Source organism: Alligator mississippiensis, chromosome 10 (genome assembly GCF_030867095.1).
Source record: "Alligator mississippiensis isolate rAllMis1 chromosome 10, rAllMis1, whole genome shotgun sequence".
NCBI classification, from domain to species: Eukaryota; Metazoa; Chordata; order Crocodylia; family Alligatoridae; genus Alligator; species Alligator mississippiensis.
Genome location: NC_081833.1, coordinates 39,282,781 through 39,395,196, shown reverse-complemented (window position 1 = coordinate 39,395,196; position 112,416 = coordinate 39,282,781). Strand labels below are relative to the sequence as shown.

The following is a 112,416-nucleotide window of genomic DNA, read 5'->3' as shown; positions in this document are numbered from 1 at the left end:
GGCTGCCAGGGGCTGAAAAGCCCCTGCCACACGGGTTTTCCCTCTCCCCATGTGCTGTGTAGACCCGGGCTAGAGTGGTCCGGGGGTCTGTTCCCCTGCCCCCCATCCATACAGGCTGACTGACACAGGCAGGGAGCAGACTAAGAAGCAAAAGGGCAAGACAGTCCCTGCTCCACTGGAGCAGGCAGCATAGCCCAGGGCTGCAAAGCATCCTGGGATGCTGGAGGACTGTGAATTAACTTGAACCAGGAAGGGGTCTGAGACAGAAGTTCCATAAACCGGTTTGACCTAAATCAGTTAAGTCTGATATTACATCTAACCAGGTTTATCCTAAACCACTTTTGGTAATTTTGAAAGCGGTCTATGTGTACTGAACTTATGTTTTGTTACAGGTTTAAACCAGTTTATGATCCCTTAAAACTGGTTTATGTGCAACTTCTGTCCCTAGCCTACAAGATTGATACTCTATGTTATGAGCACAAGTGAATGACATGGTCATCCCAAACTCATGATGCTGCTAGCTGCACACCACACCACATTCCCTCACATAGAGAAACCACCATATTTGTATCTACACATGCACACATTGTGTTGGGATGCATTTGCACATACTGATTTTCATTTCCCTGTCATATTGCATTATCTCTTTGGACAATGATTCTTGCCATCCACTGGATACCTGGCAGTGCCCAGCCACTCTGCATCTATTTCCATGGAAACCAGCCTGAGTGCTCAGAAGTGAGCTGCGTAGTTCTAGGCCTCATCACCACAAGGTGAGAGCATCTTCACTGGTACAAACAGCAGACAGGTCTGGCCTTTTGAACATGTCAAAATCAGTTAAAAAAAAAAAGAGCTAGAGGAAGGAAAGAGAAGAAGGGGGATGGGAAGGAAATCCTGAGCTGGGAAAAGGAAGCAGGCTCAGTTTCTCATGAGTGCAAAGACCTGCCTCAGGAAAGGAAATCCTGCCAATTAGTAAGCGGAGATGAATTCAGGAGCAATGGCCTGCACTTCCCTGTTCTACCAGACAACGTCTCAGCGGAGAGGCCTCCCTCCTTCCCCACACAGCAGTATGATCTCACAGGAGACAGTCAGTGCATTGTACTGGGAAGGGACGAGGGAAATGTTGGGATTAGGGCAGCAGGGCTGTCTTTGGAATCAACTGTGTTGACTGTGGATAATTAGTAATCATGAGGCCCTGGAGGTAAATGCCGAGGAGCAACAGTGCCTGCACAAATTATGCCATGCAGTAGTGGGTTTCAGACAGTGGTATTTTTGACCATCAGTGGCCCAAACTCCCATGGACTGATTTCTGTGAAGTTACAGCTGGAGCTGAGAAGAAGACTTGATTCAAGATGAAATTTTTCTAGGTAATGCATTTACTGCTATCTCTCTTTTTAAATTTCAAACATTTCATTTTGCAAATAATCTTGATTTGTACACGGGCAAAACTCATGGTGTCTTCAGTGGCCCTTTTACTTGTGTATGGAGCAAGAAGTGAGGGCCTCAGAATTTAAACCCTAAGTTTACCTGCAGGCCTCAGTGATTTAGGAGAACTCTGTGTAGCAGCTCCTCAGTCACTATACTCCAGTGGATTCACTGATGCCAGAAAACTTAGCCTACAGGTGAGGAGATATCAAAGGGATGGCTTCCCAATAGTGAGGTACCTGATCAGAGACTAGAGACACGCATGAACAAATACAAATATGTTGACACCAGTGTACCCCAGTAGACAGCCTAAGCCTACGGTCTTCAGGATGTTTAGTCTGGCCACACGCAGTCGCCAGTTTTGGATGTTCTGAAGAGGGATGAGTCTTTCCTTTCTCAGCTGTACAAACAGGCAATGTGACACCTTGGGCTGTGAGGTGATGCTTTCCTCTCATCACGGAGAGGATCACAGCCCTGCAGCAGTTTTTGATGCGACTAGCAGAGCTGTTAATGTTATTCCCAATTTTTAGCAATACCCTAACTTGTGGTAATTCAAAGCACTTTATAAAGAAGTCTCGTTAGATTAATTCTTGTGTTAGACATGGGGAAACTGAGGCACAAGGGCTCAAGAGTGGCCTGAGATTGATTGGTGAGTCAGTGGTACAAGCAGGATACACACCTGGTTCTTCTGCTACTCTATCTCAGGACTGGTCCTCAAACCTGTTGCTCCCTATCTCCAAGCCCTTTCATAATTCCTTCCCATCTCTTAGTTATTTCCCTGAGGTGCCAAATGCAACAGGCTTAATGAAAAGCTGTTTATTTGGGCTGGGACAGCATGGATGGAGGATAAAGATGAAGGGAGTGAGCTTAAATGGAGTTGATCCGGATAACAAGGCAGGCATGTGGCACAAAAATGACAGAAAGGAATAGGCTCATTCACCCTTCTCACCCAGCCCTTCACAGCAGAGGCAGAGACAAAAGAAAGATTGCTATCAATAAATGACTTGGGATGGGGCAGTCCCAACTAGTAGAAGAGGGACCATCTCACAGAGAGGGATTGAGCCTAGCACTTCACTTTTATTGGGCAGCCAATCTAACTGGGATCAGAAACCAACATTTGAGTCTCACCCCCCTGAGGCCCTCCTTACTACTGCATAATACACCTAAGGATAGGTCATCACCAGTGGGTTTCAAACCTGGGGCCTCCGCAACTTTAAGGCATGAACTGCTACTGTCTGCAGGATAAACCCTGGACTCTGTAGCAGATTCTTCAACCTATATATATGTGCATACCAGGTAGCACTAGAGAGAGATGAAGTACCACCCAGTGGGGGTGTGGTTTATACTTGCCATCATCATGGTCATGAAATGCCTCCCTAGCATTTCAGTGCTGCTCCCTAAGATGGAGCATTCTGTGAGGAGGGCCTGGGCTTTATGGGTAATGTACCACAAAAACAAGTCAGGTTGGTAGGTTTATTTTTATCAAGCCCCCATCCGAGCTAACCTGTTGAAGCCCCTTGACAAGGAAAGGAAGATGGGATAGTGGGAGAGACACTGATAGGGAGAGGCAGAAAATCCTCCCAATACTGTCCATGTCCCCCAGTCAAGGAGAGTCTTGACTAAGGGTACCAGAAATGGCAAAGAATGGGTAACATTTCAGTGAGAACAGATGCATAGAGACTTCTCTTGTTTTGACTCCCTTTCCCGACTGCTAGGTACCTTCAGATGAATAAACAGTATTTTGTTTGAAGAGGCTCTTTTGAGTTGCTTTTAATCAGCTGCTGATCAAAATCTTCCAGAAAAAAGATCTTGCAGGTGCCAAACACTTCGGGCCCTGTCCATTTATCACAGCTGGCAATCAGGGCAAGCGCTCCAAGAGGCAGCCTGAGAGTGGTGGGACTACATGGTTCCAGCCAGAGAGATGGAATGCTAGCAGTCTATTCCCAGAGGGATGCTCTTGGAGAAAACCAGGAAAGGGATCCAGAGCACACTGGAACTGTGACAGCAGTAAAAGCAGGTGCCTGCAAAATTTTAACCAATGTAAAACTAGTGACACTGTGTGAAAAAAATCCCACCATGAACAAGGAGATACATGAGGCACTGGCCATTGTGTGTTGTGGGCCCTTCTGTGCCTGCTCTGTAGAGTCTGTTATAGACCTGGTCACTCTAGTCCACACTCGAGAGAAGTGGTCTGTAAATTCTCCAGTGGCAGTCTGGAATGACCCAGCTCAGGTCCAAAGTGGGCCGGTGCTAGGACCCAGCTGCCATCACCAGCACCATCATTTCTCCCCAGCACCCTGCCACAGCATGGCATGGGCAAAGCTCCCTGTTGCCTGGCTATGGCCCAGATAAAGCACCCCACTGCCGAACATTGCTGAAGTCCCCCAAGCCAATGGCTTTGTGGGCCAGATCCAGTCTGCAGGCCATAGCTTGACAAACCCTGCTCTATAGAGATTTTCATGTTCTCATCGGGGGAGGGGGAGAGGGGGGCTCTGTAGTTCGCTTCCTTATATAAGTGGTAGGCATCACACAAACCGGGATACTAATGCATGAAACAACACCCAGCTGGGCTGGCTGTAGGGTAGTACTTTGCTCATCAGAGCAGTCTCCTACTTGCCATCCATAGATGTGTACAATTTTGTGGTCAAGTGTTTTAACCCAATTGTAGCAGGACAGGCTCCAGGAGTGGCTGCGATGCCATCTAGTGGCTGCATAAATCCTGCCCTACTCACCTACTCCAGCTTCTCAGGGTGTCACTCTGCTGCCTTACCTGCTATGATGGAAAAATAAAAAGGAGAGGCTGTTCTCAGAGGCTGATGGGCTCTGGGTGCTCTTTCTAGACTTCTGTTCCTACTCCTCCTCAGACTCATCCCAGCCGGCTTGATCCAGGGCTCCAACCCCACCACGCAGTCTCTTGGCCTGGGGCTCTGACCCCTGCTGACCTCAGTTACTCTCTGGGGCTCTGACCCCTGTAAACATCAGTCCTCCCTCTGGGGCTCCCTCTGGACACTGGCTCTCTTTGTAGGGCTCAGACTCTAGCCCAAATTGCTTTAAGGGCTAAAAATGTGGCCTCTGTCCTCCCCGATAGCCATGCCTATGCCTCGCAAGTGGTACTCTCTCAACATCCTTGCCATTTGTAGGGACCTCAACCCTCTTGGCTTTTGCCCAGTTATCCTGGCTGCAGGTCTCCAGACCTGGCCTTTTTGTTCTGGCCCAGCCTTTCTCAGCCTTAGCCCTCCATGTGTTTCATGCGTCTCATCCTCCGGGCCCTTGTACCTGCCTCACATTTTGTCCCAGCCCCCTTTGGCATCCCTGACCTAGGTGAGGTTGCTCTCCACCTGTCCCAACACCCCCATCCTTCAGGCACCACTATCAGCCACACACAGTCATCTATGCCAACTGGTGATTGCACATATCCATCCTGGGTTTCCCAGAGTCCCAGCAAGCTTTCACTCTGCAGCTGCTGGATCTTGCCACTTCCCTGGGTGCTTATGTTATCTGGGTTCCTCTCTCTTGCAGCCCAGGCCAGCAGGAATTCTAGCCACATTGGAAGTCAAGACAAAACTGAGCTCTCTGACTGAGGGGCCAGGCTTTTAGGAGGCTGGGTCACAAATCCCCACCCTTGGCCAGAGGTTTCTAATTAGCCAAGTACTCAGCCTGCACTCAAGACACTGTGGCTTAAATGACTGAGCAGGCAGCCCCTGCCCTCTCCCCTGCTGCACTTTAACCCCTTGTAGTTTTCCCTGACTGCATGGTACACTGCAGCTGGCCCTTGCCCAGCTACCTACCCACTTGCAACTCTTTGCTAGCTTCTTTCCCCTCAAGCATTAGGTGTTAGGGGTCCCTGCTACATCAACTCAGTTCAGCTCTGACTCCACCTTAGCTCTCATAAAAGACCCTTTAGACACACATATCAGACTAGAGTGTCTGATATGTGTGTCTAAACACATACCTTCTAGTTTGAAGGTATGCCCTGCTGTTCTGTAAGGCTGGAAAGAGAATCACTTGGCTCTGTCTCAAGGAGCTACAAATCTCCTGGCTTATGGAGGTTCTCCTTTTGTTCAAGAATCTGGCACCTGTACTTTTTGGAGAAGAGAAAGCCAGCTGTAACCCCATCCTGGCCATAAAACTCTAAAAGACCATTGTGTGAAGCACAGAGACTGTCATAAAAGTCCTAGACTTGTGAAGATATTAAGTTCATTGCTGATACGTTCATAGCAGCTGCTTGCTAGTGATTATTTTTCTGTTCTGCATATATATGAACTTTTCTATATTCCTTTAATCTTTAATTAACTACTTACACTGGACAAACCTCCCCTTTGGATCTGGGTTTCTTTTTCCTGTAGCCATGGCAACACTTTTTCCCCCCCAGGCAGGCTTTACTAGAACTAGTGACAGAATTCAAGTTTCTCTTGTTTGCTCAGGTCTGGAAATTTTCCTGTAATTCTGAAGCTAACAAGATGTGAAAAAATCCACTAACAAATGGACTTGATGTTAATTGTTTCTGGGTGAAAAATATTTCTCACACATAGTTTGCTTCCGATCCCAACTTTTATACATAAACTTTGTTTTCCTTGACTGCAAATACATTCCAATAGGGATTTCACAGACTTAGAGCACTTAATCTTTCCTTTCATTCACAGCTACATAGATTTATGATTTAGAGGGGCTACCTCTAATTTACACACATAATCACAGAATCGCAGAAAATTAAGGTTGGAAGGGACATCAATATCAGGAGGCCATCTAGTCCAACCCCCTGCTCAAAGCAGGACTGTCCCCAACTAGATCATCCCAACCAAGGCTCTGTCTAGCCAGGTCTTAAAAACCTCCAAGGATGGAGATTCCACGACTTTTCTGGTAACCTGTTCCAGTGCTTTTCTACCCTTCTCATGAGAAAGTTCTTCCTAATATCTAACTTAAACTTCTCTTGCTGTAACTCAAGACCAATGCTCCTTGTTCTGTCATCTGCCACCACAGAGAACAGTCCAACTCCATCTTCGTTGGAACTACCCTTCAGGTAATTGAAGACTGCTATCAAATCCCCTCTCAGTTTTGTCTTCTCTAGCAGGGGTGGCACAAGTCTCTTCCTGATGGGGGGAGCTGGACGGGGGCTGAGCTGAGCTTGGCCCAGAGCACCATGCTTCTGCAGGCAGGAGGAGGACGGGCTCAGCTGCACGGGGCGGGTGAGCAGAGGCAGCAGCATTGGGAGGGGTGGCTACGGCAGAGCTAAGGTAAATTTTGGGGTGGCTATAGCCCCCCCAAACTCCACCCCCAGCATTGCCCCTGTTCTTTAAGCCAGCACTTCACAATCTGTAGGTCGCAATTCAAAAGTGGGTTGCAAGAATATATGAAAGGGTCTCGTAGTTTCATAGTTGGTAGGGTCGGAAGGGACCTTAGCAGATCATGAACTCCAACCCCCTGCCATTGGCAGGAAAGAATGCTAGGGTCAAATGACCCTGGCAAGGTGATTAGCTAGCCTCCTTTTGAAGATCCCCAGGGTAGGAGCAAGTACCACTTCCCTTGGAAGTTGGTTCCAGATCCTAGCTGCCCTGACTGTGAAGTAGTGCTTCCTGATGTCCAGCCTGAACCTACCCTCCATCAATTTATGGCCGTTATTCCTAGTTTGTCTCAAACAAACTAAAAATGAATCAACAAATTTAAAAAATGGATTCTCCTTTAAAGGAGAAAAACAAGGGAAACGGTGGCTTTTCCTTTGCAAGCTGTCAGAGTTCCAGCCTGTAAGCAAGTGCTTGAGGCTGCTTGGGGCCCCCCACACCCCACACATACCCCACCTTGGCCCACACAGCTACCCCCTGCCCCAGACACTGGGGTGCTTGGAGCTGGGGCCTGGGGGTGGGGGTAAGCTAGTTAGGATTGAGGGGCACTGGGTTGGAACTGGCCGTCGATGTTTGCAAATGGGTCCTGGTACAAAAAAGGTTGAGAATTGCTGCTCTAGACTAAATGGGCATTTATACACATACTTTTTGGTCCAGCAGTGCATCGGAGATCTGCCACTTCAAAGCAGACTCAGTTAATTGAGTCTGCTCCACACATGAGCTGATGTGCACTGTGCTGCATTGCATGCAGTTGTATAAGTGGCAAAATGCACGTCAGCACACAGAAAATGGTGGCAGTTCATTTTTTAACTAAAGCACTTTCTACGTGTTTTCATTCAAAAGTGCACCGCTGCCATTTTCTCAGTGCTGATGTGCATTTTGCCACTTATACAACTGCAAGTATCGCAGTCCCAGGTGCTTGCATGTGTAAAAATGCCCATTAAGCCCAGTTCTCTCAGCCTCTCCTCATAAGTCACTTGCCTCAGCCTGCTAACAATTTTCATTGCCCTCCACTGGACTCTCTCCAGTTTGTCTACATCAGGGGTGTCCAACCTTTTTGAATGTGGGGCCAGATCATGAACTTTTTATCACCCAGTGGGCTGGCAGGAGCAGGCGCTCACACGGCCTGTCCAGTCCGGCCACGGCCTGGGGGTGCAGGGGTCAAGGGGTGCCACCTGACCTCACCATGTCCTCCCTGCCACCTGGGCAGCCTCGAGGATGCTCCCACACCTGCGCACCTGGGCTTAGCAGCCAGGGAGACATGTGGGGGCTCTACAGGGTGGTGTGGGATGTGCAAGGACAACCCCCTGCTCCCTCTCCCCCAGGGCAGCCTGAGCCCAAGCCCAAGTGGCAGGGGTCCCTCCCTCCCCGGGGCCCACCACTCATCACCCCCAGCGCGATGTCTGTGGGCTTGGGGGGATGTGGGGAGGCAGGAGCGGCGCCGGCTTCCCGCCCCGACAGCCACAGCAGCAGTGGCAGCAGCATCTCCTGCAGACCCAGCCGCAGCATCCCTCCAAGCCAGCATCCACACCCCCTGCGCCCGCCCACCTGTTGCACCACGACCTGCTCCAGCCCATGCGGCTGGCGGGAACCGGTGCAGGGCGGGGCCAGCATGCAAATGAGGAAGGGAGGGGCAGGGCTAGGAACAGAAACCCTGCAGTGTGGGAGAGGGGAGGAGCTGGCATGCAAATGAGCAAGGGAGGGGTGGGGCGAGGAAGGGACACCGTGAAATGAAGGGGGAGGGGAGGAGCCACACCGCATCAGCAATGTCAAGCAGATGCAGTGCGTGTGGGAACCTTGTCCCTTCCCTAGCCCTTCAGGAGCCATTAGGAAGCTGCTGTCCCAGAACCGGGACAGAGCTGTGATCTGTAGCCTGCACGCTCTGGGCAGGGGCACACAAACAGGGGATCATGGCTCTGCCTCTGCTCCAGACCAGGCTGTCACTGCTGCAAGGAGCTGGAGCAGAGCCATGATCCCCTACCTGTGAGCCCCTGCCCAGAACGCGCAGGCTACAAATCACGGTTCTGCCCTGGCTCTAGATCAAGCTGCCACCATTGCAAGATCCCAACAGCTCTGGAGCAGCCCCCTGCCCTGCTCTGCCATGCATGCAGCCAGCAGGGCTGCGGCTGGTCTCCATGGCAACCCCAGCCTTGAGCTTTCCCATGCAGCTGGGGTTGCAGTGTCCATAAAGGGGCTGCTGAGAAATGGAGTCTGGCTGCTGGCCAGATCGGCTGTTTTTCCCACCCCTGGCTTAGTGGCACTTTGCTTCGAATGCAAAGGATTACCTCACTGGGTTGGCTCTGAGGCCCAAAGTCTTACATTTATATCAATATTGTGCATGCACCATCAGGTTAGTATGAGCTTTTCTAGGAGCTGCTTCAGGAAGCAATGAGTTCTGTGCAGAACAGCATATGAAAGACTAGCAACCACTCTGTCCAAACAAGTCTGTTCTGGATCTCTGTATTCAGGGGACTGCTCTGTACCTCAATGGCCTCCATTCCCACTTCCCTTCTGGTGGCTGGGCTGACATGTCACGTGGCTCACAGTTCTACTGATGCAATTTCTCACCAGTCATTGCGAGACTTGTCTGTGGCCTCTCTCCCCAGATGGCATGCTCTGCTTAGTAGAGACATATGCTAATTTAGCTTTTTAAGAAGGGGAATAAATGTTTACGAGGAGAAAGTAGCCCCCACAGTAGGGAAGGACACAGGCCACTATTTGGGTTATTTACATCTTCCTGTCAACAAAAGAAGCTGTTGTGACTGTTTGAGATGGATATTGCTGATGGGCTCAAGCTGTCCCCTGGGAGTCCTTGGGGGCAGGAAAGGTGTGACCTGCATCAGCTTTGCACCATCCCTGCTCTGGAGCTACTCTCTGGAGGCTGGTTAACCTGCCTTGGAGACCATCATAGAGCAGCCACAGCAGAGACGAGGATTGAGCTATGGGGTTGCCTGCTGTCCAGCCCATCACCCCTTTGGAAGCTCAGCAGCTCCTTCATGATCCCAGTACCACCTCTTGAAGTGTTCTGTTCCCAGCACTGGGATCCCCACCCTCTCTTCTCTTTGCCCATTGAATCTTTCCCTAAATCTCACAGTCAACATTCTCCAAAACCTCACAGGAACATTTTGACTGAAGTCTCTGAGGCCATCTGGGAACATGCAGCAAAGTGGGCCAAATCTACTGGTGGCTTGAAAGAGTACATCTTCCATTGAGTCCACTTCTGTAGCACCTACTTACCCCATGACAGGGCTTGGTCCTATACAGGCAATGTCCACATTGTGCACAGAGTCAACTCTAAATGAGCTAGCAGGATACTGGAAGCAGACTAGTTACAGCAGCATGGAGCTGGGAGGGTAATTAGCCAGTATAGAACTGCATGCTACCATGATAATCAGTCCATAGATACCTTTTTGTTACCTTTAACTTCAGAAGAGACTCAAGTCACAGCTTAGCACAGGGCTTTTTCTTTGAGGTGCTAACGTGTGAGGAAGGAGGACAGGAGAGGCCATACCTTGCTGGATCCTGAATTTCTCTACATAGTTATGTGGGAAGGGGTGGGGAGGCTGCCCAGGGATGGAAGGCATCTCCTGACAGAGCCACCTGATCAGAACGGAAAGCAGTTCATGCAGGGAGGGGTTAGGACAGGCTCTTCACTCTGCATCCTGTTCCCTGTATCTGACAGAGGGAGGTGGCTGGTACTGACCTGCCTCAGAGGAACCTCTGAGGAACCAGAGTCTGTGCACCCGCAAATCAACACCGGGCCTGTGTTTAGTGAGCTAAATGGCAAACCAAGCCTGTCACTGAAGGACTCGCATGCTTCACCAGCACTCAGACCACAGGCAACTCTGCAGCTTCTCTCTGCCCAGCAGGCTTCCCTTCCAACTCCAGTTCACATTCCAGCTTCTCCTGCTCCTTCCCTGCATTGCAAACCTGTCCCTCTCCTGCTCTCTGCTCCCATCAACCTAAGCCTGTTTCCTAGACATCTGTTCATGTCCTATTTTTAGGAGTCAAGACAGCAGGCAAAATAACCGGCCTTCAGCGGCCCTGTTGCCTGGGTGAGACTGGCTGCTAGCAGCCTGATAACCCCCAGCTGGCCCTATTAAGTTTTGGGGTGTGACTGCTCCAGTATAAATAGCAGCCCTTGGGTTGCTCAGCAGTGTACTTAATACAACAGTTTTCTGCTGGTGAGTCATAGTTTCATAGTAGCTAGGGTCAGGAGGGACCTGATCAGATCATCTAGCCTGACCCCCTGCCACAGGCAGGAATGAATGCTGGGTTCACAAGACCCCAGACAGGTGATCATCTAACCTCTTTTTGAATTTGCCCAAGGTAGGGGCAAGGACCACTTCCCTACAAAGTTGGTTCCAGATTCTGGCCACCCTAACTGTAAAATATTGCCTCCTGATCTCTAACCTAAACCTATTCTCCATCAGCTTATTTCTATTGTTCCTCGTCAACTCAGGTGGTGCTGGGGAGAAAAGGGCTCTGCCTATTTGCTGTTGATCTCCCCTGATGAGTTTGTAGGCAGCACCAGGTCCCCCCTCAGCCTCCTCTTGCAGAGGTTGAATAGGTTCAGGTCCCTCAGTCTCTCCTCATAGGGCCTGTCCTGCTGCTCTCTCACCAAATGGGTGGCCCTCCTCTGAACTCTCTCCAGGCTGGCCACTTTCTTTTTAAAGTGCGGCACCCACTACTGGACGCAGTACTCGAATTGCAGCCTGACCAAAGTTGCATAGAGGGGGAGTATCACCTCTCTGGACTGGCTTGAGATGCATCTTTGGATGCATGACAAGGTATGGCTGGCCTTGCTGGCAACGGTCTGGCATTGGCGGCTCATGTTCATCTTGGAGTCAATAATGACTCCAAGATCCCTTTCTGCCTCTGTGCTTTCAAGAGGGGAACTCCCCAGCCTGTATGTATGCTTGGATTCCTTCTCCCAAGGTGCATCACCCTGCATTTGTCTACATTGAACCCCATCCTATTCTCATCTGCCCACTTTTGTAGTCTGTCTAAATCTAGTTGCAGCCTCTCTCTCCTTCAAGTGTGTCCACCTCGCCCCACATCTTAGTGTTATCAGCAAACTTGGACAACGTGCTTTGAACCCCCATGTCCAAGTCATTGATGAAGATGTTAAACAGTGTGGGCCCGAAGACCGAGCCCTGGGGGACCCCACTGCTCACATCTTGCCAGGTTGAGTACGACCCGTCCACCACTACTCTTTGGGTGTGCCCCATCAGCCAATTTTTTAACCATCCAACTGTGTAGGCATCAATACCACAGTCGCTTAATTTATTGATGAGGATGGGGTGAGAGACAGTGTCAAAGGCCTTCTTAGTCTAGGAAGACTACGTCCACGGCAACACCATCATCCAAGGATTTAGTTACTTGGTCATAAAAGGCAATCAAGTTGGTCAGGTAGGACCTGCCTTTGATGAACCCATGCTGGTTGCCCCTGAGCATCATCTCTCCTGCAGGCCCCCCACAGATGTGCTCCTTGATGATTATCTCCAAGATCTTCCTGAGCACCGAGGTAAGGCTTATGGACCTATAGTTATTTGGGTCCTCCTTCCTCCCTTTCTTAAAAATTGGGACCACATTAGCTAATTTCCAATCCTTCAGCACCTGGCCAGATGACCACGAATGCTTATACAGCCAGGCCAAGGACTCCGCGATGACCCCTGCCAGCTCCCTCAACACCCTTGGGTGGAGGGCATCTGGACCTGCAGATTTAAAAATGTCCAGCCCTTCCAGAAGATCCCTAACTACATCTGCATTGACCGAAAGCCTGACAGAGCTATCCCCAAGATTGTCCCTACCTCTGGTAGGTGGGATGTCCCGGTCCCTGTTCAAGAAAACAGTCCTGGGCTGCTTCTTCCTGATTCTCTGTACCAATCACTAGGGCTGTACAAAACAGCATGATTCTGTTTCAACTTCTGTTTTGACATTTCAACAGGACAGTCTGGTTTTGAGTTTTGTTTCATTTTGAAACCGCTGTTCTGTTTCATTTTGTTGAAACTGTTTTGCTGTTTGGACACTGTTTCGACGTTTCGCCTATAAGCTATAATGGGGAAGCACAACACTGCCTATAATTTTGTCATTTCTTGCCTGATTTGATTGAAACTTGCAGGGATGGTAGCCCCTTCTGAGGCCATGAAGCCTGCAGAGGTTTCTGGGAAACTGCACCTCAAAGTCTTGAAAGCAAAACTCATCTCACGTGTGTGTTTTAAGGCACAGTAGGGTGAACACTGCAGGCATGGTAGCCCCTGCTTAGGCCATGGAGCCTGCCAGGTTTCAAGGAGATAGATGCAGAGGTTTCTGGGATACTGCACCTCAGGATGCTGACAAGCAAAACTCCTTACATGGGTGACACTGTGTATGTGTTAAGGCACAGCTGCATGAAAACTGCAGACATGCTAACCCCTGCTGAGGCCACAAACCCTGCCAAGTTTCAAGAAGATAGGTGCAGGGTGTTCTGGGAAGCTGCACCCTGGGCTGCAGCCTTCTAGGTACAAGGTGCAGAAACTCATGGACTCAGTATTGACAGCAGAATTCTGACACACTGTGACCTGCTGGACATCTGACTCCACAGGTACCTCTCCACTTTTACCTGCGCTGCTACATCCCCCTTCCCCCTGCCCTGCCCCAGTCAGTCCCTCACCCCCTGACACCTCCATTTCCATTTTCACTGACTGTCTTTCTTCCCTCCATTGCATGCCAGCCTCTGGCTTCTTCTTTACTATTCCTTCCATTCAGGAACAGCACACACACACACCAACTGCAGGTGCTTCCTCAGCCTGACAAAGGGTTTTTCACCCAAAAGCTGGCATCCCAAGCAACTAAGCTGAGCTCACCTGGAGCCCCACAACTCCACTGCAAGCAGCAAGCCTCAGGCCTGTCAAAGACGTGCTGGGTCTGGGCTTTCCCCGGCCAAGACTGTGTGTATGTGTGTAGTAGCTGGAGGTTATGGCGCCTCCTACATGGCTTTCACCAGGGGGATCCTTGGTCCTGGCATTTTCTGGGGCTGCCGCACCACCAGCAGTCCCACCAGGCCTCCCTGTCCCTGGCAGAGTGCAGTCTTGGGATGCCCAGGACCTGGGGCCTCCTCCTTCCCTGTAGTCCCAGCTCCTACCTCCAAGTTCATCCTGGCATGGAAGCTCAGCAGGGACATGTTCTTCCCCTGCTGGCTGGTGATTGAGTTCCCCCTCCAGCTCTGAGAGCGGGGCATTAAATGGAAATAGGTGTGGATGGAGTGAGGAGGATGGCATTCACTCCATCTGCACCTGGAGCTTGAGGAACCCCAACAGCAGGAGGTTCATCTTGAAGAACACCAGCTACTCCACCAAACCAGGATCCAAGCAGGTGTGGTGGGGTGTCACAACATCCACAGCAATGCTGAACACCCTGTCACTCAGAACACTGGTCGTTGGACAGGACAGGTGTTCACAAGCAACCATGGGCAGATCTGGCCACACCGGCTGCGGCTTGCCCAGTAGGCCAAGGGGTCGCACAGCAGCGGCTTCACATCCTCGGCAAGATGGCAGCCACCAAGGCCTGAGTGCTACCAGCTTGATGGTGGGGTCTGGTGCCTCTGGACCCCACCATGGAAGCCATGCCCTTAGCCCACATTGGCAGTACCTGTGTTGTAGGAGGAGACTGGCTGGTGGATGGCTTACTAGCATGGGACAGTGGATCCCCCTCTTCCACATCCCCCTGCCCCTGACGTTAAGCCTCCCTGACTCTCTTCACCAGAACCGCCGTCCACTGTTTTAGGCTTTGTGTGCTGCATATGCTGCCCTTCACCCTCAGGTCACACGTGGTGGCCAGCACATGGACCGAACTGGGCTACAAGGGATCAAGCTGTTTCCTGATGCCCTCCTTCAGCTGCCTCACCAGTGCTTGGACATCTGGTGACAGTGGATTGCCCCAGCCAGGAACATTGATCCCCTGGAAGCTCTCCATTTGTCTCTGACATTCCCTCACTAGGGGGATCACCTGGCTAAGGAGGGCATCAACAGCGTTGAGGCTCTCGGTGGCCTTGAGGAAGGACTTGAAGACCACCAAGATCTGGTAGATGGTATCCCACTCAGCTCTGTTAAGGGAACCGCTGATCCCAATCTCCCCGAGCAAGGCCATCTAATGGATGGCCTTCTCTTGCTCCACCAGACTCTCGAGCACCACATATGTGGAATTCCACTGAGTCTCCGCATCCTGCATGATTTTGTGCTGCGGGATGTTCAGTTCTGCTTGTTTGTCCCACAGCGTCTTGCCCCTCTTGATGCTCTGGTGGAAGTAGTCTGCCACCTTCCTGCATTTGAAAATGAGCTTGCTGATGGTGCTGGTGCCATCACCAGCAGCCCTGTCCCCCTCCAAGATGTCCCTGACAATGAGTTGGAACTTGTGTGCCACATAGCAGATGCCAACAAAGTTGGCATCAAGGACCACCTTGACCAGATTGGCTCCATTGTCGGTGACCATGAACCCGCGGGTAAGCTTGCCCTGCCCAACGAGCCACCCCTGCACCAAGTGATTCATGGCCCCCATGATCTCTCTTGTCGTGTGGGACTCATCCATCACCTCAGCTTGAAGGAGAGCCCACCGACTGCCTGACTGTTTGCACCAGTGCCTTGTGAGGGAGAGGTAAGCATGATCTCCACCCCAGCTGCTCTAGATGTCCAAGGTGAAGTGTAAGGCCACCAGCAGCCCTGCCTTGCGCAGCTCCTCCTTCAAGTACTCCCTGCATGCCTCATACAGGGAAGGCACCACCATCCTGCCGAAGGTGCATGTGGGCACTTGGCATGATGAGGACAGGAACGCAATGAACCACCTGAACCCTGGTCACTCAACTAAGAAAAGAGCTGGCCATCCACAGCAAGCATCTCCCCAGTGCTCTGGATAATCTTGCTTGCCCTTGCAACGCGCCCCACTTTCTGTCCACCTTTCCCCCAGTGTTCCAGGATGGCCTGCCTCTGCTTTGGGGGGATGGGGTCTTTGGAGTGAGAGGGGGACTTTCCTTTGAGAATGCTCCCACTGGTGCCAGGCTGAGGAGGAGCAAGGGCAAGGGGGTGGTGCCTGCGGAGATGCATCAGCATCCCCGTGGTGCTCATGTGGTTTGTTCCCTTGCCCTGGCTGTTTTTAGCTCAGCAGTGCAGGAAGATAGCATACGTGGGATCATCTGCCAGCTGAAAATGATCCCAGACCACACTACCCGCTTACTTCCAGGGTGCAGGTGCCTGTGTGGACGCTGCAATTTCCCCCTCAGTGGGCAGAAGCATGGCAACAGGAGGAGCGGATTCAGCTGAGCCACTTGCCTCCACAACCTCTACATCAGCCTCCAGAAGTGCCTTCTGGGGAAGGAGATCTAGCTCTAGGGGAAACTTGAGGGGTGTGGAGCACAAACTCACCTAATTCCCCCACCTTCCCCAGAATTTCCCTTGCTAGGGCACTGGGATCCAGATCCAGCTCCAGCTCTTCCTCTGGCACTGGAAGGCTCAGCATGGGAAGTGAAATGGGGGTGGAGGAGACTGTTGTGTTGGTGCTGCTGCTGGTGGTTGTTGTCATGGTGGTGGTGGGGGGGGTTATGGCTGGTGCTCTCGAGGGAATGCAGTCTCAGGCACAGGCAGTGGCACTGGCACTACTCCCCTCTCCTTGCTGCTTGTGGAAACCTCAACCCTGCTAGTTGTAGGAAAGAGGCTGAGTCTCAGTTTGGGGGAGGGGTAGGGGGATCTTACACCTCTCCTTCTACCCCCTCTTCCGCCCCTCCCTGAAGGCTTGCCAGCTGCCTTTCCACCATGCTTCATGGTGTGTTTCATAGTGTCTTGCTATTATAAAAATATATAAATGTATTTGCGTTCCTATATAAATTCTGTAAGGTGTGTAGTCTATGCTGCAAGGTATAAATGTATAGAAATAAAATATAAATGTATCTCCCTTCCTATATAAATTAAATTCTATTGTATAATAGCCAATATAGTTATAAAATTGAAAAGAATAAATCAATGAATATAATAATAAAATAAAAGGGTCTAGAAGAAAGAAAAAGGTATTCTGGAATCCCTCTTGCTAGGCTAGGCTAGCAACTAGGACATCATTCAAATCAAGGCTAGTAATAGCCTTTGTTGTCTAATGCTCCTGAGCTGCTGGAAGATAGCTCAGTAACAGTCAGACCCCAAGGCAGAAAGCAGGGCAGTTCAAACAATGCTGCCATTTATGCTGCTTTCCCATCCCTCCCCCAGAGTAGTGGGATTGGAAGGGACTTCAGGGAAGGATCACAGTCCCTGGCCAGCTACACAGTCAATATGAGAACAGTCCTTCCCCCCGCTTCCCCCTCCCTCTCCTTACTTTCTGTTTCCCTGCAGGCAAGCCCAGCTTCAGCTTCGAAACTCAAAAAGTTTTGAAACTTTTGAAAAGTTTCGACTGCCCTCATTTCGTTTTGAGGCTGTTTTGAAGCCCTTTGTTTCATTTCGATTTTGCTGTTTTGAGCTCAAAACGAATCGAAACAGTGTCGAAAGAAATGGCCGGCAAAATTTCACACAGCCCTACCGATCACATCTCCAGGCCGTTTCACTGGGCAGCGTCCACTGGCTCCTTGGACTCATTCAAAGGCCAGTGGGCACTATCCAGAGTGCTCTGCTCAGTGTCCCGCCTTGGTGAACTGGGGGTCATAAATCTATGACCCTCACTTTCATCCCTGTTTTGTTATCTTTTGTCCCAAGTAATCAGTGATATGTGGTGGTCCCATCACTATGGGTGGCTTATATTTTAATTTGGTGAGCCTAGGCCCACGATTCCCCATAGGCATATCAAAATGCTTGATTCTCTATATCTAGCTGCCTGCCTGGATCCCTGGTTCCCAGGTCTCTTCCTAATTTCTAGTGACTGGTTTCTTGTCTAGCTCCTGTTGTCTAGTCTTTGGCTTCTAATTCCTAGTTTTCTTGATATTAGTTTTGTTCATAGTTCTCATTCTAGTCTATGAAGCCTAATCCTGGTTCCTGATTCCTGACCTTGCCTATTCTTGACTCCTACACTTTTGCTCCCTCCCTCTGAACTCTGACTGCCCACATCTTGGTCATGGCCCTGACACCTGCTTACCTTATTTTTCATGGTTTCTTCCACTCTTAGACCCCTCTCCTGGTCTGACCTCATCTTCTTCCAGCAGGATCCTACCCCTCTAGAAGGGCTAAGTACACCTGAATCCAAACCTTCAGAATAAACCAAGTGCCCTCAACGCTGGGGTCATGGCACTGCAGGACCTGTGTCTTTGCCTCTTCTCATGTCTATTTACTTAGTATCCTGTTTTCCAGCTTTTCCACTACCCTATCTTCCTCCACACAGAATCCAACTGCGGTGGCAGAATCAGTCCCTCCAGGACAGGGTTTGGGCTGACTGAGAGTTCATCCATACAAGGATACCTCTGGGTGAAGTAGGAAGTTGAGGAATGGACAGCACAGCTCCAGGGGACTGTGTACAGGTATCAGGTGGGTTCCCCATCCTACCTGGCCCAGCCCCCCAGGGAGAGAGAGAGGTAGGGGGAGGGTACTCACCAGTCCCTCTCCAGTGGGGCAGGGTCCCCCAAATCTCAGGGAGGGCCCCCCCAGCCCGAAAGCAGTTTCATTGACGGTGGGCCCACTGCTCATGCGCACAGTTTAAAAGGGCCCGCCAACAACAAAAAAGCCACAGTTAGGCTCCGGGAGTGGCGAGAGATGCGCGGGTGAAAGCCCACTCTCCGCAAGCCCCTCAGAGACCCCCAGCAGCCGCGGAGCCCCCAGCCGACCCCCAGCACAGCCAGAGGTAAACGGGGCCTGTGGTGGAAGGGGGTTAATCCCTAGAGAGTGGGAGGAGGCGGCTGAGTGGTAGCCGGGCCAGGTCTCACCTGCCCAGGCCACTACTTCACCCAGCCCCCCAGGGAGCCACGCAACTGGAGCTGCATGAACAGGCTACACAAACAGGCGCACATGTCTGCTGGCACATAATTTAGCGTGGAGTTAGCGTGGAGTTCGCGCAGGAGGGCAAGCAGGAGGGCCTGAGGCCCTGCCTCCGAGCCCCCTAGGGTAGGTAGACTCAGGCCCAGCCCACCTACTAGCAGCATGCCACAGATGGGCACTCACTGCACCCCTCGGGTCCCCTCGGGGTCTGCGGCCCCCCCCGGCACCTCAGAGACGGCCACCTAGACGGAACCCATGGTTCCGGGCTCCACGCACATGGAGCCCCTGGCTCTCGGCTGCGGGAGCTGCGGGGGCTCTCCCTTTTTCAGGCTCTGGGGCCTGGGAGCATGGCTACCTCCCTTTGTGGGGTGTGCTCCCTTTTGGGGTCTCTGGCGCGCCAGCTGGAGAAGCTCCAGGCCACAGTCCAGCGACTGCGTGACATCAGGGACTGTGAGCAGGAGATCGACTCCTACTGCCAGGCCCTTCTTCCCCGGGAGCCGGAGGGTAGACAATGGTCTCTCTCCAGGAAAAGGGAGGACTCTGGGACCTCTCATTCTGTCCAGTCAGGGGGATGGACCAAGGTGGCCAAGGGCCCTAAGGCTAGCCGCACCAAGGCCCCTGTCCCACCAGAGCTTAGCAACAGGTACGAACCTCTTGCAGCCCCAGCAGAGCCTGCTAAGTTGCCAGCTTCAGCAGGCAACACAGGCACAACTGCAGCTACCGCCCCTGCTCTCTCCAAGACAAAACGCAAAGTGTTTGTTGTGGGAGACTCCTTCCTGAGGGGACTGAGGGGGTAATCTGCTGCCCCGACCCCTTAGCCCGGGAAGTCTGCTGCTTCCCAGGGACCCGCATCCGAGACATTGCGGAGAAGATCCCTAAGCTCCTCCAGCCCACTGACCACTATCCCATGCTCCTTATTCATGTGGGCACCAATGATACAGCTCTGAGCACTCCCAGCCAGGTCATGAGGCACTATAGGGGTTTGGGAGTGGGGCTAAAGGGTCTGGGGGCACAGGTGGTGATCTCTTCGATCCTCCCAGTCTCGGGCTACAGGCTGTGGCGGGAGAGGAGGATCCAGGTAGGAAACCAAAGACTGCGACGCTGGTGTCATCGGGAAGGCTTTGGCTTCCATGACCACAGCCTGCTCTTTGGCAAGAGAGGAAGCAAGCTGCTGGGAAGAGATGGCCTCCACCTCTCTGCGCTGGGGAGGAGGCTCTTCTCAGCCAGACTGGTTGACCTGCTCCACTGGGCTTTAAACTAAGCCTGCCGGGGGATGGGGGGACTACCGCCGCTGCTGGCCTGCTGAGCAACCCTTGCAAAGCCAGCAGGCCAAGGCACTTAAGGAAGCCCACCCCCGCCTCAGCCCTGATACAGTTTGTGGTCAAGGCAAGAGCCCCCAAGGGGACACTTGCCTGCCTGTACACAAATGCCAGGAGCTTGGGGAATAAGCAGGAGGAACTCATCCTCCTGCTTAACACAAATAATTATGACATCATAGGGATAACAGACACCTGGTGGGACTCCACCCGTGACTGGACCACAGGTATAGATGGCTATACCTTGTACAGGAGAGATCGAGTAGGTAAAAGGGGAGGAGGTGTAGCTCTCTATCTAAGAAAAGCTACACATCCCTGAAAGCTGATGTTGGCGACCGGGGTGGACAACTGGAGACCCTCTGGGTTAAAATCCGTGGGGAACACGGCACAGGAGACATAATGGTGGGAGTCTACTACAGACCTCCCACCCAAAGTCAAGAAAGAGCTTGACCAGGAGTTCGCCCGGGACTGGCTGAGGCCGCATGCTCCAGGACCATGGTTGTCATGGGTGACTTCAATTACCCAGACATCTCGTGGGAGGATCACAGCAAAATCCGAGAGGTTGCTAAGCTTCCTATCGTGTGGGGATGACCTCCATGTGACTCAAGAAGTCTACGGATCAACGAGAGGTAAAGTGCTGCTCAACCTGGTACTGGCTACTGGGGATGACCTAATCAGTGACCTAGTAATTGATGGGAAGCTGGGTGACATTGACCACAAGCTGATCACCTTCACCGTCCACCGTAAAGCTGGCAAGTCAGTCAGCAACACGGAAGTCCTTGACTTCAGGAAAGCTGACTTTGACAGCTCAGGAGACTTGAAAGTGAGGCCCTAAGGGACCATGACCCCAGGGAGAAGGGAGTTCAGGAAGAGTGGTTGCTCCTCAAGGAAGCGATCCTCAATGCACAAGCTAATTCTATTCCCTCTCGGAGGAAAGGCAGCAAGAGGGCACAGCAGCCCCCCTGGCTCTCCAGGGATCTAGCAGACCTCCTGAGGCTAAAAAGAAAGGCCTACAAAGGTTGGAGGATGGGATTCACCTCCAAGGAGGAATATTCTGCACTGGTCCAGTCCTGCAGGGAGCAAACCAGGAAAGCCAAGGCTGCAACTGAACTCCAACTAGCTTCAAGCATCAAGGACAATAAAAAGTCCTTTTTTAGATATGTGGGGAGCCGGAGGAAAGGCAAGGGCAACATTGGACCCCTGCTGAACCAGACGGGACAACTGACGCCCAGGAAAAAGCCAACCTATTAAATGGGTACTTTGCATCGGTCTTTCATCAGTCCCATGGGACGCCCATGCCCGCTACAGGACAGGGAAGTCCAGGTGAGGGAGATCCCCTGCTCTCCATCAATGCTGACCTCGTGAAGGAACATCTTGAGAGGCTGGATACCTTCAAATCAGCCAGCCCTGACACTCTACACCCCAGGGTACTCAAGGAGCTGGCGAGCATCGTAGCCCAGCCTCTGGCACGGATCTTTGAAAACTCCTGGCACTCTGGTGTAGTGCCCGAAGACTGGAAGAAGGCCAATGTGGTGCCTATCTTCAAGAAAGGGAGAAAAGCGGATCCAGCTAACTATAGGCCCATCAGCCTGACTTCTATCCCGGGGAAGGTCTTAGAAAAGTTTATTAAAGAGGCCATCCTTAATGGACTGGCCAATGCCAACATCCTAAGGGATAGCCAGCATGGGTTTGTTGTGGGTAGGTCTTGCTTGACCAATCTCATTACCTTCTACGACCAGGTGACCTATCACCTGGATAAGGGAGAAGAGATTGATGTCATATATCTTGACTTCAAAAAAGCCTTAGATCTGGTATCCCGTGATCACCTCTTGGTGAAACTGGCCAATTGTGGCCTTGGGTCCACCACAATCTGCTGGCTGGGGAATTGGCTCCATGGTCGGACCCAGAGGGTGGTAATTGACGGAAGTCAATCATCATGGTGCCCTGTGACCAGTGGGGTCCCCCAAGGCTCTGTCCTTGGACCCATACTGTTTAACATCTTCATTAATGATGTGGACATTGGAGTCAGAAACGGACTGGCCAAGTTCGCCAATGACACCAAACTTTGGGGCAAAGCATCCACACCAGAAGACAGGGGGGTAATCCAGGCTGACCTGGACAGGCTCAGCAAATAGGCAGACGAGAACCTGAAAAATGCAAGGTTCTCCACCTTGGGAGGAAAAACCTGCAGCATCCTTATAGGCTCGGCAGTGCTATGTTGGTTAGCACTATGCAAGAAAGAGACTTGGGGGTCATCATTGACCACAAGATGAACATGAGCCTGCAATGTGATGCTGCGGCTAGTAAAGCGACCAAAACGCTGGCTTGCATCCATAGATGCTTCTCAAGCAAATCCCGGGACATCATTCTCCCCTTATACTTGGCCTTAGTGAGGCCACACCTGGAGTACTGCGTCCAGTTTTGGGCTCCACAATTCAAAAGGATGTGGAGAAGCTTGAGAGAGTCCAGAGAAGAGCCACGTGCATGATGAGAGGTCAGGAAAACAGACCTTACAATAACAGGTTGAGAGCCCTGGGGCTCTTTAGCCTGGAAAAGCGCAGGCTCGGGGGTGATCTGATGGCCACATATAAGTTTATCAGGAGTGACCACCAGTACCTGGGGGAACGTTTGTTCACCAGAGCGCCCCAAGGGATGACGAGGTCGAATGGTTATAAACTACTGCAAGTCCGTTTCAGGCTGGACATAAGGAAAAATTTCTTTACTATCCAAGCCCCCAAGGTCTGGAATAGCCTGCCATTGGAGGTGGTTCAAGCACCTACATTGAACACCTTCAAGAGCAAATTGGATGCTTATCTTGCTGGGATCCTATGACCCCAGCTGACATCCTGCCCTTCGGGCAGGGGCTGGACTTGATGATCTTCTGAGGTCCCTTCCAGCCCTAATGTCTATGAAATCTTTGAAATCACAGCACTTTGCATTTCTCCTTGTTAAATTGCATTCTATTGCTTTCTACCCATTTGTCCAACCTGTCCAGGTCTGCCTGTAGTTGTTCCCTGCCCTCCGGTGTGTCCACTTCTCCCCACAGTTTTGTATCCTCCGCAAACTTGGACAGAGTACACTTCACTCCCTTGTCCAAGTCACTGATGAAGACATTGAAGAGTATCGGTCCAAGGACCGAGCCCTGCAGGACTCCACTGCCCACACCCTTCCAGGTCGATACCGACCCATCCACCACCACTCTCTGGGTACGACCCTCTAGGCAATTTGCCACCCACCGGACTGTGTAATCATCCAAATCTCAGCCTCTTAATTTATTCACCAGTATGGGGTGGGATACTGTATCAAAGGCCTTCCTGAAGTCTAAGTAAATGATATCTACCCCTACTCCTGCGTCCAGGTGTTTTGAAACCTGGTCATAAAAAGGGACTAGATTAGTCAGGCATGATCTACCTGCTACGAACCCGTGCTGGTTTCCCCTCAGCATAATTTTTCCTGCTGGGCTCTCATACATATGAGCCTTAATAATCTTTTCAAAGACTTTACCAAGGATGGCGGTGAGACTGACTGGCCTGTAGTTGCTTGGATCCTCCTTCCTCCCCTTCTTGAAAATAGGGACCACATTGGCCCTTTTCCAGTCCTCTGTGACCTGGCCTGTGTGCCACGAGCGCTCAAATATTCTTGCCAGTGGCTGTGCAACAACATCAGCCAGTGCCTTCAGTACCCTTGGCTGGAGCTTATCCAGGCCTGCTGACTTAAACACATCCAGTCCTTCCAAGTGACTCTGCACCATCTCAGGGTCAACGCTTGGTAGTCTGGCGCCCTGCTGTTGTCTCTCTACAATCCCATTGTGAGACTTGTCTTGCCCCTCGTTTAGGAACACTGAGGCAAAGAACTCATTGAGGAATTCAGCCTTGTCCCCCCTGTCTGTCACCAAGTGCTTTTGCCCATTCAGTAGTGGTCCTATACTGCCCTGGGCCTTCCTTTTACTCCCTATATATCTGAAAAACATTTTTTTGTTATCCTTAACCTGGGATGCCATCCTCAGCTCCATGGTAGCTTTGGCCTTTCTAACTGCCTCCCTACAACTATGAGCTGAGGAGGCATACTCCTCTTTAGTAATTTCTACCCGTTTCCATTGCTTATATGCCCCCCTTTTTGCCCTTAGACTGCTCTGGATTTCTCTGGTTAGCCAAGGAAGCCTCTTGGCCCTTTTCCCCTTTTTCCTCCACATCAGGATCATCTCCCTCTGTGCCCGAAGGATTGCTTCCTTAAGGCACAGCCACCCTTTCTGGGCTCCCATCTCGCCAGATCTCTTACCCTGCAGTGCGTCGTTGACTAAACGCCTGAGCTTGCTGAAGTCAGCCTTCCTAAAGTCTAGCACTTCCACCCTACTAGTTACCTTTCCCACTCTATGCCTTATGGTGAATTCTATTATTTGGTGGTCACTGTCCCTCAGGTGACCACTGATCTGTAGGTCCCCTACCATGTCATCCCCCGTTGCCAATACCAGGTCCAGTAAGGCATTCCCCCAGTAGGACCATGTACCTCCTGCGTCAGGTGGAGGTCCTGTACACAGGATAGGAACCTGCGTGAACAGTGGGAATTTGCTGTCTGTGACTCCCAGCAGATGTCAGGGTAGTTTAGATCCCCCATGACTACCGCTTCCCTAGTCTTTATGGTCTCTGAGAGCTGCCTCAGGATTTCCAAATCTAGTTCTTCGCCTTGGTGTGGGGGTCTGTAGCAGACACCTACCACCAAATCCCTTTCCCCTTGACCTCCATGTATCCTAACCCACAATCCTTCTACTTTCTCCTCCTCCAATTCCATTTTGATAAGGGTCGATGTATAATGCTCCTTGACCTAGAGCGCAACCCCTCCCCTTCTCCTCCCTACTCTATCCTTTCTGTACAGTTTATAGCCCTCAATGTGTACCACCCAGTCATGGGTAGACTCCCACCAGGTTTCTGTTAACCCCACTAAGTCGTAAGTGTTTTCTGTAAGCAGAAGTACTAGTTCATCCTGCTTGTTCCCCATGCTCCTAGCATTAGTGTATAGGCACTTGAGCCCTGTGACTGGCGCCTTTGTTGCCCCCCGGCTCTGATGCCCAAAGGGCCCCTTATTGCTTACCTGCTTATTGTTACCTGTGGTGTACTGCTGGCCACCCCATGGATTGCAGGTTCCCGATGTTCTCCTTCTTCTGCCTCCCCATCCCCAATCTGAGCTAGTTTAAAGCCCGACATAGGAGATCAGCCAACCTGTTGGAAAAAAGACTTTTACCTTTCGCTGAGAGGTGAAGTCCATCACGTCCCAAGAAGTCCCTTGCCAGGAAGTGTGGGTCGTGGTTCAGGAAGCCAAATCCTGCGTGAGAGCACCAATTCCTGAGCTACAGGTTGACCTCTCTGATGCAGGTGCTGTGATGCCTACTGCGACCTCTGACCAGAAGGATGGACGAGAAGACCACCTGCGCCCCCGTCTCCCTAAGCCTGGCCCCCAGAGCCCTATTGTCACCCATGACATGGTCAGGACTACTCCTGGCCATGTCATTGGTTCCCACATGGATGAGGACCATGGGATAGTAGTCCGAGGGCCAGATCAGGTCAGGAATCCTCATTGTGACATCCTGGATCATGGCCCCTGGCAGGCAACACGCCTCACGTGCCATGGGATCTAGGCGGCAGATGTTTCCCTCTGCTCCTCTCAGTAGGGAGTCACCAACTACGATGAAACGTCTCCTCTTCCTCTGGTAGCTTGTCTGGCCCTCAGCTTGCTCAGGGGTGGATTGGGGCTCCTCCCATGCTGTCTCCTCCACTGCACTCTCCTCCAGTGCAGCCAGGGCTTCATATCTATTCCCCAAGTGCACCAGTGGATCCATTTCTGCGGCTAGCAGCCTGGCCCTGGAGGTGACTGTCGTCCATCCTTCCGTATCAGCTTCGGGGCTTCTGCAGTCCGCTCCTCTGCCTGGTGTCTGGCTCTACAGAGACAGGAAGTACCCATCAGTCTCCTCCTTAATTGCCCTGATCCCCCTCAACCTGCTCACCACTGCCTGGAGTGCTGCCACCTGCCCCTCCAGTGCCTCAACTCTGGCACATGTGGGACAGACAGGGGGACTCCTGGCCTCCCCCCTGCCCCTGGGCCTCTGAGGACCTGCCAGGCTACCCCTGCCTGCAGGGGGCCCAGGTGCCACTGCCCCGCCCCAAGGCTCCGGCTGGGTGGAGGCCTCAGAGGCACCCCGGGTGGTGGGCAGCATTGGGGCAGGGTCCCTGGCTGCACTCCGAGTCACCACCCCCATCAAAATCCCCACACATGCTCTCCCCTGGAGAGTCACTGGCCCCCCCTGCTCTCCGCCCTGTGCTAATGCCTGCGCAAATGCCGGCACGTTTCCACAGAGCGCGCCTGTTTGCACGCTCTGTTGGCGTGTGGCTCGGGAGTGTGGCTCCCAGCCGGCTCAGCTAAGAGGCTCCAGGGGGCTTCCCCTCTGGATCCTCTTCAGCTGCTCTGGTCCCTACCCCTCTTACCTTTCTCGCCACTCTGCGGCTGCTGCTGCTGCTGCCTCTGCTGCCTCCACTGCTCGGTAAATCAGTTGGGTACACGTGTGCTACTGTGTATCCCACTGGTTGCTAGTGACTCTCTAGGGTGTTCCCAGGGACTAAGAGGCACAGGGATACTTCAGGCTTTGTTTTATGTAAATAGATCCACTGCACCACAGGGTGAGAGTTCAGAAGCAGGCCCCTGGGGTTCAGCCTACTGGACTTCCTGATTTTGGTGTGTGTGCATATGTTCCTGCCCCATGCTGCCTGCAGCAATACAGCACCGTGTGCAAGAGATCAGTGCTGTTTTGCATCCCCCAGCAGCCTGTACGCAGGAAAAAGCAGGGCTACTGCTGTCTGTGAAAACTGAGACAGCTGGCAGAACCAACAGGGTCAAGTGATGCTCAATGTGTGTGAGGGGCAGTCAAGGCAGCACAATTAGAATGAGTAGACAGCAGCAGGGACCTTTGTGCAGTACTGTAGTCAAAGCAGACAAGCAACAGCAAACCATCTGGGTGACCTGGCAGGAAGCTGCGCTGCTCCCCAGGGCATAAGCGCAGGGCCTAAAATAACAGGCTGGAAGGAGAGATGCAGCAGCATTGTTCAGAATTGGCACTAACTGTTGCAAGCACATGAGGACTCCAGTGCCTTTCTGTTCCCTGGTACGTGACAAGCAGCATGACTTCAGAGCATGCACGGTGCCACTTCCCAGAATCCAAAACATCTCAGCTATAGAATTATTACTGCAGTAGTTGCCACATCTGTGCCATTACATCTGCACAATGTTCCTATGTAACCAATCCCTAGCCATCCAGGCACTGCAGGGCTATTACTGTAGTGCTCTCCAGGAGGTTTCACAGCAGCAAGAGAGAGACAACACAGTTCAAACCACAGACCCTGATCACTTGAACTAAGGAAGGATCGCCCCTAACTAGTAGCAGTGTCGGGATGATGACACACAGCTGAGCAGTTCTGTTTGGGTTTTTTCCATATGACAAAAATGGTGCGCTGGAGTCATATTTCACATTGGACAGAGCTGAGCCAGGATTGGGATGGGTTGTCAAGAGTATTGAAGTTTCCAGGGCAACGGAAGATAGGGCATTCTGTAATGGTGTGGTTTGTGGTCTGTGAGGGGGTGCCACATTCACAAGAGGCACTTGGTATCAGGCCCATTTGATGCATGTTAGGGCAGAAGCAGCCATAGCCAGGGGTTGACGAGAGCCACTTCCACGTAGTGATCCCTGGTAACAACTCTGATGTCCAAGAGCTTTCGAATCAACCAAGGTCTGACAAAGGACTTCACTACAACGCGCATTTACTTTCAGAACTGGAGACTTAAATTAAACATCACAAAAACTGTCAATAGCACCTTCCACCTCTCCAACAAACTTGCCAAAACAACATTGAATGTCAAGTGTGGAACAAACTCCATTCCTTTTGAAAGCCACCCAAAGTACCTTGGAGTCACCCTTGACTGCACCCTCGCCTACAAGACACACCTTACCCAACTGACTGCCCCAGTGTGGTGCAAAAATGCCCACACTCACAAAGTTGACAGGGCACTCAACAATAGAATGCAACTCATATCTGGCTGCATCCACTCTACCCCTACAGTTTCATAGTTGTTAGGGTTAGAATGGACCTCAATGGATCATCGAGTCTGACTCCCTGCCCTGGGCAGGAAATAGCATTGGGGTCATATGACCCCAGCCAAGTGCTTGTCCAGTCTCCTCTTAAAGTCCCACAAGGTAGGGGAGAGCACCACCTCCCTTGGAAGCCCATTCCAGATTCTGGCAACCCTTACCGTAAAGAAGTTCTTCCTGATATCCAACCTAAATCTGCTGTCTGTTAGTTTGTGGCCATTATTCCTAATTATTCCAAATGGCAGAAGTGGCCATAGCCAGGGGCCAACGAGAGCCACTTCCACGTAGTGATCCTTGGTAACATCTCTGATGGCCAAGAGCTCTCGAATCAACCAAGGTCTGACAAAGGACCTCACTACAATGTGCACTTCCTTTCAGAACTAGAGACTCAAATTAAACATCACAAAGACTGTTAGTAGCACCTTCCACCTCACTAACAAACTTGTCAAAACAACGTTGCTGTTCCTGGTTATACATCACAGCTCCCACTCATCAACAGTCTTGCTCCCCCAGACATCCACTGTGAGCAGCAATGCCTCCGCCTCCTTTGCCATGCTGAACTAGACCATAATCACTACCTACATCAGCACATCTGCTCAGACCCTCCAGTCAGGCAGTGCCTCCAATCTAGAAAATCCCACATTGCCCACTTGCCCTACCTGTGCTCTACTTCCAAAGGTTCTTCCCCAGACAACTGGCTTGCACAACTATAGGAAGAATGATTACAAGGCTGTAGGTTGTAGCTGTGTTGGTCTAAGGACATAGGCAGACAAGGTTCTTTGGGTGAATCTGATATCTTTTATTAGACCAACTTAAATAGTTGGAAAAAAAATTTAAGCAAGCTTTCAGGTTCAAAAACCCTTTGTCAGGCTAAGGAAGTTTCAGCAGTTGGTGTGTGCTCTTCCTGGATAGAATGAAGAAGAATGATGGGCCTCTGAGAACTGCAGATGCAAAACATTCATCCCAAGCCCCTCTACAAGACCTCCCGGCTTCGATTTGGACAGACTTTCCTGGGTCTGCCTCACTAGACTCCAAGCAGTTCTGAATTCACTAGTAGACCTCATCCAGTTCATTACACTGCTGATTGGACAGGTGCAGAAATATGCTGTGGAGTATTGGTGTAGGTCAAGATCTATGGTTAAAAGAACATGTCATTCCGTTCTCCCTTCCTTCCTGGCAGTATCTCTCTTTTCTCCTGATTTCCCCACTCTGGGTCTTTGGTTTTGACCTTTCTCTGAAGCTTCAGTTATTGACTCATGCTGGAAATGGGAAACAGGGCTAGAGGGCCCATAAGTGGTTGGCAATCTCTGCCTTTAGCAATAATCCATCCTCAGTACCTCTTGCACTGTCAAGTACTCTGGATGTTTTCCCATATCAAAGGATTCCCAGGAAGTACCACACAGTCTCCCAGTGGTTTCCAGAATAGTTTGGAATGCTTATTAAACTGATACCAAGGTGAGAGCCAGGCCTGGATGGAAGCACAGCATTACAGGCTTATGCCTAGAGCCCCAGGGAGCTGCAGCTGACTCCCAGCTGGTAAGTACTAGGGGTGGGGGAAGGGGTGCTGGGGGAGGGACCCCTGCCAGCCCCCCTGAGCCCCCACCCCCCAGCCCCCCGGCCCCTGCCCGCTCTCCCACACCCCCCATAGCTGTCCCCACCCACCCCAGCTCCCAGTACTTTAAAAAAAAGCCCCAGTGCTCACCGGGTGCTGTCAGACGGGGCAGGGGGGCAATCTTTGCTGCCCCACTGCCCCACGCTGCATGGGGGGCTCTGCACGAGCCCCCTGACTGCCCCCTGCAGCCCCCCCATGGGTGCCCTGCCTGGGCCAACTCCGGCCCTTTAAGGAAAAAAAAAACAAGAAAAGCCCTGAAATTCACGGTTCCTGCTGTGGCCTCAGGTCTTCAAGGGCTCGTGCACAGCCCCCTGTGTGGCACAGGGCAGTGAGGGGCAGTGAGGATCACCCCTCATCGGCAGAAGCAGTGAGTCCAGGGTGGGGGGTTCAGGGGTTTTTTTCTCAAAGGGCCAGAGCTGGCCTGGGCAGGGCACCTGCGGGGGGGCCACGAGAGCGAGGGGAGGGTTGGGGGGCTCGTGTAGAGCCCCCCATGCAGCGTGGGGCAGTGGGGGACAGCAACAATCATCCCCTGCCTGGCAGCACCTGCTGAGTTGGGCGGGGTGGGGGGTTTAACAAGTGCCAGGAGCTGGGGCAGCCATTGCCAGGCTGGGAGAGGGGCCAGGGATGGGCCTGGCCTGTCTGATTTGGAGATTCAGCAGCAGCCGAATCTCTGAATCAGATTCAGCTGAATTGAATTGGGACAGTAATTCAAATCACTGAATCGAATCACTGTCCCCTGAATCGGCCACATCTGAATCCAAAGTGAATACTAGCTGCTTCGAACAGGTCTAGTCCAAACCTAAATGAAAACCTTCAGAACTGCTCTTATTTTCTCAAAAGGTGTCGCCCTTTGCTTTAGTGCCTCCTGGCATTGCACTGTAAGACTATCACTGCTGGAAGATTGATGGCGCTATTGTCGTTTCATGGCAATACTCCATGAAGTGCAAGAGGCCACAATCCAGGTCAGGTCTCATTGTTCCAGGTGTGAAACCCAGGTGGTGAAAACATTAATGCTAGTGCAGTCCTTGCCCCCAAGAACCTCAAGTCTGATTGGAAGATTCATAATCTTCCCTGTCCTACAAGCAAGACCCAGAAAAGAAACCAGAGAGAGTTTAGTCTTCACGCTCGGTAGGCTTCCACTAGCTGGAGCTAAGAGATATTTCTGGGCCTCTGAGGCAGTCTCATTCATTAATGAAAGATGCATCAGAGTGGGAAGAAATCCTTCTACGCAGCCTGCTTGGAGTGTAATAGAGCTGGTTTGGTGCTACTGAGCTCTGCCTGCCTCTGCTGTGCTGCATGTAAGATCCCTGGCTAGGCTCTGAGCCTGGGCACAATTTGAGTATCACATATGATTGTTGGTGCCCGGTGCCTTTAAAAGGTTCTGGGTTGACAGCCCCAGAGACCAATATCCCCTCTCCAGTGAAGAAGTATGGCATGGGAAGAAGCAGCAGGGAGCTCCAAATGACCCTGCCAGGATGCCCTGGAAGAATGGCTCTGTACATCATACCAGTAATAAGGCAGGTTGCAATTGTCAGTTAAATTGTTCATGTGCACCATCTGGACACATCTCCACTGCTTAGATTCTCTGTTGCCTACAGCTGTGCCACATCTTGTGTCCTGTCTGGTGCTTGTATTGGCTATCATGGCCCCATGCACTGGAGCAGGGTGACTTTGTCTGGTGAGCCCAGCCTGCCAGACACAAACTGACCTCTCTGGGTGAGAGAGGATGCTGCCTCTTTGGTCTTTTAGCCCTTGATTTCTCCTGAGACTGACATGCCACAAGCTAGTGAGTACCTGCTGTGGGGGTGGGACTTGTATGAGCCCTCCCCAGGTTAACTTGCATCTGCCCCCATCAGCTCTCTATGTAATTAGTTTTCCTTGCTAGACAAGGCCATGCTGAAACAGCACTGTACTGCCTGGGCTGGGCACCACAGTGAGAAAGCAAGGGGTCTTGAAAGTCTGAGCGCTGGACAGTTTGAATTGGGCTCCTTTAAAATGAGTCCATCTGGCCTGGCTCATTGGAGGGTACAGGGACCCTTGCTCTGCTGAGAGTTGCCATTAGCTGAGGGAGCAATGTGGGCTGCAACTGCAGAGAACTGGGGAGTTTTGCTAAAGGCTGTTGACTCCCCCCCTGCAGAAACAGTTTACTGTTTCCTGGATATTAGGTGTCTCTTTAGGTCCTGACCCGCATCCCAGCCTCTGCCCAGGCTCCTTTCCTTGCTTCTGGTTTCATCCTGAGTTCTCAGAGTCTGTGCACCCTCTAGTGGCAGCTGCCTTCCTTTGCGGCTACAGCACATTTATATAAAGGCAGAGCAGAAAGCAGGCTGGAAACATTGGTGGCCAGAACGTTGGAGCTGACGAGAGGAGCAAGAGAGCAGCTCAGGATTGCCCAGCCAGTGGACCATGGCAGTGAAGCAGCAAGCCCCTTATCTGCACCTGGCGGAACTCACAGCATCCCAGTTCCTGGACGTCTGGAAACATTTTGATGCTGATGGTCAGTAAGAAAACCCCAAAATTCTCTTAAATCTCAGCTACTTTTAGGATTATTTAAAAGAAGCCAACACACACTAAATTCTTGATAAAACCCCATCCCTGTGTTGTGTTGCTAGAGCCAGATTTCTGTATGGTTGGGCTTTGGAATGGTGTATTTTCTATCAAGCCAACTGTAAAAAAAAAAAAAAAAAAAAAAAAAAAAAAAAAAATGACAACTTTTCCTAGCATGCAAGTTTGATGGGCTGTTTTGTTTTGGGAAAACTAGTAATTGTTAGGAAACTTCTGTCATTGCCCATGACCCAGATAGCAGATCCTGGCACAAGCCACTGAGCGCAGAAATTTTTTGACCCATCTGTTGTGCTTTGATGTGACATTGCCACAAGCATCCTGAACAATGGAGGTATGTCAGCTTTGGTAATGTGCTGGAATTTTGCATGGGAGAAGGACGTGTGACCTTGTGGGAGGCTTTGGTAATTCATCACTAACTTGTGTCAGTCCTGAACTAGTCCTGGGGACAGCTAATATTACATGCTGTCACCCAAACAGCTCCTAACTTCTAGTGTTCCCCTGTTCTTAACTCCAACTCCATGTATTAGAGTGGTTTGTGTTGGTTACGTGACTCTAGTAACCCTTCTTCTGTCATGTTTTATACTCAGAGAAGACAGGATATGAGGGAGAATAATAATGAGATTTGGAGTTAAATTGAACCTTGAGGTAAGCTAGCACAACTCAGCTGATGGCAGAGGAGTTGCACCTGCTTGCACTCCAGTTGAATTGAGCCCCTGGCATAAAAAGACTCTGAAAAGCATCTCACTTTTGAATGTAGCTTTATCCTCAGTGAGGTCACAAGGAGCTTGGAGTGTAAAGTGTTACCTTGGTACCAAGCTACCCTGGCATGATGCCTGCTCAAATGGGGGTGCATTAAAATGAGGTGAATGGTCTGGAGGCAGGATGGCCATTCCACCCCCTTGGTAAATGCTTATCTCCGATGCATGTGCTCTGCCCTTTCAGATGGCAGTTGGCTTCAAAGCTGGGGACCATGAGAGTTTTAATGGATTTGGTTTGTCTGAGCCTAGATAGAGGTAAAGATACAACCAGAAAACAAGCCTGGCTTGAAACTTATCCCAATGTGGGCAAAGCTAAAATGGAGCAGAGAGAAACACCTTATGCACATCTGATTTCCTTTCACCCTCCCTGCCTTGCTTCAGAAAGGGGTAGGGTGAGGGGCACAGGAGTACAAAAGGGTCTTAATACAGCACCCAATCTCTCTTCACAGACATATACTACCAAGGGGCACTAGCCCAGGTGAATCAGCCATGAATCTTAGCAACTTTCAAATGCTAAGTATCAGGAAATAGTTTACCTCTCTGGCCAGAGAAGAAGCATCACTTCTGAGTGTCACTGCTCTGTGCAGGGTAAACAAGCCTCTGGGACCCCAGAAACTTTATTCAGAAGGGAGAGAAAGCTCAGAAGTCCAGAGCTCCTGATATTATTATTATTATTATTATTATTATTACTGTTGTTGTTACATTTTTTTTTTTTAAACAAACTTCTTGTGAATTTCAAGCATGCTGCCTAGCCTGAGGGGCTTCCCAGGGACACTGATCTGTTGGGAGAGAAACCCTCCAGTTCCTGTAGGAGTGTAGGTAACAAGCAGAGAGTTTGATGGGCAGCATCACTGTGATGGTTGTGCAGGCTCTCAAGATACCATGACCTGGCTACTTGGCTGTTTAGCCTGGTAGCCCAATGCCCCTCTCTTCTGCACCTGATAAAGTTTTCTCTCTAGAAGTAATTGCCAGTTAGAACAGACTTGCAGGGAATTCTGTATTTACCCAGTGTTGATCTCTCAAGGGAGTGGTGTGGAGTGGAGGGGGTTAAAACAACAGCCCTGAAACATCTGGAACATCTAACAAAATCAGCTTTTCCCCCTCTGAATAAATATGTTGTTGACATGTAAACTGTGTAATTTACGGGTGAATCAGTGTATGTGGAGGGCTTCCCAGGACACCTGGGGGCACTTATTTGGCATGACATCCAACCTATTATTATTGTCATGCCAGCTTATCATTAGCCATGTCCTTGCCATAGCATCACCTTGGTGACAGTAATTAGAGCAGAAGGAGAGAGGCAGATATTTGCCTGAAGCGAAGACCCATCTGTAACCACCCGTAAATTTTGGGAGTGGGCTCCAGATCCAAATGCTCCTACTTTTGGCAGTGTTTCCCTCTTTAACAGAAACTTGGTTCTGTAGCAAATCCAGGGTGAGAAAGTAGTGTGTGTGTGTGTGTGTGTGTGTGTGTGTGTGTGTGTGTGTAAGCAGGGCATTAAAGGGAATTTTCTTTGAGTGAGTTTTACCTGTATACAGCCACCAGACATTTGGGTACTCACAACAGGAGTCATTAAACTTGGACAGAGAAATAAAACAGGATTCAAAGTCCTATAGTAAGAAGCAAGTGAACAACAAGCCCCAGTAAAAAGGCAGGAATCAGTGAATCCAGTAAAGTAGGAATTGAGTAAGATCCCAAGTTAAAACAAAAGTTCTCTAGCAGTTTCCTATCCTGTTTTCTCTTTGCATGAGTGGCTCATGCTCTGGTCTTTCAGAAGCATTTTCCTGCCTCATTTTTGTTTTCAGACTTGTCCTTGGTATCTTTCTCTCTCCCCCACCCCCGCTGAACCTTCCTCCCACTGAGACCTGTGAAGAAAACCTCCCCAGATGATTGCATCTCCCTTCAGGGCATGTCAGGGCCCAATTAAGTGATGCCACCTGCTTAAAAAACTCTCTGTGTTCACACCTTGGCATCACCCAACATGCTTCTGTAAACAAACTGAGAAGCCGAGAAGGGAAGAATTTTCAGGAAACGTTTAGGGAAAGCAATGGCTTGGGTTAGTCTGCTTTTAAATCTCCCAGCATCAGTTTTCTATCTTGACTTGAGACTGTTACACAAGTAAAGCCCTCATAATTATTTTAAAATCAGACAGCAAGGGAAAATATGCTAGGTCCTGACAGCAAAGCATTATTGCTGCCTGAATGAAAATAAGCACTGCTCTCTCTGCACTTGCCGATTCAGTGCAGATGAGGGAGAGTGAGTTGGGAGCTGTCCGCATTAACAACTCTGTTCTGGTTCCTCCACAAAATTTGCAACTCAGAATTCAGCTGCCAAATGTTGATTATGGGCATGGATGGAAGAGGCAAAAAGGACCCAGCTGGTTTCTTACAGGGCAGCCAGCAGCTAGAAAAATCAAGGCATATTCTGCTACCCTTCATGTCTATGTGACACTGAAGTAACTTAACTGAAATCAGTAGACTTGTTCTGGATTTACACCAGTATGAATAAGCAAAGGATTTAGCTCCACATTTGTACACACAGTGCATTTCATCTGGGTTCACTGAGAAATTAAACATGGAAAGTCACTATGTCATTTCTGCACAGTCATATCCCTGATGAATGCATTTGGCTTCTTACCTCCAGATCTCATCCATTTTCTTCCTCCATGTTGGGAGTATCATGGAAACAAGGAGTGGGACTGAACAGGTTCCCATTTAAGTTAGTGGGAGCCTCCCTGTAAAGCATCATTTGAGGTTTTGAGGCTAGACGTGTCCATTCAAATTATTTAGCTCATCTCCTATGAAACATTGGCCAGAGACTACATCCAGTGATTTGAATGTGCTCCTTCATGGCAGAGCTTGGGGGACCAAGAGAGTTATATTGAGAGGTTAGGGGGAACATGTTGTATCATCTGCTGCAAGAGAGTCCCCAAGGAAGCATCAGTCACAGTTGCTCTATTCTGGAAGGTGTCATTTCTTTCCTTGAGAGAGATTACACACATAGACATGCATAAGGTATCTGCTTGGCCCTGCCAGGAGATCAGGCAGGCTATGGGAAAGAGACAGGCAAACAAACTCTTGTGAACAAGAATTGTAGAGTGTGCTAAGGAGCCGGCCCAATGCACAGGAGTCTGGCTGCTCAGTGCACCTTGTTTACTCTTGTGCTGGATGAAAATGATTTCTCGGCCCCAGCTGAATGGAAGATGCTTTGGAGAGAGGCACCCAAGGGATTGATTCAAATGCCTGGGGAAACTGAATTAAAACATCAGGTGCAATTAGCAATGTTCAGCTGGCTTTTCTTCTTTTTGTTTTTCATTATCATCATTGTTTTATTCTCTTCCCTCCTTCTTTCTTCCTCCTCTTAACCATGGGAAATGAACTTGCACAATGTTCTTTCCACTCCGCACTTCTCTTTTGCCCTCCTCCTCAGACCCCCTCTCTCTCAGGCTCTGCCTGATCTCTCAGGTGATCAGCTACAGGCCTCCAACTCTTCTGTACCTAGGGCCCAGTAACAGATATAAAATATCCTCTCCAACTTCAATTAGCTACTGCAAACTGAGCCAAGGCCCACTGCAGTGAAGGGTGTCTTTCCATTGATTTCAGTGGTTTTCTGATCAGACCCATCTTGCCACAGAAGAGAGCTGGCCTCCCGGCTGGATTTTATAGGGTTACAAGAGTACTGTACAAGATGGGTAACTGTCGATCAATAGATGGTTAATAGAACATTTGCCAGTAGGGGGTGCTCATTAGGGCACATCATTATTCAGAGATATTTTTGAACCCACAGAAATGGTTCAGCACTGCTCCATGGACAGTTCTATGTACATGGAGCCCTCCCCATGCCATATGTGTGAATCCATGCTAAGGATTCTCTCCTGTCTGAAATGCTGGCCTGCTTAGTGTTACACTGGTCCAGAAAAACCAGGACACATCTGTGCAGATGGTGGATTCCTTGATGCTTGAGCCTCTTACCCAGCAAAGCAGCTTGTAGATGTTTCTCCTTTTTCCTGGAATGAAGAGGGGAAGCCCCCTGCAGTAACAGAAATCCTTGGCCAGAAGGCCAGACTTGCCTGTAGCTTTCAGGATGCACTTGCTGTAGAGTGGATACAGAGAGGACCTTTTCTTCCCACTCCCTATGGAAGAACATCTGGTACAGTGGACCTCAGTTTGCTAAGGGAATATGGCTTCTTGCTTACTGTGGCTATTTTTTCCGCTGGACTTCCTCCATGGGTTTGTCTCTGTACCCTCCATTTTCAATTCTGAATTAGGAGGGCTACTAAGGGTCCATGTATACTGCAGACACAGCATCATGTGGATAAACTAGCTAGCTCAAGTACTGGTAACCATCTAGCTGCAGCATCACTGAACTCAATGTGGGCTGCAAAAGTCACCCTAGGGAGTGGAGTTGCTCACACTGAGATCTGGGGTGGGGTTGTTAGACTGCCTCCAGTACCTGAGTGTATACCTACCTTAGGTATTCCCACACTAGACTGCAGGTCACAGTAGTGTCTAAAGCATAGACAACCCCTCCCTCCCCCAGTCCCTGTGGCCTTGATATTTTATTGACATCCAAAACCAGAAAGAACCATTATGATTATCTAGTCTCATCTCTGTATCATAGGCCAGAGAATCTCACCCAGCACTTCCTGTACCTAGGAAGCTCTGGTATCCTGATTTATATTGCATGTTTGTGGCTTGGCTTTACTGTCCTCTCTGATAGATGGAATCCATCCTTCTTTCCATCCTAGGTGGAATAGAAAATTATAAAAACCCAGAAAATCAAAACTTTATTGATTGCTGCTGAGCAGCAAAAATTCTTGGAGCATCTAGTAATAAAATCTGGGTTTGACATCTAGAATTTATCTACTCAACTGTTCTAGGTGGTGAGTTTTAAAGGGGAACAAATGTATGTGCCTTGGAATACTGTTTGATGCAGCCATGTGGACAGGTTTAAATTAAAAATCTGTCTGTCCTAATGATCCCAAATTGAAGGGAGACTGTAAGAAAATAGGGTGATAAATAAGAGAGTGTTTGAATGGATTAGGGTGTTAGCTTCTAGCAAGGAAATATAGCTTTGGGTGGCTCACACTGACCCTGACATGACTGACTTTGGTGCATAGTTAAATCACATAAAATAGAAAATGACTAGAGTCTAATTAGTGGCAATTCATAGCCCAGAAGGTTTCCTTCTCAAACTTTAACAGGACCAAGAAGGCCGTGACTTTTTTTCACAGTATTTAATGATTTTAGCATGTGTATGCTTAGACTAATCTCTAGCCCTCCTCACTAATTGTGTTTGATGCCCAGAGCAGTACAGGAACAGTGATGGCTTATATAATGCAACTTGTTCTGATCTGCAGCTGAACTTATTTAGACTGAGGGCCCTGCCACTCTTCCAAATTAAAGCTGGATAGAAACTATCTTTAAAGTTGTTACACATTTTCAAGCACTAACTTTGTAACTGGTTGGCTCTTTTTATAGCTGGATAGTTATTTTTATGGTGCGATAATTACTTTGCACATGTATCTGGTTTACATGTATTATGCAGTTAGCTCATTAATTGCATAATACATGTAACTTGTGGCCAGGGCTTCAGTGTGTGTGAGACTAGGCAACAAACGCAGCATTGGACAGTACCAAGACCAGTGGTTCCAAACTGTCTTGTGTCCCATAACCCTGTTTAAACTTGTGTCCCCCTATGGTGATCTGTTCTTCACTTTGGTTTTTCTTCTTCCTTTTCTTCCATTTATATTTCCCTTTTCCCCTTCTTCTGCCTTCCCATTCCTTCCTCTTGTGTATCCTCTAGAAGTTTGCCATGTATTCCCAGAAGTACATTTACTCTAGGTTGGAAAAACTCTGCTCTGTGGGTAAAAATGTTTCCTGGGCAAGGGACATAAACAAGGCCTAGTGACTACTTAAGCATGGTTTATGTAATGGGTATGTGGTATCCTGTTTGTCTGCACACAGGTGATGTGCACAGATGAAGAATGGTGTCTGGATGTTGGTGAGAGAACCTGGCATAGGATCAGGTCTGAGCTAATCATTCCTGTACTTATTAATCAGATAAGTCCTATGCTGGATTTCACTAGTTTTCCATTTAATGTTAATTTATTTTCACTATTCCCCCAGTTCTAGTCCCTAAGAGAGTGATATTGAATTTTACCTTCACATTGAAACCAATATCCATAGGTAATATTTCTGCTTCTTTACCCAGCTCTCTGTGGGACCTTCTTTCTGTGTGGACATGCAAGCTGTCTTATTTACTAGGTCCAAGTGGATGCTTTGTGATTCTGCAAATCAGAACTCCAGTGTGCAGGATAATTTAAAATAAAACTGATTTAGTGAGTAATGAATGACATTGATCAGAGCCCTAGAACTGGGACTAGCCCAGCCAGCTGCAGTGAAACCTTTAGGCAGTGCAGCCCAGAGGATACAGCATTAGCCCGGGAACAGGGAGACATAGCTCTGTGCATTGCAGATCTTTTACAAGCACAGTTCTTGGGTTGCATACCCCTTTTTAAGCAGATGCTTTGTACCCTGACAATCAGGATATGGGTCTCACAAGATGAGTACCCAGTGATTGGTGATGAGCACCACAAGATAGGTGATGAGTATCAAAAAATAACAGCCTTCCTTTTCTCTGGAAAAAAAAATCATACATATTCCTTTGTAATGTTGTTTGATGGAGAGAGTTATAGAACACATAGATACCAAAGGGATATATACAAGGATCATACAGGTTGCATTATGTGTATACAAACTAGAGATATTCCAAGGGGTGACGTGACTGGAAAGAACACAGATAGAAGCAACTTTGCAAGGCAATACCGCTTGTCCTCTGGATTTGGCGGCACCATCATGTGATGCACTGGTGCCCTTGTGTATGTTTTTCATGGCTCCAGTCCTCTGTCTTGCTTCTATCTTGTCCCAACTTGTCTTTGTCATTGCTTCCCTTGCAGCAAAGGGTGCTGCTCTTGCAAAAACAATGGTGGTTCTAGCACAGTGTTTCTTATTCTCAACCTTTTTGGACTCGAGGCGCCCCTCTATAACTTTTGTGAATTAAGTGGCAGCTAATTTCAAAAACAAATGTATATATTACAGAGCTAATCTCCTTCCACAGGGAACATACAGTGAGGGTGGAGGATCGTTCAGGCAGCGACAAAGCTGAGTTTGCATTTATCTGCTTAGCTTATCTGCTTATCTCTTATCACACCTTGCAGCACCCCTTCAAAGGATCTGGTGGCAGTCTTGGGGGCCCCAGCAGCATGGTTGAGAATCACTGCCTTAGCCACTCTGCCTCCTACCTTCCTAGAGCTGTTTGCTTACAGAAATTGTGGAATCTCCTTTTTTGGAGGCTCAAGAAGAGACTGGACAAGTATTTAATAGGCAAGGTATAGAAATAGTGCATCCCTGGGACTGTTGAACTAGATGAACCCTAAAGTCCCTTCCAAACTTAAGATGCTGATTCTTTTTCCCTTCTGCAAAGGAAAGAACAGGAAGTGCCTAGCTGGGTGGTCTTATGAGGACCCCTGGGGCGCATCCAGACATGCATCATGTATGCTTGCAGTAGCTCAAATAAAAGCAGCGCAAATTTGAGCCAGGGCTTTTTGCCTTAGCGCACATGCCTAGACATACACTTTGATGTGGGTCAAATTGTGCCACTTGGGGCAAAATAACCCTGCCTGGCTCCTCCCAGATCTGCAGCCAGGGGGACCCTGTCCTGGACCCATCAATACAAAAAGCTGCCCTGTCAAGTAGCTCAGGGCTATTCACTCTCAGGAGCTTCTGGGGCCCAGGCAATTGGTACCTCTGGACACTACCCCTTGTGCCAGCCAGACTGCTGAAGCAGCCCGGAAAGTTCCCAGCACCCTTTACCCACTGCAGCAGTCTGGCAATGGGGGCTGCTGCCTGGCTGTGACCTGCTGCACACCTGCCAGACCCAGGTGGGGATTGCACAGCCAGTAGAGGCATCTGCCCCTCTGGGCCAGCTGCCAGTGCCAGTGGACTGTGGCTGAAAAGTTGGCTTTTGTACGGCACTACTGCCACATGTGCCTCCTCCCCGGCCATCTAGGCAGCTATTGCCCAGAAGATGTTCTGAGTGTGGTGGCCTGCTTTGAACTGTCAAAGTATATCCTCCTGGCACCTATTGGCCAGGAGGTCAGCCACTTCCACCTGGGTCCAAGGTGCCAGCTCTGAGCAGGCAGGGTCCTGCCACTGGCCTCCCTAGCAGGAATTCTGGTGTTCCTTATTTGAACACTGAAAAATCCCTGATAAAAATATCCCAAAGTCACTCTGCAAAATACCCCAAATTCATGTTCCTCCACAATTAAAACAAAAGACCACTAAATGTAGAGAGAGGGAGACAGAGATCAGTTGGAAAATGTTTTATTGATATACCTACAGTGTTAAAGCAATTTGGAAGCCTACCAGTGTCTCTATCATCATAATAAAGTGAATTCTAAATACCTATATGTTTTGCTGCCCCCCCAACAGGGGCTGCCCCTCAATGGCTGCCCCACCCAGCCCCCACTTGCACCCCCAGCCCCCGATGGCTGCTCCGGCCCTTTTAAAAAAAAAAGGGGGGGTGGGAAAAGTGTCTACTCACTGCAGGTGCAGGGGCTGTGGGGGCTCCGGGGCTTCCTGGCAGAGCCCTTCCTGGGCAGCACAGGGCAGTGTGGAGCAGCAGAGCCCAGACTGGGGTCACTGAGGCTGTCACCACCCTGCACTGTGCAGGGAGGGGCCCAGTAACCGGGATGGCAGCTGGAACAGCTGGGGGGGCTTGGGGGGGATGGGGCCAGGTGGGAAAGCTATGGGGGAGGGCTCGGGGGGCAGGGATCAGGAGGGCTTGGGGGCAGGTGGGGGATGGAGCTGGGCAGGGCTCAGGGGGCAGGTGAGGAATGGGGCCAGGCAGGGATCCAGAAATCTGGGGGAGCAGGTGGAGCTGGTGGGGGTCCCCCCATGGTCCCCTCACCCCTCCAGCCCCCACCCCCAGCCCCCTACTTACCTGCAGTGGAGCCCAGGTCCAGCTTCCTGCAGCTTCAGCACCAGGGCAAGGGCCAACCATAAACATGCTCTGGCTGCTACCAGAGGATCTCTGTGGAGGACCCAGCCTCCAGCTTTTTTTCTGTGTGGGTTTTTTTTGACCCCTGGATATCCAGGAGTCTAATTTTGCCCCTGTGCTGCAAAGGGGAACATTCTCTCATTCCTGCACCTGACTCTTGCAGCATCTCAAAGGACTTTGAGATGCTGCAAGAAGCATGTGTGGGCTCATCTGGATGCGCCCTACTGTCAGAATGGCTCGGCTCACTAGCTACTGGAAAAACCTGGCCCTACTGGAGAAAAGGAGCCAGGGAACAGAGAAAGGTGAATGGGGGGGAAGACTCCTCTCCCTATCAATGGATCTGGAACATTTACCAGGACACTGGCTCTCCAGGGAAGGTATTAAAAAGGTAGGACTGTCCCCAGCCAAATTAGTGCTGTCAGCAAATGGGAAACCCAGCTAGTCATCATAGGAGGTACAAACATGCACAGGTGACTTGCCTACAGGTGAAAGGCAAGCAGGCAGCAGCAGGGAGGCAGTGAGATAATGCTCATACTAATTGGGTATAAGGTAAGACCATATCTGGCTCTACTGGATGAATCGGCCCAGCGATTGATCTACCTATAGGCATTGTCTATGCTAGAGCATTTTTATAACTCCCCATCATTGCCACTACTAACCCATTGATGATATAGTTGCAACAGTAAGGCATTGGTGTAGATGGCATCTAGCATTTCCCACCATGTAATCTAGACAATCCAGCAGTTAGCAAACCAGCACTTTGCCTTATATTAAGGCTTTCACTATCTGTGGAGTTGGGGGTGTGTTCACAAAGATTGGCAACCCGAAGTTTAAAAGTACCTACTGGAGGCTCAGCTGAACAGTGACCAAAAGCAAGAAGAAAATGAATCTTTTGGCTTTCAAAAATGTCTATTTAACAAGGACTGTTCAGCCCATTTCTTTGCTGATCTTATCAAAGAGCCCCAGACAGAGCTGGAAAAAAGCTGCTTTTGCTTCTGGATGACAAAAGGGGAAACCATCATAAAAAAACAAAAAACATTATTTTTTTTTAAAAATCTATTTCAGTTCATTTTGAAATGGTGCTATGAACCAGGCCTCTCTGGGACTCCCTGGGGAAATCAGACACCAGAGGGGGAAAGCCAGTCATTGAAATCTCCTTCTTTTAAATCTCATCATTTCCAAGCAGCCACTGCTCCAATGTTTGAAACTTTTACAAAGCACTCTTTGAGGGGAAGGAGGACAAAGGGAATCTGTCTGAGAAACTGCTATTACACAGCATTGCCTGTGGCAGAGGTTACAGAAAGAGGGGTCAGATCTATTTTGGGGGCTCCTCACCTTGCAGTGCCTCAGTGAGGCTGGGGAATAGTCTCAGCCCTTTCTGAATAAGGAACTGGGAAGAGAAACAATTTGTCCGAGGTCATAAAGGAAGCGTATGGCAGATTTAGGAACTGAGCCCAAGTTTACAAGGTTGCCTGTGTGGAGCAGCATGGCATGATTGAGAGAAACTTACTGTGCTGGGTACCAGTTATCATGTAGACCTGTCCTTACATTAGCATCTTAAACTTCAAGACTGTCCTTCTTCAAGGCAAAGGAATGAAAGAGGCAGTTCTATGCTACATGACCGTATTGTAATGATCTTATGAGGATGCGACAGTCTCTGGTGAAGAGAATCAGAGCTGTTCTACCATGTTCCACGAAACCTATGAAGCTAATGTTGGAAGGAGATGTTCTTTTAAATCAGCTGGCAAGGGCCTATCGGCTCTTAATACTGTCATAAAGTCCCAAGTGAATACACATTGGTTTGGAGAGAGAAGGGAGGTTTGTCAGTTTGTTTGTCGTTTTTTGTCCCTGTCAGTTTTTTAGATTTAGAGAGATTTTTGTCTGAGGATTTCCTAACCAGTTAATATATGTTTTCCTTTCAACTTCCACACCATTTTCTTTGACCAACACAATCACTTATGGCATACATTGTAACCCACTAATTTAACTCGGACCACAGCCCCGAGACCTCTGCATGGTGAGGACATCAACAAATAAATCACTGATCAATGTATGCCTGGGAGCAGCAGGACTGATTATCCTGGTCATTTTTCAACTAGCAAGTGTCAGTGCACATCCTTTACTTGTTCATATAGTCACTTTTCTTTTGAATTCACTGACTTGAGGGATATCTCAACTAATAAAGAATATAATGGCAATGTTAAAGCACCAAGTTTTATAGAAACCAGCTGAGAGTGTGGGTAAATTAATTGCCCACTTTGTCCAAGCTCCAAATGGGAATTGGAATCACTGAGGCTGGTACTAGCAACATGTCTCTGCTTTACCTGAGTTAAGAGCAGAGACCAGGATGCAGTAGGGCAGCACCAACAACAGAGCCCCTCACTGCAGTAGTGCAGAAGCTGGTTGCTGAGATTCCCAGCATCCGTTTTATACATGTGGGTGGCTGAAAAGTTCAATGCTAGAAATGGCTAGCTTGTTCGTTCGTGAATCATCCATGTAGCCTAGGGACTTTTATCGGGGGCTACAAGGTTGTTACCAATTTTCAGGAGACATGGTTTCTAAACCTTCTCCTTTGTGATTGGAGGCTATGGTAGGGAAAAGGCTAAGAAGTTCTAACATAGTAGGTGGAAAAATAGCTTCTTCTGGGGTCAACTCAAGGTCCCTGCTGGTGGATTTGTTGGCTTAAGTGAAGTTTAGTGCATGGAATCAATGGCACTGAAGGTGCCTGGTCTGGTGTCAGTAACTGGGTTAGCAGTAGCCTCTGTTTTTCAAGTGCTTGGCCTCCCCTGAGCAGAGAGTTAAAAATATCTGAATTTAAAGGATCTTGTTTCCTCTGCATGCTTTATTAATAAAGAGGAGGAAGGATGGTTTTGTGGCTGGTACACTATACAAGTACTAACTGTATCTTCCTGGCCATGCCAAAGATTTATTTTGAGGTCTTGGAAAATCATTTGATTTCTCCATTCCTCAGTTCCCATCTGTGAAGTGGGAATGATGATAATACAATACTTCCCTGCCTCACGAAGGAGAGGTTGTGAGGAGGAGCGAGCCATTCCACTACACTGGCATGGCCAGTTTAAGTATCTAGATTTTCCATGAAGACTGATTCCCACCTTCTTTGCTCTTCTAGCTCCCTTAGTCATGCATATTTACCAACCTGTGGACATCAAAGAATGGTCCTGCTAATGAATGGCAGAGTTCTTGATGTCTTTGCCACTGGACATAGCTGGGTAGTACAGATGCTCTATTTGCAACTGAACCTGTTAACTGAGGTAAACTACTGTCATGTGGGTCTGACCTTTGAGGACTGAAAATTAAACAAAGGGGTATTTGAAGAAAAGCCATAGCTATTATTCTGTTTGTTTTTTCTATCTAAATGCTCTGGGGAGTCTCAACAGAGAATTGTCAAAAATGAATTTGACCCATTTGTTTCATGCTTAGAAATGAGGCTCCCTGTTGCTGATGACAAAATGGCTCACTTAGGCACTTCATAACACTTCCTGCCCTTGGGAGTTTATCACTAGGCCCTAGATTGTGGATATGCAACTCAACATGTCCTGCTGTAGTTTTAAAGATGAGCAGAAGGGTAGACTAGAGTTGTACCTTCCACTGGTGCAGGAGACTCTGAAATCTGCAAAGGACTTTGCAATTGCTATTGGGCAGAAAGTGCTTAGACAACCCAGGGATGGGTGGCAGTATAAATCCTGTGATAAGAATATAGACAGTTGTAACATTACTGCCCTGCACCTCTGAAAGAGACTGATCCTTTGCCCTGTGGACTTTTCTCAATGCTCCTCAGCATAGCTCTGTTTTCTGTGTTCCTTGCCTAACCCCTCTCATTCATTATGGACACTGGGAACAATATCCTGATGTAGGCAGACAACATCTTATAGGATCTGGTAGTAGGGAAAATGCAAATGAATGTGGTTAAAGCAATAACTACTAATAGTCAGAACACAGACTATGGTCTCTCCATGTTCTGAAGGCAGATACAGTGTGATTGTGTAACTCCTTAGCTAATAGTTTACCAAAGAATTATGGATGAGTGGGTGTTTAAGATGCCAGAGAAGATGGAGATATAAATGGACTTTTGCAGTTCTTAAGAGCATGAGAGCAAGGGCCCGTGTAAGCAGGGGCTTACAACAGGGAATGTAATCTTGCAGAAGGAACCATAGTCTGGTCTCCCAGGACGCTTTCACTTCATTCCATTTGTTACTTTTAGACAAAGCCTTGACAGGGTGGCTTCATCATGGCTCCCCCAAGGCTGTTTTCAGTTCTTCCGTAAGCCTCTCGTTAGGAGGCTTCACCTGATAATTGCCTAGAGGAACCACTGGAAGTGAGGAGCTGGATCAGGAATCTTATGTAGTACAGATGGACTGTCTGGAAGAAAGATGCAGATCTGTGAGGCCGCGTGCGGTCTGCCAGGCACTCTATCTAGCCTGTGAGCGCCCACCAACTAATTGTATTCCAGCCAGCCCTTCTGTCCATGAGGGTGGGAGTAAGATACCCACATACACACATCCCCACCAACATATCCTATTGTGCCTCACTCCCACCCTTGTGGGCAGAAGGCCTCGGCCCAGCCAGCATGCAGCTTCCAGGCGGGGCTGCTGCTGTCACTGCTGCAGCTGTCGGGGGACCTGCTCAGGTTCCCTGGTGTCCTACTCGCTCCAGGAACCAGGTAGGGAAGTGGTGGGGGTAGGGGCAGGGGCAGGGGCAGGGGCAGGGGGGAGCTGCAGCTGGGCAGGAGTGCGGAGCATGGGGCTGGTGGCAGCGTGAAGCCTGCACCCCAGGGGGCAGCAGGAGTGTGAAGCTTTGGTGGGCAGGGTGTCGGTGTGAGGGATCATGGCAGAGTGTGGGGACCCCCCACATGCTCTCTGCATGGCACATACAGCTCCCAGCAGATGGTGAGGGCTCGTGCCCTATGCAGGTGCTCTTGTCCAGCGCAGGTGCTGTTGCCTGGCAGCGTGCAGCTCCAGCCACTGCTGTATGTGGGGGTGAGGAGCTCAGCCTGGCCAGGCTGCCTCTATTGTGTGGTGCTTCCCGTGCTCATGTGCAGCTCTTGCACTTGCGCAGCATGGGAGGGAAGCTCCACGCACTGGAGCCCCTGCCTTCCCCGTCCCCTGCCACATAGGTCACAGGACTCCACCAAACATGGAGGGGAGCCCTGGCTGCTTCTTCCCCATGGAGTCCTGGGACCTGCATGGCAGGGGGCAGGGAAGGCAGTGGGGTCCAGCATGTGGAGCCTCTCTCCCATGCCATGCAAGTGCCAGGAACTGCATGTGCACATGAGGAGCATTGCAGATTAGAGGTGCCCCAGCCAGGCTGCACTCCTCACCCCCACATGTAGCACTGGCTGGAGCCACATGCCACCGAGTGGCAGCACTTGCACTGGGCATGAGAGCCCGTCACCTGCTGGTGCTCCTGGTGCCGCTGACCGGGGCTGTGTATGCCCTGGGACTCCCCACACTCTGCTACAATCCCTCACACCCACACCCTGCCCCCACAATATCCCCACATATACAGCCCCCCAACATACCCTATTGCCCCCCCCCACACACACACATGCTCACTCCCACCCCCAACTGCCTCCCACACGCAATATACAAGACTATGACTTTATTTTTGGGGTATTATAACAATCATCTCTATATACACTACGTAAACACAAATCGCAACAAAAATATTTTTTGTAATAAAATTAAAATGTTATAATAGGTGTTTAACTTTTAGTCCATGATTGCGGGGGGGGGGGGGGGGCGGTTCTCGTTCCAAGATGGCAACCCACCCCTCCCAAAATAAGTATTTCCGGGGTCAAGAGAAGGGACTTGGGGTGGCAAATGATAGGGGCTAGGGGTGGGACTTCTGGTCCCAAGATGGTGACCAGGGGGCGGGGCAACTGGCAAGGGGTGGGGCTACCCACACAGCCCTTGAAAGCTCACCAAAACTCATTAAGCGGCCCTCCACCAGAAGTTATTGCCCACCCCTGTTCTAATCCCTCTCTCATGGCATGAACTGCCCCAGGGCTTCCTGGCATACATGTTGTCCCATAAACCTCCAGTGCAGCTGTGATGAGATACTGACTCCTTCAGGGAATGTTACTGTGACCTGCAGCAGAGCTTGTTGGGATACTGAACAATTAAGCTTATCATATGGGCCCTGAGAGTTGACATGTACTTCAAGGCTGACTCAGATGTGTGGAAAAAGAGGCCTTGCACCTCCAGGATCAAAAAGGTCTCTTCCAATTTGAGGAAAGTGAAGTGTCCTGAGCAACTGTAGTTGGGTAAAATGAAGGGGGAAGGGAAATATCCCTTCATTGTGTCTAGAGGCTGATGGGCAGATGCCGACCCTGTCTCACTGTTTGCTTCACTCAGCTAACCTGCAGCATCTCCATCTGACCCACTGGCCAGGCAAGGGACATGCTGTCAACAGCATGGCTATTTGTACAACTGATTTGGATAAGGCATGGGTACGCATTGCATGCAGAGCACAGCGATCCTTGCCTCCTGGCTCCACAGCTGATGCCTATCTGAGTTTCTCGCTGAGCCTTTCAGCCCAAGGAGTCACTTTATTCCATCTTTTGATGAATTCTCATCCTGTGTAATCTCTCTGGCACAAAAACCCAAGCACAGGAGCTTTTTGACTGGCAATTATGAAGCCACAGCTGAGAGATGAATTAGAGTTAGGGAGACAGAAAGGAAGGAGACCTCACAAAAATTAACTGGGGATGGATTAATTAAGGGGAAGTGAAGGCAATGTTACCATAGAAACCACATCTTTAAATGTACATCAGCCAAAAAGGCCATTACATTTTTCACATGCCAAGTGGCAGCTCCTTTAGAGGATGAAGTGGTGTGTCGCACTGAGTGTGCTGGCCCTTCCAATCGTGCTGCCCATTAGAGAGAAGGAGATCTATGATGAAAGCAGCATGAGGCCTTTGAGAAACAATGGCTGGCTTGCCACTTTATCACAAGAACTATTGACAGAACTACTTCAGGAAAGAGAAATCGTTCTTTATAGGAAGCTGCTTGTCCTGTCCATGGAGGACACTGAGCTGGAGTGATCAAAGGAGGACCAACAAGGGACTGTTCTTGATAAGGAAATGTTAGCGCTGGCAAAAGGTGCCAGGGCATGCACCTGCCAGTAAAGGGAAGGCAGGGCCCTACACAAATGAAAATGATGTCCCTCAGAAAAGGAGAGCAGCCAAAATGAAGCCAACCAGTGAGATAAATGAACAAATACTACAGGGCTAAGTTAATGGTGCAGTCAAAGAGGCATCACTGGAAGTCACTGAGTACAGAGCCCTGAGCATGACCTATGGCTCTGAGGGGGGCTTTCAGGATGTAGTGGATGCTGCCCAAGGGACATCAGTTTGGAAGTGAGGGCAGGCAAAGGGCACCAACTTGTTTGATCCCTGTGGTGTGAGGCTCTACCCGTGAAACAACAAAGACTCACTCAACAGAAGTAAAAGGCCCAACAAGCATTGGGAAAAATATGTAACTTGGGACAAGGACCAAGCAAGTGGGGATAGAGTAGGGATGTTAAGATAAAAAAAAGCAATACACAAAAAGACAGAAGGCAGAGTGCCACACACAGCACCACACTTGGAGAAGTTATCAAGGAGGTTAGTAGGGTCCGCTCATTCTGCCTAGATGTGTACAAAGGGGAAGGTTATTTTCATGTCAGCTCTGGAGGCTGAAATCTTCTGTCTCTATTGGCTATCACAGCATAGGCCATCACAGTGTAAGCCTTCAGCCATAGGTATCAGTCGCAACCTCTAGCACTGAGAGAGGGACACAGGTTCAATCGCCAAATAAGGGCTCTGCTACACACTCCCATATGGTTTTGTACATCCACGTTTGGAGCATGGCTCTGAATATGGATGAGCAGGGTATGCTTGGTAGTTTCCAGCTGCTGCAGGCTATTACTGCAGTGCAGACATGCTCTTAGTCTCTCTGTTTGTTGTTTCCTGTCTGTACATCATCCTATTTCACAGGGGGGGTCATGAAGAAGAAGTTACCAGAAGAAAACCAGTTAAGACTGTGAGATGCTCACATACAAGCTGTTAGGAAGCCATCTAACTTCCTAAGAGAAAGTACATGAATCTGTAATAACCATTCCAGAATTGAAGTTTCTAATTAATTCCTCTCAGTGGTTCTGTCTGAGCCCTGAAGCAATGCCAGCTTTTTTTCCTTCAGTAGTTGAAGGTCAGTATATACAGATTCCTATTTCATAGAACTGTGGATGTTCTCACTATCTGTATAAATATCCCATTTTTCCTGCTCTTGGGGATATGAGTTCTAGAGGCTAATTATCCATTGTATACAAATAGTTTCTGCTACTTTGTGAAAAGTAAATTTGTTTTAGTTAAAATTTGTGGTGCTACCATGTGTGACTATTCTACCTACAGTCCAGATGGGATATTCCTTCTTAAAATAAGAAAATTCTGCAGTTTTCCCTAGGAGTTCTGTATCCCTTTGGGAATCTTAACAAATGAACCCTTGGTATTGCAGCATGTCTTAAAGGACCTGGGGTACCAAGCTCAGTGAGCCCAAAACATTTTTCCTTCAAAGCCAGAGCTTTTAGAGGATCATAAGAGCTCTTAATGGATACACACAGTAGGCCTGTGCAAAGTGGCTAGTATTCACTTCGGATTCGGATTTGGCCAATTCAGGGGACAGTGATTCAAATCACGAATTTGAATCACTGTCCCTATTTGATTCAGCCAAATCTGAATCGGAGATTCAGCTCCCACCGAATCTCCGACTCTGCCAGGCCAAACCCATCCCCCGCCTCTCTCCCAGCCCAGCGATGGCTGCCCCAGCTCCTGGCACTTGTTAAAAAAAAAAAGCCCTGACTCATCGTTGCTCCTCAAGGGAGCGATCCTCAATGCACAAATTAAGTCTATTCCATCTCGGAGGAAAGGCAGCAAGAGGGCACAGCAGCCCCCCTGGCTCTCCAGGGACCTAGCAGACCTCCTGAGGCTAAAAAGAAAGGCCTACAAAGAATGGAGGATGGGAGTCACCTCCAAGGAGGATTATTCTGTCCTGGTCCGGTCCTGGAGGGAGCAGACCAGGAAAGCCAAGGCTGCAACTGAACTCCAACTAGCTTTGAGCATCAAGGACAATAAAAAGTCCTTTTTCAGATGTGGGGAGCCGGAGGAAAAGCTGGGGCAACGTTGGACCCCTGCTGAACCAGATGGGGCAACTGACAACTGACGCCCAGGAAAAAGCCAACTTATTAAATGGGTACTTTGCATCGGTCTTTCATCAGTCCCATGGGACGCCCATGCCCACTACGGGACAGGGAAGTCCGGGTGAGGGTGATCCCCTGCCCTCCATTGATGCTGACTTTGTGAAGGAACATCTTGAGAAGCTGGATACCTTCAAGTCAGCCGGCCCTGACAATCTTCACCCCAGGGTACTCAAGGAGCTGGCGAGCATCATAGCCCAGCCTCTAGCATGGATCTTTGAAAACTCTTGGCGCTCTGGTGTAGTGCCCAAAGACTGGAAGAAGGCCAATGTGGTGCCTATCTTCAAGAAAGGGAGGAAAGTGGATCCGGCTAACTATAGGCCCATTAGCCTGACTTCTATCCCGGGGAAGATCTTAGAAAAGTTTATTAAGGAGGCCATCCTTAATGGACTGGCCGACGCCAACATCTTAAGGGATAGCCAGCATGGGTTTGTTGCGGGTAGGTCTTGCTTGACCAATCTCATTTCGTTCTACGACCAGGTGACCTATCACCTGGACAAGGGAGAATAGATTGATGTCATATATCTTGACTTCAAAAAAGCCTTTGACCTAGTTTCCCATAATCACCTCTTAGAGAAACTGGCCAATTGTCGCCTTGGGTCCTCCACGATCCACTGGCTGGAAAACTGGCTCCGGGGTCGGACCCAGAGGGTAGTAATTGATGGAAGTCACTCATCGTGGTTTCCTGTGACCAGTGGGGTCCCCCAGGGCTCTGTCCTTGGACCCATACTGTTCAACATCTTCATTAATGATGTGGACACTGGAGTCAGAAGCAGACTGGCCAAGTTCGCTGATGACACCAAACTTTGGGGCAAAGCATCCACACCAGAAGACAGGCGGGTGATCCAGGCTGACCTGGACAGGCTCAGCAAGTGGACGGACGAGAATCTGATGGTGTTCAACGCCGATAAATGTAAGGTTCTCCACCTTGGGAAGAAAAACCCGCAGCATCCTTATAGGCTCGGCAGTGCTATGTTGGTTAGCACTATGCAAGAAAGAGACTTGGGGGTCACCATTGACCACAAGATGAACATGAGCCTGCAGTGCGATGCTGCGGCTAGTAAGGCGACCAAAACGCTGGCTTGCATCCATAGATGCTTCTCAAGCAAATCCCGGGATGTCATTCTCCCCTTGTACTCAGCCTCAGTGAGGCCGCAGCTGGAGTACTGCGTCCAGTTTTGGGCTCCACAATTCAAAAAGGATGTGGAGAAGCTTGAGAGAGTCGAGAGAAGAGCCACGCGCATGATCAGAGGTCAGGGAAGCAGACCCTACGATGACAGGCTGAAAGCCCTGGGGCTCTTTAGCCTGGAAAAGCGCAGGCTCGGGGGTGATCTGATGGCCACCTACAAGTTTATCAGGGGTGACCACCAGTATCTGGGGGAACGTTTGTTCACCAGAGCGCCCCAAGGGATGACGACTAGGTCAAATGGTCATAAGGAAGAATTTCTTTACTGTCCGAGCCCCCAAGGTCTGGAACAGCCTGCCATCGGAGGTGGTTCAAGTGCCTACATTGAATGCCTTCAAGAGCAAACTGGATGCTCATCTTGCTGGGATCCTATGAACCCGGCTGACTTCCTGCCCTTTGGGCAGGGGGCTGGACTCGATCTTCCGAGGTCCCTTCCAGCCCTAATGTCTATGAAATAGTGTGCTGCCAGGCGGAGGACAATCCCTGCTGCCTCCCACTGCCCCATGCTGCATGGGGGGGCTCAGCACAAGCCCCCTGATGCCCCACCTCGCTCTCCCAGCCCCGCCACGGCTGCCCCACCTGGGCCAGCTCTGGCCCTTGAAGAAAAAAAAAATGAAAACAACCCCAGACTCACTGCTCCTGCTGGTGGGGGGTGATCCCCGCTGCCCCCCACTGCCCCCTGCCACATGGGGGGGCTCTGTACGAGCCCCCAAAGCCCAGGCTTTTCTTGGTTTGTTTGTTTTTAATTAAAGAGCCAGAGCTGGCCTGGGCAGGGCACCTGTGGGGGGGCCTGGGAAAGTGGGGGGGTCGGGGGGCTCATGCAGAGCCCCCCCATGCAGTGGGGGGCAGCGGGGATTGCCCCACTTCCTCTCCCCCCCTGCCCAGCAGCACCCGGTGAGGACCAGGGCTTTTTTTAAAGTACTGGGAGCTGGGGTGGATAGGGGCAGCCATGTGGGGGCTGGGGGACTGGGTGGGGGTCAGAGGGGCTGAGGGAGTGGGGGATTGCGAGGCCTCACAGGGGTCCCCTCCCCCAGGCCCCCCTCTTCTGCCCCTAGTACTTACCAGCTGGGAACCAGGGACTGCCTGAATCATCAAAGGTCTCTGAATCTTTGGAAAAGAATCTTGGAAAAGATTCAGAGATCTTTGAATCGTTCAGACGTTTAAATTGGTCCCCTGATTTGATTCAGATTCAGCGATTTGGCCACCGAATCGGGCCGAATCTCCTCCAGATCGAATCACCACCCGAATCTTCACACAGCCCTAACACATAGCCAACTGTGTAATGCTGCACACAGGAGAATGAGGAATGAGTGAAAGTTTCCTCCTGACCACAGTAGCAGTCAATGCGTGCTGTGTGCCCTGAAGCATGAGAGTGATTAGTCTTTGCTTGCATAAATGCATATGCCAATGTTTATAAACATCATCCAGTTCAATTCCAGCCACAGAGTCTAATGCAGCGGCCTTCTGTAGCCATGACCTCCACTGTGGGAAGAAATATTTCCAGTCAGTGACATTCCCCACTGTCATTCTACTGTGGCCTTTGTAAATGAATCCCTTAATCAGGATCCATCTCATTCCTTGCTCCTAGTCTTGGCAATATGTAAATTCCCACAGTGCTGATTCCCATCAAACAATACCAGGAGTTCAGCAAATCTCTTCCATCTGAGGGAGACATGGCAGTCAGGAGATATCAACTGCCTTGGACAGGGGTCCGTATTTATTTCAGGCCTGGAACAATGGGGTTCAATTTGAGGATGGCTGTTAGGCACTACCGCAAGATAATTAATAACAGACATGAGAGGCTGGAAATATGCCAGAAGACTTGATGAAGCAGGTCCCTTCCACCTCTGATTACTGTAGGTCTAGGAGAAGATGCTGAATGGGACCCTCACACATGGGATGACTCATTTGTAGCCATCCAAATCTGCATACACTAGCAGGCCTCTTGAGGCCTTGCTGCATGGTGATTTTGAGGGATCTGTCAGAGAGCTCTCAGAATCTGATGAGTGTGGCCTCACTTAGAGCCACTTGGGGTCACTCTGGAGCCACTGATACTGCCTAAAGGCAGGACACATCATCTTGGACTATGCTATCTGGTTGCAGAGCTTTCCTGACAGTGTTACAGCTCTCCTCATACCCTCACCTTGTCTTCACAGTCAGTGGCCGCACTCAAAGCTCTTACTTTTATTACTAAGGACTGAGTTAAAGAGCAATACACATCCTCGATGATCAGGATGGGTTCAGAAGAGGGGCAAATTGAGGTGCTCTGGGTTAGAATGCAAGGGGGTCATGGGGAAAGGGACTTGATAGTGGGCGTCTACTACAGACCACCTCACCAGGGGGACGAGCTGGACCTGGAATTTTCAGGTCAGCTCACGGAGGCTGTAAGGACAAGGGATGTGGTTGTCATGGGTGACCTAAACTACCCAGACACTGCTGGGAGGAGCAGTCAGCCAGGTCTAAACTCTCACGTAGGTTTTTAGCCTGCATACAGGACCTCCACCTCACCCAGGAGGTACATAATCCCGCCAGAAGAAATGCCTTGCTGGACTTGGTCCTTGCCACAGGTGAGGTGAGGTGAGGGCTCTGTTGGTGCTCGACTACCTAGGCATTAGTGACTATCGTCTGCTGGAATTTACTATCCGGCGCAGGGTGGTAAAAGCAAGCAGTAAGGCAAAAGTTCTTGACTTCAGGAGGGCCGACTTCAATGAGCTAAGGAGATCAGTAAGAGAGACACTGGGGACTCGGAGCCTCAATGAGATGGGAGTCTAGGATGGGTGGTTGTTCCTTAAGGAGATGATCCTCCGAGCTCAGAGGGAGTCAGTCCCAACATGAACCAACGGGGGCAAAAGTGCTAATTAGCCCCCTTGGCTCAGTAAAGGCATCCAGGAGAGCCTGAGAGCAAAAAAGGTGGCGTACAATCAGTGGAAGCAAGGGGCTATCACAAGGAGGATTACACCTCCGTTGCTTGTGATTTCAGGGAGGCTGTTAGGAAGGCCAAGGCAGAGGTGGAACTAGGGCTGGCGACCAGAATTAAGGGTAACAAAAAATCCTTTTTCAAATACATAGGGAGTAAGAAGAAGGCACCAAGTAATGTGGGGCCCCTACAGGATAAGCTTGGCAATCTGTTGATTGCAGCAAAGGAAAAAGCTGACCTCTTCAATGAGTTCTTAGCCTCCATATTTCTGAGCAGGAATCGGGACAACTCCCCCACTAGGATTACAGACAGGCTCAGGGGACACAACGCCATGCCTAGGGTCAGGGATGATCTAGTTAAGGAACTTCTGGAGGGACTGGACATGTTTAAATCAGCAGGTCCAGATGCTCTTCATCCAAGGTTACTGAGGGAATTGGCAGAGGTCATAGCAGGGCCCCTGGCACGGCTGTATAAGCACTCATGGTGCTCTGGCCAGGTCCCAGAGAACTGGAAAAAGGCCAATGTGGTCCCCATTTACAAGAAGGGGAGAAAGGAGGACCAGGGTAACTATAGGCCAGTTAGTGTCACCTTGGTCCTTGGGAAGACCTTGGAGAAAATTATCAAGGAGCACATCTGCGGGGAACCAGCATGAGAGAGAATGCTCAGGGGCAGCCAGCATAGGTTCACTGCGGGCAGATCCTGCCTGACTAACCTTGTTTCCTTTTATGACCAGGTCACAAAGTCCTTGAATGCGGGCGTTGAAGTGGATGTCATCTACCTGAACTTCAAGAAGGCCTTTGACACGGTTTCTCACCCCATGCTCATTTAAAAAAAAACGACTGCGGCATTGATGCCTACACAGTCAGATGGGTGGCAAATTGGCTTGGTCACACCCAGAGAGTGGTGGTGGACTGGTAGTTTTCGACCTGGAGGGATGTGGGCTGTGGAGTTCCCCAGGGCTTGGTCCTCGGGCCTGTGCTATTCAACATCTTTATCAGCTATTTGCAGGTGGACGTGGAAAGCATGCTGTCCAAATTCGCTGATGACGCAAAGATGTGGGAAGAAATGGGGGTACTGAAGGGGAGGGACAGAATCCAACTAGATCTAGACAGGTTACAGAGGTGGACAGATGAGAATAGGGAGAAGGAACCTGCAACACACCTATAGGCTGGGGAACACCCTTCTCAACAACACAGTGGCTGAAAGGGATCATGGAATCATTGTTGATTTCAGGATGGACATGAGCCGCCAATGCGAGGAAGCAGTCAGTAAAGCTAACCGCACCTTGTTGTGCATCTACAGATGCATCACAAGCAGGTCCAGGGAAGTGATCCTTCCCCTGTATGCAGTGCTGGTCAGGCCACAGTGGAGTACTACATCCAGTTCTGGGCACCGCACTTCAAGAGAGATGTGGCTAGCATTGAGAGGGTCCAGAGGAGGGCCACTTGCATGGTCAGGGGGCAGCAGGCCAGGCCCTATGAAGATAGACTAAAGGGCTTGAATCTATTCAGCCTCCAGAAGAGAAGACTGAGAGGGGATCTGGTGGTTGTCTATAAACTCACCAGGGGGGACCAGCAGATAATAGGTGAGGCTCTGTTCCCCCAGGCACCATCTGGGATAACAAGGAATAATGGCCACAGATTGATTGAGAGTAGGTTCAGGCTTGATATCAGGAGGCATTACTTTATGGTTAGGGCTGCCAGGCTCTGGAATGGGCTCCCAAGGGAGGTGGTGCTCTCCCCTACCTTGGGGGGTCTTCAAGAGGAGGTTGGATAGATATCTGGCTGGGATATTATGTTCCCAGCACTCGTTCCTGCCCAGGGCAGGGGGTCAGACTTGATGATCTGTTCAGGTCCCTTTCGACCCTAGAAACTATGAAACTATGAGTGTATGCTAGATGCTGTACAAGAAACAGAACAGGGCAGCCCCTGCTCTCAAGAGATTGCAGTCTGATAAGTGACAAGGAGGGGATCGCACTTCTCCTCAGGACCCATCTAAATTAGAGAACTTACACTCCAGTGCAACCCTCTGTTGCAGACACTTTGCACAAAAGTGAAGCAGGCTTACTGAGTAAACTACCCTGATTAGTTACCTAAGTGCACCTAACTCTAAGGTGAACTAGGGCAGAGGACAACCACTTCTTAATAGGATGAGCAACAGGGACTAATGGATGTGACCCCCACTCTGGGCAGAAGAAGAATTGAGCTCCTATTTGTGACTGAGGGTTCAGAGAGTCCTGGTCCTCTAAACCCACTAGACCAGTGGTTCTCAGCCTTTTTAGATTCAAGGCTTGCCTCACTAGACTCAAGACACCCCTTGGAAAATGCTGGCTTTTAGCTTTCACTAATTTTTTGACTACAGAAAAATAATAAGAGCAATTCTTCTCAGAATATTTTCCTATGTGGATGGATCCCTATTTGAAATCTATGTGTTTATCTTGAGTCATGTGTGGGTGTTTCTAACCCAAAGCACCCTTAAAAGGGTCTCACCACACTGATTGAGAATGACTGCACTAAGGAGAACTAGAAGGCTGTACCTGAGGGACAGTAATAAAGGCCAGACAGCACCCCTCCCACACCATCCCTGAGAAACAGATTACAACCAATGCTATGACTGTGTGTGTGGGGGGGGGGGTGTCTCACACACACTATAAGGTGATGGTGATCTCTGATTGCTGGAGAACAGTTGGGCAAACTGCTTCCCCTTTCTGGGTCTCTGTTTCTGTCCCCACCCATTGTCTGTCTTATCTATCTAGATTATCAGTCATTCAGGGTGGGACTGAGTCTCATTGTGTATTCACAGCCTGTGGCACATTGGATTCCGAATTTTGGTGGGGCCTGAAGGTTTAATTATCTCTCATGGCCAACTCACACTGTACTTAGTCACAGTATCTCTGTGACAATTATAGCCGTTGGTTACATGGAAAAATGACCTTGGGAAACCATGAATTGTATATACAATTTTTGGGATGGAGACAAGGAAGAAAGCAGTCTGATGTGAGAGCATCAGAGAGTATGCAGATCTAAGGTAATTTCTCTGCAGTGATACCAGAAATTAATTTGGTCCTTGATATGCCTGGAGCTAGTTCCTCATAAAACTAGGGATTCATACAAACCTTTTTTACCTTTCAAATCTCTAGAGTGTGGACAACACAATGGAGGGTTGAAAACTCAAATAAAAACTCAGCCTGGTTTGAGATCACAAGGGGGTGAATTTAGAGGAGCATACCTGGCTTCCATCGAGAAATTTAACGTCAGCACAGGGTTGCTGGAACCTTGGCTCAGGTGTACGAATCTCTTAGTAAATGTGCCCAAGGTTTCAAATATGAAACCACAGTGACTCCAAACTGAAACCCTGGTAGAAGATCCAACCCAACTCTTGCCTTTTGTTTTTGCAACTCTAAAATAAAGATAAATTGCTTGTGTATAATGTGTGTATGACATAAATTACATAACCATGGAGATTATTACTTGAGAGAGACCTCCATTGTGATAGGTGTGAACATTGGTGATTAAGCAGCAGCCTCTGTTTAAAAAAAAAAAAAAGAATTTCTGCGAGGACATTTTCCTTGCAATCTTCTTGACCTAAAAAAGTCCAAAACTGTTGACCTTTGGGGCATGCAGCAAACCTTGCCTTTTTCACTGACATTTTGGAGTTGCTTTCACATGGCCTTCAATTGGGAGTCAAGGCTGGGGAAAATTCTGGTTTGTATCTCCTTCTGCCTGACTGTAAAGAAGCTTGTATTAGGAGGGTCTCCTGTTTCATTTTATTTTTATGAGCTGGCTTGCTAAGAACCAGGGAAAGCCAGAATCTTCACCAAATGTAAATTCTAAAAGGCAGCATTTTAGAAGTGATCAAATTAATTACTGTAGTTAGCAAATCACTTTGTGATTTTTCAAGGCAAATGGACCATGTAAATGTCAGTTGTTTCTTACCCACAAGCAAACCACATAGGAAAAGCTTTTAGACCAGTTGTTCCATATTCAGTGGCTTATTTTATTATACTATGCAGGCTTTGCTTTGTTCTCAAAATAAAAGCAATGGCCTGATCAGAATTTGTAAGACTTATTTACCCCCTTTCCTTTTTGTTTTTAAATCAAAATTAATTCTGCAAACCAGCTACCTAAAAGCATCTGAATCCAATCAATTTTTCGTTTTCTCTCTTCTGTGATTTAAAAACCAAGCTGCAGTTATCTCTCTTCTATGGGTAAGAGAGAAATATCTTGGCATGCTAAAACCTTGTGCATTGTATTGGAGCCCAAAGTGCAAAATGGAGACGCTGGCAGACAATTAATTTTAGAGCCAGGGATAAACTCAATCTAAATCGGACCTTGACTGACCCAAGAGACTAGGTCTTTTTTCCTTCCAGACATGGTTTTTGTATTGGGGTCTTGAAGATAGAAGGAAGGAATTATTTTAGACATGTTGGTGAAGGATCCAGACCTGCTGGATTCCTGAATAATCTGATGCTGATGATCACCCAGCAGCCTAGCACACACTTGTCTAAGGAGCCCAGTCTCTGGTGATGCTTCCAAGTGGGAAAGGTGTTCCAGTGATCTGGCTAGCAGCTGTTGAACAGAGTTCAATTCCCTGCTCTGCCACAGATTTACTGTGTAACTTTGAGCAAGTCACTTATTGCTCTCCCTTGGTTCCCCATTTGTCAGGAGGATGCTAGCACTGCTCAGCCCCACATAGGTGTTTCAGAGTATTAGGCAATAAAGTTACAATAGGCTCAGATGCTATGGCAGACTGTACAAGTACCACAGATACCCAGATACCACCTAGCAAGTGCACTGCTGCACATTAGAGCAGCCAAGACAACTGACTTTGTCGGCCTGTTTGGGGTTTTCATCTCACCCTCCAAAACAGACTTGATCTGCCTGGCTGCCCAGACAGGCTAGTTCCTGCTCCTCTGCATGTGTCCAGGATACTGGAAGGCACCTACAGAAGCTTCCAATGAGCTCTTGTCAGCTTGCTGACAATAGCAAATGGCTTCTATTTGTTTCCTTGGCCCCAGCAAGGTCACTGTAAATTAGTTACTGAGCTTTGTTCTGACAGACTGTCATCAGAAAAGATCATTTGCTTGTTACCAGCTGCTGCACTCCCTGTGTGCCTTGTCTACACACCCTGCTTCTGAGAAGTCAGGCAGCCTCCATGCCACCAAAAACATGCTGCTCACTAGGGCTGTGCAAAGTTTCAGTAGCCAGTTCTATTCGGAGGAGATGTGTTGGCAAGTTTTACATTTTTTGTAGATTTGAAAGATTTGACAGCCGAATCTCTGAATCTGAATCAAATCAGAAGACCCATTAAAAGGTCCAAATTGATTCAGAAGCCTCTGAATCGATTCAGAGAGACTTGGAGATTCAGCCATAGATTATACAGGCAGCAATCCTTGACGATGCTGGACACAGCTTCCTCCAGCTGGTAAGTCTGTTGTGGTGGGCAGAGATGGGAAGGAAGGGTCAGGTGGGGGGAGGCAGATCAATGCTGTTATCAGATTTGCCTGTCACTTTGGGGTGTTCTCACTTATTAGGGGTACATTTCTGGGGTCTCTGAAATTCTATCAGTGTGCTGCTTGCGTTACTTGTGTTTCTACATTCGTAGATGTTAGGGTCGGAAGGGACCTCAATAGAACATCGAGTCCGACCCCCTGCGTAGGCAGGAAAGAGTGCTGGGTTTAGATGACCCCAGCTAGATGCTTATCTAACCTCCTCTTGAAGACCCCCAGGGTAGGGGAGACCACCACCTCCCTTGGGAACCCATTCCAGACCTTGGCCACTCTAACTGTGAAGAAGTTCTTCCTAATGTCCAATCTAAATCTGCTGTCTGCTAGCTTGTGGCCATTATTTCTTGTAACCCCCGGGGGCGCCTTGGTGAATAAAACCTCACCAATTCCCTTCTGTGCCCCCGTGATGAACTTATAGGCAGCCACAAGGTCGCCTCTCAACCTTCTCTTGCGGAGGCTGAAGAGGTCCAGGTTCTCTAGTCTCTCCTTGTAGGGCTTGGTCTGCAGGCCCTTAACCATACTAGTGGCCCTTCTCTGGACCCTCTCCAGGTTATCCACATCTCTCTTGAAGTGTGGTGCCCAGAACTGCACGCAGTACTCCAACTGCGGTCTGACCAGCGCCCAATAGAGGGGAAGTATCACCTCCTTGGATCTATTTGTCATGCATCTGCTGATGCACGATAAAGTGCCATTAACTTTTCTGATGGCTTTGTCACACTGCCAACTCATGTTCATCTTGGAGTCCACTAGGACTTCAAGATCCCTTTCCGCTTCCATGCCACCAAGCAGGTCATTTCCTAGGCAGTAGGTATGCTGGATTTTTTTCCTCCCTAGGTGCAGCACTTTGCATTTCTCCTTGTTGAATTGCATTCTGTTGTTTTGTGCACATATGTCCAACCTGTCCAGGTCTGCTTGTAGTTGTTCCCTTCCCTCCGGCGTGTCCACTTCTCCCCACAGTTTTGTGTCATCCACAAACTTGGACAGAGTGCACTTCACTCCCTCGTCCAAGTCACTGATGAAGACATTGAAAAGTATTGGTCCAAGGACCGAGCCCGGCGGGACCTCACTGCCCACACCCATCCAGGTCGATACCGACCCATCCACTACGACTCTCTGGGTGCGGCCCTCTAGCCAATTTGCCACCCACCGGACTGTGTAGTCATCCAAGTCACAGCCTCTTAACTTGTTCACCAGTATGGGGTGGGATACCGTATCGAAGGCCTTCCTGAAGTTTAAGTATACAACATCCACCCCTACTCCTGCGTCCAGGCGTTTTGTAACCTGGTCATAAAAAGAGACTAGATTAGTCAGGCACGATCTGCCTGCTACGAACCTGTGCTGGTTTCCCCTCGGCATAATTTGTCCTGCCGGGCTCTAGCAAATGTGAACCTTGATAATTTTTTCAAAGACTTTGCCAAGGATGGAGGTGAGACTGACTGGCCTATAGTTGCCCGGGTCTTCCTTCCTCCCCTTCTTGAAAATGGGAACCACATTGGCCCTTTTCCAGTCCTCCGGGACTTGGCCTGTGCGCCACGAGCGTTCAAATATTACCACCAGTGGCTGTGCAATGATGTCGGCCAGTGCCTTCAGTACCCTGAAGAGCACCGGGCTGTATCTCTATATATAGAGCTGTATCTCTCCCTTCTGCAAGTCCTCACCCCCAATGCAGCTATCTTGCAGGACTGTTTCAGTGGGGCTGGGTTCCTCCAGCCACCAAATCAGTCAAACACATATATGCACATATACACGCAGATTAACAGGACACGCCTGAGCCAGGCTGGGTTATTTAGCATTGACAGGCTAACACCCTCATATGCCTTGAATTCAGTTAATCAGGGAAACACTAAAATGCAGTCAGACACAAGCACGCAGGTTTACAGAGCACATTTGAGTCAGGCTGGACTATTCAGCATTGACAGGCTGACACCCTCATGTGCCTTGTACTCAGTTCATTCCTTATGTCGGCAGAACAATAATAAATGCAGTTACACACACACACACACACACACACACACACACACACACTATCAGAGTACATCTGAGCAGGCTGGGTCCAATCAGCACTTTCAGCTGATACCCTCATGCGCCTCAACTCAGCGTGTCCCCAATCTATTGTCACAATGGTCCTAGTAGTAACTCCCTTGATGAGCAGACTCCACTGTAGTTTTGGGCATTACAGCGATCTTTGGCTTAGGTAAAAGAAGCGTTGCTACAGATCAAATGGGGAGGTCAAGGGGAAGGAAGAGTAAGTGAGGTTCAGAGAGAGAGTATAGCAAACAGCTTGACCATAAAAGTTATTTATTGCCAGGTATATGAACTTATGATGATGCCAGTATTACTAGCCATACAAGAGAGAAAAATAAAACAGTTACAATATTACATAGTTTCAGTTAGGTTTTTGGGGAAGTCTAGTTCAACTTTGATTAGAAAAGTCAGGTTTAGGGAGTTGTGCCTGGAGTAAGAGAATAAAAGTCAGGTTCCTGGAGTCGGAAAAAGAGAGAGAGTTGGGGTCTCACCACTCAGGGAAGTTTGAACCAGTCAGTCGAAGTTCCCAGGTGTTGTTGGAGCTGGCAGACAGGCAGAGCCCTCAGCACAATCAATGATGAGATTCCAGGCAGAAAAGAAGTGGAACTGGTGCAGTTTTTGGATCCAAGCCCCAGGAACTTGGGTAGGGGGTTTTGTAGAGAACTAACAATGGCTCAAGGGAGAACACTAGGTTTGTTTATGGGTAAACAATGGCTCATATGCTGGATAATAGGAACTAATCCCTTCTGGCTATGGGTGGCATTACTCTGAGGGAGCTCACAATACAGACAGGAAGGTTCAGTATTTTGGGTACCACTAAAGGAGTCATTACTAAAATTGTTCTGATAAATGTTGAGCTGGGTGCCTATAGATGTGGGTTGATTAGCATTTGGAGCAGGGATCCCCCATCATGCAGTGCTCCCCTGCCACTCTGGTCCCAGAATTCAGTGTGGTCCTTTCCTTGGAAACTGTTCTCCATCCTGGATGCTAATGAAGGTGCATTTCTGTCCCATCTCCCAGTTAAATGAGTTGTCATCTGGTTCCATCTTGGATGCAAATCAGACCAGGGGAACTTCACTCTTATCACCCTTGCCTGGAAGGCTTTAGATGGGTCTCCCACTGCATCTTCATAGTCTTTTGTAAGTCCTTCCTCTAATCAGTTCTTATTCAGGCAGAGGTGGAGAGGGGAAGAGTCCTCTGTGAGTCAAACAGGCTGCATACTGTGCCAGGGTTCCCCAAGAACTCAGAGCTGAGAGGTAACAATGTCCCCACAGCAATGGAGGGATTGGGGCTGGGGTTGGGACAAGCTGCCCAGCCAGGGCAGGGGGGCATGGGACTTGGGGAGGGGAGCTCCTGTCACTGCGTGCCCCTTCACACTGCCAGTCCAGGAGATGCTCTTCCAGTGGCTCATTCAGCAGCTCTCACAGCTGGTCTGCAAGGGCATGGGTGCAGGCATGTGTCCCCGGATCTGTGTGGAGTGGGCTGAGCCAGGCTGCGCTCCAGGTGGCTAGCCCCAGCTGCTTGCCACCAGCCTCTGCAGGTCAGGTGGAGCCAGGGCTGCACTAGCCCCAGGCACAGCCTGGAGCATAGCCCTGGCTCCGCCCACCCTACAGAGTGCAGCCTAGCATTGGCGGCTTGCCACCTTGAGTGCATCCCTGGTTCCGCTCGCCCAGCAGAACACAGTGGAGTGCAGGCTATGGGGGGGTCTGCACCCACCCTAAAATTCCCCATAGCCCCTGCCACCAGCCCCACCCCAATCCCGGTGTGGCACCCGCCCCAATGCCCTGCTGCTGCTCGCCCAGCTGGGGCAGGGAAAAGCCATGGCTTGTCCAGGCAACATGGGGAGGTTGGAGTGGCTTCCACTGCTGTGCACCGCTTGTCTGAGGCAGTACAGCAGGACTGTCCCGCGCCCCCGCTCTCACCACCCATCCGGAGTGCAGCCCAGCCAACCCCATGCAGATCAAGGGGCACACGCCCGCTCCTATGCCTCAGATTGGTGGTGAGAACTGCCAGAGGAACCACCAAAACAGCAGCTCCTGGACTGGCAATGCACATCAGCGCACAGTGGCAGGACCCCCCTTCCCCAAGTCGGCACCCCCCTGCCCCGACTGGGCAGCTTGTCCCAGCCCCAAACCCTCCCTTGCTGTGAGGACGTTGATCTGTCTCCTCCACACCCCTTCCTTCCCCACTCCTCCCACCACAACATACTTACCAGCTGGAGGCAGCTCTGTCTAGTGTCATCAAGGACTGCTGCCTCTATAGTCTATGGCTGAATCTCCAAATCGGTGCCGAATCATCAATTCCAAATTGGCTAAATTGAATTGGGACAGTGATTCGAATCACCAAATCGAATCACTGTCCCTCCGAATCGGCCAAATTTGAATCCGAAGCAAATACTTGCTGCTTCGCACAGGCCTACTGATCACTTCTATCCCATAAACTTGAAATGGAGATAGTCCCTGTGCCACATGGTGGGGTCACAGGCCCTGACTCTTGAAAGTCAGTGATCTAGGGCTGGCAGCCCTCAGAATCATTTTGCTTCCCTATTTGGGAGCTATTGCATGGGGTCTTGCTCTAGCTGAAGAAGAGCAGGTGTGTCCTTCAGAGAGAAAGGGAAAAAGGCAGGGCTTAAGCAGAGCTGCCAAGGCATATGGGCTTAAATTTCATAGGGCTTTCATCATTGCTTCCCTCCTTGTGGGTTTTCAGCTGACATGCTAGGGTTTTATGAAATGCAGAACTGAAATACCAGCCCTGGTCTGGAGAGAAGTGAGGGGGGAACCACATGGCAGGGATTTGATAGCAGTCACTGCATCTGTGATAGGCATGAATACATGAGATGAGGCAGGGTTAAAGTCAAACAAGGCTCCCCTTAGGGGCAACAGGGAGGCAGCAGGGGCATTCAGTAGATCTCTCAGCTGCCCGATGTCATAGCTTGTGTGATGGATTGGGCCTACTTTATTCTTCCCTCCTTAGTCCTGATGCACACATTGTAACTGGCTGGCCTGGGGATGTGGGGAACCCCTGGAGTATTGGGGTCTTGGAGTTAGTACCTCCTTGAGATGCATGGGGCAGTTCTTTTTCTCAGAACAGTTCACTTGAGCTCTCTCCAAATTCAGGCAGATGTTGCTGGACTGGGTTACTTAGGGCAATTCAAGCTGCTGTCCTCAGCTGTGAAGGCTAGAAACTTGATTTTTTCATGCAAGTACAAAGGCTGCTTCAGTCCCATAGCTCCAGGGACAGGGTCTCTGCAGAGAATACAGTGATGGCACCTGAACCCACTTCTCATCAAATCCTTAATCACATCTAACCACATTTTTTTCCTTGCAGGAAATGGCTACATTGAAGGCAAGGAGCTGGAAAACTTCTTCCAGGAGCTGGAAAGTGCTAGGAAGGGAGCTGGAGTGGTAAGAAGACATTTCTCTGCCTGTGGTTCTTCCTTCTTTTTTTCCATTGTTTCATTCCCTTCTTCCCCTCCTTTCCTTGCCTCCTTGTCAGCTTCCTTCCTGACACAAATGTCCAGCACACCTCATCACTGCACCGTTCCCTCCAAGGGCTGCAGTGATGGGGCACCACAAGGAGGACTGCCTCACGTTGGAGAGGCTATTTCCATAGTGCCAGGCATACTCACAAGGGCATAGGGAGATGGTACTGATTCAAGTTTTGGCCTCCATTCAAATCCTAGTTCCATATGGCTTCAAATGTTATGAAAACCCAGTGTGCCTGCTTATCAACACCTCCAAAATGGAGCCCAGAATTGCCACGAAAACTGCTCCTACCTGGGATTTCAGCACCACTGGAAGGAAATAGAGCAGAAGGCAGCAGCCCTGACTCTCCATATCAGAATGGGGCTAGTGACATTTGTCTTGCCAAAGCATGCTTAGAGCAGATATTTTCCTTGTCTTGAAATCGGAGTATCGCCCCAACACACCCCACAGTTTCCTCTGTAAAAGCTCCAGGCTGTCTGAAGTTGCATTTACTGGCATCTGTTTCTTTGCCTTACCCACTGTCACCAATTCTTGTGATTCTATTATAAGTCCTACTATATTTGATGTTTTACTTAAATCCCTAGTTCTTGGAGGCAAGTGATCACATGAGATTCTGCTTCATTTATCCTACACCAGGGAAAAAGTTCACAGAGCAGAGGGAAGAGCTCAGACGGGAGTGTTCTGTCCTCTGAGTCTATGCCTACTTTGCTACCCCAGCACAGGGCTTGAGGACCCTATACTTCAGGGAGCAGTGTGAGTCAATGTACAGGTCACAGCACCTTCTCACAATCCACAAGCCAGACATGAGCTTTGCCCACAGCTCATCAGACTGCCTGTACAGCTCTCCCATTGTTGGGGTGTTATTGGGCTGGAACTGCTGGCACAGACCCTGGCAGTCTGCCACTGGATTCAATAGCTGTCAAGGCACATATTGCAGATGGCATTGAGAACATGAATTATTGAATCACAGGAAACATGATCTGGTCTAGTTCCAAAGAGCCTCAGTGAGCAGGGCCTCACTTTCTCTCCAAGGAAAACAGAATAACCAAGTTCCTGCCTAGAGCAGTGATTCTTAACAGGGTTCTGCAACACTGGGATGCCATGAGAACCCTTTAAGGGTGTCACAGTGTGCTGCACACTATTAGCAAACACCTACATATGATTCACAAAATAAACCCAGAGATTTCAAATAGGAATCCATAGAGTCAAAAACATTCTGACAAGTTGTAGCCTTTGTTGAGTTCTTTGCCAGAGAAGAATTGCTCTATCATTTTTTCCACAGTCAAAAAATAAGTGAAAGCTAAGAGCTGACAATTTTCTAAGGGGACCTTGAGTCTAAAGAAGCCCTGAATTTTGCCTCACATTTTCAGCGTGTAATTATTGATGCCACAGTAGCCTAGAACTAGGCAAAAATGACAGTGCAAAAATACAGGGTTTATGAAAACTTGTGTGTACTATTGAGGGAAGGCCTGGGCTAATATATTCCAGCTGATAAGACTTGCAAGATGGACAGAGCTTGATGTGGGTAGTATAGGGTACTGTCATAGGAAAGCAGAGCTAGAAGGGACCTCACAATGTAATTTGGTTCAGTCTCCTGCTCAAGGCAAGATCATCTGTTTAAACCATCCCAGTCTATGCAAACTGAAAATTTCCAGGGATGGAGATCCCATTGCTTCTCTAGGTAGCCTGTTTCAATGCTTGACCACCCTCATAGTCAGAAAGTCTCCAGACTCTCCCTACTCCTGCTTGGTCACAGTCCACAGGTGATTTTTGGAATGTTTCAGAAAATACGTATTTCTGTATTTGAATATTGCCAAATCCAAGCTTTCACATCTGACCTCAAAATTACAATAACAAATGTGGCCTTTTGAGTCCCTGAGGCTAGAACTTACATTTTTTTTAATGAAGGCTAAGGTGCTCATCTAATACCTGGTTGGAGAGTGGGGACTTTAAGGAAAGCACATAATACCAGAGTATTAGGGGTGGGCAACATAGGTGACCGCTTAGCGTGCTACAGTCAGGGGGGCACCAAACACACACATACATGCACAAACATATCCCCACCCTGCCCTGCCACTCCAGCTGATCCTTACCCTAGACAGGAAAAGTAGTGCCCAGCCCAGCCCAGCCCACCCCGCCCCACTACCTCCAGCTGCTACTCAGGAGGAACTGGGCTGGGCACGTGCAGGTGGGGTGGTGCCTGCTCCAGCCCACCCGCCTTGCTCCTGCACAGCAGCAGCAGTGCCTGCCCACCTGCCTGCCTGGCGCACCATGCCACTCCACCTCTCTGCTGGACTGAGCCCTTGCCCCTGCCAACCTGCCTCTGCCTGCAGCTGTACTCCTGACTGGGTGGGAGTGCAAAATACAAGTTCACTCAGGGCACCATTTTCCCTAAGGATGGCTCTGAGTAATACCATGAGACTTGTGATCAGTCAAGGTAGTTGGGGACACAGAGTTACTGCTGTAGCCAGGAAGGGTAGGCAAAGAAAGCTGTTGGGTAGAGTCCAGTTTCATTCTGCCATAGCTTCTGACATTTTAAAATGTGCTTTGGTTCCATATAAGGAGTGTTGCTGGGACACTTGGATTGTGCCAGAGTGTCTGTTTTCAGTCTGAACCCTGAGACTGTTGATTCAGGTAGCGCTTTGGAGAGACAGTTGCTCTGTAGCCTATTCATTCAGGTACTGACCTAAGATGAGAAAAACTTACCTTCAAGGCTCTTGTCTGCCTGAATCAGAGCAGAGATTTTCATCCCTACTTATTGTGAGGCAAGCAGGTGCATGACCATGAGTTTTCTATAGCCTACACTAGTGCCTTAACACTAAGTCATTAACTGTAAGAGCTTCTCTCTGCTGTTATCATAAGCAACCAGAGAAACCTGGATCCCCAAAAACTTCACTGGAACTGATAAGATTGTATATTTCTGTAAAGCATTTTGTCAAATAGATTCTGACCAGGTCCACCACCTGGGTTAGAGCTTCATGTACAGCTGCTTTATCATCAGTTATCTCAACAGGGGCTCATCTCTACTGTAAGGGCTCTCACGACTACAAGTAGCTCTGTTGAAGCCAGCAGGTCTACTCCAGGTAGGGTAGTAAGACATATAGTTAGTAGTAAAGGGGTAGAGGCTGTTAACATGTCACTTGCAAAGGGATGATACTGTGATCTAGTGGAAAACACCAGTGAGAACTGGGGTTCTATCCCAGTTCTGCTGCTGGTCTCCTAGGCAAGTCATCTCAGAGCTCTGTGCCTCAGTTTTTCCATCTGTAAAAAAGCTATCGTGATACTCTTCTGTAAAGCTCTGATCTGCAGACAAGCAGTGCCATCTGACAGCAAGATGTTGGGATTATCAGTGGTTTGGTCTGCCAGAGAAACAAAATCCCAGCCGTGGTCAGATACCTGTTTCTAAAATATGCCCAGTGTTTTGCTGGGATGTTAATCTTCTGGAACTAATTTAGACTAGTCATTCCTTGACACGTTCAGGCCTGCTCTTCCTGTATTAATATGCAAGAAGGATGTTTTTGTGCTTATGGTACTGTCCTGGTATACAAGATGTCTGTGTTCAATTCGAGCCCCTGGTGCAAACTCCTTGCAGAATCTTAAAGAAGTTACCAGATATTAGGCCTGTGTGAAGCACCTAGTATTTGCTTTGAATTTGGCTGATTCGGGGGACAGTGATTCAATTCACTGATTCAAAACACTGTCCTGATTCGATTCAGCAGAATCTGTCAGGCCAGGCCCATCCCCCACCCCTCTCCCAGCCCAGCAATGGCTGCCCCAGCTCCCAGCACTTGTTTTAAAAAAAGCCCCAATTCAGCCGGTGCTGCCAGGTGGAGGACAATCCCTGCTGCCCCCCACTGCATGGGGGTGCTCTGCACAAGCCCCCTGTCACTCTCCCAGCCCGCCCGCCCTCCCCCCCCAATGGCTGCCCCACCTGGGCCAGCTCCGGCCCTTTAAGAAAAACAAACAAACAAACCCTGAACTCACCGCTCCTGCAGGCCGGGGGCAATCCCTGCTGCCCCCCACTGCCCCCTGCTACATTGGGGGGGGGGCCTGAGCCCCCAAAGCCTGGGGCTTTTCTTGGGTTTTTTTTTCTTAAAGAACCAGAGCTGGCCTGGGCAGGGCACCCATGGGGGGGGCTTGCGCAGAGTCCCCATGCAACATGGGGCAGTGGGGGGCAGCGGGGAATGCCCCCACTGCCCAGCAGCACCCAATAAGCACTGGGGCTTTTTTTTAAAGTACCAGGTGCCAGTGCGGGCGGGGGCAGCCATGGGGGGGCTGGGGGAGCAGGTGGGGATCGGGGGTGGGGTGGGGAGAGCAGGGAGGTTGGGGGGCTGGCAGGGGTCCCCCCACGGTCCCCTCCCCCAGTCCCCCCTTCCCCACCCCTAGTACTTACCAGCTGGGATTCGACTGCAGCTCCCAGCTGCAGCCACCAGGGACTGCCCAAATCATCAAAGCTCTCTGAATATTTTCTGAAGATTTGGAGAGCTTTGAATCTATTCAGACCTTTAAATTGGTCCCCTGATTCGATTCAGATTCAGCAATTTTCCCACCAAATCAGGCCAAATTTCCTCCAAATTGACTCGCCACCCGAAGCTTCACATAGCCCTACCACATATCTCAGTTCTCCATCTTTGTCTAATTTCTTCAGAGCAGGGAATATCTCATACCACATGTGTCTAGCCTCTTGCACAAAGGGGATTGTAGGTGCTTCTGGAGTGATAGTAATTCTATAAACCCAGGTGTTTTTGAGGCCAGCTGTTCTCTTTGCTCTTCTGCTCTGGATGTTAGAGTTAAAGAGGCTGCCTTCTGAGTTATGGGGATGCCTTTTTCTCTGTCATCAATTCATGACTTAAAGCTGAAGCATTAAGCCAAACCCCATAGATAGAGGGAGAATGGGGCACAGAGGGCCTGCTGGAAGTGCAAGAGGATGAACCTTTCTCTTCGTTCACAGGACTCTAAGAATGACAACTTTGGAGAAAAGATGAAGGAGTTCATGCAGAAGTATGACAAAAATGCAGATGGCAAGATTGAAATGGCTGAGGTGAGTTGTGTTATTGGTGTGTGGAGAAGCCTCCTTCCTCAGCTGCCAACATAGACACAGCTACAGCTAGGAGGGAAGTTTCGTCCCACTGAGTCAATAGGAGACTAGTCACTGACTCCATAGGGATCTGGCTTCTGTACCTAGGCTGAGGTATAGCTTCTACTACCCCCAGATGGGAAGTGTGAATCCTACCATTAGTGAATTACTGCACACTTGCAAAGTACCCTGAGTGTCTTAGGTGTCCAAATCCCAAGGCATCCTTAGGTGCCTTTAAGAATAGCAGTTATAGAGAGCCAGTTGGTCTCTCTGTTAAATTGGGGTCCAGAAAATGTTGGCAAGTCCCCCTGTGATGAAGATTAGGCACCAAGGAAGGGACACACCTTTAAAATGAGAGGAAGGTGTCTGTCCTGCTGCTCTTCCTCTGTGATACATGGACCACTTTCTGCCTTTCCCATCTGTCTCTGCCTCTCCTATATTCTCTTCCCAGTTTTCCGTGTGGCTGTGATTGCCCCATTCTTATCCCTTTCCCTACCACTGTGTGTGTCCATGTATTCACTTGTTTGGTTTGCCACTCCCACCTCAGGGGGCCTTGCCTCCTTGCACATCCTAAAAACTTTGCTCTGTCAGGACCAGTTCAGACCAGTTCTGCCAAGCTGACTCAGGGTGGATAGTCCTCAGTGGCTGTTTCTGGAGCAAAGTGCTACAGACAAGTGTGTCCTTGTCTCTTAGCTGAAGCCAGCACTCACAGGAGGGGACCAGGAGCATGTCAATCACCTGAATCTCCCACATCCTAATATGGTCACCCATTGTATGGTTTCCCAGACATCCCAGAGAGCTATCGCTGTTCACACCACTGTACACCACGTGCAGTCGCTCCTGGGTACAGCTGAGGCACAGATTTAGTTGAAGTCAATTGCATCTATAATGACTGCGATGGGGGGATAGATGTAAGGCTGTAAAACCTCTGGATATTCAACTCGCACCCTTGCAGTTTTGCAGTAACACCTGTCGGCCCAAACTCCTTCCTGCTGCAGCTCTCTTGAAACTGGTGCAGTTACATTAGGGCAAAATTTGACCCCAGCTGCAAGCAGAGACCTCTGTTGAGATTGGGTCATGACAGAGCCAGTTGTATAGTAAGGATGCACCTAGTTGCTAAAATGGTCCCTTTCAGATGGTTTTCCACTGATAGTGCTAATGAAGTCAAGGAAGCCAATGGCTCCATTTCCAGCAGGTCCTTTACCAGCTCTCCTGATTTACCAGCAAGCTTTACTTTATTATTTTCCTAACGAAAAGGCACCTGCTGACCTGTATCAATCTCCTGTCCAGCTGCTTGCTTCTACGGGTCTTTTTAAAAATTGTCTGGCCCTTTGATTAGCACATTGACACTATCTCAAGAGACATAGCTCAAAGTTAAGGTGACAGCTAGGAAAAGGGCAGAGAAAGGGAGAGAAGATGAGGAGAACTGAACAGATTGGAAAACTAGAGGAACTGGAAAATATTCCAGTTTAGGTGTCAGTTTAGGTGACCTAGTCAAAGTGTCAGTTAGGTGTCAGTTTTATCTCTAATAGTTTTTATATTTTTAATCTTTTCTGAAATAATTCCCCAGATTCTAGCTGCCTTGTATTTTTAAAGTAATATTGTTGAACAGTTTTGATTTAAATGCAAGTTTTTAAGTGTTTCCAGCCTTAGTATTAATGTTGACATGGTTTTGCTTTCAAGAACATCATACAGTAGGGGTTTTTTCAACAGTCCTTTCCTGTACTCACAACCCAAACAGTTAAATGCTCTGCTTTTTGCCTGACAAGGCAGGAAGTGAAAAGGACTGGAAGCATCTTTGAAATGAATGCCTTTATTTTTCTTATCAAAACTAAAAAAAGCACAACCTGTAAACACGTAGCATCAATACTGAAACTTGATTTTCAGCAGTTTTATGGTTTCACCAGTCTCTGGTCATGTCAGTAACATATACTTTGATGTCTGTCTTTCCCCACTTCTTGGTTCTCTTTTTCTCGATCACCAAAAATGACAGTGTAAAATAGTCACTTGTACAAAAAAATTAGGTAGAAGAGAGTGTGATATGTCTCTAGTCATTCCCCTTTTGGTTCTGTGACAGCACTGAATTGTTCATTCTGATTGTAAAAGCTGTTTAGGATTGTTAAAAACCCTGGAGTAACAAGCAAAGGAAGAGTCGCATGACTTTGAAGCTCTTTTAGAATGGTGTGGAGGCAGTCTGTCACATTTCAGTTAGTTCCTTTGCAGGTCATCGGTAGGATTAGCACCTAAAACCTTCACACCAAAGCACAGGCATCAACACATAAACTAGCAGAGTAACTGGATTAGGTGGTAGTGAACTGTGCTACAGAAGGATGTGACACTAAACCTGTCAACATGTTTAATCAGGAACAGGACAAAACTGATAGGGAAATAAATTATGTTTCCAAGATTTCAGTGAGTTATTGCAAAGAGCAGAAAGGAAACTTGCTAGGGTTTTTCCATTAACAAAGAATTATACTTCAATCTGGCTGACTATATTTTACATGTAACAACAAAAGTAAAATCCATAAGAGAGAGCACAGTGTGTGTGTCTCAGCAACATACTGTATCAGGGCTGCCTCCAAAACTGGCAGGAGCCTGTGAAAGCAGCATGAAATCTTAATGTGCTCTCATGTAAACCTTCCACAGGGATGAGCTAAGGTGCAGTTGCTGAGCCCTGGCCTCTGCAGGTTGTATGAAATGAATTCTGCTTTTCTCACTAATTCTTTGGCTGTTTCTCCCCAACAGCTTGCTCAGATCCTGCCCACAGAGGAGAACTTCCTGTTGTGTTTCAGACAGCATGTTGGATCCAGTTCTGAATTCATGGAGGTGAATAGAGAGTATATTATTATAGTGCTATTATAGATTCATAGTTTGTAAGGGGCTGGAAGGGACATCACAAGATCATCAGGTCCAGCCCCCCTGCACTAGGCAAGAAAGACAACTGGGGTCAGGTGACCCCAATGAGGTGACCGTCCAGTCTCTTCTTGAAGATTTCCAGGGTAGGCAACTGCACCACCTCTGGAGGGAGTTTATTCCACAGTCTGGACACTCTAACTGTGAAGAAGTTTTTCCTAGTGTTAAGCCTGAAACGGTTCCAGGAGTTTATGGCCATTACTCCTGGTTATTATTGTTATTGTTATTATTACAGAACTGGTTTTTGAAGCATTGGCTTAGCTTTTGGTTAGGCCCAGACTCTCAAAAGTAGTTAGCTTAGTTCCTCAAATAGCCTCATTCTCAAATCCCAGGTAGCTGGGGCATAGATTAAACATAGGTACATCACTAGGAACTATATTGATCACACCTGTATTAAATAGTTTCCCAAACTCCAGACCCAGAATACCCTGGGCTGCTTGTAAAACCTGGGGTAGATTCTTTAGAAAAAGTCTCTTTTTTTAACATTCCTACTCTGGTATGGAATGGAAACACCCCTGATGTCCCTCCATCAGCCACATGTCCCCTACTGCCACTCACTGGCAGATACTTTCCTCTAAGAAGGGAGGTGGAGTTATGCTGCCACAGCTCACTTGGTGAGAGATCACTGTGAATTGCTAGGGCCTTTCAGTTTTAACCTTTTTCAAGAATTAAAAAAGGAGAAACAATCAGGGAGACAGACCTGGGCTGTGACAAAGTGCTTACTGCCTATTGGCTAGTATGTTTTGTGGGTGCCATTCTGCTGGAGATGCTACAGTTGGACAGGGCATGAAAGTGAGATGTCGTAACTCTGTGGTTAAAAAGAGCCCCTCACTCTTTTCAGAGAATTAGGGGTGTTTTATCATAATGTCCTGACCAAACGGCAGCTTGACCATTGGATAGGCTGCCTCTGCAAATTCCACTGCCAGCATTTGAATATGCTGTTCTTTATTTGCTGCCCTAAACCATATAGTGTTGCTTTGGGCTATTAAGCAGTAGCTGGGTTCTACCCCAGAAGCGGCAACATACGTGAGGAATTCCTTATCTACTTCAGAGGGACCTCTGGGGGCTTAAACATTTAATATTTATAGAGCTATCTCACAAACTAGGATAAAAATGCCTCTAAAATTGTAATGCAACGTGTTATATTATATGGCACCTTTGATGAAGACAGAGCTCAAAGTTCATCATAAATATTCTAGCTACATGAAGGGCTTCACCAGCTATTGAAGTGCAGCCATCTTTGGAGCAAATTACAGCAGCTGTCAAACACTGCACAGCAACACTATGCAAGAGTTTAAAACAACCATTGGAAAATGAGTACAATGTCCAAATTTGATGCAGTTGAATGAAACTGGAGTCCACCTATTGCTGCTTAATGAGCAAGTGAAGCTACTGTTTAATATAAGTGTATGCCATTAAATATTAAATTCATCCCACTCTAGCAATAGTGAATATAATAATGAGCATGAACTCTTGACATGAAGTTTATCTCTGAGTGCACCTGGCTCTGTTAATTCAATTTCTTTCAAGACAAAAGACAACATTTGCAGTGTCCCCTGAGAGATGTGGCTGCAGAGAGCCAAGAGGAGTTCTGATAACTGGGCACCTGTGGATGATGGAAATCTATGGTAGGAAGAAGATCAGTAAAGCAGGTGGGTCAGAAGAGGTCTCCCAGTATGTGGAAGACAAGGCAGGGTACTAGTTCAATCAACCATCTCCAGAGAAATAAATAGGAAGATCAGACTTGCTAAATGACATTACTTTCGGAGAATGTAAGTGAAAGGAGAATTTGAGTGAAGGGAAGACTATATACGGGAGAATCTGAGTGAAAGGAAGACTATATATGGGCGGCAGATCTATGGAATTTTCTTCCAGTGGGGACTCTGCTCTCAAGCTAATGGATGTAGTTTAAGAATCAAGATGGAACTTAAACCACAGGGAAAGCACATTTTAACTGTTCTTTCCTTCTACCTTGTCTCTTCTGCTGAGGGGAAATATCCTCACTCACCCCAGGACTTCAGAACAGGCTCATTCCTCACTAGGCCCTTTTCCAAATCCAAACCACTTGGGTTTCTTCATAATGTGGGGAAAGTCATTGGAGATACATTTTTGATGTCTCCAAATCAGCTTTTTTACATCCAATATAACACATGGGTTGCTAGGACAGACCCTGTTCTCTGGTGTCACAGTAACTGTACTGACTGCCACTCTCAAGGCCAAGAGAGGGGCTTCCTAGGCAGGAAAACCCAGCTTGGGTTTAGCACTTGAATGGTTGTACATGAGTATACATGGGGCTGAAGTCAACCTTGATGGTAAGGAGATGCAGTTCCCATTGAAGTCCAAAGATTTCCTAAAAAGATATCAGGAAGCTCTTAAGTCTTGTAGGTTTTATCTACATGACATAATCAAAAAAGGACAAAGGTCTGCCATGCCTATCAGCTCATCAGGCTGGTATGGTTAACACAGGCCTGTTTCAGTAGCCAGTGGCACATAAGGGGGTATGAATTTATCATGTCCAGTTGCCTTTGACTCCCGAGCCCGAATAACCAGGCATCCATTTGCAGTTGGGTCAACTGGCACAACTCTGTGGGTTAATTTACCCTGCTGAGAAGGGTAAATTAGCAGGGGCAGAATGCTTTGTTAATACAGCTCTATTACATTTAGCACATGACCTAGCTCACTCACAGCTAGCTTGGGTAACTAAACTACACTGCACTTTGTCATAGTAGACAGGCCCATGGATTCATAGTGGCCAGAAGGGGCCACTGTGATCATCACATTTGACCTCCTTTGTGGCACAAGCCAGTGAACCTCCCCCAGTAACTTCTGCACTGAGCCGAACACGTCTGTTTGAACTAAAGAAGATCTTTTGGCAGATCCAATCCTCAGGTAAAGGCTTCAAGTAACAGAGTTAGGGAGGTTGCTCCAACACTGTCCTTATGTAGGGAGGTTGTTTCAACAGTTAAGTCCCATTGTTTTAAAAATTGTGTATCTTATTTCTATCCTGAATGTGTCTAGCTCCAGCCTCCTGCCATTGGAGCTTGTTTATGCCTGTGTCTGCTAAATCAAAGGGTGTCAGCTGCCCACACCTGCTCTTCAGGGAAATTACCCAATCCTATACTAACGTGTTGTGGTATTCCTATTGCAGGCTTGGCGGAAGTATGACACAGACCGCAGCGGCTACATAGAAGCCAATGAGCTCAAGGTGGGGTGCAAGTGAAGAACGCGAGGATCTGGGAGATAAGGCTTTAAAGGGTTATGCTACATCTAGGGGCCAGTCTTGCCTGGAGGGCCTCACCTTTGCATAGCTCACTTGTGGTCCACTCTGAGTGCATCTACACATGCATTTACTGTGCAGTAACTTACTGTGCCATAAGCAGTTTTTAGGCCAGCATCTACATGGCAGCCATTAAAGTGCAGTAATACTGTATGTGGACTGCGCTGGGACTAACTTTAGTCCCAAGTCAGTTCACACACACAGTATTACTGTGCAGTAACTAATCGGGTGTAAATTTGATACCTGCATCATGATGCATCATTTTGATACCTACCATCATTTGATACCTGCGTGATGCAGGTATCAAATTTACACCCAGTCGGCTTAATGCACCATATTTACTGCACAGTAAGAGCATGCATGTGTAAGTGTTCACCCTTACTGCACAGTAATTTTTGGTTACTGTGCAGTAACCTAAACTACTGTGTAATAAATGTGCATGTGTAAACACACCCTCTGTGGAGGGTCACTATTGTCAATACATATCTGCCATACTTGGTCCATCAGTCTAGAAAGAGTCTTGATAGCTTGCACTGTCCCTGCCCAGCTCCTCTTTGCTTTTGTGTTCATCATAATGCAGAATGAAAAGTACCTTCTGCTCCCATTGGAGACAAATGGTAAAACTGCCCCTGACCGTAATAACAGAGGCACAAATGGAAGGAGCAAGATGGGACCTACCACGCATACCCAGTAACACCTGTATCAAGAGCACCTCAATAAGGGATTGCTGTGTCCTAAGGACCAATGAAAGCTGATCTCATTGCTGTTTGCTCAAACCTGTAATCAAACACTGCTCAGCGGGCAACTGACCTTGACTTTTCCCTGTTGGGGGGAGAAAGGGGGTGGGGGGAAGGGGGGTCTTAGGTAGGTTTTGCTCTGCTGTGTGTGTCCGTCCTTTACCCCCATTATAAGGATAGTTCCTGGCTGCCTATTTATCACTGCTTATAAAATTCTAGCTGCTGGGATTTAGTCCCTTCTCTGGAACACCCTTCCCTGTAACTCAATGACCTCTCTTTTTCAGAAAGTGTTATTCTTCCTTAGAGCCAAATCTTGTAAGGTGCTGAGCAGCTCCTACTTCCCTCAGCATTCATGAGCATTGAGCATCCTCTCCCCATTTAAGGGCTGAGTCTAGGAACACTGACTGTTCCACTCTGATGGCAGAGGCTCAGTGCATCTTTGCTTATTTGAACAGTATGGCGTGTCCTCTTACTCAGACGGTTGTTGAGCTGCTTCTGGTCTCAAAGAACTTAGCAGGAGTGAGGAAAGGTACCCATAATTAGGGCAGTCCTGTACCTTTCTTTAGGGAGTGAGGAGCCTGATCTAGAAATGCTACAAGAAATGTTGGGCCTGATCCTAAGGTGGAGGACATCAACCAGGCTCTCCTGAGCTCAGGTGAAGCTGTTTACACCAGCACTGGACCTAGGGATGCTTTTCAGGCCCACATACAAGATTGCAGAGAGCAGGTCATTGCCACTCTGAGAAGAGAGGAGACTGGACTCTTAAAGACATTGCTTTAGGTCAGGGGTTGGGAATTATTTCTGCTGGAGGGACGCTTAATGAGTTTTGGTGAGGCATTGAGGGCCACAAGGGTAGCCCCACCCCTTGACAGGTGCCCCCCTCCCCTAGTCAGCATCTTGTGATGAGAAGTCCCATCCCCTAAACCATCCCCTTTGCCATTGGAAGTCTCTCCCCTTGCCCCAAAAGTACTCTTTGTGTGTGGGGGGGAGTTGTATATTGTGTGGATGTGAGATGTGTATGGTGGGGTGTGGGGTACATGTGTGGATGTGGCTGAGGTGTGCGGGTGTATGGGACTTGGATGTGTGTGTGGGTATGTTGGGGGTGGGGGCTGTGAGGGTATGTGGATGCATGTGTGGGGAGGTGTAGGTGTATGGGAGGGTGTGGGTACATGTATGGATGTTTGAGGGGTGTGGGAGTGTGGAGTGCATATGTGGTTGGGGGTGTGTGTGAGGGTATGGTGGGGTGTGTGGGGTGTATGTGTGGATACATCTGGGGGGTGTGAGATGCATAGTTTGGGTGTGTGAGGGGCTGTGGGTGCATGTATGGGGAAGTGTAGGTGTGTATGTGGGGTGTAGGTATGGTGGGGGGTGGTTGTGTGTGGGGGTGGAGGTGGGGTGTGTAGGTATGGTGGGGGTGTGGGGCTGGTTGGGGTGTGGGTGGGTTGGGTGTGAACATGTGGGGGTTTCTCCCCCCCATCCCCACCGCCTGTTCTTTGTGATATGGCTGAGCCCAACCCCTCTGCAGGCAGGGGGAGGTGGAGGAGGGAAACAGCACTCCCTGCCTGGCTCCAACACACTGAAAAGGGTGGGAAAGCAGCTGATGCCCACAGGCAGCAAGAGAAGCCCCTGCAAGAGGGGAGTGGGGCACAGGGAGCCAAGCCTGCCACCACTGGTTCTCTTGGTCTCTGTCTTACACCTGCCTCATGGGGCTACAACCAAGCCTGCGCTGGCTTCTGCTGCTGCTTCCATCCTATGTGCCTGCCTGCCTGCCTGGGGGGCTGTACCAAGTGCGCACTGGCTGCTACTGCTGCTCCCACCCCACCTGCCTGTCCTGTATCTGCTCAACAGGACTTTGTGAGCAGCCAAGCATCTTCATGCCCCACCTCCATCCACAGGCTCAACCACCCAGCCATGTATGAGCAGGACCAAAGGCAGAGCCCACCCCACTCTCGTCAATGCTGCAAGCTTCCCCTCCCTGCCCAGAGCACTGCAGCAGGGACAGGAGGAGTCGTCACTGGAAGCCAGGGGAGCCCAACAGTTCCCTAGGCAGTGGCAGCAGCAGCCTTGCCAGGAAGATACTCCCACTGGCTGGGGCTGGCAACCTCCAGCAGAGGAACTGCCCTAGGTGGGAGCGGGCAGAACTCAACCCCATGTAGAGCACAGGAGGGGCAGCTGCTGGCAGGGCTGGATAAAATTAATTGGTGGCTACCTGCCTGCAGGCCGGATCCAATCAGTTGGCAGACCAGATCTTTCCCACGGGCTGTATTTTGCCCACTCCTGCTTCAGGTGGTAATGCAGAGTGAGACATGTGCGACCTCCTGGGTGGCTTTCTTAGACACAAGAGCTCATTGCGACCTGCATGCACAAACCTAAAGGTAGATTCAACCCTGATGGAACTGGGTACAGTTCCATTGTTTGATGGGTACCAAAGCTGAATATGGCCCCTAGAGACACTGGGGAGCAGATGCTGCTTTCCTTTGATTATCTGAGGAATGAGTATCCCAAGATAACTTCTCCTTGCCCAATTTTAGTCCTAGAGAAATCCATACTGAGCATTACAGTGCCATAAGACTGGCACAGCAGTGGGAGTACCATGATACCAGCTACTGACCCAGTGATACCACTGCCACTTTGCTCTCTGGATATCCCAGCTGTGACATTTCCAGACCAGCTCTTGCACTCTGGCTGCCTCCCTTGGCTGGAAAGACATGGAATGGAATCTCCTTTGGGACCCATCAGTGCCATTCTCTGGTTGGCTATCAGGGTTTACATGACACTGCCCCTTTGCTTTTAATAGAAGACAATGGGGGCACCTTTTCCCTAGAAAGTGCCAGTGAATTTGTAACACTGGGCTTTAAATGTGTTGTCCCTCACAAGGTCCTTTCCTGTTTCAGGGCTTCCTGTCAGACTTGCTAAAGAAAGCAAACAGGCCCTATGATGAGCCAAAGCTGCTGGAGTATACACAGACCATTGTAAGTGAGGGCATGGTTTGGAGGGAGGGATAGGCACCCTGCTACTCTGTCCACATGGGAATAGGCCCAATCCTGCCCCTTCCACCTCCTGCGGACACAGCTGCAGCAGAGCTGCAACCCTATCAATAGCTGTGGAAAGCAGGAATGTGGCTGCCTGACCCCTGAGCCTGCCTGGACAGTGAAAATCTGGAGTGATGCACAGGGGCAGAGGAGCCCAGGTCCCCACTCCACTGGTGAACCCACCTGGCATCTTGCCCTGACACACCCTGGACCAAGCCAGCCTTCCTCCAGGACTGTGAAACAAGCAAGCCCAGTTTTCTGACTGCCAATAGGTACCTAACTTTGCATCAGCTGAGTCCCTTGCTTTACCAAAGGCCTAGCTACAAGGACTGATTGTGTGGGCGAGGAGATGGTTACTTAACTGGTTGCTGGTTTGTGTCCCAACAGTTGCGGATGTTTGACACAAATGGAGACGGGAAGCTGTGCCTATCAGAGATGGCCCGGTAAGAGCCCCTTTACATTGTTGGCTCCTCAGGCTTCCTAGTCTTCCCCCAATAACAACCAGCCAAAGTTATGGAATCCCCCAACCCAACCCATCTCCTACCTGCACAGTTTACTTCCCCATCCAGGGGCAGCCAAGTATCCTCAGAACTTGTTCTATAGGCTGCGCAGGAAGTCTGCCTCAGGAGCATTCCTAGGTGAAGGACATCAAACCCTGTGCTGTTACAGCCTGGCTCTTGCTTCTTACAACAGTGCATCTCCATGGGTTTCACTGGTGTTACTTCTGATTTATACTTACATGAGAACAGTGTCAGTCTCCTTAAGCAGGTTAGAGGCCTATCTTTACAGAGCTCCCAATAACTCACCTGATGCATAAATCCATACTAGAGCAGATGGGGCTGATCACTACTGAGCAGCAAACCTGCAGTACTCTGAGAAAGATACTCTCATGGTCAGTGTTGCACAGGAAAATGAAGTCCCCTGTCTTGAAAAAGTTGGAGATTTCAGAAATTATTCCTGTCTCCAATTGAAGCAAAAAGTTAAGGTCCCAAACTCTGCAAATGAAAAAAATATATAACTTGGTGTAACTGAAATGTTCCGGCTATTTTACTCTCCTTAACTTAATTGTCAAAATGATAAGGCATTTTGAACCAGAAAACTGCAATCATTCATGTCCAAAAGCATCAAATTGAGGCATTATGGCAGTTTAAAACCTTTTTAAAAAAACTTGAGTCAAGAAGTTAATCACAAGTGACTTTCTCCTGTTGGCTACAAAGGACCAGCTCTCAGGATCATCATAAATTCTAATTTATTAGACAGGATGTGAAGTTGCCAGTAAAATCATAAATGCAAACTTTAAGTTATGAGGGGCACTGGCCACCTTAACACACACACACACACACACACACACACACACACACACAATTGCTGCAATTGGAGTGTAGCACCAATGTTGGTTTATACCTATTCGAGACACTGGTGCTGGAGTCTGCTGTCGATGGTCAGCTTCCTCCAGGGCGATGTCTTCTCCAGAATGGGTCACCTGCTTGTCCTGCTGTCTCAGTAGGTAGGGTGCTGAATGAAGTGGCGCCACTGAGGGTCATGCTTCACTGACTTTTATCCCTTTTATCCCTTCTCTCTGGCAAACTTGTGTGATCCCCCAGCATCATATTGACTGTCCAATCTGGAGGTCGCTATCCCACATGTGTATTGAGTAGTGCATGACAGCTGTTAGTCACTGGGGGCTTCCCCCTCCTTCCCCCCTGCCCCTCCCCCCCCCATGGTGCAGTTTTGGGAGCCCACCCTTGACTTGATTAACTCAACGGCTGTGTTATTGTAGGTTTTAGCTTAAAATGGCTTGTACGGTACACTTCTGTAATGGTAAGTTCCTCTGGCTAGGCTATTGTCAATTCACAGCCAGAGGCTCTTGCTTTGTCATTCAGTTATCTACTAATTCATGCATACTCGCATTCACTCAGGGGGACCAGCCCAATTCAGCAATACAATTCCAGTGATTACAATTCCAATGCATTCTTATAATAATAATTTTAGTAATACAAGGTGTGACTTACTTGAAAGAATGCATTTGTTAAAAGGTTTAAAACATAAAATACAGAATGCCAGGGTAAAGATGAGACAGATGAAATATAAAAATGCAGTGTGAGAAATATATAAAAATGTAATGTGAGGTAGTGAGGATCAAAAGGCCACTGGGGACAGTGAGTTAGGTTAGATGCAGTCATGTAGACTGATTTAGCATAAACTTTAGACCAATACGGGAAGTTTGCTTTGGGATATAGGTCTTAATCAAAGAGGGAATGTGCTCACCAGGATATATTTACAGTCATACTTTCAATGCACCTTGGCTTTTCTTGTCTTTTACAGGCTTTGCTTTGAAGTGGATATTTAATTTTTTTTGTTTTCTTTAATGACACTTAGCTCAATTGATATGTAGATGTAGTTTGTAAGTTGCTTCTACAGAAAAAAATTTCAGCTTCCTGGCTTGCTCTGAGCCTTGCCACACCCATGCAATGAGTATGCTAGGTCTCTGTCAATACTTAGAAGGAAAAAGAAATGCACAAAATGGGGGGGTAGGGGGGGAGGGCAGGGGGGCTGCAGGCAAGAAGGAGTTTCTTGTTATACTCCTGTACAAAGGCTTTGGCTTTGGTCAGCTGGGCATCTTTGATGAAAAAAGATGGCCCTGTAGAATTCCCAGCCAGCTCTGCTACTGATGCCCTTTCTTTTGTGAGTCCCTTTTCTCAGCTCCCCTGACTTACACTCTGGCAATCTCTTTTCAGACTTTTGCCTGTGCAAGAAAACTTCCTACTTAAATTTCAGGTAAAAAGAAAAGAGAAACCTTTGTATTTCCTTTTGGTTCTGTTCTCTTCATCCCCCCCCACCCCTGGTGTCATGGCTCATATCTGTTTCTCTCGTATTTGTCCAGGGAATGAAGCTGGCCTCTGAGGAGTTCAATGCTATCTTTACCTTTTATGACAAGGTAAAATGCTTGCCAGGAGGGGGGAAAAGGCTTGAGCACAAAGGGATCTCACACCTCTGAGCTTGGTACAGAAGGAACAACTCCTTTTAGCAGATCATCTCCCTGGTTCTCCCTAGATTGTCATCACTAGGAAGGACAGGCATTCAGGAATCTCTCCCATTTACCATTGTAAATACTAGGACAGACTCTATCAGCTACAGTGGGAAGGCTAGATCTGTGCTGGTATAAACAAGCATAGGTCCACAGAGTTTCAGGGTACTTATGCCACCATAGCTCAGCTGGCGATCTGCCTCAGAGCAGCTCTGAACATGGAAGGTACATAATTATTTAAATATGATTTTGGAGGGAAGCAAACACTGGAAGCCAGGGACCTGAACATAGGTGGAAGCAAGGACTTAAGGGCTGAATGGAAGCCTAATACTAAAGGAAGAGTGAACACCCCTGCTTCCCTGGCCTGCTCCTACTGTTGGCCTGAAGGCTAAGTGGAGGTGACAGTGCTGACTGTACTGAAGAGTGCCTAAAACTCAGTGTATGGGGCTGGATTCTCCTTTCACTACCATTGTGGCACCACTGTTTGCAGAGGAGTCACTTCAAGAACATGGCTGGGTCTAAAGCCTAATTAAGTTACTGGGAGTTTTTCCAGTGTTTTGGTTTGCTGTGGTTCAGGACCTTACATGTCTGTAACTGGCAACACTATTGATCCAGCAGCTGAACGAGAAATATCAGTACCAGGAATATCAAACTCATCCAGCCCCATGGGCTGAATTAAGTATATGGGGCTGAGGTATGGGCCAGATTGGGCCCACAGACTGGCCACACACACCAGATACAGTATGCAGGCAGCACATGCAGCACGTGTCCTGAACTGACCATACAACATACAGGGCCAGTGCAAGATTCACAGGCAGCACTGCAGGCTGAATGCTAGGGCTCCATTGGCCGGATCTTTGACACCCCAGCTCTGTTCTAATGACACATATTCTGAAGTGAAATGCACTCCAGACTATTGTCCCATGAAGTAAAGACTGGACAGAGAGCTGTTCCCAGGTGCTGGCTGTTCTTTATGACTGATATGGGAGAATGACATGTCTGATCAGTCATTGAAGGGTGACAAAAGTCATGCCTCTACTAGTGCTATGACGCACCTGGAAGCACCACTCAGAAATACACTCTACCACCCACTCATGCTCCATAATGCCAAACCCATAAGTGAGGTGGTGAAGCTGCCCTGAGAGTGACCCCTCCTGCCACTTTTGAGATCTTTGTCACATTCAGGCTGGCTTCAGTGCCTCATTTCCAGGTTTGACCTGTGGGGAGCAGGGGTGGCTGTGTGGGGAAGTGCTTCCCAGCAGTGTTCTCAGAAAGTGTATAGACAAACCCAGTAAGACCAAGATTCCCCAAGGGAGGAGAGGCTGTGTTTGGAGGCAGATGATTGCAGGCTGCTGGGCTCAGATGGGAGCATTTCTTCATCAACATGTACGTTCTCCTCTGCTATTGCCAACAGGATGGGAGTGGCTACATCGATGAGCATGAGTTGGATGCCCTTTTGAAAGACCTGTATGAGAAAAACAAGAAGGTGAGTGAATGAAGGGGAGTGGGGCACATGGAGACGCATGTAAGCTTGATCCTGCTGTTCCAGTATATCTCCCCTTAAGTGCAGAACTGATTCCTGTCATGGCCTCTGTGGCTGTTGTCTCTGGTGAATATGAGTGGAGTGTTGTTGCTTCCCCAGGGAATAGCCCATCAGAGGGGGCATGTTTCATGGCCACAGCAAGCATGGGACAATCCAAATTCCCCAGCTCTGTAGTCATGGGGCTAAGTGACTGCACCGGAGGGCTTGGCTCCAAGTTTATTGTGCTGGTGCTATAGCTTGTCCTGTCATCTAGGACACAGCCCTTCAGGATACTGAAATAGTGGAAATCTGCAGTGCTAGTGCTGTGCGCTAGGAGTGTTCCAGCACCTGCACAGATGGGTATGGAGGAGTACCCAGTGCTCAGCAATGTCTGCTCTGAATTAAATGCAGAGGGATGTGGGGTCAGCAGAGGCCCCGGAGTCACAGTTGCTGTCCCCTTTGTGTAACTGTACAGCAGTGCCAGGTATGTCTGAATCAGCATGAGAGCATTGCCCTTCACTTCCTTCTGGATCTGGCTGCTTGCCATGTCCCTTTGCTGGCTGGGTCCTTGATCCTTCCTGTGCAGGGGCTCCTGTGCAGAGACCCTTACACTCAGGAAATCCTCTCGCTGTTCACCTGCTCCTTTCTTAGATGAAAAACCCAGTCCCTAACCCTCTTCTGAGACAGTAGATAGCTGTGGAGTGGTAGCAAAGTATGCTGGGAAGGGAGGCAGCAAAAAGATGACATTTGACCTTTGTATTGCTTTACTTCCCAGCATGCTTTGCTACCATCCCACAGTTCTCATGCTCTGTGGGAGTCCGCTGAACCCTTCTGAGAAGGGCAGCTCACCCCAGGACACTGTTACTGAGACCTCATTGAAATTTGGTCTCATGCTTGAGGGCTATTCTGCATCATAGCTCTGTGTTCCTGTCTGCCAGGAAATGAACATCCAGCAACTCACCAACTACAGAAAGAGCATCATGAGCCTCGCCGACGGGGGGAAGCTGTACCGCAAGGAACTGGAAATTGTGCTCTGCAATGAGCCTCCCATGTAGAGAGGCACTGCCCCCCTCTCCTCCAAAATCTCCCCCTCCCTGCCACTTCCATGAAGACGGATAAGAGAGAGCAAGCGCAAGTGGATGAGGAGGGAGCAAATGCCAGTGTGCAACTGATGGGCCTCCAACCAACAATCTCCAAACCCCCAAGGCTAGACTTGCTGATCTGCTTGCCACCCGGGTCGCAGAATCTCACTGGCAGTGGGGGCAGGGGCAGCAATGCATGACCTCATCTACCAGTGGCTCTGATTTAGACTAAGTGTTCAATAGGGTGATAGTCCATTTTTCTTCCTGGGCTCGACCCGTTTCTCTCTTTAGTTGGTGTAGTTGGTTTCCTGTAAATCCTTCCTCTGGAGTGAATGATTTTTCTTTTTTGTTCTTTTTCGTTCATTCTTTTCAAGTTCTGTCTTATTATTTACCAAAGAACAGTTTACAAATAAACTTAAGTACTGCTACCGGAACCCACGGGCTTCATTTGGTATCTCATTTCTTCTGGAAGGTGAGGGCCACGTTTGCAAGAACCTAAGTGCTAGGTTTCTGAAAGAGCTGAGAGATGAAAGTTGGCTCAGCTGAGTCGACTCCTCTTCTTGCTGTGCCTCTGCCTGCTGAGGAGGAGGAAAGTGCAGCAGGATCCACAGATGCACCCGCACCCCAGAAGCGAGCAGATAGTGTGGTCTAGGATCTTTTTGAGCTGGCAGATGATCCTGCGTATGCTATCTGCCTGCACTACCAAGCCAAAAACCAGCCAGGGCAAGGAAACAAAACATATGAGCATCACAGGGATGCTGATGCATCTCCGCAGGCACCACCTCCTTGTCCTTGCTCCTCCTCAGCCTGGCACCAGTGGGAGCATGCCCAAAGGGAAGTCCCCCACTCACGCCAAAGCCCCTGTCCCCACAAAGCAGAGGCAGGCCACGCTGGAACAGTGAGGGAAAGGCAGACAGAAAGTGGGGCGTGTTCCAAAGGCGAGCGAGCTCACCCAGAGCATTGGGGAGATGCTTGCTGTCAATGGCCAGCCCTTCTCCTTTGTTGAGCGGTCAGGGTTCAGGCGCCTGCGGTTCCATCATACCAAGTGCCCGCACGCACCACCTTCAGTAGGAAGGTGGTGCCATCCCTGTATGAAGCATGAACGGAGTACTTGAGGGAGGAGCTGCCCAAGGCAAGTCCGCAGGTGGCCTTACACTTCACCTCAGACAACTGGAGCAGCCAGGGTGGAGATCATGCCCACCTCTCCCTCACGGGGCACTAGTGTGACAAAGAAGGTGGCAGGCTACTTCCACTGGAGCATCAAGGGGGACAACATGCTGCGGGATAAACAAAAAGAGCTGAACATCCCACAGCACAATATCACGCGGGATGTGGAGACTCAGTGGAACTCCATATACCTGATGCTCGAGAGGCTGATGGAGCAACAGAAGGCCATCCATGAGATGGCCTTGCTTGGGGAGATCAGGATCAGCAGCCCCCTGAACAGAGCTGAGTGGGATACCATCTCCCAGATCTTGGCGGTCCTCAAGCCCTTCCTTGAGGCCACCAAGAGCCTCAGTGCTGCTGATGCCCTCCTTAGCCAGGTGATCCTTATAGTGAAGGAACTTCAGAGCCAAATGGAGAGCTTCCAGGAGATCACTGTTCCTGGCTGGGGTAGGCCGCTATCACCAGACATGCAGGCACTGGTGAGGCAGCTGAAGGAGGGCATCAAGAAACAGCTTGATCCCTTGCAGTCCAATACAGTCCATGTGCTGGCCGCCATGTGTGACCCAAGGCACTGTATGTGGCAGCCAAATACTGAATCAGCGGACGGAGTTGCTGGTAAAGGAAGTCAGAGAGGCAGAATGGGAGGCGGGGGGATATGGAACAGGGAGATGCACTGTCTCATGCTAGCATGCCATCCATGAGCCAGTCTTGTCCTCCACCACAGGCGCTGCCAATATGGGCTAGGGGCATGGCTTCTATGGTGAGGACCAGAGGCACCAGGCCCCAGCATCAGTCAGGTAGCGCTCATGCCTTGGTGGCTGCCTATCTTGCTGAGGATGTAAAGCCGCTGCTGTGCAACCCCCTTGGCTTAGTGGGCAAGTTGCAGCCTGGTGTGGCCTGATCTGGCCACAGTTGCCCGGGAACATCTGTCCTGTCCACCAACCCGTGTTCTGAACAAGAGGGTGTTCAGCATCGCTAGGGATGTAGTAACACCCCACTACACCTGCTTGAATCCTGCTTTGGTGGAGCAGCTGGTGTTCCTGAAGGTGAAACTCCCGCTGCTGGGGTTCCCCAAGCTCCAGGTGCAGATGGACTGAGTGCCACCCTCCTCACTCTGTCCACACCTATTTCCTTCTTTGATTTTTTTTAAAAGCTAGATAATGCCCCGCTCTCAGCTGGAGGGGGCACTCACTGCATCACCAGCCAGCAGGGGAAGAACATGTCCCTGCTGAGCTCATTCACCTGCCAGGACAAGTTTGGAGGTATGGGATGGGGCTATGGGTAAGGAGGCCCCAGGTCCTGGGCATGACCACTAAAACTGCACCCTGCCAGGGTAGGGAGGCCTGGTGTGACTGCTGGTTCCACGGCAGCCCCATAAATGCCAGGACCAATGATCCCCTGGTGAAAGGTGGGTTGGAGGTGCCACAAGCTCCAGCTAATGCACGCATGCACACAGTCCTGGCTGGGGAATGCCCAGACATGTCACATCTTTGACAGGCCTGACACTTACTGGTTGCAGTTCAGTTGTGAGGCTCCTAGTGTGCTCGGCTTAACTGCCCGGGATGCCAGCTTTCAGGCTGATAAACCCTTTGTCAGGCTGAGGAAGCACCTGCAGTTGGTGTGTCTCCTGGTCCTGGATGGAAGGAATAGTAAAGAAGCCAGAGGCTGGCCTGGCCCACAATGCAGGCAAGAAAGCCAGTCAGTGAAAATGGAAATGGAGATGTCAGAGGCTGAGGGACAGGCTGGGGGAGGGAAAGGGGGATATAGCAGCACAGGTAAAAGTGCGGAGGTACCTGGGACAGTGGGGAGTCGGATGTCTGGCAGGCTGCAGTGTCAGAATTCCACTGTGTAATCTATATTGAGTCCATGAGTTTCTGTACCTAGGAGACTGATAAAGTGAAGTTCATAGGCCTGGCTGTGAAAAGTGGCTTGTAATTTGTTTCCTCTCAGGATCAGGGTTGAGAGACTGGAAGCATAGTGTTTTTTTGGTGAAGAATGTGCCCCCACAGGTAGGTGGGTATCGTTGTGTTTGATAGATTCTGGTGTGCAGTTTGGGGGGGTACTGGAGATAGTTGGCAGGTTTTGTGTTTTGAGCTGTAGGAAGTTGGCTTCAGCTCTGGTGATGAGGTTAGGTGCTTGTTTGAATGTACAAACCACTTTTCAGAGCTGGGCCTATGAGCTGCACTTCATCAGCCTCCTAGGTAGTAGGTACAGAAACTCATGGACTCAGTATACACAGTGGAGTTCTGGCACACTGCGACCTGCCAGACATCTGACACCCCAGGCACCTCTGCACTTTTAGCTGCTCTGCTACATCCCCCTTTCCCTCACCCCCTGACACTTCCATTTCCATTTTCACTGACTGGCTTTCTTGCCTGCATTCAATGCCAGGTCAGCCTCTGGCTTCTTTACTATTCTTTCCATCTGGGACCAGGAGACACACCAACTGCAGGTACTTCCTCAGCCTGACAAAGGGTTTTTCAACGTGAAAGCTTCCTAAGAGATATTTCTCTAACTATTCCAGTTTTTTTCATAATAAACATACAAACAAAATCACAGGATAAGCCATCACACACACCATGAGTAACATGTATCCAACACAACAACTTTACTTCTTGCTGTCAATTCCTTTATAACAAGAAAGGCTCTGTGACAGTTCCGTTTGGGTACCTTAAATGCTGCTGGTGCTATTGCTGTTGAGCCAGCTACATTATTTTCACCTCCCGTCATTTACAGTGGTGGACTGAACTGAGGCTGTAGGGGAGGAGGAGACCTCACTGGGGCACGCTGCTGTGTTGTGCAGAGGCTCCAGTGCCAGGAAGGGCACACCTGAACACACACACACTGTCACCCACCCATGTCACGAGTTTTGCCTGCCTGCGGCCAGAGGTGCAGGGCCCCAGAACCCAGAGTCCCGCTGCACCTATCTTGTTGAGACCTGGCAGGCTTCATGGCCACAGCAGGGCCTAGCAGCCAGGCCTGCAGTGGTGTCCCCTGCCCCACAACAGACACAGTTGCACAAGCACCCATGTCACGAGTTTTGCTTGTCTGCAGCTTGAGGTGCAGAGCCCCAGAACCCAGAGTCCTGCTGCACCTATCTTGTTGAGACCTGGCAGGCTTTGTGGCCTCAGCAGGGGTACCAGGCCTGCAGTTTTGACCTCGCTGTAGCTTCACACATACAAGTGACAGGAGTTTTGCTCACAAGACTTTGGGGTGCAGTTTCTCCGAACCCCCTGCACCTATGTCCTTGAAACTTGGCAGGCTTTATGCCCTCAGAAGGGGTTACCATGCCTGCAGGTTTCATCAGAATCAGGCCAGAAATGACAAAGTTATAGCCTGTTTCGACCTCCCCCATTATCTCCTACGGGCGAAATGTCAAAATAGGCTTGAAATGCAAAAATGTTTTGACAGAACAATATGGAACAGCCATTTCAACTTGAAACAAATGTCGAAACAAAACGCTGTTCCATTGAACCGTCGAAACGCTGGTCGAAACGGAATGCTTCCATTTCACACAGCCCTAGTAGGTGTTTGTTCATAGTAGTCAGGCCAATACCTGATACCTGCCATATAGTAGCAATGTGCTATAATAGTGACGACTGTATGCAGCTACCCTTGGAGAGCTGCTTACCTGTCTATTCCGGAGCCCATTACAACTTACACTGCTGTACAAAATGGAAGTAAATTACAGCGATATAAACATATATGTGTGTGTGTGTCTAGGCTCTCTGACCTCATTCCCTTGAAAAAATCAGATTTCCAAAACCTATGAGGTGGCTGCGCATGCAGTGCAGACGTGATCAGCAAAGCCCTGGATCATGGATCTCATCACTAGGTACTACTGCTTGATTTAAGGATCTCCCTGGCCACTACAGGTGCACCATCTCCCAAATGTACTTGCCCACAGGCTGGGATCATGGAGCTTTACAGTGGGAAACAAGTCCCAACAAACTTCACAGTGGGAAACAAGTGAATGTGGGTCAGGATGAGGGGGTTGTAGGTCGGGGCAAGCTGATAATTAAGCTAATGGATCTCAGTGTAAAAGGTTGAGAACCACTGATCTAATCCAACCCACTGCCAAACTGTCCCATACAAGCCATAATCTAAATTCTACATAAGACTACCATCAACCCTGACCATAGACTATCATCAACCCCACAACATAGACTTAACACCCTAACCTGCCACAGGAGAAGCAGGGGCTTGATGGCAGCCAGTGTCCTGCTTCTATGAAATGTTGTCAATATACACTCAAGAAATCCTGGGTAGAGGGCCACATCATCACCCTCCTCCCCACACCCCTGAGGAAGGCAAAAGTTCCCACACAGTCTGTACCAATCTGACCATGGGGTAAAATTCCTTCCTGGCCCCAAATAGGGTGATCAGTCTGAACCTTACTGGGGAGACAAGAGGGGTCCTCTAGCCAAGAACCATCATCTTTTCTCCCAGCAGCACTGGCACACACCAGTCAAAGTCCCCAGTCTTGGCTGTAGCCAACATTCAATGCCTCTGGGAAGGCTTAAAAGCACCTTGCCACATATAGCAGAAAAGGAGGGGGGCAACCAGCAAACCCCAGAATTATGAGAAAAACCCATGGTAGAACATACACATAGCTATACTTAGATCATCCCTGACCAGTGGCTCTCCAACCTCTTCTTGAACACCTCCAGTGATGGAGAGTCCACAGCTTCCCTAGGCAGTCTATTCCACTGACTCACTATTCTATCAGTGGAGAAGTTTTGCCAGATATCGAGTCTAAGCTTGGCTTGCTGCAATTTCAAGCCATTGGTCCACATCCTCCTCTCTGAAGCAAAGGAGAAAATGTGTTCCCTTTTCTTCATGGCAGCCCTTCAAGTATTTGAAGACTGCTACCATGTCTGCTCTAAAGCTCCTTTTCTGCAAGCTGAACATACCTAGCTGCTTCAGCCTCTCCCTGTATGATTTGATTGCCAAGCCCTTTATCATCTCTGTTCCCTGCCTTTGGACCCTCTCTAACTTCTCCATATCCTTTCTAAAATGTGGAGCTCAGAACTGCAGACCATACTCCAGATGAGGCCTAATGAGTACCAAGTAGAGTGGCACTATCACTGCCTGTGTCTTTCATCTAATGATTCTATTGATGCAGCAAAACCTCATTCACCTTTTGGGCAGCTGCATCACACTGCAGACTGGCTGCCTATACACATGCTCAGAGGAGGGGTGGAGGGAAAAGGGGACATTTTAATTAGAGCTGTTTCTAGGCAGCCATTTTAATTAAAGCACCTCACTATCATGTATATTAAGCCCCTGCACACTTAAAAATGGTCGCAGGATGCTTTATCTAAACCTCATCCAATGAGGTTTAGTTAAAGTGCCCCACAACCCTTTTAAAATGAATGAGGGCTGAGGCGAGGCTGCAGCATTCTAATTAGAATGTGGAGCAGACTTGATTAATTAAGTCTGATTAATCAAGCAGATTAATCAAGGCTGCTCCAATGTGTTCTAATTAAAATGCCAGTGAGCATCTGTATAGGCAGCCATTGAGTCTGTGATATTCCAAGACTCCCAAGTCCTTTTCCATAGTGCTGCCATCCAGCCAGGTGTCACCCACTTTATATTTATGGTTTTGATTATTCCTCCCTAGGTGCAGCACCTTGCATTTGTACACATTAAATTTCATCCTGTTAGCTGTAGCCCGGTTTTCCAATCTCAAAATCTTTCTGAAATGTGTTTGCATCCTCCAGTGTGTTCACAATCCTTCCCAGTTTCATGTCATCTGCGAAGTTGCTCAAGAAGCTTTATATGCCAGCATCCAAATAGTTAATAAACATGTTAAGCAGCACTGAGCCCAGCACCATTAAACTGTTCCTGTAGGAGTCCACTCAAAACCTCCTGCCATCCTGACATAGACCCATTAATAATTGCCCCTTACTTGCAGGTACTGAGCCAGTTATCTATCCACTTTATAGTAGTTTTATCTAGCCCATAGTTCTCCAATTTGTTTATGAGAAGGTCATGTAGGATCTTGTCAAAAGCCTTGCTGAAGTCCAGATACGCTATCTCCATGGCATTCCATTCATCCACCAAAGTGGTTACTTTGTCAAAGAAGGAGATCAGGTTTGTTCAAGGTTGAGCAAGAACCACTATTACCATCTTTAGAGGTAGAAGCTGGAGACCCAATGAAATCTGAAACTCAGAGGGTGAAGCCATTACTGTGGGAAGAGACAGCACAGGCATTTGGTACTGTGAAAGGCCAAAAATGCTTGGTCACAACTGGTGTCTTAGTAAACCTCAATAAAACAGCAGGGATGGGAAGCAGTGAGCTCCATATTGCATACAGCCATCAGCAGCTGGTGGAGATTAAGCTGCTTGAGTAGGCAAACAGCAACATGTGAACGGTGAGCCAGTGCCCCACTGGTGGCTGCTGGTGTGTCAAAGTCCCTGGCTAGATAAAGCCATGTTAATAGCTGTGCTCCTAGTTGTGTTACTAGCCGCTGCCCTGGGCAAAATATTAGGCACCTTGGCTTGGAAATTTTAGCTCCTGATGCCATATTTAAATGACCTAATTTTCAGAGCTCCTGATCCTCTGTGACTTCCCTACCTTTGCTGCTGGCAGAGGATGCTTAACACCCCTGGAAAGTGCCCTGGTGTGAATGGGTTGGCCTTAGGGTTGCTCTTGTTCCAGCAATGACTCTAGTCACCACATGTCAGGAGGAGGGGTATAGCACTGGCTATGCCACCAAGAAACTCCCTTGCCTGGGCAGCTGGTGAGACAGCCCAAGCGCTGTTGGGCTTGAGAGCAAATGCTCCAGGAAAAACCCTGTTCCCTTTTGTCTATAGGGTCAGAACCTCTGACATCTGACCTGTGAGTAATCTACTTTCTGCTGTACTGTTCATAGCACCCAGTGAGGTAGGTAACTCCTCAGCAATACCCCTGCCTTATAAGGGGCCCAAAAAGGTGACAGGACTTGCTCAGGGTGACAGAGCAGGTCAATGCTAAAGCTAAGAAGAAATCTTGGGTCTTCTTGATGCCCAGCACAACACAAGTTCCTCCAGATCCTGCTGCCTCATAGGTACAGTAGCAAATTTCAAACTTCAGGGCATAAGCTGAACCCTCAAGGAGTTCATGAGGGGGACTGTAAAAATGGCTAGAGATGGCAGGGGAACAGGGGACAAGATTTCTTCCTCATCTGGTGACACCTTCAGAATTTATGTATAAGAGAGACCCTGCCAGGCAGCTTGTTTGCCTGGTGGGAGCAAATTTTTTGGACTCTCCAAGCCTACACGTACACATGCTGCAATGGGAAAGGTTCCATGGGGAGATGTAGCTCTGTACCTGACTGCCAAAGAGTGGCTGGTTCCCAGTGGTGATGAGCTATAGAAGGATGTCAAAACCATGTAGAAAGTGGTAGCAGCATACTTCTGTCTCAAGGGTGCTGACTGTACTAGAACTGGCTGGGATTTTCCTTCTACATAAAATTGGGCAGTAGAATATGGATCAGAAGCTCCAGAAGCTGTTTGCATAGAAGTTAATGGCACAGAACTTCCCAGACCTTAAATGTTGGAGGCTGCAAGTGGGAGAGGAACAGTGGAAAAAAACCAGGTCATGCCCTGTTCCCTCTCCCTTTCAGCGTCCACTCTGCCACTGTGTGACACAGAATATTGGGCAAGATGGACCTATATAGTCTGGCCCAGCAAATGGTAGTTCTTATGTAAGTGCTAGCATTATGCCCATGTGTAAAAGGTCTCATATCAATGTAGGATCTGAGCCAGATCTCACTGTCTTTCAGAGCAGCCTGAATCAGACCCATTGGGTGTGTCTACACCAGCTTCAGGCCACTCTAGGGAGCGTGGCAGTGAAGATCAGTGCAGCCAACACATCTGGAAATGGATGTATTTTTGTTGCCCTACCTTGGTACTTGGCATGCAACAGTCAGCTCCCTATCCTAGGTATATTTACTGGTGCACAGACAATGCTACCCTTTCTCTCTGTAGTCATACAGGCCCTTGAACGTCTGGTGCCTCCCAAAACAGGGGGGGGGGGGGGGGGCACAATTTGTGGACAGCAGCATCAGTAGCATCAGCAGTGGGGTGGCAACTGGTAACCACTCGCAGAAGCCGGCAGCAGTGGTAGCCAATCTTGGGGTGGGGCACGTGACCTGCTGCATTCACAGGGTCAAGGAGTCGCAAACAATCATAAGCAAGCTTACCTCTATTGCACCACTAAACTATTGCAGTACTGGTGTTACTAAACCTCAGGGTATTTGATGCTTATCCTTAGGTCCTGGGGAAGATATCAATTTTTATTTTTTTTAGTAACATTCCTAGTCTACGTGATTGCAGAAAAAAAATCTGGAACCATACCCACTAAAATTACAAATTAAAAAAACCTTGATTTCCCCATATCTCATCTGACTTCTCATGGATGAATACTGCATTCAGTTCAGGAACATGTGCAAAATGCCCATTATGCCTAACTCAATCAAGCTGTTTGCCTTGCAGGATAGAGGGAAAGAAAGAGTGAAGTTATTATTACTAGTTCTATTTTTACGTGTGTGGGAGGTGCTCACATATGACCCTGATTAGAGGAAGATATGGAAGTTTGGTTTCTACATCTTGGCTGAAAAATGTTGCTGCCTCTACTTCCTAAACCTGTTAATTTCTGTCTCCTGTTGTAATGCATTCATCATTACAACTCTGCTTAACTTTTGCGAAATGTTTGAGATAAATTTTGTATGAAATATTAATCACCATAGAGACCCAAGATAGAAAACCCTTGTTCTAGCCAGTGATTCCATTGTGGTCAGTAACACTATATGTTTCAGTAAAGGCTACTGGTGTAAGGATTTGCAGGTTAGTGCCATGAGAAGCTGAATAAATACCACATTTTTTTGCATATTTTCTCACTGGTAGTTGGAGAGTGCATCTGCCCAATATGGTAAGAGTATAAGTAAAAGTAAAATCTGCATGTCATCCACAGGAAAAAGAACAATGAGCTGGATGAGCTGCCTTGCTTCTGCTGCTCTGTTACTTACCTCAAGGAAAGATTTATTTCTTCATTCTGCCTTTCAAAAACAAGGTGCATGTCTTATTCTGGGGTAGGTTGTACGCTAGAAAATATGATAATGTAGCTTCCAAATCATAAGGTTCTATATTAGAGTGTGTAATAAGGTGATTTTTTTTAAACCATAGGGGTAGTGCAGTAATTTACCTAAGGTGGCTCCTCCATCTCTCCAAGTCTTTACATCCAAGGCGAATATAGTCCTAAAGGATCTATTATAGACCAAACAGAAGTTATGGGCTTGATGCAGTAGTTGCTAGGTGAAGTCCTTTGGTCTGTGTTAAGCAGAAGGATAGACTTCGCTAATTCTGTCTCTCACTGGCTATTGGAGAAATGAAGGGAAGTTGAATGAAAAAACATAAATGGGGTGAATAAATATCTTCCCTCCTAAGGAAGAGTGAATACCAGGACTGGGGGGGAAGAGCTATGCTATATTTCCTAACTTAGATGTTTGACCTGGATCAGGTTTGATTAAAAAAAAAAAGGTCCCTGATCAGAGAGCAGAAATCAGTGTCAAGTGACTCCACGAATTTCTCTTCAATTTCACTAAAGCCACATTTCCTTCCCTTCTGAAATGCTGTTGTTTGAGGTTTCCCACAGAGAATAAAATACAATCAAAGCAATACAGAGAAAATGCTAGGGAAAGTGCTGTAATTTCAGGCTAAATTGCATGTAATTCTGCTGACTGCTGTCAGGGATATTGTTTGTGATGGTTCAGAGCTCTCTGTGAAGTACATGGTAGCAGTCAGCATGGAGTATTGCTAGTCTATAGCCAGAAATGTAACACAACAGATTAGAGTGTCTTTGCATGAAAGGTGGAAACACAAAACAGACTCTTTATCTTTGGAAAGGAAGGCTGCCCCTTTCATCACAAAGAGCTAAATTCTGCTTTCACTTACACTGATGTAAGTCTGAAGTGACTTCCTTGAAGTAAATAAGTATTCTGGATTTACTACAGTAACACAGTTTGGCCCATATATGAATATGGAAGTCCTTACCTCTGCTACAAGTTACACCTAAGATGATTAATACTTCAAGAGTATTAACAAAAGAGGTTACTTTATTTGTAATATACTGGTAGTAGCACCTGGAGGTTGCAATTATGATCAGAACTGAGTATGCACCTACACATGGTGGGAGAGAACCTCTGCCCCAAATGCTTATAGAGAAGATGGATGAAGGATGGTAGGGAGGATAAAGGTGCTGTGACTTGCCCATGGGTGCACAGTAACTCAGTGGCAAAAGCCAGGAATAGAACCCAGGTTTCCAAACTGCCTGGACCGGGGCACCAGGCCCTGATGTCTTCTTTTAAATGTTGCTCTATCTAGACCAACCCTCACTAGGTAACCCTTTTGCAGCTGCAGGCTGGAATGACCTGACTCAGCTCCAAGGTAACCTGGCACTAGGACCCAACTCGTGTTACCACTACTTCCCAAATGTAGCATGAGTGAAGCTCCCCCTCCCCCAGTGCCACAAAAGCTCTTTTGGTCCGCTGGTTGGGCCACAGGGTGGATCTGGCCTACTGTGGGTAGCGAACTTGCTGCAGACTGCTCCCTTTTACTTTCTGATTCTCGCACAATAGATAGATATCCTGATGTTGGCTGTGGACATGGTAAGGGGAGGGTTATGTGGAACATGCAGCTCTTCTGATTTCCTTTATCCTGGACTGATAAAACTGAGGCAGAGCTGATGCTGCTCGAGAGTCTCTGCTTTGTCATGGAGACCTTACTTTTGTTCTTTCTTGTTTTTCCCAGGCTAAAATAAAGGCTGTTCAGAATAAAGTGACATCCATACCTTTTGCATATCAATCTTGGTCCCCACAAAAGAGTTTATGCCAATATATGCCATGAAAACTTTTTTCTTATTAGTTTTTCTACCAGCCTTTTTTTTTCAAAGCCCAAATCTACCTTGACAACCACCCTTTAAAGCATTAAAGAAATACGTATAACAGAGCTGTACAGCAAAAAGATCTTTTATTTCTTCCCCTAATTATAAGTAATGTCTCATTTATTTTTTAGAGAATTTGTCCTTTTTCATCTCAGCAAAGAAATCCGAGTACAGGCCCCAATGTTAGCAGGTTTAATTCTCTCCAGCAGCTGGGTGATGGCTGCTGATGAATATTCTGTCAAACGTAGGAATTCTCTGATGTCAGCCACAAGACAAGTGATTAGAAGTGAATTTGACAAAGAACATCTGGTGAGTTTCTCTTAATGTCAGGACTTTACCAATCTATGCTGAGACTAATTGGATCATTATAAATGATAGGAATAAATGCACCAGGGAACCAGGTCAAAATCCCAAACAATAGAAAATGGGGCAAATTCATCTCTGGTGCAACTCCTCTGATTTCCATAGAGTTAGCCAAGGTAGATTTCCTTTGCCACAAGTGTCTCTAAAAGATCTGCTGAATACTAAAATTACGAATGTAGCCAGTCAATTTCTGTTCTTAGCAGGATCATCCATTCATACAGAAAGGAACAGACTGATTAATTACCAGCCTTTGAAACAGAATAGTTTCAGAAATGATTCTCCCAAAAAAAGACTGCAGCTCCTGAGGCCAGTCATATTCCGGAGCTGTCTTTTTTGAGCAGTTTTCAAAAGAATCTTCAAAGTTAGATGTTGTTTGATATCCACTGAGATGCTCTGTGTTCCTGATTGATTGCAAAGGAGATGACTGTTGTATTGTTTGAAGAAATTGAATGTGTGTATCAGCAGGCAGAGCTAGAAAGAGCTGCTCATTCTGTTTGCTGGTCTTGGTACATTTGTCTTTCAGAGTTTCTGGGCCATTTTCTGAGGAGTATATTGTGCCAAGTTTTAACCCATTGAATAAAAGCTCAGATTTCATGGAGAGGTTGCCATATCCAGGAGAAGCCTCCATAGGGGATCTCTGGTGAATACTCATAGCAAGTTTTTGCAATGCCTCCTAGCTACTGGATGAATGTCCAGGTTGGTGTAACATCACTGGTGGGAGTGTTCTCCATTGAACAGCATATTAGGGCCACACAAAGGATGGAAAGCAGGAGAAGTAGGGACAGAAGTGAAGAGCATGTAGGAGACAGGATGAAGAGCTTGCTCTTGTTATTTCTGGTGTCACAAGTGCCCTTGGGAGGAGTTATCTAATATATAGCTCAGATCTACTGGTCCTGTTTCTCCATAGAAACTGTGTGAATTACCTGAATCATTACACAGCTATACTTTAAAAACAAACAAACAAAATACTTGCCACCCACCAATGGGAAAGCAGACTCTCACCATATGACTCCTTCAGCCTGATCCATGAGCCTCAGCTAGGACTGAGTTCAGTTAAGACTGAAGTGTGATAGTGACTCAGATCCACAGGCTTTACTCTGCCTAGGTGCTGAGTATACTTGAAGAGGTGCAGACTGAGCAGCAAACCTTGTCTTTCTGCCCTGGCTCTGGTATTCACAGGGCTTGTCTATGCTGCCTCAGTGGCTGTTCCCAACTTGAGTACATGCTGCCTGAGTCTGCTGATGTGCTCCACAGGTGGAAATTTGCCAAAGCAGCTGCTCAGGGCTCATCCTCAGTACCTGCTCTCAGGGCCACTGGAAACTAAAGGCTCAAGAGTGGGCTGGGCACTAGCCTGGGTATAGCCTCACTGATAAACGGTGAAGCACATCAGTGTGCTCAGACAGGTGGGGCATGCTTAGCCTTGCAGTCCCTGGAACATGGTTCTGTAGCTATAGGAAAGCCCAAAGGGGCCTCTTCTCGGGCTTTCTGCAACCAATGGAGATGTGTAGGGAGGCTTGGAGGCAAGGCCTGTGGGTCAGGAACATAGTCTGTAAGTTCATGACTGCTCTGTAGATTGCCCCCACCAGAGACACTGGGGCAAGACCTTCCTGCACATACAGCATGCAGTAATGTTGCATCTCTTGCCTGTACCTCTCTGGTGTGGGAGTGCTGAGAACATGGAGCCCTGTATTGTCCAGCAGGTTGGCCAGGTCGGTGGGTAACCCCTGGCATACAAACCACACAACCCTCTTCAGATGACGGGTGGCTCCTGGTCCAGGGGGCAATTCCAAGCTGTGAACTGCAGCCCTTGGGAGCACCTCTTTGAAGGGGGAAATGTCTCATTAAGCATAGGCCGCAGAACGGGGTGGGCCACCCGGGCCATGTCCCAACCAACTTTTAGCACATTAATATATATAAGCCACAAATGTGCAATTGTCATTCCAGTTAAAACTGTATAGCTATTTTTTTAACTGCACAGTTAGCTAAATTAACATGCTAAAAGTTGGTCAGGCCATGGCCCAAGTGGTCCACCCCGTTCCGCAGCCTATGTCATTAGGCATCAGAAATGTGCCTCTTGAACCTGTGATTTTAAAAGAAAGCATCTGAATCAGCCCCATCACAACAGGGCAGGGGCGATGTGTCGGGACTGCACGTGCACCCCCTGAGAGCGTCAGTGCACCCCCTGCCAGGCCACGCTCCCTGTTTAGCCAGTGGGCAGGGGGGCAGGCCCCCGCTGTGAGTGCTGGCCGGGAAGCTGGGCCGCCAACAAAAGCAGCCAGCAGGATCAGCCGCCAGGGTACCACCCCCCCAGTTGCTGACTGGTATCAGGGGGGCACGTGCTCCCCCTGACTCAAGAGGCACCAGATACCCAAGCCACAGGGCTCTGCCTCCCACTGTTATCCCCAGACAGCAGCTCTCACAGGAACTGAAGTGCTCAAAACAACTGCCACCCTTTTCAGCTGCAGCTGCCTAGCACCACCTCTGCTGACCCCTTGCTGCATGGTATGGCAGGGAAATGGCTGCTCCACAGCCTAATTTCCCTGCTAGAATGAGGCAGCCCAAGGGGAGGCTGAATAGGAGTTTGACTAGCTCTGCCCAAACTTTGGGGAGTTCTTAGCAAATGTCCTCCCTGCCTGGGACAGGCAGTGTGGAGAAAAGGAGGAGCTAAGAACACAAAAGCAGCTTCAGTTCCTAACACCCTGCCCAGGCTAGATCTGCCCCAGGGTTGCTCTAACTTGTACCTGTTGAATATGGTCCCCAAGGGATCACATGCCTACAGGAGATTAGCTGAAGCATAGCACCCATCATCCACTGCAACAGGGATTGCAAGGCAGGAGGCTTAGGAGCTAACTCAGTGCCATCTGGAGTTTTCAAGCTAAGAATGTTAATTATTGTTCTGTCTCATTCCAGCCAGGGCTTGCCCAGCTCCTTATACTCATGAAATAAGTTTCATGGCTTGGCTTGAGCTTGTAAAGAAGAGTCTTATCTTCATATGCTAGGCCAATGGGCACCAAACTTTTTGGCAGGCATGCCACAAATTAGCCCTGTGCTCTCCCTGAGTGTCACTATGATCCCCTTCTGCTTTCAGCTTCCTACCCTGTGCTCCCCACCTGATGTGCTGCTCTGCCTAATGCTCCCTGCCCTATCTGCTGCTGTGCTGCCTGTTCCCTCCCTGATTTGCCACATGTCACATAGAGGTTGCCCATGCTACTTGTGGCACTCATGCCACAGGTTGGTCACCCCTGTCTTAGGGAAAACAATGAGGCCGAGAGGGGGGAAGTGATGTTGTACCTCCACCCTCCTCACCCAACATGGCCAAGACAGACCTAGGGAGAGGAATTCAGCACTCTCCCACCTCTGTGTAAGGGGCTGGGCTGACCCCTCACAGCCCTTACCTGATTGGTGGACGGGCTCTACCAGTCGAAATGAAGATTTTCCGAGCCCGATTGAGCCAGGCTGAATTAGTAAATCCACCACGTCTAGAAAAATATAGAGCAATTCTGTGCAATGAACTTGGAAGAACCACAACAGGGCAGAATGTTTATAACACTGTGGATTCCTATTTGAAATCTCTGGGTTTATTTTATGAATTGTGATTGCACAGCAAAGAGTACTAACATTGCATGGCACTTCATAACATCCTTGAAAGGATCTCAAGGCACTGCAGGATGGCATGACACCCTGGTTGAGAATCACTAATCAAGAGTTCTTTACATAGTTGGTTGTGGAGTCTGAGTGCAAAGTGTAGCAGGCTCACCTTTCAGAGCTTGGGTTGAATCCCAGGCTTGGGATCCTGCTGTTTTGATTAGTGGAGCCCATCCACCAATCAGGAGGCAGCAGGAGAAATAAAGTCATGTCCCTTTCCTGAGGGGAGGGGGAGAAGAGCTCCCCAGACCTGATTGAAGACTGTAAACTGTCAGGTCTGGAAGACTTCAGGGGCAGAGCCCTGGGGCATATAAAAGGAGCTGCGGTGCTGCACAAGGGGCAGATGCAGGGAGGGACTCACGAAGAGTGGTGCCAAGGGAAGGTGGGGAGCTCTTCTCCAGCAGGCAATAGACCCAAGGCTCCTGAAGCCACCACTGCAGGAGCAGCCTTGGGAGTGGTATGAGACCACTTGGGCTGTTGACAACAACAGGGACAGTGCGTGGAGACCTGGGCCTGGGAGTGGTGTGAAACCACTGTGGCCCATCACAGTGCATGGTTCGGTGCATGGAGCCCAGGCTTTGAGAGCTGCAAGTGGCAACTCAAGCCTGCAACCCCAGCAGGGCCAGTGGCCCACACAGTGCATGGGGCAGCACACGGGGCAAAGGCCTTGGGGCTAGTGAGGCAGCTGCTGAGAGAGCTCTCAGTGCTGAGCTAGGGCACAGGGTAATGGTAGTGCTGCAGTGTAAGGCCCTTCACCCAGGAGCCAGCAACAGTGGTGCAGCAGCTGAGAGGGGGTGAGCCCTTGATGCTCAGGGTGGGGCACAGGGTAGGGAGGAGCCCAGCAGCACAGGAGAGGCCTGGAGAGGTGCTTCAGCAGAGGAGAACCCATCAAGCTGCACCCTGACCACTGCCACCTGAGGGAGCATGAGTCATTGGGGCCTTGGGTCCCACAAGGGAAAGGCATTTGAGGTGGGCAAACCCAGAGAAGGGGCTGGGTGAACAGCCCCCTGCCTAGTCAAGGCCCTAAGGCGAGGGGCCCCTGGTGCTTCCTGGACAACCCCCCCAAGGGACCACATTGGAAGGAGGACTATCTCTTGCCATGGGTCAGGGACTATATTAAGGAAGAGATGTTATTAAGATATTTCATGTTTGCGCCTTATATTTTGTAATTGAAATGTTGTAGTGTGATGTTGTAAATAGTGTTATTGAGGGTTTGACCTTGGTTATTGGTTAGTGTCCACTGTGTAAATATATGTATATGATATTTAGTTTTATGTTTATGTATATTATAACTTAATAAATTGTGTATAGTTAAGAACTTTGGGCTTGGGCTAACTCTATGGAGGAAAGAGGGATCTGCTTGAAATTCTGGCATCCCTCTCACAGCACCCCCTCCTGCCTACCCATCCCATCCAATTGAGAATAGGGGACCCAGGTGTATACCCAGGTTACAAAAGCATCACAGGCTCCTTGCAGCCCTCCATACCCCTCACAAGCTCTCTATGTTGCAGAATGCATGTGATGATACAGCTCAGATTTTTAACTAAGAGGGTGTTTAATCATCAGAACAAATCACTGAGGGCTGGCGTGGATTATCCATCTCTTGCCATCTTTAGAACTGACTGTGTTTCTAAAAGATCTGCTGTAGCTCAAACATAAATAATAAATTTGGAGCAGAAATTACAGGGCGAGGTTCCCTGGCCTGTATCAGAAGGACAAGTTATAAACATAATGGTACCTTCTGTCTTTAAAGATCTATATACAGTTACTCCTCTTGGATAAGTGGTTAGCCAATATTCAGGTCCTGTAAAATGCTGCCACTAGTGGAGAGAACTGGAGATGGAGTCAGGTATTGCTTTGTTGCAATCCTGGTTGTTTCCAGAGACTGTACATAGAATCAAGCAGCAGCAGGAAGTGTCACTGCTCATTACTCCTGGCCTCTTTTGTCAGCTAGCATTCTCCCCATAAAGCTCTCTCAGAGTCATGCTACAAGCGCTTCTCTGTCTCCCCTTTGCTTTTTGCTGCCCTCTCTTTTTGGTGCTCTAGTTCCTGCTCTCACACACAGAGCACCGTTGACACAAAACCTGGTCTACTTCTCCTCACAGAGTTCAGTATCTAATCGGCTGCACATATAATTAGGCTTGGCAGAATTTGATTTTTATCGGTAAATGTTGATAAATGTCAATTTCACCTCACACTCAGAGACCAACTAAAAATATTTCCATCATTAATAATCAAAATGTAAAGAATGAAGAATGAATGAATGAAGGGTAAGAAAAATGATGGCTGATGGAGTGTGTGAGAACAGGGTGAGAAGTCCTACAAAACTGTGCTAACTGTAGTTTGGACTGCAACTCCCACAAACCCCAAGGGACTGGGAACAAAGGAAGGAGAAGTGACAAAGCAAATGAAGAAGCTACAAGTGAGTGAAGCTGGGAATAACAGCAGCTCTGGTGTTCAATTGGAGGTAGACTTACAGTAGTTACGTTTGTTGTGGTGAGAGGTTAAACTGCACAATCCTGAAAATTTAAATCAATAAACAATGAAATAAATGCTTAAAAATAAGCATTGATATTATCTGTTGAAATTATTTTTAAACCCCCCCCCCCCCCCAAAAACCTGAATTCTGTCAAGCCTACATATAATTCATGTTGTGGATTAGTGGTACTCAACCTCTGGCCTGTGGAGCCAATGTCATCTAGCCCATGGGTCCTGAGGGATCGGGGCCAGGGGAAGCCCATCAGGGGCTGAGGAAGTACTGGGACCCTCCCCTTACTCCCCCTAGGTGAATGCCCAATCATCTCTGCCACGTGAGTACCTGGAAGTGTGGCCCAGGCCAACGTGGGGGGTGGGGAGAGTGGGCCAACCATGGCAGGTAGGGGGGAGCAATGGGCCTGGCCCAACACAGCTGCAACAGTGGCTGGGTAAGGGAAGGAACGGGCCTCCATGCCCCCTCGGGTGATGGCACGCAGTTTAGCCAGCATGAGCTAGTATGTGGAGTCAGATCCAGGCACATGGTATCAGACTGGCACACAAAACCCAGATCACACCTGCAGACCAACCCTGTGCTGGATCCAGCTCATGGACCAGACCCATGCCACTCATCCAACCCATGGAGCTGAATAGGTTGAGTGCTACAGTCCTAAATGGTGACTCCTATTATTACATCTGCCTTATTCCAAAGAGGACTTCAATTGCTTCTGCCACTTAACCTGAATGAAGAGCAGCTCTTATGCCCTCCAGCTTCAACCAGGTTTCCTCAAATTCCAGCAAACAATATACAGCAAAAGCTGTGTTAACCAGCACTTCATTAGCCGGAAAACTCTATTAACCAGCATCTGTTGGATGTGGCAAAAGCGGAACTGGAAGTACCACTTCTGGGGGACTTCCCATTTCACTGCCGTGAGCCAAGTTTTTCTTTGCCACTTCTTCGGCCCACAGCCCAGGGCAAAGCAGCCTGAACGGGGCAAAGCAGCTTGTGCGGGGGGCCCCTCCCTATCCCCCAGCACACTGACGCCAGGGAGTGCACCAGACAGCGCACATTTTATTAACCGGCATCCCCCATTCCCGGGGGATGCCAGATAACAGAGCTTTTACTGTAATATGTAACAGATTTAATTTTATTAGAAAATGTTAAGAGGCATGAAACAAGAATGAAGAAGCCATAAGGGAAATGCAGAGTGTCGGAGCAAGGGACTAACATAAGAGGGATGGGGGTGAGGAGGGGAACGCAACTAGGTTACATAATTACACATGCACTTAGCCAATGTCTCTTTAGCTAGTTAAAGTATTATCTCATAATTTATCACTTCACTTTTCCATTAAGAAATCTTAAGTCTCCCTGGAAATAAAATATATATAACAGTTCAGGAGAAACAAAGCTGATTACAGGTATCAGCAGGGATTCACCATTCAGGTCTATCAGAATAACCTGAAGAGAGAAACTAGCCAGGTGAGGCTCCTACTAATGACACCTGGAAGAGAAGTCTTTTCTTTTCCTAGCTGCTGTGGTGCAAGTGCAATGGAAATGAACTTCTCTTCAGAAGATCTAAATTCAGAGGCTGTGACAGCATCTCAAAGCTCCTGTTGTGCTAAGTTGGGAAAATGGAGCCCTCAGCAGCACCTGGGACTAGCGTTTTGCAGTCTCCATTGTTTGTGTATGTGGTGCTGCTCCTTACAAAGTCCTTCCTTTGACTCAGAAATAGCAGACATGAATATACCAGTGTGACTTCACAGCAGAAAAGTGGGTATAGAAGGTGCATCCCCTTGATCACTGCTGAGTGAGAGAGCCTCCTGGGCCTGACTGAAGCCTGCATTCTGCAGGTCTGGCAAGCCTTCGGAGGCAGGGCCTCTGGAGTGAATAAAAGGAACTGCATGCCCTGCACGCGGCAGATGCATTGAGGGACAGAGAAGCTGGCAGGGCTAAGAAGAGCTGAGGAGAGCTGCCCAGTGGGCAGAAGGTGTAGCCCAGAAGAGCCCCAGAAGACTCCTTCGGTGGGACCTGGAGGCAGCAACAACAAAGCGGATAGAAGAGGGAGAGGTAACGCAGGGCAGAGTAGGCCTGGGCCAATGCGGGGGGAAGGGGAGCGGGCCTGAGCAGGAGAAAAGCCAGCCCGTCGCAGCAGAGGAGTGGGGGAACAGCAGGTCCGGCCCGACACGGCCACAGCAGCGGCTGGGGGAGGGAAGGAGTGGGACTCTTCCCCCCATCGGGCCCAGGCCCGCTCCTCCCCCACCTCTGCTCCCCCACCTTGGGCCCAGGCCCACTCCTCCCTTCCCCTCCCCCCCAGCTGCTGCAGCAGGGAGAGCAGGAGCGGCCCGGACCCCAAGAAACAGGAGGGAAGGAGGAGAGGGCCCGGATGGGGGGGTCTGGGGCTCTGTCCCCACCTGCTCCCCCCCTCCCCCATCATTCTTGGCAGGCACTTGGCTAGTAGAGCATAACAGTATTTGGATGATCTGGATATTGTATATATTTACCAGTGCTCTCTTATAAACCTGTAAATAGTTAAGCTGTCCTGGCCTGACTCTAGAAGAATAGAGGGGGGCTGACCTGCATAGCAGACCCCTCTTGCAGCACCCCTGCCTGGCTGCCTTTCCCCTCCAATTGAAGTGTGGGGAGCACATACTGGGGTGCACCCAGGTTACAAACAAAAAACAAGTGGTAAGTCAGAGCTGGCATTTTCTAAGGGGTGCCTTGAGTCTAACAAAGTTGAGAACCACTACTTTAGATGTAGCCCAGTAATCAATAAAATACTCTGCTGCTTTGGAAAAAGGGTTTACACTCGCTTGTGCGCAGTCACCAATACAGGGAAAATTGCTCACAGGTAGGGTGTACCCAACAACAGTATTCCAGAGGGCATCGGAAAGTGGTGTATATCTACTTAGGAGTCTACTCCATTCATGATTTTATGGAAACTGGGATTGTCCATGAAATCAACTTAATAAAATAAAACAAAATAAAATGCTGGCTCCGCAGTGGAGGCTGCCCACTGGCTGCCATGACCCAGTCGCACAGCCTGCCCAGGGGCCGTAAGGCACTGGCTAGTGGAATGGCAGGAAGAGCAGCAGACAAGATGGTGGCCACCCCCTTGTCCCTCCTCCCCTCCACCAGGGCTCGTTTGCCAGTCAGCACCAACAGGCAGGGCTGCACACAGGGCAGCCATCAGACAAGATGGTGGCCACCCCTTTGTCCCTCGTTCCCCACCCGGGCCTCTCCACCCATCAGCTCTGAGATGCGGGGCCAGCAGAGCATGTCCAGGAAATATCCACAGAATTTGCTCTTTATGCTACACCCAACCCACATGAAGGGCTGATGCTGTCAACAGCCCAGGGTTTGGTGGCATATTTTTGCTAATAGAAAGACTTAAGATATGTGGGCCAGGCAGGCTTAGAGGGTTGGTAACCGGAGCTAGTACAGCCCTACACCTCTGTGTGGCTAACTCTCCAGTTTTGCTTTTCAGGAATTTTTTCTTGCAGTTTTGTGGTGGGAGAAACCTCCCTAAGGTCCGTTGTCTAGCTGTAATTTGATTGACAGACAACGCGGGTAAAGAAAGACAGCTGTTTATTTGCTCGAGTAAAGACCATAAAGCCAGCAAAAGGCAAAATGGCCCCCCCTCAAGGGTGAGGCAATCTTTTATATTTCTTATAACAAAGCAAGACTATATGGTTAACAAAAAGCAATACTTGGGGCAGTGCTTTATAAATCTTTGTAACAGCATATTTTTATTAAGCTGAACTAGCACTTTTAAAAGCTAAAAGTTAAGTAACAGTAACATTAGCAAAACCTTACACAGTAGAAGATACTTCTCAAGGACGCAACTAGTATGACCAGAACAATGGTTTCTCTGTCTTATCTTACTTCTTGCTGTAGCTGATTTTTTTAGCACACAGACACAGATTCACTTTTTAACTCAGAAAATGCTTGGTACAGTTAAAATGATTACATGACACAAGCAAAGGCCTAGCTATCATTCTGCCTTGTGGTCAGCTGCATTGCTAGGCCACAGGTCATGCCTTGTATTCAGCTATAAAGCTAATACTTCTTAATAATCCAAATTATTGTAAACTTAACAGTATGCTATCAGAAAACTATTCTATTTCAGGGTAATAACAAACCTGCGCACTACAGTTTCAGCTGCTGAAATTGGGAGATTGCATTAGACTCTCCATTTTTATTAAAAGAGATAAAAGAGAACAAGTTTCTAGCTCTTGGGATTATGGAGAAAGGCCTGAAAACATGGAGCAAATGCACCCAGGCTCAAAAACTAAAAGGCGAAGGATATAATATTCATTTGAGAGAGAGAAATGTAATGATTTTAGACTCATAATATGGCATGTGTAGATGAAATGGGGGCCCTAAATTGAAGCGGTGAGTTTTAAAAAACACCGCTTTGATTTAGGGCTGATTAGACCACCGTGTCATGCACACACCATGCTGACTTACCTGCCTCTCCAGCAGGGAGGGGAGAGTAAGCTGCTGGGGGGCGGAGCGGTCTCTGTGCTGCTGGGGGCAAGAGTGGGGAGGGGGGCAGGGGCTGGTGCTTCCATCCACGGCAGCTGTGGCCCCCCCCACAAGGTGGCACCCATCTGCAGGCACCCGGCTTGGGTGGTCCCAGGCGGCACTGCAACCGTGGAGGGAAGCACCGGGGCCCACACAGCTCAGGCAGGCAGGCTTGGAGTGGGGGGAGGGTCAGGCTCATGGCTTCTCTTGGGTGGAGCTGCTTTCCTGGGTTTCTGCCAGGCTTCCTGCAGGGCTTTCTGCAGAGCCGCGGAGCTGCATAGAGCCCAGTGCTTTGCTCCATGGCTGTAGGGCAGCAAATTAAAACTCCTTGAAGGAGTTTTAGTTTGCTGCACCCCAAGTCATTTAGTGCGCTTTACACCGTCGAATTTCCTACAGCGGCTGGAATTAATGCACAATACGTCACCGAGGCATGCAAACACCGACACCGTTAAAGTGGTACAAAAGCATTTAGCCTGCATTAAAGTGTCATGCACACATGCCTTTCATTTCATCTACACGTGGCTTGATGACTCATGTTTTTTGGAACACTTGGTGTTAGCTGTATCATTGATGCTGAGGTGTAAGATGTGTTGCTACGGTTCCAGAAATGTAACTAGGGGTGCTCAGTTAACCCAACTGTAAATGGTACATTACCATTCTGGGGAGCCAAAGGCAACTAAACATGATGCTAACTAACTATGCCACTTCTTTGTCTGTCATTGGCTAAAGAAACAGGTGTGCCTCAACCATGCAAGCCCAAGAGACTTTTAGGCTTGAATGAACCTTTGACATTTTTGACAGAGCTGATTGGATCTGACATAGGACCCTGAAGGGGCACTAAGATACTACTAGGTGCAGTAGAAGTACCCAACTAAACAAAAGATAATGAGAGAAGATGATCACAACCTGCTATGTGCTGCGGGCTGGCCTTACCAGCAATATAGCCCTTGAGCACCCTCACCCCCCGTGGCATTGTTTTGTTCTTCTCTTGCTGTGCAACAGTTTAGTTTAAAAATGCTCTCTCCAGCTCAGTTTGAGTGGAAAGGCAATAAGAGCAGATGGTTTAAAATATCTCCAGGCTTTCCTTTCTTAGCTCAAATGAAACAGAAAAATAGAGCAATCCAGAGCAGGGAAAAGACTGCTTAACTTAGCATTAAAACGCTATTGCTTACCAAACATAATCAGCTTTTTTCTGTTTTACACGCACTGTTGTCCAGAGACATAAGTGCTGAAATCCAAATAAATAAGTATTCAGGAGGATTTCATCCCTCAGTGTTTCCCTGGTACTGCATTCCTTCATGAACGGTTTGATGAATGGTAAAGCAAATTGATCTGGGTCAGCGGTGAGATTTGAGATAAACAAATGGAGAAATATGAAGAAATCCAGATTATCTAGGTGATAGGAAGCAGTCCCAGCATTGTTTACCTACCCTTTGTTTACCGCTGCCCCTGTCCCCCATGCTGCACTGTGTACTTACACTCTGCACCCTGGAACCAAACTCCATGGCAGTTAATTATTTTAATTATAAAGGCAAATATAAAAATCACTTCCTGGTACTTTTTTTTCCTTCTAGGCTCCCTATCTGTAGTGGTGTTGCACTGTTCCCAGGAGGGGTAGCTTAGAATGCAATAGCCAGGCTCATTCCTGCCCATTCCCTAAAGCAGTGGTTCTCAACCTTTTTCGGACTCAAAGCATCCCTCATTGGACACAGTGGAGAGACCCCTCCACAGCTTTTATGAACAGAGTGGCACCCAGCTTAAAAAATGAATTTATATATTACGGTGCTTACCGCCTGGCAGGGAGGGCAGGCAGTGGGGACAGGGGATTCTTGAGGCAGAAACAAGCCCCACCCTGGTGGAGAAGCACTGCCCTAAAGCAACTCTGGAGAAAAAGGCTTGCAAAGCTGAGAGCTTCTGTATAGAATAGGTCCAATATGGAATCCAATGCTATTTGAATTTCTCAAGAGATCATTACCAACATCTATCTCTGAGAGATGGCCAGGACACTTATTGGCTCCATTTCACAGCTGCTTTTAGCTAGTGCAGAGAAAAAAATATGCTCCCTAGTTCTCCTGGAGGCTTGCATAATACACCTATTATAGTTCCCATGAGGCCCAGGGCAGTAGCTTCAAACAAGTGGAATAAGGATTTTTTTAA

At 48.8% G+C, this 112,416-nt stretch overlaps 1 protein-coding gene across 1 annotated transcript; it reads left to right on the top strand.

The window, feature by feature from the left end:
* Window positions 1-32,048: 32,048 nt before the first annotated feature.
* CALB2 (calbindin 2) lies at window positions 32,049-87,594 on the top strand. The gene is made up of 11 exons (XM_006271712.4): window positions 32,049-32,235; window positions 66,335-66,411; window positions 71,444-71,533; window positions 74,315-74,395; window positions 77,631-77,687; window positions 81,391-81,468; window positions 81,916-81,971; window positions 84,267-84,306; window positions 84,413-84,466; window positions 85,971-86,042; window positions 87,017-87,594. The coding sequence occupies exons 1-11, from the start codon at window positions 32,145-32,147 to the stop codon at window positions 87,131-87,133; spliced, it is 813 nt and encodes a 270-aa protein (XP_006271774.1). The 5' UTR covers window positions 32,049-32,144; the 3' UTR covers window positions 87,134-87,594.
* The last annotated feature ends 24,822 nt before the right edge of the window (window positions 87,595-112,416 follow it).

Coding starts and splice junctions, on each gene's coding strand:
- CALB2 (XM_006271712.4), top strand. CDS start 32,145: ATGGCAGTGAAGCAGCAAGCCCCTTATCTGCACCTGGCGGAACTCACA. Junction 81,469..81,915: donor TGGAGTATACACAGACCATT/GTAAGTGAGGGC, acceptor GTGTCCCAACAG/TTGCGGATGTTTGACACAAA. Junction 86,043..87,016: donor TGTATGAGAAAAACAAGAAG/GTGAGTGAATGA, acceptor CCTGTCTGCCAG/GAAATGAACATCCAGCAACT.